This window comes from Drosophila eugracilis, unplaced genomic scaffold, assembly GCF_018153835.1.
Source record: "Drosophila eugracilis isolate 14026-0451.02 unplaced genomic scaffold, ASM1815383v1 contig_75, whole genome shotgun sequence".
Lineage (NCBI taxonomy): Eukaryota > Metazoa > Arthropoda > Insecta > Diptera > Drosophilidae > Drosophila > Drosophila eugracilis.
In genome coordinates, this window is record NW_024573645.1 from 48742 (window position 1) to 192210 (window position 143469).

A 143469-nucleotide genomic window follows, 5' to 3' on the forward strand; every position below is an offset into this window, starting at 1 on the left:
AAATATAGAAGAAGGAATCTAGTACAATGCAATGCACACTCCCGTTCCGCTTTTCCTGCATTTTTCCTTAGCTTTTCTGTTTTTTTTCCTCTTGCCATTTCCGTTCTGCATGCGCATTTTGTATTATATTTTGTGCTTCCTAGTTTTTCCCCAACGCTTTTCCGAAATTATTGAAGCGCGCTTTGTTATTTCTTTTCAATTGCGGCCGAGAGAAGTCGTTTCGCTTTTCTTTTCCTATTTCCAAGAGGGTTCGTTCCCCCTCTCTCTCTCTCTGTCTGTTATCACAAATAATTGTACTACATATACATAAGGATCCCCTTTCGGTTAGTTTCTTCTTTGCTTTTCATATAAAACATACGTATATTTAGTTGTTGATAAAATTGCACAGCGAAGAAACATTCGAATTGTGCGTGATTTCGCATAGAAAATATTTTAGCAAATAGAGGCGAGCAAATATAAAAATACACATTCAAATTTCCATTCGTTTGCCCAGCATCTGGAAAGTCCTCTGTTGTGTATTTAAATTAAATTGCAAACAAACAAGCACTGAAAAAAGATGGAAATAATGGCAACCACTCTGAAATTGATGGCAACAGAATGTATCAAAATACGAACTGAAGTTATGCGGCTCTGTGTCGGTTGCAAATTCGGAAAGTCCTTGACTTCAGCAACAAGGATCTCCGACAAAGCAAACGGAAATATGCAATCTATTTTCACTAATCCAATTGAACTTCCACAATCAGTTTTTAAGGAACTTTATGGTGGAATTACACTTATTTAGAATCATATTTCTCAGGCAATTAAAAAGAAGGCCAAAAAGCAGTTGTGTGGAAAGATTCTCTGCACTTGCAGATTTTATTTACAATTTGATTTGGGTCGTCTTTCGAATTGAAATAAATAACCAGGGAAATGCATTCCATTGCCTTGGAGAATTTTCTAACTTGGATCAAGTTACACATTAATTTGAATATGCATCCATCAATTAGGAGGCAGGGATGGCTGCATGCACTGCAACAGGATCCTTCAATTATTCGATCAACATTTCCCACGCATGTTTCGGCCCTCTCAACATCCGCTCTGATTGCAAACGGCCTATTGCAAGGGCCAATTAGATACTTTATTTCTTTGCCAGGACAGGGCCTAGTATTTTGCGATACCAAAACACTAGCTGAATTGTGGGCAGCGAAATGATGCAGTGCCTGCTAATTGAAGTCAACTAATTTGCATTGCAGATGGCACAGAACATGGAAAAGGCATGAACATGTCCTGTGCTCGGTTGTTACTAGGACCGCGGCTTATTTACGTGCCATTAGACGTCAGCGAGTACGTGTCCTGCAACAACAACAAAAAAGGAACACAAAGGTCCTGCAAAAATCCGCAATGCACTGCGAAGAGTGAACCAAATTGAGTTTGACAGACCGCAGAGCACAATTAAAATCAATTAGCTACGCGCATCGAATTACAAATTGATTTATTTATGATGTTTCCATTCCCGCCACAATCGCCGGTGGTTGGTGGTTATCCTGAATCCTGATTCCTGATTCCCGATTCCCGACGGCTCTATGAGCAGAGAGGTTGGGGTGGCGAGCTCTCTGTTTGCCTTTCTCACAATATCCTGCAATATCCTCCTGACCTGCGTGTCGCAGGATGTCAAGTGTGCATTTCAAATGGCCAACTAACGCTGTTGTCGCGTCATCGCTTCACCGTCGTCATTGGAATCCCAATCCCAGTCCCCCTCCTCTTCCCCTCTCTCTCTGACCAGACACTCTGGCAAAAACCAGACATTGCACTGGCCAGCAGCGTAAATTGATTCCATTGATTCCCGCTCAAATTTATAGTTACCCAGCGCCCGGGGGACTGTCACTTGACTTTCGCTCCAGTATCATCGAACAGAGTTTAGAGAGCAGAGTGCAGGAGATCCCCCATCTTGCACCGTGGGAAAATTCTCATCAAGATTTTCTTGTTTAAAAATGTTTGAAATGATATTAGGAATGGTGGTTGGTGAGCGCTGATTGGGGCTCTGGTTTCTTGTTTAAGGCGAGAATGTTTTTACTATAAGTCGGTTCAGTCATTATGTTTTAGGTTTAGTAAACTAAGAAGATTTATATCTCCTAAAGTTGCTTATTATATTTTTCCAGTATACCGTCAAGTCGGTGGAAGGTTTTTTCTCACCTCAACTGCCAGTGCATAGTTATCCCGCGTGATTGAGGGACCCCCATGGGGTTTTCTCGAAAACAGCCATATATACGCACACGTGATACACACACGGCGGATGTGCGATATTTATCGCCGCTTAATGGTAATATTTGTGCTGACGAGAAGCGTTCCATGTGCATGGAGCGTGATTAACGAAAATGTGCATTAAGTGTGCATGAATGCTCTGATTAATAGAGCAAGGACTCGACTCGGACCGCATTAAAGCTGCCGCCGAGCAAATTTGCAATCACTTAAAGCAAAACGCAAATGAGGCACCACGAGTGCACAATAAATACGAGTAAATGACAATGCATCGCCGATAAGCGATGTGGTCCAGTCTCCAGTCCGACTGTCTTTTTAACCCTCGCACCCGAAAAGTCCCCCCGGGGAGATTTGACACGCCTGTGGAACTCATTTAAAGTTGACAGAGCAACTACTTGGTCCGTTGGCCTGCTTTTTATCACAAATATATATTCTCGCAGCAGTAAGGGCAGCAATGAAAATAAATAAATGCGATGCTGAGCCTTGCTCTCCCACCAACTGTCTCCTTCAGCGGCAGATGTGACACTTTTCACATAACTGCAAATGGACGAAATGCGGGACCTCAATGCCAGATGGACATTTTCATCCGGAATTGTTTGCACCGAGGGCCAACGGGCCAACTGGCCATTGGACATTGGACATTGGGCCATTTACAATGGACAAGGGACATGAAGACTTATTAAGAAAAGTGTTGCAGTCTCATGAATAAACAGTGCAATGAGATGTGATGCCTTCGAACGGACTGAAAGCCAGTTGTCAGTTGGCAATTCCTTGAGTGCCGGTCACAATGGCAAGAAAAGGAAGGCAGATTTAATATATATTATAGGGAAAGGAAAAGGCCGAACGGCAACTGCAGCAGCTGGCAAAATGGAGATGACGTCAATCACTCAAGAATCTCTGAGGCTGGGCATTCATATGTGCTCATAACCAAAGTTCGTTGTGAGTTTTTAGCTTATTAGCAATAACCACTTTTTAAGAAGTTGCATACTTTATTTCTTTTTTTTAAAATTTATTCTAGTTGAAAATGTTGCTTTTGAAAGATAACACACTTTTCCTTAAGTATATTCCAGCCCCTTCAGCATTCCTTGACATGCAAAGGTAAGCTCTCCAAACTCCGCCTAACTAAATTTCGCACTCAGGCCTCGGGAAAAAGGGTTCATTAAATTAACATTTAACATTTTAAATTTTTTTAGGGACTGGAGAAGTGGAAACTTTGGCCGGACCTGCCTCGTTTATGCAAAGTGTCGCCTTATTGAATTTGCACTGGGCAACTTTTGTCATCGCCGGACAAGTGCTCCAAATGAGTGTGGAAAAGTTTGACCAGCGTCCAGGAGTCCGGGACTCTGGAGCTCGGACTGGTCAATGATCTCTAAGCACGGGGGAGCACATCACACACGACACGACACACGAGAATTGGATTTGGAGTAGGAGTCTTTCCATTATATATATATACATATATATATCTGGGCGGGAGATACTTGGACACGCGCTCGCCTTCGTGTAATAAACTTCAAAAAATAATTTCGGCAACGTCTACAACGACAACTGAAACTTGACACTTTGCAAAGAAAGTTTCTGTGGCCTGAGTGTTGTGAGGAAAATTCAGGAAAACTGAGTTGAGAAGGGGAAAAATGCTGAGAAGTGAGGATGTGGGTGTGAGAGGGTGTGGCATGGGCAGTGACAGCTTAATTTAATTTGCGCACAAATTTCCAAACTTGTGAGTTATCGAAATTTCCACATAGTTGTAATGAATTATGCAGCAGGATCTGAGCCAAGGATAACTGTTGCAAAGTTTCCATATAATTTAATTTGCCAGCATAGAAATCTGGAATTCGACTGCTTAAAAATCCAATTACTGGTGACAGTGGTCTCGCATGCCAATGCCAATCATCATAAAGCAGTGTTTGGGGCCATTCTCAAGTCCCCATGCCCATCAAATCAGATCGAATTAAGCCGTAGAGAGACAGATACGAGCTCGAGGGAGTTCGCTTTCGAGTTCCACAGTTCCACAGTTCGCACGATTCACCGCCCAGACAACAAGAAAACTTTTAATCCATATTAAATGAACTTTTCTGCACAATTTTCATCAAATTTATTTTGTATTTATTTACACTTTTGTTTGGTTTTTCATTCGTCGCCTCGCACACTGCAAGAACAACAAGGACGAAACTTTTGTCATAAAATTTGTTTTTATGTGCCCTCGATGGGGCGGAGGACTTCTTGATACGAGTATATGCCGCAACTAAACCAGAACCGGCAAATGCCTCACGTTCTTCATTATTTCCATCGAATAGCTCCGAAATTGTTTTGCTTTTTATTAGTTTTCGCTCCAGAGTTTGTCTTCTTTTTTTTTTTTCGCTTTTTTGTTGGTAGAATTAAGGGATTGTTTTTCCATTTCCCGAAAAGCTCAAAATTTAATAACTTGTTTCGCTTTGACTATCCACTTGCTTTGCCAAACTATTTGTGCACTAATTTAATTTTAATGATTTCTGTGCTCGGGCCACAAAACAAACAAATTACGGCAAACAAGTTTGGAAACAAACTTTTGGCTTAATTCGGTGGATGCAAAAGCGAACAACAAATTCGCGTCCTCGTAAAAATGCAACAAACTAAAGTCGTTGAACTTGTGCGAAATGCCCAACAAGTTGCTGTTCCCCTTAAAGTTGCTGCTGCTGCGACTGCAATTTTGTGTTGCTTTTACTGTTGCAGTTGCCAAAGTCTAACTTAAAGTTAATTGTATGAAACTTAAGTGGACACTTAACGCAATTTCCGGCTGAAACTACGACAGAAAGAAACAAACAACTTTCTGCCCGAAGATTTTGTAGCAAACTTTTCCGAGGCAGCCATTTACCCATTTATTGCACATACGCAAAGGTATATAGATATGTATTCGAAGATATATATACATATATAAGCCCTCTGGTCAGTTTAGGCCCAATAAATTTGCATCTCTTGCAGAAACATTTTGCACTTGAAGCGTTAAATAAAATAAATAGCTCCAGCAAGTCCAAATGCTTAAATGCTTTGGGCCCTGAATACAGGAGTATCTGTAATATGCAACACCGACAATGCCAAAACACCCAGATATATGTCTATTTATATATACGTATATGGAGAAACACATGTTACTAGCAGCTGCAGTGGCCAGTTGTTTATGGGTTGCGGCTTTTGGGAAAGGGGAGTGGCACGGGGCAGGAAAGTGACCGGGTCACCAGGTCCATTGACAAGGTTTTGTTTGGCCTGCCTTGGCTTTTGTTTTATGGCCTATGCGCCTGCCGGGCAATAAATTTATAGAATATTTAATATGCATATTTGCAAATAAATGATTTATGCCTGCTAGGTGTGTGAGTTGGCTTAAGTGCGTCTACATATGTTTCAAGGCCCACATTTGGCCTCCTGTCCTGTGACTCTGTTTCTGTTTCGGTTACGGTTTCTGTTCCTGTTTCAATTTAGTTGCAAATTTTGTGACTGCACGAGGGGAAAATGTGTGTGCTTTCATTTTTTCCAATACATTTTGAAGGATTTTTCATTAGGTTTGCCTATACGTTTTTTAAATGTGTTTTACAGCTTAGAGAAAAAATGTACATCTATAAAACATTTTTTAAATGTACGTTTAAAAAATCTTATACTTTTCTTAATGGACTTAATAAACCCAGATATTCTTAAATAAATATTTCACTGCACATAGAAAACCACGCATTTTTTGCTTTTGGCCTTCACCTAGAATAAATTTATGAACTCGAACAGCGAACCATCAGCCACATGTTGCTAGGACATCCGCGAGTCCTGAATCCAATCGCAGCTCCTTGCCCTCGCCCTTCCGAATCTCAAGAGCACAAGTAGATGCACAAGCAAGTTGTACAAAGTTTACACAAAGTAATTTGTATGCACTGCAATTGAAATTCTTTTGTACTACAAAATGAATTCTTTTTGTTTGCGTTTTGGCCCCGACTGAGAAATGGTTGGGAAGGGGGAGAAAGTGGGGAAAGGACTACCGAGGAAATCGCGCTGCACAAAAACCTCGGCAAACTAGTTGAAAAATTTGCTTTTGAGCAGAACTTCAAACTAATGAAGTGGAAGTCGACTAGCCAACTGCGTTTGTGTCTTGCATCCGACTAAACGACCGACCGACAGACCAACTGACTGACTGACTGACTGCCTCTGCTACTGAAACTAAAACGAATACAAATTAAATAAAATAGAATTTCTGCTTTTACCCTTTTTGCTAATTTGCATGCAAATTTTTTTGGTTCAGCCCAGAGTTTTGTATCTTTTCCACACGGGAAACGCATCTCAGTTTGATTTGCTTTCGACACCGCCACCTCTGCCCATCTCAAAAACAGGAATTTGATTTCACAAAGGGGAAAATCAATTGTTCTGGGACTGTGCACGTTCTCGTTTTTCTTCAATTGACTCACTTAGTTTCCTTAATCTGGTTCAATAAGTCTCTCTGGCCGGACTGACTTCAATTTGTATAATTAAAATGCAAATTGCTGTATGGCCATCGAGCACTGGGCTCGGCCGTCGTTGCGACAGGGGGGTGCGATGACGCAAATTAAATTTATGAAAATCATCGTCGAGAGGTTTCTGCAGTCCTGTGGCCACAGCTCATTAAAGGTCGGAGTGTCCTGGGGGTGTGACAATGTTTTCTTCGCCTTTGACATTTGTGTGTCTCCTACACAGTACACCAATTTAGCGGAGCAATCATTTTATTTCAATATTTAATGCAATTAAATTTGATGTTGGAAAATACTTTTAATAAAATGGCAAATACTTCATAGATTCAAAGAGATTTTGCCTTAATAAAACGGTATCACATTTTTGTATTCCCTAAAGTTTCATATTCATATTTCATATTAAATATTTTTTAAAATTGAAAATGTTATGTTTGTCTTTAACATGGTAGATTTGATATTTTATTGTTTAATTTTATATAAATTCTTAAAAATTATAAACATTTTTAAAGATTATTACATCCGCCCACTGTGCACCTTTTGCCGTAACTTCGTTAGTCGCGTGTTTTTATTTAATTTAGCATAATATGCTCTGGTTCATGTTTGGTTAGCTACTCCTCGGGCGGCTTGTGCTCTGGCCACGCCCTCTTTCCCTTTTTTTTTTTGAGCGACGACGCAGTACACTTCGCTAATTTTTGGCTTGACTCAGCCGAAAGCTTTTAACATAATTAGTTTCAACTTTTCTGACCACGTTTCGTTTTTGTCCGTTGGCCTGGTTAGTGTTGCGTTGCACACTCAATTGTTGTGATATGTTTGCCCAGCGAGGAACTCGGCTGCGGTGATTAAACAGCGACCATTTCCCGTTTTCCATTTTCCATTTCCATAAACCAGCAACAGTTTCAATTAAAGAGAGAGCAGCACTTGGCAACCGGAAGCGGAAGTCGAAAGTTCGCTCACAGAATACACAATCAGCCGGTAGGGATAATCATCAAATAAAACATTAGTTAGTTATCGGGCCAAACAAAGGCCGGCTTTTTGTAGGCTTTATATGGGATTCTATCGAAATTACTACGATTTTGCAGACGTGCTGTTTTTAATGCCGTTCAGTCTCGTAAATTTAGTATATAAATTAAATGGCAAACAAATATCAAAGGGTTAGTATCGGTATTTGCAAGGGTCACTTATACACTTAGAAAATCTTTTGTTTGAATTTTTAAAATAAATTGAATTAAATGAAAGCTTCAACTGAAGAGCTGAGGTAAAAGAAGAAGAAAGAAGAGCTGGGTAAAAGATTATTTAAATGATCTCTAAGTTAGTAGTAGTAGTTTTCCCCAGTGTGGTATTAGTCAACTTACGGCGTGTTTGTGTGCGTGGCCCGAGGTCTTTATCGGTTTTCAATCCTTTCCTCGGGACTCGGGACCCGGACACATAAAGATTTTATTAGTTGGCACGTGTTAACACGACCGGGTGCCCATAGATTTTTGGGCCAAATCCGGGCATTGATTGGGTTGACTTAAACCCTTCCTTCGAATACGGCTTGTCGTATATTAATAAAGTTAGACACATGGGTAGTGGCAGTGGGTTTTTTGGGACGAGTTCTTGACTTTGTCTGCCAACTGAAGCGTTGGAGACGCCACAAGCCGAGCCAAGCCAAGTGACAAGACAGCTGCGAGACTTGTCACATCAGCCGAGGAATGCAATCTTGGCAGATATTAATACTTGGCAATAAACACTTTGACTTGGTTTTGCGCTCTTGCCTCACCTTCGACCTCCGACCACGCCCTCAAATCCCCGTTTTACCAGCCGAAACTTTGCTGTGGACGAATATGCTAATAAACTCGAGCTGATGCGGTTTCATTTCGGTTTCCATGGCAGCTTCAAATGAGCAAACAGATGCAAATCTGCAGCTTGCAGTTACCAGCTTGCAACTTGCCACTTGCCACTTGCCGCTTGCAACTTGCAACCGAACGGCATTTGCATAGGCAAATGAAAAGTGCAGTGTGGCAAATTTAAAACTCGCATGCTGCCTTAAATATTTTCCTCAACCATTTTCCTCTCCCATTTTTTCGGGGGCGGCAACAAATGCCACAAGCACTTAGCCTTAGCCACGCCTGTAAAAAGAGGAAAGCTGAGGAGCCTGAGGAAAATGTGGAAAAAGAGAGGACGTACGGTTGGACAGCAGGACGGCAGGACTGCAGGACTACCGGACCGACAGGCAGCTTCACTCAAGTTGACAAGCGCCCGGCATCCGAGCTTCCCAGCATCCTTCTGCCCTGCTTTCAGCATCTTTTCCTCCGCTTTTCCTCATCCACCGGCACTTGCACCTCCACCTGCTCCACCACTTCCACTTCCACCTGCAGCAACACGGCATCGTTTGCCCTGATAGTTGCTCGTTGACTAAGTGACCTTTGTGAGCGCTAGAATGCACCAACCTGGTCCAACTTTGCCTCGCTCACCTGCCTGCGACTGGCAGGTGGAAAATGAAAAGCGGGCTGAGGGGAGGCAGACAAGGCGCACTCAGCTCTTCACTGGGGGAAAACGGTTTTGACAACACCAAACCGAACTTATACATCATGTTAGACTATAAATGAAGCAGTTCGATCAATCCCATCAGACGTGATGCCAAGGAACATCTACAGTTGCTGGTGAGAAAAGAGATGTATAAAAAGTACTTCAAGGTTGTGGATTTATATAGCAAATTATTACATTTTACTTTAAATACGATAAATTGATATTGCAATGAAAGGAATGGAAAAATTATCAAAAACTTAACATGAAGATTTTGGTTTTTAAACATATTTTAGGAATAAATGGCTTATTAATTCTAAAAACTGTTTGAAAACAGATAAAGAATGTATCGAAATGTATAAAAAATGACCAAAATGCCCTCAAAAGTATTCAAGTTAAGCTTTCTTATTTAAAAACTTTTTTCTCAGTGCTCCTCTGCGATGGCCTAGCAAAACATAGTGGCACACTGCCTGAGATTCTCTTCGCTGGAGATCTCGTGTCGCCTGTCACCTTTAAATAATGTCCCACGACGCCTTTCAACACAAATCGCATGTGAAAAGTGCTTCACACATGAAGTGTTTTTGGAATTTTTACTACGTTTTTTGGATTATGATCGCATGCCCGTAGAAAACCACTCGTCCGCCGCACACCATCGCCAAAAGCCGTCTCACATCCTCAGCGTTTTTGGCCCAATGTTTTGTTGTTTTGTGTTGTGCAGTGTTCTGTCTTGTTGCTGTGCGGCGAGTTATGGACTTTATTGCGCTGACAGTGGGTTGTGTGGCTGCGCTGAAGTCCTTTGGCCTTGGACATCGTTGCACCAGGCAGGCGTGAAATTTGGAATTACACTTCTAGCCGAGATAATTTTCGTGTGTGGCTTAGACTAGATAAGGTTGGTATTTGGCAAAAATATAGATTTTTAAAAAAGTGACATGAAGGTAAGTTAAGTTTTAAGGCAAAGCTCAAAGCTACTAGCTTAACCAGTACCAATTGAAAGACCATTTGATTCCCACTGATCCATAGTAAGCGGAATCCTCGAGGAATTCGATTAACATGTAATAATTTATCTTGGCCCGCTGCCTTTGTGTTGGCATTTCGATTTGCATGTCCCTTTGAGATTTTAGTTGCTATTTTTCTCATTTTCATTTTCATTTTCATTTTCGTTTTCATTTTCCCAGCTGCCAGCAATCCCGTCATCAGCTGCAGCTCAAGTTCCATTCATAAATATTTGTGCCATGGAAAGTGGAGTGACTGAATAGGGATGGGGATAGATACTACATATATATATATGGGGATGGAGTGGGGGATAGAGGCATCAGCCGCAAGCATCTGTGGGAGTGACATGTGTCTGGGGAACAACAAGCTGACATTTTGTAATAAATATTTGATGACTTTGATATGCAAAATCGCAAGCCGCTCAAAAATTGGTTTAGCTTTAACTGATCTGGGATTTCCTTTCTATCCCCAGACCCAAAAACTTTCCATCGCTTTCTTTGCTTTCTAGATTTTTTTTTGTTGTACTTTCAGTAGTTTGCACTTCATAGCAATTCATTTGCCGGAAAATACAAGGGATGCAAGGGTGTGCATGGAATGCCCTTGCTAATCCCATGCCAACATTCCAGTCTGCGATTTTCAGCCCCAATATATTTCAACATATATTTCTGGCCGTTTTTGGCAACTGTTTGGCATTTTGTGTGCTTAGTTTTATGGCTGCCGCAGCGGGAAACTAGAGACTTAATTCCTCTGCATGCATTGTTGCGCTTTAGCACCTCGCCAAATGTTTCTGTTAATTTGTTTCCACTCGCCAACCAGACCAGCACACACGGCGTATACGTAATTCCCCAGCAAGTCAGCCTTTTGGTAGGCCTTTTTCGAGCGCGTAATGTGAGCAAAGGCGTCTTGTTGGAAAGGAATGTAGTGCCGCGGAATATCCTTTGAGTGCTTTCAGACTTTGGGTCACCTTTTTGCTTCGTGTCACGCGTTTCGCTTTGTGCCTTTTCGCTTTGGGAAACTTACCTTAGAAATTTTAAACATTCGCTTTTAAGTTAAGTTTATTTCCTAATAAATCTTGTACCGAATTTTAATGCTTTCTGTTATACACTAAATTATATATTTAGACCAGCAAGCTGTCTTTATAATTTATGTGCTTGGAATAAACCCGAGCCTCAGCATTTGGTGATCCAAACTATTATCTCTCCGCAGCGGTTAATGCCCAATGTTAGCATCTTAGTAGGCTATTGACACACAGTTTGAGGCCAAGGAAGCGGATATAAGGCTTTTCTCTGCGACGGTTCATTGGCATCTGGGTGTTGAGATAGGAAATTGGTGCATCGGATGTAGATAAAGCACGACATGGGTTAAACATGGGTATTAAATTATGTTGAATCAGCTGCAGTGCAAAATCCAACACACAATTCATAATTCTAATGGGGCCCGTTGAGCAAAAGCTCTCATTGCTGGATAAATGAGATTTGTTCGATTCGTGCTTTGCATTTCAATGCGGAAACAACTCAGGTCGTATTCCCGCTTACCACGCCCCCAAAAGACCTGGCTCATTTGCCGCCCTGCCCGCCGCCGTAATGTGCATTGATTTGCATGAAAAGCGGAACTCGTTATACGCACATTTTGCGCCATTTTCCACGTTGGCCACGTCTTCAAGGAGCCCTCCTCTTCTGCTTTATCGCGAGCACTTTCATTATTGAAATACTCTTAAATTATTGAATATTTGCATAATGCGATAAGGAAGCTGCAAACTGGGGTACAAAATAAAGGAAGTACAACTTCATTCATTAGTTGTAAAAGAGCTTTTTAGTCGGACTTTGATTTATGGAGGGGGAAAAGGTAAAGAGAAAACAGCTTTTAAAGTAAATGTACTAACAATTACGGAAATTGAAATAATTAAATGGTTAAAGCTATTAAACTAAAAGTTAAATACAAAACACTAATTTAATTGACAGCTTTAAGAAAGGCGAAACCTTCGGACATCGAGCAGCTGCCAGTTAATGAATGTGCCACACACGGCGTATGCGTAATAATTGCGACAACAGTTTATTAAACGCTCGTATTTACAACGCTCCTCGGCCTGCGAATGATGAGCGATTTATCTGCAAGTCACGTTTCGGGTACTTAATAAATGGCCCAGGCAAATGTGTGAAACAGCATAAATACTGCTCTTTACATAAATTACCCCTGGGGTTCTATTGTATTGTTTGCCGCTAGCTGGCTCGTTTTAAGCCCTTAACTGGCTGCTATATCCGTTTTAGTTGAAATTCCTGCAGTAGTAGCAGGTGGACCATTGGTCGGCTTGACTTGTTATTGTATCATGCTTAATATTCTTACGATAACAAAGCTTAAAACTAAAGCTTAAACAAACAAATCGATTGGAATCTATCTGGGCGATGAAAATGTTGTTTATTTTGGCCTTGTTTACTTGGGCATATTTATCACACAGGCTGGAAACAATTTGATTTACTTTTCATATTTCAATTTGACCGGCCTTGGCCTCGACATTCGATGTCTCAATGTCCCGTGGAAGATGTATGAATAACCATTTAATTTTATTTGACTTTTGTTGGCGGCCAACCACGACTTAAGTGGCCTAGCCCAGCCAAGCCGTGCCCAGCCCAGCCACTTATTTATGGCCTAAATGAGCACTTGGCCTGCAGTAATTGTTGGCCACGTCTGCGATTGCTGCTGGCCCTCATCTAAGCGCAATTTATGCTCCATTATAATTTCCCGGCGATTCTACCTAAGCAAAAATAACATGAAATATGGCCAAGTGCCGCTGAAAAATGAAGGAAACCAGGCAAGAACGGAGAAAGGAGGCAAAAAAAAAATAAGGAAAAAGGAAAGGACGAAACTATGTAATATTGCGCATACGCCCGGCTGGCTGTTGGCTGCGATTTGTTTGCCCTGGCGGCGAGTCGTTAATTTAAAATTATGTTTACGATGCCCCGGCCCCATTGTTGATAATAAAATAAATGAGTTTAATGCGGCCCACCCGCCCTATAAATCACATTTTTATTGAAATCGCTGTTGTTGCATTTTAACCGAGTGTGAGAGAGTGTGAGTGAGCCAGAAGTATGGGTGCTGTCAGGACCTCTGGGCAAATGAAGTTTTTTTAATTGAATGCAGTGGCAGTTGGAATTGCAGCTGCTGTCAATTTGACTGCGAATGGTCATGTATCTGTCCCCCATTTCTGGATATCCTTTTTTTTTTTTTTTTTTTTGACAATCCCCTCCCAACGTATCGGAATGCATATTTAAGTGGCTTTTAAAAGCCCTCAGAAAGCGTCTCAGCTTGCAGTGACCCCGTAATTGATTGTCACGCGCCGCAGCAATTAAAATGTCAGTCGGTCCAGTTCAGTCGAAAATTCCTTGCACTCGATCCTTTTTTATTTTGCGGCTGAATGGGTGTCGCTTTGCATCGGGTTTCGGGTTAAATTGAAAATTAACTGTGCATATTTCATGCCAAAACAATTTGCGTTTATTTGGTGGGTTGAACGAAAAAAAAAGAGGTTTACGCGGTACACACAAATTCCAGCTTTCAACTGCGAATGTCGCTTAGCGTTTGTGACCGCAGATGACTGCATCAACAGGGGTGGCTCGAAAGGGGGTCGCTGAGGTTGCCCTGATGGTCACTTGAAACAAGTGGCCAACAACAAGGGCAACTGGCTATAGCAATGGCAATGGCAAAGTAAATGCTATTACCATTTAAATTTCTCTAGCTAACCAGGCGCAAAAAAGGACACTCGACTGTACGTTAGAAGCCACCTTTTAGACTCAATCATTTACCATCGGTCACGGCAGCGCGTTAGCTTGAGCATTGCAATGGGATTTTTTGGGATGGGCAACCAGGATTAAGGGTTATTTTATTCAAGGAACAGTTTTTAGTAGCCGTAACATTGGAAGGATAATGATTATATCATAAAATAGCGATTTCCTTATATTAAATGCCTTTCTGGTCATAAAATAGTTTTAAATATAATAAATTTGATTTATTTTCTGTTTAATATTATTAGATATATAAGGAATGTGAGTGATTTGTAAGTGCTAACCCAGTCTGTCCTCCGAAAAGGCTTTGCATTATGCCAGTTAAACGAACATTGTCAGTGGCGGCAGTTCGCCGCTTCAACTCGCTTATTTTTGTTTCTGTTGGAATTGTTCAAAAGTTAGTTTTAAGTAGCAACGGACAAAGCGCGGTCAGGGATCCGGAGTGGGGTTTTGAAGGGGTTGGGGTAGGTTTGGGCCAGGGATTTGGAGCTTTGGCTTTTGGGAGCGAGAACATTGTTATTTTTGCAACTGCTGCGCTGCGCAGCCCTGCTCATTTACTTTGTGCCTTTTGTGTGTGGCCTGGCATGTAAATTGAATTCAAAGTGGGTATTATTGCATTTGTGTCCTTTTTCAGTCGCTTTGTGTTTGAGTTTTGCTTTGTTTGCCGCCTGCCAAATGGCAAATGGCGGCTTAACCCATTAAATACGGTTCGGAAAAGCAATGGTCAACAGTTGAGATGAAACTTTGCTTGCTTTAAAATATTTTTAATCATTTTTTAAGGTTAAAGTCATAAATTTAAATTTGTGGAGAGACTATTTAACAGACCTCGTAATTTGGATAAATTTAAAAAAGTTTGTTTTTATCTTTTAAAACACCAAAAAACCCCATAAAAAACAAAGAAACAAACTAAATAAAAATGCTTGTCTTAATTTTTCTCAACCGCAGTTCATTTGTTGGGTTAAACCAACCCGTTCACGCTCGACGACCCTCGCAGCTGGAGAAACATGCAGTTGAAAGCCGGACAAGTTGTTGCTGCTCCGGCGGATAGTTGGCAGTCTCCAGTCTCCAGTCTCCAGTTTCGAGTTTCCATCTCCAGCTCCACTGACTGCCTGCCGCAAAGTGTTGGATCATTCATCAAAGCCAGGACCTAGCACTGGCGAATGCCATCAAACATAATAATCAAACATCAGCTACATAACAAACGACCAGGGCGACCCGAAATGCGGCGGCTGCTTCTTTGGCTGGCGCGTCTTGCCTTTTGCCAGCTGCCTTTTGGCCAAGTCCGCACACTTTCATCTACACTGGCAGAAAAGCAGAATCAATTTCGTTTAAAATTGATATATTTCTTGAGATAAAACTAAATTTCCAAATGTTTTTTGCTGAAATATAGTCTAATCCTAGTCTAAACTTAATAAATTTTCTAATTATTGGATAAACTTGAGATATTTAACTTTTAAGTTAAAAATAGTAATATTAGAAAATAGAATAAATACTGAATATAATATTTCTTATATTTATTTTATAAAATTTTCCAATTTACAAAGAAGTTAAAGTGCACCTCCTCAAGCTCTGCCATATTTCTCAGCAGGACCGTTGACCTGCCCACGCCCGCCGACCAGCACCGCCAAGAAAATGTTTTCACTCAAAAGCAAATGCAATAAAAAAGGCAATTTATCAGCATAAAATATTATATGGCATGCCATTGAGTTGGTTCGTTATTTTTTCCTTCTTTTTTAAGCCCCGAAACTCAACTCCTGGTAACACTTCTAAATGTTGAACCATTTACGCCTTTCGCCGGCAATCGCTTGATTTTAAATTTAAGCCACCGAATGGGATTGCATGTTTGCGGTTATTCTTTCTTTGGCTTCGAGACGGGCATTGTGCGGATGCTGACGAGTGGCTGGCAATTGTGGCTGTCACTCAAATTAGCGCCATTTACAAAGGCATTTGCATGCTTTTAGGCATGCCACGCACCACCAAAGCCACCTCACACCCAGCCACCCAGCCACCCAACCACCTACAAGGCCAACCCCTACCACCGCAATGACGCATTCGTTGGCCTGTGTTGTGATTTACAAGTATTTGCCAATGCCTGAAGGCACTTGAGCGTCTGCCGCTCGTCGGCATTGGCAAACACTGAAAGAAATTTAAATTGAAAAATGAATTTTTGTTCTCAATATGAAATTGATATTAAACATATAGTATAGGTAGGATAAAATATTTATTTTAATATTTAAAAGAAATCTTTTTCCATTTAAGAAAACTCTGAATTTCTTCACAATTTTCTCAAAATCTCTTAATTATTTTAATTAGTACCAATTTTTCACAAATTTTCTTAAATATTTTGTTAAGTGAATTCTTATTCCTGATGTGTCCCACTCTGTCGTTTGTGTGGCATGCAACCTCTCGTTGACATCATTTGCCAGTCAGTGGCTCACGCATAAAAAGCTGCTCACTCGTTAGGCCCACTTGTTCGGATTGTTCGTATACTGCTCCTTCTCTCTGTTATGTACCGCACTGTACAGTTTTGTGGTGCTGCTGCTGTTGCTGCTATTGCTGCCTTTAAGAGAAAGTCAAGGGTTATCATTATGCGTCCTAAGTGTGCCTGCAACTTAAATTCTGACCCACAACAACGGGGCACCATCTGTAGTTTCTCTAGTTTCTGTCATTTTCCAAGCAGTTGCAGCCAAATTGTGCCAACGCCCAGGGGAAAATGCCAAAGGGGGCAGTCACCAGGCACAAGGCACATCCAGAGCCACATCTATGGCCAAGTCAAGATGCCAAGGCCGAAACATAGCGACCCACACACAAAGCCCGGTGACAACACAATGTTGTTGGGTGCAGGCAGGCATTGAGATAAGATCATACCACAAAACAGGACACTTTTGGCTTGGCCCATGGCCAAAAAGCCAAAAAGCAGGCAGCCACCGCTGACAAGTTGGGCAAAGGACTTCCAGAAACCAAAAAATAAATATACAAAAGCAAAAACGAGGGCGAGCCATCTGCTTAAAGTCCATTCCGAACTGCCGGCTTACATAATCAATTAGCTATTCAATTTGGGCCAAAGTTTCGCTCTTCAAATGCTGCTGATAATTCGAAGCCGAGGCTCTCTCTTGTCGTGGCAACTTTTGCGTGTGTCCGAAATCGTGAAGTAAACTTTTCCGCATACAAACACACACCCACACACATACAAAATCCAGCCATGATTGCAGTCTTCAAGGGGTTAGGGAAAATTTCCCAGGAACCCAAAAAAATTTGTACATATTTTTTGGACCAACCGCCCCGAACTTCTTTTTCGTTGCCTTCCTGTGGTGGGTTCGTTTCTTTTGAAAAAGTAGCTAATTTAATAAGAAATTCTTGGAAAACTACACGAAAAAGGCTTAAGTTCTACATGAGTAAAGTTATAGAAAAGTTTAAGTTGCCAAATCTAATTTGCTCAGAAATGCTGCCAAACAACAACGCAAACAGCAACTAGAGTTGGGTCGAGTGTGTGAGCCTGGCCAGAAGGAGGAGCATTTTCCAGGATTTACTTTGCCTTTTGCCGCCAGCGGACTTTGCGGCTCTCGGCAAGTCAAAGCTGAATATGGTCGATGAAGGCACTTGGAAAAATTGAAATCAATTTATTTGTCCTTCTTAGTTTTTTAAGAACATTCTAAGGAATGAAAAAGAAACAAGTAATAAATAAAAATTGACTATCTCTACTTAACATAAATATTTTTGTTATTTAAAAAAGAAAGTATTTTTTCTAAGTGCATTTTAAGGAAGGTGTTGCTGGTGCCCAGTAAGTGGCTGCAAATTTTTGTATATGTGAAATTCTATTAAAACAAATAATGGAAGAAAGTTAGCTAACGGTTGGGGGTTTTGCTTGTCCAAGTCCATGACCTAACATAATCAAGTTTTTAACGAATCGAAACTCTGGAATAACTAATCATAAGTTTAAGCAAACTTAATTCAAAGTGCAAAGGAAACGGGTCCCCTTAAAGCTGTTGTGCCCTGCTGGCGTAGGAGGAGGGAAATCACCTCGCAGCCCTCTCTCTTTGTCGCGATAATGCGAGAAAATCCTTTGCCAGACACTCGCCAGTTTCCTCACTTCCGATGCGCTGTCATGTCACACCAAGTCGTGATTTATTTGCGCGGGAATGTCAATAAATTTAATACGCGAATATAATATATTTTACAGGCAATCAATCACACGGACTTAAGCGCCACTCCCACACTCAAATTCAAACTCACACTCGGAAAAGAGTACACACAGCTAAGCTTATATAATCGCGGCACTTTAAGAAATGGCATCCCATAAAAATTTTTGGAATTTCCTTAGGAATTTTATACTGTCATCTGGAAAATTCAGCAATTAATTAACTTTTAACTCATTTAGTAAAAGAACAGAAAGAAAAGGATTAAATTATACAAATTTACAGCCTTTTTAGTTCATATTTTTTCATTTAACTTTATTAGATTTAATGGAGATACAAATTATAGCCATGAGGTTTCTTGTGACTTTATTTAAGTTTTAAAAACGGTTCAATATTTGCAAACAGATAGCCCGAGATCCTATGTTATTGCTAGCCTTTGGTAACCCAACTAACCAATTTTCGGTCAATGAAAAGGGCACCCAACTTAATTACAGCAAAAAACCGTGAACTATTCGACTACTTTCCAAATTGCATTGGCATTTCGATTTGAATCCGTGGAAATGTGGTTCAAAAATCCAACCACTCCCTTTGGAAACTCAACACACAAGGGCTCGGCGATGAAAGATGAAAAGTGCATTCAGGCGGTTGGTAATTGAGTGTGTGTGTGTGAGTGTGTGTTTGCATACCAGTGCCAAATTCAATTTGGCCAACTCCCTGGAAAGCCGCAGGCCAACTCTCAAGCTCAAGGCCCACTCAATGAGTTCCAACTAATTGCCAGGTGAGGAGAAGCGAAAATAAATCAGAGTGAAAATATTTCCATTTCCAGCATGCTGATGCTGCCGCTGCTGTTGCTGTTGGGATCTCTCTCTTCTCGAGGCAGCGAGCAACACATTTTTACTCAATCCCATTCCATATCCCGACTTTTTCCGGGGAAAACAATGCAATTTTTACTGTTTTAGTGAGAATTCCACTTTTGTCCGGGCATGCGAAAGGAGGAGGGCGAGATGGAGGAATGAAGTTTTGGGACTGGCAATCCGCTGGACAGCCGGTTGGACATAATGAAGTCCAGTCCCCGGATCTCTGGTTTCGCTGCCACTCTCTGTTCTAGTCAGTTCGGTTCGTTTGGGTTCGGCAACATGGCAACGTTAAATCGAAACGGAAGGAAAATCCGAGCAGTTATCGAATTATGGAGTACCCTATTGGGTCAGCAGCAATAGGGAAAAACAATCTTTACAAACTTTAAAGCAAATGATAACATAAAGATCTACTAAGCCTTTTCAATTAAGAAAGATTTTCAATCTTAAATCTGCTTACTATGCATATGGTTTTAACCTACAGGCTTAATATATGTGCAGTCCCTCTCCAAAATCATTTTGCAAATTAAAATATAATTACTAAATTATCCTATTCCATGGGTACATAATATTCCAGCCTTCAATATACTGCCTGGCAGGGTATAAAAATGTAAAAGGGAGATGCACAAAATCAAGTCAAAAGCGCGAGCGTGCGAAAAAAATTCGTGAAATTGAGTTTGAAAATAAATTAAATTATCGCGCCGTTGCATGTAAGTAGTTTGGGATGGCGGGGCACCACCGACGGCGATGGGTTTGCCGTTGTCCAAATGAATCAATTTCAACTTAAGCGCCAATTTAAAAGGCCAGCTAGCCAGCCAGTCAGCCAACTTTCGACACGCAAATCTAGCCGTCTGTTCCGACTTTGGGCTCCTCCTGTCCGCCCAGAAAAGCTCCTCCTGCCAGTTTATCCATCTATCGAGCTGTCTGCCAGTTTTGCATATTGCCTAGCCCCTCTGGGAGTTCCTCGACAAAAAAAAAAAAAACTAAAAATAAAAAGAAAAGAGAAAAGTCTGGAGGAGAAAAACAAAAAGAGGTGCAAAAGAAACTATCTGGCGAAATACTTGCAAATTCTATTCGACTTTTAAATTAGTTTGTCGGGGACATCTGACAAAAAGAAAGTTTTTCCCCAGGCCCCGAATGCAATTAATGATTGAGCCGCCGCAGCGGAATTGGCCAATTCGAATGCAAGTTCATAGGCCAAAATGGAAATTGCTCATTACCATTGCCTAATTCCGGGCCAATGGCTCAAAATGGCTTACACATGCCGCTGGGCGGTAATTAAAGGTCGAAATCAATGAAATATGATAACGTTTTATTAGGTAAGCACTTGTGCCAATTTGCAGCGGTCAATTTAATCGCTTGACAAGCAGACTGTGCCACTGGGATATATATGTATACTCATCGGGGAGTCGGCCACTCGCATTGCCTTATTTATTGTTCAGCAGGCAATGACAGCAACGTGACTCGCAGAATGAAATGCTGGAAAAATGATAACGTAAATATTGCCATGACACCTGGGGAAAATGGTAAGGTGAATTCGTTATGGCACAGTGGGACACTAATGGAAAACAACTTCTGCAAATGTCTTTAATATTTATTGAAAACTTTTATAGAGATTTTAATGAATTTTATTTTGTTATTTGCTGAAAAATTATGTCAATTCTTAAACTGCTATTTGTCTTTAACATATTATTTGTTTATCAATGGCCCCGAATGCTGCTAGAAACTGCTAAAAAGCTAAGGTATTTTTCCAGGTTTGCCCACAAATCTTGTGGGCTTTTATCTTTGGCTCCCATCCTTGGACCAGGCCTAGCATCCTTGTCCACTTTCACAGAGCATTGTGCGAATGTCTTTGCACAAGTCGTGCGAAATAAATTTGCCTGCTTAAAGTGCAACTCATGCTCCCGGTGTTCTTTATGCTCCGACTGCCTGGATGGCTAACCTTGAACGCTTCGTTAACTGCATTTAAGGCTGCCTTTTCCGACTTTCGCCTGCTTTCACTTCCCATAGAAATTCCTATAAACACATATATATACGGTACATGTTTGTTCTTAGAGCGCATTGCAAAGCGGAAAATCAGCGCTGAAAATGGCAATAAAACTTTCTGTGCGCCAAAGCACCAAATATGAAATGGCTCATACGTGTAGCGTAAAATAGTTAAAATTCATTAAAACTTTTGCAATTACTGTGCGTCGTCGCAAAGTCGTTAATTATTTTTTCCCTTTTCCAACCGTTTGAACAGCATCCGGGGAAAACCCAAGAGATTAGAGAAGAAAAATCAAGACGGGCAATTATCAGGCCGCCGTGTCGCCATTAATATGCGCAATTAGTGATAGCCGACTGCTGATTGGCCTTGTCGAGAATGTCTCTCGATTATCATAATTATTGGCCTCCAAGCCCATTACCCACCCGCACCTGATCGATTTGACCTCCCGAAAAGCCGAGCTCCCACATAAATATGCAATGCAATTTATGCCCATCGTCGACTCTATGCCCAACTCGTACTCAATTTGTTGTCATTAAATTAATGAAGTTTGCTGCCCTTCTTGTCGGACACTAATCTTAAAATTTGTCAATGTCATCGACGTGTCATTGTGTGGCCGATGGATTGCTACTTGAGTTCCAGACCCCGCGCTCTCTCCTCTTCTCAAATTAAATTTATACACAGAGAAATCTATGTCCTTTGGCTTTTCAGCATTTTGGATGATAAACAGTAGAGTTGGAATCCTAACTGAAGGAGAATTTGCTTAAATATGAAAGATAAACTTACATTCCAGCTTCCTTTTTTAATATTCAGAATATAAGTAATAAGTTAGATTTTTTCTTCAGTGCGTTTGCAAATCACATAGCCAGTTCAGTAGCATCTGGGCGGAGAATCGTAAATTAGTTTGGGCAATTATGTTTACCTTCATCTAATTAGCCTAATTGAAGCAGGACAAAAGTTCCGGCTGCAGGGCCTTCTTGGTGGTTCTCGGTTTGTCGACTTGTCGAGTCAAAGGAGCAGCAGTGCGTGTGCTGATTAGTCCAGGGCATCCAAACCCATCCAGCTAACATTCTTGTGCCCCATCCTGTGTCCCATCATCATTGCGTATGCCACTCAGGCACGGCTAAAACGAACAAGAAGCTGGCCAATAGATCGATCATCGCGCATTGAGTTGCCGAGCTACGAGTGGTGGCAGCTCTCTAAATGCCTAGGCCACCGCACTTTTGGTACACCTCAGCCAAAACCAGAAGCTTCAGGTGTTCCAGGTGTGGCAGGCATCCATCCCGAGGTACTTTAAGACTTGCGGCTGCGGTTGGGCGGCGGAAAAGTGGGTGAAGAGCGGGAAAAGCGGACGGAAGCAGGGAAAAGCGACTGACAGGAGCACAAAAATGGCGGAAAATGCTGCCCGAGTGCCGAAATCGGGTGGGCCAACTGAAGCGTTATTCTGCAACCGCGACACTTGGCACTGACGCGCCGCATTAAGCACAGGCGAACGGGCTTGGAAGAGCGTTTGGCTCCGCTTTGGGGTTCCCCTGCGTCATCCACAGAGACAGCTAGGGTCATAAAAGTGGAGGTGCTACAGTCTTCTTAGTAACTTACGTTCAAAAAAGTGATGAAAACGAATGAAAGTTTAAATTTGGACTATAACTTTCTATAATAAAATATAATAAATGTTTTTAACATTTTGTTAAGAAAAATAAAAACGAATTAATTTTGTTGGAAAGTGAAAGGATTCTTAGTTTTGGTCGTAGGCTAAGCAAAAAAAGTGCTGCTTCTTAGATGCCTCTCTTAAGAACAATACTTTTTTAAAGGGATTCTCACTTATAACTGCAAATCTCTTCTTTGCCTGAGAGATATTTAAGCTCTTTACTGAGAGCTATTTGCTTGACCGCAGCTGTATGCAGTCGAGTGGTTCGCATTAGTTGCTGCTGCTAATTTCTGTAGCCGCTGTCGACGGGCGGCAACTTGGAGCGCATCATCAACGCAAAACTAATGCGAAAACTTTTGCAGAATTTTTACTTTTAATTGTTTGAGTGTTTGTTGCCGGCACACAGACACTGCCGCACACACACACATACACACTGAAACACATCCGTGTGCGCGGGGATTAAAAGGGGGCGTGGCGGTGGGTTAGCTGTTTGGGTGGCAGTTAGCCGCAAACACCGCAATTTAGTTAAAGCATAACGGCAGGAAGACCACAGCAGCAGCACCAGCAGCAAAAACCAGAGAAACACCAACTCCAGTTTCATCTGCAACAATCTCAACTCAAAATCCCAAATCCTCTTTTCTGTCTGCGAATTAAATGCTTGCGTCTTCACCCCCGCCTTTCCCCACTTTCACAAAATATTTGAGCTCCTTTGAATCTGCCTTTTGCCATCGTTTCAATTCGTTTCATTTCGTTCCATGGAATGTTTAACTCTTTATCGTGGATTTAACAATTAATTCAACGAAGCTGCTGCTGCACATTCCATTTTTAACCAAATGTTGGCTAGCATTTAAATTATTTGTTTTCCGTTTGCAGTTTGCAGTTTGCTGTTTGCAGTTCCCAGCTTTTCCCGCGGCTACTTGTTGAACTTCTCGGTGGTGCGTGCTTTTATTTCGTTACTGCATTTTCCGGTGAAAAATATCCAAAGGGTGAAATTTCTGTAATTAGTTTTCCACGAAATCTTTTTTTGTGTTCATTTAAAGATAAAAATAACAACACTTTTGCTGTTCGACCGTTTACTCAGCAAGCAAATATGGCCAAAAGGGTAGCGTTATTGGCCATGACATTTATTTAATTGAACGGCTGCCGGATCAAAGCGTTACGGTTTTTAACACTTTTGCCTTTGGCCTGGCAGCAGGTCCTGTAATTGGTCGCAAAGTGCACGGCATGTTTGCGAAGTCCGGGATTTCAGAGACACATTTTCTGGGCATTGCATTTATAAATCATACGCCATGTACGCCGCTGCTTTAATACATCAAGCGCGCAGCTTGTCGGCAGAATGGGAAGCTTAGGGGCAAAGGCAGCTCAGGTTGGCGCATTGTCAGAGTTGCAAGCTTTAAAAATGTACACTGAGAGAATGTGCAGCAGTGAAAACAACCAACTACTTGTGGGTTTCCCTTTCAAGTATATCTTTTCATTTTTTTTAAATTGTTTTTAAAATATTTAATCATCTATAAAAAACCTAAATACACTTTATTTTGCTATGTGCATAAAATTCTGATCTCTTCTTTGGCTTGCATATCTGTGCCAGGACTGACCTGGTCTAACCTGGAAAAAAGAGCTGCCGGCTGGGCTTGGGAGACGGAGGAGCTGGCAGTGCGGGTGGAGCACAATTGTTTATTTGCAGGGAAATTCATTTGCCAAATGGCATGCGTGCCTGAGCCACCAGAAGCACCCGAAAGCAGTCCGGAAAGTCGGATGGAACAGCACAAGGCTGTTTATGTTGAGCTCTAGTTTCTGGGCACTACCGAAATTGTACTGCATTTGGTCGTCTCATGTTTATCTACATTTCCCAGAGCTTTTGCCACTGCTGATACGGATGCTGATGCTGATGCTGCTGATGCAACTATAAAATCGTTTTTAATTCATTTTGAAGCCGAATGCAAAACTTTGCCATCAGGCTTTGATGGCATTCTTAGTCCGCTGAAAGGGGGATTTACGAGCGAGCAGCGTTTTGCGTTAATGCGACGAGATAATTTCCGGACACAGTTTAATGGAAAAGTTTGTGGCCAAAAGTCCGCACTCACTCACTTAAAATATCAAAGCAGTTAAAGTTACAGTTGAAAGAGTGGTGCACGGAAAATGTAGATAAATTTTTGTACACAACAAAACAAAATCAAAGATGAAGGATGAATTCACCTTATAGATACCTTCAGTTTCTGATTTTATTTCTTAAATTACTTCAATAATAGCTAAAAAGTTTCAGTAAAACTATATTTCTCTTTTCCCTGTGTAGTGAAGGCAGTTTAAAGCTCTGAAATGGGTAGTTTAAAAAACATTAGGAGAGTTTTATGTTTTCGCTGGCACTTTCAGGCGGCACGGGTCAAACGCAGTTGCTTAGCGCGCAATCAAATATTAATTGCACTTGGCACAATGTCAACTTTGTTTGCCCGCTTGTTGTTGGGACGCAGGGGAAGGAAAAGTCGGGAAAGCTGGGGAAAACCGTTCGCCTGGGTCAAAAAATTATGAAATGACAACAACTGCGACGGCAGCTGCAGCGGCAGCATCAACTGTCATTGCTGACATTACAAACAATGTAAAATGCACTAAATTGTAGCCGCAAAATGAAAAAGATTGAAAAGGGAAAAAGAGGGGAAAAAGGTCAGAGAGGGCGCAGCGGGGCACAAAAGGTTTTTCTGCAATCAAATCAAAAACGAATTGGGTTTCGCCCAACGGAAAATCAAAACGAAAACATGACAAAGATTGCATGTCATAAAAAGCGAGTCAGTGGGCTCTCAGCCTGATTGCGAATCGATACCGGAATTGGAATCAGAATCAGAATCAGATTCAGTTCTTAACTCTGGGCTATATATAAAGTAATTAACCCAGAGCAACGCCTCATTACGGCGACTCGCTCAAGACAAAGCAATAAATCAGGCGAATCTTTGATGGACTACCAATCCAAAGTACGAGTAATTGCAATGACTGTTGTGTGGCCATTAAAATCAGCACATTGAAGATTTCAATTATGGCCACTGCTCTTCATATCCACCACCATCGTCATCGTCATCGTCATCTTTAGCATCATTATCATCATCGATGGCCATCATATAATTTAATTTGATTTTTATTTAATTGAAATTTATAACAACAATGGGCGGGTGGTAAACAACGTTACGAGCTGCTGTGTGAGCTGTGAGCTGCGTGTGAAAGGCGAAATTCATTCGATTCGCCTCGATTCTCGAGAGCCTGCGAATGTGAAATCAAATGAAGAATAATGAGATTTACTCTTATTGTTATTGTTCCTCACTGCATTGCTCTCGATTCTTATGACTGATTTCATTTTGTCAATTTCCCATCATTCGATTCGAAATATCTCCTTCGTCTCTGATTGACAGTCGAATGGAGTTCCAGGACACTAACAAAACTTGCCATCTTTACTCCTGAGCTGCTGACTACTTTAATGGCCAGGATGGGCTAATTAAAGTTATTTGATTAGCACAAATAATCTCAAGGGATATGCACGGCAAGAAGGATCATTCTAATTTGTTTATGAAAAATATTTACGAATTCTCAGTAAGCTATATAAAAGAGTATTTTAATAAATTTGTTTTCTTATAGTGTCACACATTTCTTTAATATACTTATATATCATAAAAAATAATAAAATTAATTTTAATTTAATTTCACATTTTCTGGCGGTGCAAAAATTGAAAATCCTGCCAAGATTCAAGGGAAATCCCAGGCACAGTAAGTGGAAAATCCTCCTTTGTCATTATGGGCTGCGGTTGTTCTTGTGGTCAGATTGTGCTCCTCCACAGTCCCACACATTTAAAGATTACAGCATTTTGAGTTTTCAAAGTGGATTAACAATGCTCTAGGGGTTTCCCCCTCTTTGAGGCTCCCAGTTGGCCCAGTTAATTAAACAAAAACTATGAGAGGGCTTCTGCTGCAGACCACTAATGGCAGGCATTTGGGGATTTGAGTTATTGTGGGGCAGACCGTTGGCATTTGCGGCTCTCTGTCGAAAATGAAAATTTTGCGTTACGTATACGCCAGGTTGGCATGGACCCGAAGCTATGCAGCAAAAATGTTGCAATCGCTCAAGGGCTGTGTAAATATTTTGAAGAGAAATACCATACAGTTCACTGCAGCTTAAAGAAAGACCATAAACAATGTTTTCTTATCTAAAATTAATATGAAATTTCGGTTTAATTGGTATTTGATAAATTGGTATCCTTACTTTTTTTTTTACGATAATTAAAACAGTTTATAGGAAGCAATCATAAAATAGTACCAATTTTTTAAAGAAATTTTAACCGATTTGGTTGTCTTGAGTTTTCAGAAATTTGAACTCTATGCCCTTCCCCTATTTCCTGAAGCTTTTTCCATTGCCAAATGTTGGCTCTAGATTCTGGTCTAGCCAAAACGTGGAGACGAAAAAGAGGACGCGAAGTCAAATAAGCGAGATGGTGAGGCCATTTGGCTAATTGCACGAACGTGCGGCCGTTGCTCTTGACTCCGTGAAAGTATCCAGGGAGTCCTGAATCCAGACTTCGACTAAGACCAGAGGCTGGGAGTCCTCCAGATGCTACGCCAGCCACTTGGCAGCCTATCCTGGTGAGATCCCGCGACGCAGTCACGTTGAGTTAACAAAACTGATATAAATTATGAGACCGGCGTGTATTTTACACAACTGTCAGCACAGTTGCGCCACTAAAACATATTCAGCTTCTAATTTTTTTGTGCTCCTCGGACGCCGAACTTCTTGAAGCGCGGCCCGTTCGCCAACTTTATTCCCTGCTTCGACAACTTTGCGACATGTTGCAGCCCCCGCAGAAGGCATAGGGATCCTCGGGAGACGTCGCGCCACGATATGCTTCCCTGGGCAATAAATTCGCCACTCGCCTTGGCTGCACGGCGCACCTACACCTCCGGTCTCATCCTTACCCACGCCCACCACGACAGCACAACCCACATCTTCTGCCCCAGCAGCCACATCCTCGTCGACATTCACGAGTGCTCCGCTATCGCATTCCGGTACTCCACTGACTCAGCTTCATTGTGCACTTGAAGAACTTTGGAAAATTTGAATTTCCGGGAAATGGCATTATCTCGTTAGACTAGTTCGTACTCTAACTTCTATTTGTATTACCTAAATTTTCACTCATTTGGAATTCATATAAATGAAACCAAAATTGTTTTCAGTGTCCTTGCCTTTTCTTCTTCGACTCTTACTTCGGCTAGTTCGTTTTACTGCTTTTCCGGCTGCTCCTTCAGCTCGCAGAAAAGTTTGTTGCCAAAAATTTGCCGCGATTGGGTGTGAAGTTGGCGACCCATGCCGAAGTGTCTTGCCCATCACCTCCTCCCACGCCTCAACCAATTCCTCACCCCCACTTTTCCGCTTTTCCAGCTCAACTCCACTCTCTATGCTGTCGGTCTTACAAACTCGCATATTTTGCTGGTGCGGAATACCTTAAGGCTTTTGGCGAGAATTTTATTTCAGTCGCCGTCGCTGCTGTTGTGGCAGTAAACATGCATGCACACACGACCCCACTCCTTTCCATTCCGCCACATAGAAGATACGGCTTGCAACCGAAGAGTTGACGGCACTGGGAAAAATATTATCAAAATAATATTTAAAAAGGGAATTTACAGGATAAATGTGAAAAGTTTTCTTACTCTTCTGCTAATTGCATGTTGAATGGTTCAATTTTAAAACCTTTTTAAAAAAATTAAATATACATTTATAGACTTTTTTCTGTGCAATTGGGTGGCTTGGTAGACCTCGGCGGACCTAGGCGTGGCAGTTGCGGTGCACACTCGAAACACCTTCCACTGCAGGAGGCAGTCAACTTTGCGGAAAATCGTTTGAAGCGCTTTGCACTTCGTCGACATCTTCTGCTTCCCGAGCTTCCTCAGCAGCTCAAAGTTGAGTGCAACGTGTGTGTGTGTGCCTGTGTATGTTGCACTGTTATATGTTGTTGCATTGTGTTCTGCAGCCAAGCCAAAAACTTCAGCCTGAAGTTGACTATTTATGGCTTTTTATTTGCGGTCTGCCGCCTGCGGCTCGCGATGATCATTTCACTCTGTTGAATTTTCGGCCAGCTTTAAGGCGTGATCCATTGGCCATAACCCACAGCGGGTCATAACTCATTTTGGCCACTGCACGCGTCGACAAACTGAGTGTGACAAGCGGGGCAGAAGACGCCGCCGACGCCTCTGAGTCGCAGTGGCGTCTGGTGGCCGGCGGTGCACCTTCCGGTACCGGTTTTCCACTTCCACTTCCTTCTTGTCCTCCTTCTGCTCCACCACCCAGCGGAAAACACATCCGCCACGCACGCAAAACCAGCCCACCCATCCAGCAAACAAACGCAGGCCGACAGCCGCAAACAAAGACAACGCCACATGCTCAACCCGAAAACTTCTCTAGTCTACACTAAGCGTAATATTTAAGGTAAACATTGGATTTACTAAAGTTTTTTTATGTGAAGAAAAAAGGTTTAAGAGTTATTAATATATGTTAAAATAAGCATATTACTTAACACATTTCTATTTAGTTACTTACAGTTGAAACCTCAAATGAAATATCCTTAAATTTGTATAAATAAATAACATTTTTTTCTAGGTCTCACTCATAGGAACATATCCCGGCATTAACAGCCTAAATTACCCTACTACTTTTTCCCAGTGCGTTACGGGTTGGTCCGTGTGCGGACCCGGCAATCAATCCAAATGATATACACATTTCAGACTTGGCTCAGTTCTCGGCTCAGCTCTTCTCAGCTCCGCTTGGCTTGGCATGTTTGCTCGGGGCGGTGAGGGGTGAAAGATTTGATGTATTTGACAGATAGACTCCGTCCGTCGGTGATTTTTTACGGCCGGAGAGAGGTGAGAGTGTGTGTGTGTGTGGTCTGCGAACAATATGTCTCAGTCTTGGACAGAACTGGCATGAGCAATGGCTCTACGGTCAACGGGCCTAGGGATTATTGATATTTAAATGGCAGCTAAGCAAATTGCCAACTGGAATGTTTGCCCCAAAAAATATGCTGCCAATATGTGTATTTTATGCTTATAAATTATGCTAATGCTGCACTGCCGGAAATTTATGGTAGAAAATCTATTTACGAAAAGGGTTTTATTAACGAATCACAGAAAATTATAGGAAAATGTTTTCCAAACATAAACTTAAACTTGGAACTACAATTTCTAATTATTTTTGATTATTTCCCAAAATAAGTTAATTTAAAATCAAAGTGTTGTATCCAATTTACAAATATCGAATACTCAACTTTATTAATTTCAATAGGAAAATTGTCATTTGGCTAAATTAAAAATGCATTATACTCCGGGGCGTACGGCACTTGACAGTGGTTTTTGGTTTAATTCAATTAAATAATGTGGAGCAGCTGTCCCGCGATCCTTTTGATGCAGCACCATCATCATCCGACCGGGCACACTCGCATCTAATTAAAATAATGATTCCCCTAACCACCGGCTTGTTTTCCTACGGAAATATTTGCGGGGCGTGGCGATTGCCTTGGAAGCCGGGTGTCGTCGTCGGAGCCGGAGTTTCCGGCCAAGAAAGAGCAGCAGCGGCGGCGGCATCAGGGCGTAACGAAATGCGCATAAAACAGGGAGAATTTACAGCCAGAGTCCTTCTTAATGTGCCATGGCGAACCGCAGGACACTGCCTGCCAGAAATCAGACACCAGTCGCACTGGTCCTTCTTCTCTTTTTTTTTTGGGCGGCTTTTGGCCTCATTTCGAGCGTTTATTCATTGTGCCTTTTAAGAGCTTCCGTTTCGTCACGCATAACGCTTTCGAACGACAATGACACGAACATCAAAATCATCAGCATTATCTGCACAGCCACACGGAACACGGAGTACGCACTACGGAATACCGGGTACGCAGTACGGAGTACGGCGTCCGGAGTCCGAAGTCCGGAACATGCGACGGGGCTTCGATGTGACTGAGTGTCCATGGTGAGACGAGCTCTTAAACGCCCGCAATCCAACTACAAAATGGAACAAGTGCCGGACTGTATGGATCAAACAGAGATGACAACTTGGACATTTTCGAAAAAGTAATCTTTGCTAGTTTGGTTATTTGTAGCCATAAAAATATGCCAGAATAGCTAACTTTGAAGCCGAGCCTTCGAGGAAATTGTCTTTACCCAAAAAGTAAAAGTAAGACAAACCCCATTTCCGAATGACCAAAGACTTTTCTTTCATTTCAGGAACATAAACCTGTCATCACTGTTGTGAGGTTACTCGATCCCCCGAGCTCCCGGCCAGTGGTTAGGCCAATGAGTGAGGTGTTCCTGTCCGGCACTCCTTGTCTGGCCATGTTTGACAACATCTAGGCAAAATGGCGACTTCGACGTTGTCGTTGAGGTCCCTGCATGACATGGCGTATGCGTAACGTAGCGTTTACGAGCGTGTTTTTATCGCAATTGACATCATCCGAGGCGCTTGTAAACATTGCTGCATATTTTAATTTAATGCTAAGCACAACTATAAGCACATAAAATTTGATTGCACTGGCAAACATTCCGACTGAGCAAATAAATAAACAGACTGACTGTTCAGTCAGTCAGTCAGAAAGACAGACAGAAAAGGGAGTTTTCCACTGGCAAAGGCAAACAATTTATATAATTACCCGCCCCCTCACACAGTTGCTGCGTTTAACTGATTGCTTTATTATTTTTTCGAGTGTCATGTTTGCCGTTTTAATTCGGCCAACAATACGGCAGAAGCATAAATATTTACGACCGGCCTGAGCCAAAGTCCAGTATCCTGCGAATCTCGGCCATAGTAATAACAATAATGGTAAAAATACAAAAAAAAGGGAGGGAAATACTCGGCTTAAACACATGCAAATATTATGGGAAATAAATTTGTTCACATCATCAACACATTTACCCGGCTGGTAACTTAATTACACATGTAAACAATTGCATCAATAAGGCAATAAAAGGGGCTGCATCTGCTGCTGATTGGATTTGGCCAAATAGCTGGCCAAACAGATATGCCTGCCAAACGATTAAGGCCCAAAATCTTCAATAGCATGCCAAAACCATATTCATTGAGCACAAATCAAAGCCAAGCAATTACCAGAGGAATATCATTTCGAATTTAGAGGTATGCAATCCGATTTATATGTATATATATGTACATAGAGATTCGTTCTGAAGAGGTATCGATGGGAAATGTGAATGGAAATGGCAACATTTTAATGCCACTCCAGTTGCAGGGAAATGAGCAGTGACTGCCAGCGGATTTTTGTAATTGCCACTTGTCGTGTAAATAAAACGAGTGCCACACTGTCATGTGCAGTGTCCTACTACTCCCACACTTTTTTCACTTTTCGAGTGCCGCATGTTGGACCTTTTTTTTCGCCAGGTGCACTGACGCATAAATTCCAGCAAATACTGAAGAGTGCCCCAATAAATGCGATTGAAAGTGGCAATGCTGCAACATGAATGATTCGGTGCACGGCTATAAATAAACTCTTTATGCATGCATTAATAAATAAAAGAGAACCGGACCACTAATCACTGCACTGATTTATTCGAATTGGCTGTGGAATTTATGACAAGATTTGCCAAACCACTTCCCCAAATCCATGTCTAATTTTAAATGGAAATGTATATTGCTGCTGCCCCGCCAACAAATCAACTCAAGTGTATCGAAATGAGTTTCGCTTGATTTTCCCCCATCATCCCAACATATATATATATATAGGAGTATATATACACTCTGCTAGGTTTCAGTCTGCCAAAGGCTGTGACATTTCATTCGCCGGCAATTAGAAGCCAATTTCACGCGTCGCTCTCGCAGCGAAACCATAAATTTCGCCCGACACTTGTCCGGCTGAAGGCGACTTAAATGGTTTAAGGTATTACGACCAAGTCTATATTTTATTGGTAGCCAGAACGCAATTTGAAGTGTGTCTTTAATACTTTTATATCGCATTCCATTTAATTTCCACATCATTTTATACGTAAAAATCTTAATTGGATATATTCAAAACACAAAATGGATAAACCCAATCGAGGATAACCCCAATCCTAAGAAGGAGGAAGATATTGAACTTTTGCTTCTTAAGCTAGGAAACATAAAGTTGGACTTGAAGTCACAAGAAAAGGCCGATAGGAAGATGGCTAACTCGGAGGCATCTTATATCAAATTATTAAGAAGTCCGAAAAACTGGATGCTTTCAAGAAGGCCAAGGCGACTCTGGGGACATTCAATAGATTGGTGCCCCATAATTTCTATGAACTACCAATTGAGCTGTTGAGTCCAGTCCAAAAATAATAATTGAAATTCTAATTTTAACACCTAAATCTGTATCAATATGTAATTTTTCTTATTAGCTTACAAGCTTACAAGCTTACCGGCATTACCAGCTAAGAAATCAAACAAATTGCTTTGGCGGCAATTAAGGCAGTCATCGATTAAGCCGTCAATCATATTAACTTCCAGTTCTTGACAAGATGCAAATGCATCAGAAGCTTTTCAAATATATATATTGCATATGGTGAATGCAAAGGACAAGTCTATAAGCCGGCAAAAGCGCAAAAGCAAATCCCCAAATGGGCTAAAAGTCAACTGGAATAAAACGGAAATCGCTTTCGATGGCCAGAGAGACATTTGATGGCCAACGGATCATTTTTCACTTCATTCATAAGCCGGGAAAACGTAATTTATGATGGGAAATTCCTAAGTCGGAGCAGGCGGCGATAAATTTACAGTTTGCAGAACGTTATTAATTGCTAATTACCTCCGAACTTGATTAATGCCCTCCGTCTCGCCGCGTCCATCACCATATCAGTGTGTCCATTCATGTGGCAGTTGAGCACAGGGGCAAAATATTATACCTATAGGTTTTGAAGAGGCTAAGTTTTACATAGAGGTTGGCTTTAGATTTTAAATATAATCGCAATATCTTAAAAAATATTTTTGACACATTAAATTAAGTTTATTTTGGTAAGCAGAAAGACCAAAAATAAAATGGAAGGTATATTAATATTTTATATACGATCTGTTGATACTTTTTGCCCTACGCCTTTGTTACTTTTGTTTTAACATTTCTTTAACTAACAATAAAAATTATACTTTTTCTCTTGGTGTAAAGGAAAGTCACTGGAGTTTCCACTCGAATCAAGCGGCAGCCACGTGTGACTTTCTTTCGGGCGGGCCGAGCGTGAAACTGCCGTGTAATGTAATTATTGCAAAACTATTCATCATGTTTTGGGCGCCGCCCGCAGCGAACAGCAGCCACTTAGCTGCCGCGCCTGGGGTCTGTCAAACGCTGCGTATGAGCAATGTGGCCCCAAACACACACACACACACACACACACTCGCACACACGCGTGCAAGGTTAACTAATTAGCATGTCAAAGCCATCCATATTGCCACACCGAAGCTATTTCAAAGTGTGGCCTCCATTGAAAAGAAAAGCCAACCCAAAGGCGCAAATCCCATTTAATTATGCTTTTATATTCATAATCCCCAACCATGTTTTCAGCATAATGTGATCCTTAAAGGATACCCAGACCAACACAGCCGAACACCGTCACACACACACACACACACACACGAGACTCATACTCATCCATTTGTTTTGATTAATCCTTTGTCAATGGCTCGGACTTAAGGCAAGCAACTAATTTGCTCTCAATGGGCCCCAAGAAAGAGGATGTTGTCGTAAAACAAAACGACACAATATAAAATTAAATTAAATTTGTCAAAGGCTCGATGGTGAAGGACCATTAAATGTCCTGCCATATGTGAGGGTTGGAAAGGAAATGTAATCCCTATTGGCTGACAACATGGACAGGAAATCGAGCTTGGCTTGTATTTAGGAAATAACCTTTTAGAAGAAGAAGTTGAAATTTAAAAAATGTTTAAAGATTCTTAGTAGAATTTTGAAAAAGAAGATTTTTATTAGACTCATCGCTGGTCTTTATGTGCTTCATGTCGGTGTCTCAGTTGCAATCCATAAACATGATTTTTATGCTCATAATTGCCCGTTTTCCCCTTCCTATGATGACATAGTCCATCTTTGCCCAGGACCTCATATGGTCGGCACTTGCGTCCACTTTCTAGCAATCTGCCCGGCAGTATATAGTTCTTACGGGGTCGATTATGAGCCGATATGGGTGGACCGAAGTACCGCACATTCCTCTCCTTGCCATGCTTGGAGGGTTCCTGATGGACCCCTCGCCCTGAACCGACATTGGAGAACACCACCCGGTCGCGATTCAAACTGCTGTGGTGCACTCGGACTCGATTTAATGTCCTGTGCAAAGGAAACGGAGAATTTTCACAGCCCATCGGGGTTCTCACTTCGTTTTCCTTGCATTCTATGTCATTCGCGAGGCCAGCTCTTGCCTTAGACTTTGAGAAACCCGAGTCTTTCCATGATCTCAATATCATCTTGTTCATGAAGTATTCTCGATCAACGCAACCATGCTCTGAGAACATTTCGTTGGGCTTGCACTTGGTTCCTTGGACTACATCTGCGTCAGTTTCAGGTTCATTGGTTAAAGGGGCTTCTTTTGTCGCTGCCAGTGGTGTAGGTTTTGTTGGGTTTTCAGGTTCTCCATTCTTCGAATCTTCTTGTAAAGCTCTCTCGAAAAATGTGAAAAGTATTATCAGCCCGAAAAAGCATCGCTTAGCTTGCATCTTGGTGTGTAAGACTAAAGTAAAATAAATCAAAATGAAATCAGATGGAACGTATTAAGTGGCAGACTAAATAATTCATTTGTCTTGCTTGGCTAGTTTCGGTTAATTAAGTTTATTTTATGTACCAAAAACAAACTGAAGCATTGAAGCTGCTCTATCATAAAGTATATAAAAAATAAAAAATTAGAAAACTAACCGTAAAATAATAATTTATTTGTATTTTTTTGTAAGATTTTCAAATGCCGTTTTATTCAACTTTTGTTTCTTTTTCTACGCCTTGGGGTTTCCGATGGTGTTTTCGTCTCCTGCGGATGCAGCGACTTCTGCTTCCACGGACCTCGTTCGCTCGGCACCTGCGAGCCTTCCTAAGACTTCTTCCCGGCAGGAATACGTACTTTCTTGGGCGATCTTCACCATGTCTTGGAGGTCCTAAATGTACAGGTTTCCGAATAGCTTTCTGTTTTTCTTCACTGTCGTGGTGATGAATTTTATGAACTGCACTGTCGTGAACAATGCGATTGATTTCTATTCTGCTGTGCTCCACTGGAACTCGATTTGATGCCCTGTGCGGTGGATACGGTGGCTTTTCACAGCCTAGCGGCGTTCTGACCTCGTTTTCCTGGCACTCCATGGTTTCCACTATTCCGGATCTGGCTTTTGCCTTTTCAAAGCCCTCATCTTTCCAAAATCTCGTTATGATCTTGTTTAGGAAAAATTCACGATCAACGCAACCATTCTCCGAGTGCATTTCGTTGGGCTTGCACTTGGTCACTGGAGCTGCATTTGAGTCCTCGTCTTCATTTTCCTTAGTAGCTTCTGCAGCAGGTGGTGCTTTCTGTCTGTCTGTTGTTGTTGCTGGTGGTGCTGGTGTTGTAGAAATGGACTCATCTTGAAGTGCATGCCCTATTAAGGTCAGTACTAAGCTTAAAACGAAAAATAATCTCGCCTCATCCATTCCGCAACTGTCCTGCTGCTAAGCTAAATCCAAACTACAGTAAAATTTCGCTATGGGTTGAAGTAGAATAATTTCTATTATTTTCTAAGTGATAATCAATTAGTCATGGGCCACTGTGAAATCCACTTTTGTCATGGACTTTTGGTTTAGAATTTGATATATATAAAGTGTTTTGAGTATTTAAACTTCTTCCTGGTTTTAAGTAGAATTATATATTTTATCATCAAAATATCTGTAAATGCAATCCAGTGGCATAAGCAGTGTTTTAATTTTCCAATTTTATTGATTTTGGGTAGTTGATAAAATAATAACTCAAATCAATTTGAGGACAAGGGAAACTTTGAAGGTGTTGCCCAAGCAGTTGGCTGCTTCTGTTCGGGGCTTGTTGTTTCGTTGTGCAATCTCAATTTCCCCCACAATAAAATTAATGTTTTACGTAGCCAATTCCGAATCGTTTATTTCACATAAAAATGCGATAAATAAGCGGCACATCCTGTGCGACGCCGTCGAAGACGCCAAGGATAAGCCGTTGTTGTTAGTTGTTGCGCTGCTGCTGTTGTTATTGTGCGTGGGTTGTTGAGTGGGAGTGCTGTTGTTGTTGCTGTTGTCCTTGTTGTTGGTATTTTACTCGTTGCGCACCTCCAGCATGGTGTATTTATAGCGCAAACAATGCAAAGGATGTTGTGCAAGGACATACGCGCCGGATTAAGGCGGTGCTCAAAGGGGTAGCCAGGGGAAACTATGGAAAGAGGATGTGGCGGTGGAGGGGCTTACGAACAAAGCGTCGCCACTCCCCCTCTTTCTCTTCAATTTCTCCGCCTTTCTCCTTTGACTGCTGGTTAAAAATAAAAAGGGAACCGCATCCAGACCAGGAGACAAAAGCTTACTTCGCGGGTCTCTTATCCAACGACAAGTAATGGGAAATCCAGGAAGTGATCGAAGTCTAGAGTAGTTTGAAGGGTTTTAGCGGTGTTTTTGGAAACAACATAAGCTATATAATAGTTGGAAGAAAGAATTACTTTAGAGAAGCAACAACTTTAAGAAAATGTTACTTTATTATTTTGTAAGGACATTTGGTAAGTATTTTAAGTCACCTAATTTAATCATTTTCCAAACTTAAAATATTAGGCAAACTTTTCAGATATATTTCTAAAAAAATATCTTCTTTTTCCAACAGTTTTTTAAATCGATTAGCAAACTTAAAGACCAAACTGAAACCTCCCCAGAATAGACATTCAACAAAAGGCACCCACAAAATATGTGGGTGAAGATGGAGTAATAAGGAGAGTGCGGCAACAATGGCCCGTCACGTGACCCCGCTGAAATCCTGGCAACCCTGGCAACTCAGGCTGCCGCTTGCGGCTCCTGTTAAAAATTTCATGTTAATGGCCACACGAAGATTCGCTCTTAACCCTTTTGCCCCGTGGGCACGGGTGTGTGTGTTGGTGTGGGTGTGGCTGTGGCTGTAAGTGTGTGAGTGTGCGACTGTATCTGTGGCAGCGTGTAAGTGTGCGTAACAGGTCATTGTCCCAGCGTTTTTCGGTCGCACCTTTATGGCGAGGACAAGGCAGCTTATTTCCTTTTGGCTGTCCCTTTTGCAAATTTCATTCCAGCCGGTGCACACGCAACCGTCTTGCCAACGTCCTTTCGTCCCGCTTTCCACCACCGAAAAGGGAAATTGCTTTAATTAAGGATATCTTGTGAAATGTTTGCTCATATTTATAACCCCGTCGGTTCGGCTCGCTGGAAAGGTGAAAACTGAGCAGTAAAAACTAGAAAAAGGTGCGCAATCAAAGGCGGAAAATCGTTAGAGAATAAAATCGAAATAACAAAGCGGCCACAGGAGAGAGATAGCAAATGAAAAGGGGAAAACCGAAGAAGAAGGAAAAGAGGGGAAGACATAGGGACATAATGCGCTTTTCTCGCTCTGAAAGCGGTTTGTTTTCCTTTTTCGATTCTTTTTTTTTCCCCCTTCTTCCTGTCGAAGGACCTGCGGACATTTTCGGTTGCCTTCTGTTTTTCCAGAGGTCCTTTGACTATTTGCCATCTTGCCGGCTTCATTTGTTTGTGTTGGCTTGTCAGCGTTCTGCGTTCTCTTCTGCGTTCAACGCTTTGGGTATTTCGCCGGGATAATAAGATAAAAGCTTTAGTGCCATTCGGGCCAAGTTAGTTAATTGCGTGAATGGCAGTTGCGCCCTCATTTTATTCCATTTTATACTGCTCCTGCTGCTGCTGCTCTTATTCCGATTGAATCGTGCAACCAAATTGGGTGATTAGCAGCTGCAGTTCACCGGTAAGCGATAATCCTCCGGATTTCTTTCCCCTCGCTATTTCCCTACTCTGCCACCATCTGAAAGTTCTCCAGGCATTTGGAAACTCCACTGGTGCTCATCTTTTATTCAGCACGCAACAATGACAAGTCAAATTTCACCAATGGAGCACATGAAATTCATGCAAAACACTTAGATATTCATATAGTTGTAAGTACAGAGAAAAGAACTTAGGTGCCAAAGGTAGTTGGTCAATATAAAGTTTAATTTATGGTTAAAAAAGAAGTTAAAGATGACCTTACTTGACTTGATTAGTCTCGAAGTCATAATAGTTATGCCAGAACTACGACTATGAAGATATATAATTCATTTTTTGGCAATCTTTGGCAATCTATAAACTAAAAGTTAGAGATTTTCAGCCAAATTTACTTCCAAGTTAGACTTAAACATTTCTCTCTGTGCATTTCTACACATTTACTATATATATTGCCTGCCTTGAGTGCTGGTGGAAAAACAACAAATAAACATTCAGGCAAAGCAACAAACAATGGCAACAACACGAGGCAATTGTTTTTGCCATTCACACACACACACACACTCATACATACGCATGTATTCGACACTTGCAGTGCCGCCTAAATGTTCATGAATGCTCCATAAAATATTAAATGTTTATGAATTTCAAAGGGCCCCTTACTTCATTTGCATAATCCCAATGTTTGTTGGCAAGTGTTTGTGCGTGTGTTTGTGGGCAAGTGTCACATATCGTTAGTCTGACTTGTGGCAATTGTTGGAAATGTGTCACATCAGAATGGAGAATATGGCAGATATATATATATGTATATATAGTAAAGGATCAAGTGCTTAGACAACCCGGCTCAAGTGGCCCACTTCCAGCCGCCCACTTCTGCCATCTAATTCCTGTTTTTCTTCGCCACCGCTGTTTTCGCTTTTATTGCAATCCTTTTTTCATTTATACACAGGGAGAAGTTTTTAAGAACAAAATTCTTTAACATAAAAATATTCAAGCCAATGTTAAAGGATATTTCTGAATGGCTACTAAGATATACGTTATAATAAATAAATTTTTGTATAAGCTCTTTCTTATATACTTCTTGGACTTATTTCTTCTAGTGCAAGCTTGCACTCTTATAGCTCCTCGAAGGACTCTCAATAGGGGCGGCACGTCCCGGGTCTCCTTTTTTATGGCTGCTGGTGCATAGTTTATTGCATCCGCTTCCTGTTGCCATCTCGCATCTCTGCACACTTTCTGGCTAATTCGTGTTAACATTTTTTCTTCACTTCGCTATTGTTATGGCCCTTGCACTCGGTGGCCGTTATATTTCCTTTTTTTTCGCTGATTGCAACTCATTTGCATAGGAAAGCAGTAAAATCGGTGGAAAGGGGAAAAAAGGCGACAACCTTCTTATCGAGCGTCGACTGTTTCCTTGACTTAATTGCCGTTTGGCTGCATACTGGATTTTATTTATGAGCCCAGCTTAGGCCTCGTTAAGTCAGTGGGAAATAATTACCAATACAATTATCACACACTGGGTCACTATGCAGTGAGAAAAAAACTGTATTAAAGTCCACAAATAGTTGAATTTCTATATAAATTAATCTAAAAATTCTACAAAAGCTGCAGTTTTTCTTCGTGTAGTTTCTCTGCCCGGTGGAGCGGTAAAAATTTATGACACAATGCCGCTTGCCAAACAAGAAATTAAAAGTTTGCGACCCGCACTCGCCAAACTTTTGCGCACACGCATGTGGCGCAGTGGAAAATTTATTAAACTAACTGCAAATTAGTGCACAATTTCACACAAACACACACACACACACACTCACACATGTGAAGTGCAAAGTTTTGAGAGGGGCAAAAATAAAAATAAAACAGAGAAAAAAGGAAAAGTCACCGAGTAAGGGAAAAGAAAAAGCTGCAGCATAAATCAAGGCGGCTGCAACGGGTACTGCCCTTAAATTATGTTGCCAATTGGCTAAATATTTCCGCCAGATCGCTGCTCTAATTTCCACAATATTAAATAGAAATGGCGCCGCGGCCAAAAAAATAAAAGTATAAAAGTAACGCACAGACACAGACACAGACACACGACAATGCCTCTCTAAGTGATTTTCCTTTGTCACTGGAAAATTGTAAAACAATTGTTATAAATTCTATGCGCTTTTTTGCCTTGCCTTGTTTGGCGCTTGATAAATGCAGACAATTAGCCAAATGGTTGACTGGCGCCAGCTTCAGCCATGGATAGACAGTCAGTAGCCGAGTGTCTGGCCACTGGGAGAAAAGTAGCTGCTATAACTTACTTACTTATTCCTCAAAAAGTTGAATTTAGTCTAAAATTTAACTAAGGAAGTAGGGAGATGAAATAAGCATAAAAACTAGGCCAATAATTGAATGATTTTATCTGCGACTGGCGGGGTTTTTAAACGATTTTTTTTTATAATTTTAAATTATTTAATGCTTGCCAATTTTACTTTCTACTTAAACACACTTTTATTTGTTATTCTAAAAAGTTTTAATCTGGCAACTAGACTGTAATTCTGATTTAAATCATAACTTTCCTAAGAGGCCTCTGAATGAATGTGATTCCAGTTTCTCCGAGAACTATCAAATCCACTTACCCATGGCATATTTGGCTTGAATTTCCCTTGCAACCTGGGCTTGTTATAATTATAACTTCAGTTGGCTTTACTTCAATTCAGGTACACAAGGAAGGTGCTGTTCCTGACTATTTATGAATTCCTTGCAGTTGCCACTAACACACTAATTGCCAACACAGATCCGACCCACTCGATTCCCATCGAGATGCCGTCGCCCCAGCCAGACGATTTTCGACAAATAAATCCCCACATGGGGCACATGGAGCCTGGGCTGTTGCCACAGGATTGCCGATGAGGAAGCTGAAGAAGAAGCAGTTTTTCCCAAACAGCGAGAGAGAGAGAGAAATCCCACTTGGTGCATTGTTATTTCCGTTTCGCAGACAACAGCAACAACCGGATATAGCTTAAAGGATATTGCAACTGTATTTGGGGTGCGGCAGGGATAAGCATCGAGTATGCAAAACTATCAATTTTTACTCCATGTGAGTGCGCGTATGCAAAACCACTTTTCCAACCAAGCAGCAGAAGCACAAGTTTGCCAGGGAAAATCGAGATACGAGAACTGAGAATCGAGAACTGAGAGCCCAGAACCGAGACAAGGCAACTATAATTAGAATCGAAAATGTAACCGAACGGATAAAGTCAACTTTAGCATAAAGTTTTGCCGGCACTCTGTGTTGCGAATGCATTTTCGCACAGATCACAGCAGACTCTCTAATTATTGACTTTGCTAATTGGCAATTTATAGGAAATTGTCTTCAACAAAAGTTTTTGCAAGCAAAGCAATTTCCTATCTCTCAGCAAAGAGAGATGCAATTTCCAGTTAGTTACTTTGCTTGCTTAAGCCCAACGAAAAAAAAATTGGGAAAAATTTCCAAAAGTTTCCATCAAAGGCTTTCAATATGCGTAAACAACATTTGAGTTTGCCCTTGGACAGGACACACACGCGTACACTAAAGAGCCCACAATGTCGTGGCCTAAACGTGGCCTAAACGAAGACAAATAGTCCACAAAACTTTCTTAGCTACCTAATTGAGAAGAAAATTGAAAATTTCTTTAATGAAATGCAAAAATGTTATAATAAATTATCCATTCGGTGTGCAGGAAAGTGAAGACTTCTTGGCATCTGTATGGGATTTGTGAAGGGAAAATGCTGTAAGAGTCGCTTCTAGCTGTTGCAAAAGGACGACTGTAATTTAATGCTCTTTTGCACCTTCAAATCCTTTCAATTTCATAAGACACGTAATCACATTCGAAGTGCTTGCCACCCCCGTCGTCCCTTTCGTAATCACCTAGCACTTGATGAAATGTTGCAATTTATATAGACAAACCCCGCCCTGCACTACCAGCACCATGTATGGCTTACTATGTAGGATTATTCTTGGAAGTCGCTGGTTGCAGGTTGCAGCTTGCTGGTTGCTGCTTGCTGGTTGCATGTTGCAAGTTTCAGCTTTTCTCTCCATTTTGCTCCTGGTTTTCTGCAATTTTGACACACTTGATGGACTCCGTACACTTAAGGGGAACCCGACCCAACCGACTTTTTCTTGGCCCGGCAGTCAGTCATGCCCTATTTGTAAAAGGAGAGCAGACTTCACATAAGTAATGCATTTCTTAAATTATTCGAATTTGATTCGAATGCCGAATGCAATTTTGCTGAGCATTTTGCCGTCTTTGTTTGCCAATGCAATCATGTATCAGTTTTGCTCCCAATAAACTAAGAACTTCGTAAGATAATTGTTAGCACAGGAAAAGGTTTCATTTTCTATGAGGAAAATATTGACAAAACAAAAAAAAAACCAAAAGAATCTCTAAAAGAGTTTGCAAAATAAACATAAAGGCAAAAAATAGTATTTTCTAACCAGGCGTAGATTTTTTTAAATTTTTAATATAAATAGTTCCCCTTAACTAGTTATTATTATTTGCCTAGATTTTTGTTAATTTTTCTATATTTTTGCTGATTTATGAATGAAAAATGACACTGATACTCCACAGCACCGAAAGCTAAGCCCAGCTGCTGCAATTACAAAAAAAACCATAAGCCGGGGGCAGCGCTTGGCCACAGCCAATTAGCAGTTGAGCAGTTTTCAAATTTTCACCAGCCGCGATTTTCAGCACTCAAAAAAATTGTTTTTAATAATTTAAATATAACTTAAAATCTAAGGGAAGAAAATCAAAAGAACAAGTCCTTGGAGATAACTTTTAAATATGTTTAAAAATATCAACTTAAACTGTAGAAAACCTGATTAAATTTTCTTTATAACCATTACCTTTCTAATCCATGATTTTTTAAGTGTTGAGTGGGTGGTGGTGGTAACTGCCCTCGGGTAAAATCAAAAGCTAAGCCTCGCACAGACCTTGGCCGCTCCCCAAACTAATTTAGGCTCAGTCGAGCGTGTGGGAAACTTTCCAGATTTCCTACTCTCAGATTTTTTGGCATACATATGTTGTGCATTATTTGCCGTAAAATTTAATGCCACCAAGCGCACCATCGGACGACTACCACAAAGTCGTGCAGTGTAGTAGCTCATTGTGCTGGTGTTTCCAGTGTTTTTTTTTTTTGTGATGTTTTTTTGGGGCGGCTCCTCACGTGCACCGTGTGCGGTTGGCTGGCTAAACGGACCCGGGTGGTTGGGACCCTTAAGTTGTTTTGCCAAAAACTTTTTGTCATGGCTGGGACTAATTATAAAATAGCTCAAAGGCAACTCAAGGGAGGATACAGACCCGCGGAGTACAGGACTGGGCTGCGATAGGCAGATGGCGACATACAGCCAACTTTTAAGTTGTTTAGTAGAATGAGCTAAGAGGGGAGAGCGGGCTAGTTGGCAACATGTTGCCACAAACTAAACATTTGCCTGCCAATTTGTTCTTATTTATTTTTATGTCCGCTTTCGTTTTCCCTTTCCTTTTTTTCAAACCCAATCCCAGCCCACGTGGCTTGTAATGTTTGGCCATTAAAAATAATAGTGCGGTTGTTTGTTGTTGTCCTTGTTGTTGGCCGTTTCGCATAGACTCGCTTTGGTTACGTAAAATTTTACCTTGATATTTTTTCCATGCATTCTTCTCTTTTTTTTTGTATCCAACAACCTGCCGAATATGTATTGGCGCTGAAGGAATATTTCGGGATTTTAACACTGTGGGAAAAGTTTCTTTAAATGCCTAAATTTGAATATATTAACTTAAAAATATTTACAAATAATAAGGGAAATAAACAAAATAGTTTAAATAAATTCTTATATATAAATGTTCAGATGAGATAGTGATTTTTTATCTTTTAATTATTTATACAGTATTTAAAAATATTTAAATAATTCTTTAACTGAATAAAGCTCCTAGGTAGCAAGTCAGTTTCATCTTTTGATCTATATTTTTATGTCACAAAATATAGCGTATGTCACTTTTGCAAAATATATAATTAAAAATAATTTTAAAACAATTTTTTCAGTGAATATTTCACAAAAAATGAGATCCTTGTTATTAGCAAAGCAGAGACAACAACCTACCCCAAGGCACCCTGCATTCGTTGTCTGTCTGAAAATTCCACACACACACACACACACACGCACAACACCGAGTTACAGAAAAACCCTTTGGCAAAATAAATAAAAGCAATGAAAAAGAGAAGAAAAAAACACAAAAATCCAGCACAATTTAATGTTTGCTAAATTTGTGTCATTTAGCAAAACGATTTCGATTTTTTTTCTGTTCATTTGGGCGGCCCAATTCGTAGCAATTAATTTGCTGGCAGCGAGTGGTTGAGGGGGAGGGAGGCGGTCGCAAGTGCTTTGGCTATAACTCAGTAGCTTTATCAAAAAACCACTTACACACACAATAAAGTTAATGAAGCCATAATTATTTGGGTTAACAGCTTGCGGCTCAGAAAACCGAAAGTCCCTGGGCCCTTCTCCTCTACTCCACGAAGAGATTGTGGCCAATTCAGCTTCGGTGGCTAACAAATCAAAGTGAGCATTTGATAAGTAACCGAGCTAAACGAATACATTTGGGCAGGAAGAACATTTGCAGGCCTATTTAATAAATAGACCAGCATTCCGTTGACCCAAAACAAATGCCTTGCCGGCGTTCACAGACAGCGTTCTCAGCATCAACATCATCAATTCAATGGCCCCCGTCCGTGTCTGTAAACAGGGTTGAACCTCCCCTCCTAACATCCAATTGAGCTATCAAATTACTCAATATTTGCATCCCCAGTCAGTGCACCTTGGTCGCCTTTATGTGACCCAAATTTCAAGGAAAACAGCAGACAATCCCGAATCTTGAATTCCCTTTCATAGAAGGTCATCTAATAAGAAGGATGGGACATAAAAAAGGGTGGAAAACAAGCCTACAAATTGGTGTCTGGAGACGCTAATAACCAGGTAACACAATTCCTAACACCGAGCCTAAATTGGCAGCACAAAGCCGTTGAAATTAGATTCAAATCGCACCATAACCATAACTCCTCTCCAAAATCCTTTACCAAACACATCAGACCTCATACGCACTCGTCTAGACGTCCTTTGAGCCCAAGTCTTTGCGTCGTCTGCGGTTATTTCCAGTATCGAGTGGCAGTGACATAAAACGGGGTCTCAAAATGTGTTTCGATGACATTACCCTATCGAATCAAAGGATTTTCGCCTGCTGTTTTAGGGTCAATGGACCGGCTCGGTCGCTCCAATTATTAAATCACATCAATTGTTTTCCCAACTGATTTGCCATAATTTTTGAACAAATACGATATGCGGCGTTAGAAATCATATTGCAATTCCATAAATACGCTCGAGTGCGCTCCCAAATGACTTTTAGCATAATTACTCGAATTATGAGCACGCAATTTGTATAAACCATGAAAAATTGATGCCGAAACTAAAATCAAATGCTATTGCTAGCTAGATAGCCGCGCCCAAAAACTGTCAGAATCGTTTGTCATTAAACGCTATTAGCGGAACGTATTAAATTACACAAAAACTGGCGGCGCGTTTCGATTTATATTGTTTGTCCACCCTAAAATGCACAACAACAAGGGGTGGTGCACAGGCTCTGAAATATAAATAATAAACCACCGAATAACCCACAGGCCCGGGAATCAAATACGTTGTCGGTGAGGGGCCAAGGGTATTCGGGCAGGTAGCACGCGCGATTTATTTATTTGCCTTCCCATTTGGAAATCTGTTTGCATTTCCCATGGCAGCCCCAGATATTTGCTCGGATCCGGGTACCCAGCCTTTGTCAATAGTTGCCGAGATCAAAGTGGACCCAAGACTACATGGCTTACAGGTGGATGGGGATGCAAATTTGCAATGGGACACGATGAGCAGTTAGCTAGATATGCCTTAAAGACGTGCTTAAACCTTAGTTTGTATCTAACTTATCAGAACCATTTCAGTTTTCCATTTAAAACTAATTAAATATTAAAATACTGGTGATTAATAGATGTCCTTTTTTTGTAACTGCATTTAAAATGTAACATAATATTAATCTGAATATCCCGTTGTGAATGGGGATATGCCCGCCTTAATTTACAACCAATTAAGCTCATTGTTGTTGGGTTTCCCTGCACTTTTTTTTAACTTGCGTATGTGTCTATAACATTACCGTTTTATTCGGTTAATGAGATTTCGATATTTAATAATCTGCAGGCTCAAAAGCTCGAAGCCTGTCAGCGACAGGCGAATCAGAATTTAATTAAATCAGCGAGACAATCGTCTCGATTACGCGGCACAGATGAATAACATCTAGTCGGAGTAATTTGAAAGGCTGCATCAGATTATGGACACGTTTTCTCTGATGTTAATTATTAATTTTGCCCCCAGACTTTACAGCAGGTATATATGAAGCAAATAACCAAATCTGTCGGCTGGCATACATAACTTGGATGGCATAATAAAACGCTTTCAGGGCGGGCACATGACGTCCAGGTTTTTATAAGCTGTCAATTTGTTTACGCGTTGTCGCTGGAGGTGCTTCTGACTTTGACTTTGTCGCCGCTAAAATATTAACAGGTCTTGGCGATGCGCTATGTCCTGCCATCTTCATGCACTAAGAAAAACTAAGGAAATGTTCTGGAAAGAGAAAATATGTTTTAGGATTTTCTGAAATAAGAACAAAAAAGGTTAAGATCTGTCATATATTGTTACAGGTTTAAGTCTAGAGAGTTTTAGTTCCACAAATACAAATCTAGAAACCCTTTTCGCATCCCTCATTTCGCTCAGTGCACTTGCACGTCTATTTTGCTCATGCCGCATATCCATAATATTTTTGCCAGCCGGAAATGCCCCTGGGAACCGGTGGCTCACACTTGGTCCCACCTCATCATCACAGCACAATAACTCGGGCACAAAACCTCCGAGGAAAACAAGACGTCGCATGGAGGGGCCCCGGGTCCTCGGAGGTTCTTTTGGGGTCGAGTTGCGGGCTGCGTCTCTCATGCGTGCGTTTATCTTGATGCGTGCGAGGAGGATGTGAGTGTTTTTGTTGGCGAGTGTGGGTGCCAGAGTTGGTGGCGACAAACGCATAAAACAGCATAATTTGTCAGCATGAACACGGCAGGCACACGCCAGTGGCATAACAATGAGCCAGGGAGGCCTTTCCCAGTTTGCCAGCCAGTTTATGCCCCAGCTTATTGCTGATATTTGCCACTTTTCCCCAAGAAAATGATAAAGTCAGGCGGTATTTCTGGGAAGCTCAAATGATCGTAGTCAATCAGCAGTGCTGTTTAGGTATTTGAAAAAACATTTCTGAATGGGAAATATATAAAAAATATTAGCCCAAGCTTGTTTATTTCAACAGGAAGTGCAAAAGTATTGAATTTGAGGAACAGAAAACGAGTGCAACATAAATTTTGGCATTTTAAAATTGATAAAATCCAAATATTGATGAAAAAAAGGATATGAAACTGATAGCAAAATATTAATTGTATTTTTTAAAAATAACAACAAGGCAAAATAAAGGTATTTCATAATATTTGCAATGTTATATGTGATAAAAAATGGAATGTATTTTGATCGATAATTTTGATCTGAATTTGTGAGGTTTGCTTCAATGGTTGTTTCTGGGATTTAAACTCATCCCGTATTTTGATCTATATACAAACTAGAAAGATAGACATATCCTCTCCTATTTAAACATATTTAAAACATCACAATTTTCCACGTAGCCCTTACAAACCCCTTCTTGCCACATTCATTTACCTTTTCAGCATTTTTTAAACATTTATCCCACGCATTTGCGGTGCTTCATTGGGGTTTTTTGTGTCTGTGTTTGGCTAATTTATTTTCGTTTAATTAAGGTTCGCCTTTGTGTGCGCTTGCCACTGACAAAACAGAACGAAATCAAATTAATTATGTGTAAAATAAACTTTTTGCATTTAGTTCTAATGCAGTTGTTTCGCTGGTTTGGCTTTCTATAGTATATTACTTATACGCAGGCGAGAGGGTTTCGGTTTTTCGGTACTTGGTACTTCTGGCTTTTCCAGTCGAAATTCCTTGAACAATATGCACTTGTAATGAAACGAGTGGCCCTGCATGTTGATAATTGTGTGCGCTCGCATTACAATGCCGCGTTTGGCCTTGTTTCATGTTTTTTATTATGATTTGTGTGCGCGAGTTGAGTTTCCTGTTTGCGGTCCGCTTCGGTTCGCTGAGGCACGGATCCGGATCGGTCGAGTCGAGTCGAGTCGGGCAATTAAAAACTTTCACGCCCGGGCCGCAGCAATTGTTGCCGTGCCGTGCTCACAGAAGTAGACTATGCCAGTTATTGCCATTGAAATCGATTGATAGCACGCTCCATTGCCTCGTCGATTATTCCGGGGGCCCATGCATGATGCATTGCCCACACATACATATAAATATTATAATCGAGGCAGCGGCGATGGAAGGGGCATGCAGCACTGACAGAAATAAGTGATAGAAATTTTGTAAGAGTTTATATCATTTTGACTCGAAACTTTAAAGACTGGGATTAAAAAATGTAAAGCTTTATAATATTTTTATTGAGTATTGGAAAGAAGAAAGAGATTTCCAAATTTTAAAATAAATCTGCCTACATCCAAACCTTTTCCAAGTGCACTTTTGGTCTCCCCTCGAGGTAAGCCCAGTAAGTTCATTCCATTATCCCAGCAACTGCCTACGCGACTACGTCACTGCCATTAAAACTGGATATTTTCATTTGCGATATTCGCTCTCAATTTACAAGCGGCTTGCATATGCGAAAATATTTAAAAATTCGCTGTAAATCGCCCTCGCAGGCAGACGACAATGAAGTCGTGCGAGGAGCATTCAATCATTTGCGTAGTCCTTCGTCCGCAAGAAGCTTCCCCCGGCCAGGCAGCTGGCTGTCAGCTAATTTAAATGGAAATTGACATTAAAACATATGCCAAAGTGATTCCGCCACCCACCCACTTACATCAAAGAAGCTAGAGAAGAGGTGGTTATTATGGTTGCTCCTTTGGTGCCTCGCTTAATTAGCTTGTTTTTTATGTAATCAAAAGCGAAAGACCGTCGTCGTCCTCTGTGGGCTGTGTGTTGCTACTCAAGAATTTTGATTTAATTGTTACCATGGCAACGTATTCTTTTAATTTGTGTCAATTTATTTAATCAGACATTTGTTGCCGCTCTTCCTCCTTACTTTTTTTCCTACCCCCACAGCCAACCAACCGCCTCCATGGCATTTGTAATTAAAAGGACGAGGCTAGCTAATTTGAAAATTAACTGCTAAGGAAGGAAGCTGGGAAAAGGAACTGCGGCTCACGTTCAGGTGGACCCATAAAAGCCACTGGGGCCTAAGTGGAAAATGGAAAAACGGAAAAGCTCGCGCGCGCCAGCAATAAAAAATAATACATTTATCAATCAAAACTCCAATGAGGAACTTGCCATGCCCCAAAAAGTTGCAGCATAAAAATATTCAGTCAGGGCAAAGAAGCGGGAAACCATTCTTTTAATGGCTTCCATTTCGCCAACGAAACTGAACAAGCCGCATGGTGCAGTGGCGTAGGGAATTCCTTATGAAATATTTCTTTTAATATTTATAAATTAATATAAAATGTATAAGTTTTTAATGTAAATTAAAGTGTTTTCTCAAGAAAACAAAGAAATTAATGATACTTTTGATGATACTTTTCTACCATCTAAAAGTTCACAACATTAAAAATAATAAATAAATATCTCTAATTAAAGCACAGTAAGATCCGCTAACTTTAAACAATATTTTTACTACGCCCATGCATTGAAAGATGAGATTTGCTTCAGCGTGGGATGAATTGGGATGTTACAGGAGCACTGAGGACACGACAAGGACGTGCACGAAATGCGCAAGTTCACGCACGTCAGTCGTCGAGCCATCGGAGCCACCAAGCAAACTAAAATGTGGGTCAAGGAAGTGGGGCTGCGTGCTAATGCTAATTTCTGAATGCCCTTTGTTGCGACAGCATCCCGAATTCAGTTCATTAAGAAGCCATCGCCATAAAAAAATCATAAGCAAAACTTTTTCAATATATATTTAAGCGAGATTCATGTTTTTACTTGAAGCTTCTCATTTATGCTTCAATTTTCTTGTATGCTCTTTTTGTTTTCCTTCATTTTTTTGTTTAGCGCTTTTGCGTGAGCTGTTTATCAACTGATTTTGACTCACATTTTTTTTTTTTTGCTTTTCTGCGGTTGGAAAAACTTTGCTTATGACCCGCCTCAGTAGTCTTAGATCCAACATCAAATGTTTTTTAATCTTTTAAGTGCCGCTCAATGAATATGTGAAATGTTTTCACAAAAAACACAAACATCTAAACCAAATAAATGATATTTTTGTATAAGTATTTGCTCGCTTATTTATATTTTTCGGCTGCCGAGTATCTGCGGATATGCGTACCAGTATTTGCATGGCTATGAGGGAGTGATTTTTTCCAGTTCAGGTCTTTGTAGAACTTTGTAATTAAATGCAAATTAAGTGAACCGTCATTTGCGCCTTGATTTTTTACCCTTTTTTTTGTGAGCCATCGAAAGGCATGCAGACAATTTTAAACTTGTTGGCAAACTCTTATTGCCAAAGTCCTCGATAAAGTCGCCGACTCTATTAGCGTCAATGTTGCGTTAATGGCGGGCAAAAACAAAGTTTACAAAAAAAAAAGAAAGAAAGGGGGGTAAAAGCGGAAGTGTTACCCGTGATTGGGTGAACTTTTCTAATTAGCGTCAGTCAAAGGATTCTTGAAAGATCCTTGGCGGAAATTTCGTATGCATATCAAATGCAGCTTAATGAGCCAGCCAATTGATGACGATGAAACGCACTTTCTGCGCCAAACAAAAACATTCTAATATCAGGCCAAACAGAGACAGCACATCATCATCATAAAATATGCAATCCTTTTTGGGGCGCAATCAAAAAACTCCTCTTCTTTCCAAGGCATTAGAAATGCCAACCAAAACAAAACTAACAGCCAAAACTTTTCCAAGCAAAAACCACACACAAAAAAAAACACACGCACCAATCGACAATGTCGATTATATTTCAAGTGTGGCGAAAGGGGAGACGGGGTATTGAGTGTTTCCAGGATATGGATGAGGAGATGGGCACGGAGAATCCTTCTTGGCAGCTGTTGAAAGTTAAACCGAAAAAGCATCAAAAGCGGCTGCTGCTGCTCGTAATTACAGATTGCAAAACGAAACGAACGAAAAGTAAACGATGTCGATGAAGTTGAGCCGGAAAGATACCGAAAGGCAGCCAGGGAGATACGGAAAAGCGAGATGCAAACCCGGCAAAACTTCAACTTCAAAACTGATGACTGAGGCAGTCACAGTTGTAAAACTTACCCAGGTGGGAGTTACGGTTATTCGGGCGGTGGGGGGGTTGGACTTTACACTCTCCCCTGCCCCTCGGAAAAGGGGTAAACTTTTGCACACAGCAGAGCGTCTTAAGCGATTTTCTGCTACGCCAAGCTGCACAACAATATTCACAGGAGTGCACTGGCAAAAGTATCGAAATCAGTGGTTTTCTTCCAACCAAAAGTAAACACGGATAAAACCATTAGGGGACCTTAGCCTAAATAAACTCTTAAATATAAAAAATTAAAAGGCTGTTTTGTTGATTTTAAGCATAATCAAGTTTTCATTTCATAATGCGCGAATAACAAACAAAGATTAACAATTCTAAACTACATAGGCAATCAATGAATCATAAAACTAAAGTACTGGTAAGTTAAGAGTACTAAAATATAATCAAATTCTTACTAAATTTACTGATAAGTACTCCCTTTTTCCAACGTGTATAGTATTTCCAAGGGGAAGGATAAAAAGTAGCCTAGCGTAGGCGCAAAACTCGGCGAATGTGTGAGCAAATTCACGGCAAACGAAAATTAAGAAACTTGCAGCCGCCGTCTTGGTAGACAGTGGGCCCTAAAAGGCGGGCATATGGTAGGTGATGGCAAGAGGCGTGGCAGAAGAGGGAATCCTGGCGCTGATTGCATCGTTCTCGAAGGATCAGAAGGACGAGGCGCGGACGAGATGCCTTACTTATTTATGGCGCACAGGTAAACTGTGTGCATGTGCCATCATCTTGATAAATGTTCGCTGCCAGTGCATGACTATGGGAAATGGATTCCGAGCTGAGACGCTTCTTGATTTAGCATGCGGCCTGAGTTATGCCATCCCAGGCAGCCACCCGCAACCCACCACCCACCACCACGCCTTCAGTTACACCCACTGGCAGAACAACAACATCAATGAGAACTTCAATTAGGACCATGCCGCGCGCAACTCTTGGCCCGAAGTTGCAGTTGGTCAGCAGCTAAGTGGCGGCCAAGACAAGCGTTCTTGGCCCCTGGAGCAAGACGCTCTTACAAAGACAAATGCCGGTTAAGCTGTCCTCACTCAACAGCTGATCACTTAGAGAAAAATATGAGTGTTGAGGAAACTCCTACTTGTATTACTTTAATTACTGTGTTGTAGTAACTATTGTAGTTAGTTGAAGAGTTGATAAAGTTGAATTTGTTTCCCTAGATCCCTGGGAACATCATCGATGAATAGGATTTAATATTTTATGATATCCCGATTACCCTTAACCTTTTCTCTCAGTGCCTTTTCAGCTTTGCTGCGGGGCATCTTGAAAAATAAACGAGTCAGCATTTGTAGCGTTGATTGAATTGTCAGAGGTGAGCTTAGGAGTTGGTTTTTCGCCCCTGTTCCGCATATACCATAGCCATACCCATACCCACACCCATACCCCTTATCCCCACCCGTACACGTACTGAACCGGGGAGCTCGGCGCTTTTCAATTAAAACTATTGTCAACGACAATAAGTTATACAAGTAAAGAGCACGCTGCCTCAGCAGCTGAAGCCGTTGACAGTCGCACGTACGCTTAATTAGAAAAAGTTGCATTTTTTTCTTCGCCCTGTCCACCATCATCCAACGACCACGCCCACCGGCCACCCCCTAGTCAGCTGTCAGCGGACAAGCAGCACGCCCACAATTTTGCAGCGGAAGTAAATTTACACTTCCCTCCTTGGCTGCACTTTTTATTCCTTTCCGACGCGAGCGAAAAGCGCGACTAATTTTCTTGAGTCCCTTCGCCGCCTTTCCCTTTTTTATATATATTTTTTTTTTGCTTTTTGCTTGCTGCCGCCGCCGCCGAGTGCAAGTAATCCCAGAAAATTGTATAAAAAATGCAAAGGCCCCCCATTTGCCACCCACTCATAATTTTCTAAAAACTAAGCTGGCAGAGAGGGGGGAAAGGTTTCAGGGGCTTGGTTATTTTACACCCGCAAAGACTGCATTTTGCTCTGTTTGCTTTTGGAGCGTGTGACTTCGTTGGCCTGCCCTTTGTTTTCATACCCATTATTTTTTTAGGGTTCAAGGAAATATTATATTCATGCGAATGTGAACTCCCAGCATAGAAATTATCCAAATATTTATTTTAAATTTTATCTAACAATTACGAGTGTTGTTTATTCATCAATTATTAAACATATTTCCTGTCTCAGTTCTAAAACCTTTTTAAGCTTAATTAACTATGAAAATATAAATTCTATCAGGCCTGTATTTGCCATTAAAATTACGCAGGCTTATAAACACATATCACTTTGCTAATTACCAGGTATATTTAGGTCTTAACCCTTAACTAACTCTACGTACTAACTTTTTTTTTGACGCTGTGGCTTTCACTGTTGGCTGATGGCTGATTTTCCTGGCTCCATGGCCTTCTCTGGCTTTTCTCCCTCCGCCTTTTGACTTGCTGGATGGACTTTCGGACGGACAGCGGCAGAACCGTGCCGGATGTCACGTGCGCATCATTTGCCAACAGCTTTGTTGCTCCTCGGCGTAATTATAACAAGGCGCAGCTTAAATTAGTTGGCTCCGACAGCAACCTGAACCCAACCTGGTAACCTGTGTGCGCTGGTTCCGTTTTACTCGGACCCCCGGTTCCCTTAGATCCGGGCATTCATTAAACCAGCCCTTGCTCGCATGCGATTTTTATGGCCTGACCCCCTCCTGTGGCATATACCATATGGCGTTTGGTGTGGCTGGGCGTCGGTTTATTTGGCTCTTTGTTTAGTGCATTTTCTGTCAACGTCAGCGTGATTAGTTGTGCCATATTGTGTCGCTCGCTTTGTTTTTCACTCACTGCCCTGGCATTGTCATCTGGTCCATTTCGGGGTCAAAGAGGCACAGGCACAGGCACAGGAGAAAATTCTAATTTCTATACTCGAACTGTTGTGGAAAACAGCAATATATCTGAAGCTTTAATAGTACCGATCAATTTCATCGTGACAAAGTAATGATGAAAACTAGATTAGCCCATAAAAATGTGGCCCTAGAAAATGTAAACTTATAAAAGAAGATTTTTCATTTAAAGTCTTCATATTTATTATTAGTTTTCTATATATCCGAAACTCCTTTCTGACCTTTAATTATTTATTAATTAAAATTGCTTAAATGAAACTCCAAAAACTCTCTTTAAACTCACCTTTTCCCGCAAGTAATATTGACGAGCTTCCAATACATTTTTCAGCATGTGGGTCAGGTAATACCAATTAACAAAACGCCGCGTGGCACGAACTCGACCCCAAAATATATATAAATATATATATATATATATATATGTGGGCATATAGAGCCCTCTTGAGCTGATTCCGCTGGCATCTGTTGGCTCTTGGCACCCGGGCTCACTCAGCTTTTGGCGCTCGGTTTTCAGCTTTTTAGTATCCAGATTTCAGCTTTCTGTATCCAGCTCACAGCTGCCGCTTACATCATTAACGGCATCGTTCTTCACACACGGCAACACATTAGAACACTTTAAGTTGCAACTAATGAGACTCCAAAACATAATTGTTGGCATTTAGTTAGATGAGCGGCGCCAGGTTGACACACACTCGCACTCGAAAAGTGACACGGCATGAAGATGAAGCAAATAAACAGCAACAACAGCCGACGCTCAAGGGTTGAGTGCGGCAGTAGGGATGCTGAGTGGGTGGCTGGGTGTTGGTGCTGCTAGATGGTCAGGACAACGAAAACAAATGCACCTAATGACACAATTTCACACACACACACACACAGATGGCACAACGAAAAACTAGAGCAGGAAAAACTGTTATACTGTAGAATACCAAAGAGAAAGTCAGGGAAAAATCCCCAACAACTCTGCTCTCTTTTCAAGGCGTGCAAGTTCGGTTTTTCCCACGAAGCTGGTGCGGCGAATTCCGAAAAATCCCAGCCAAGAGCCAAGTCGGGAGCCAAGAAATCGTTTGCCAGTTGAAAATAGCCAACAAAGCGAAGCAGTTCTGGCCAAGCCGGCAAATGTGACGAAAGAAAAACCGAGTGACGTCGCGTATTATGTGAAAAGCGAGTGATCTTCGAACTCGGGCATACGATGCCAAAAACCCTTTACATTGTGTTTTCCAAGAACATTTTAAAGGATTTTCCATACAACTGGGTATGTTTTAGCCATATTTCGCTTGAAAATTTAAAAAGAAACTCTTTAAAAAAACACACAAAATTCAGACATCACGTCTAGGTTTCACGTTGCAACTTGTAACCTAGTTTCTTTTAGTAATGCCATGTGTTCTCCTTACTTCCAAGTGTTCGTGAGTGCGGCGCGCTTTTCTTGCACTTTATGCTGGCGCGCTGTTTTCCGCCTCTTTTCCTGTGCATTTTCTTGAATTTCTGACGTATAAATTCATGCTGCAACCAGCACCCACTCCCCCCCTGCCAAAAAAAAAAAAAACTAAGAACATGGAAAACAAGAAAGCAGCACACTGAAAAGTGCAATGGCAGCCCGGAAGCGGCGGGCGGGCAACTGTGATTTGTATGAATGCTGCCATTAAGCTGACACGGCTTGAATACGCCTCGCTTCGCATGTTCTTCGCTCAGCCAACGAGGCGTATGCGTAACGTGAAACGAGAACCCGGCACAGGCAGCGTATACGTTATATACGTATGTATGTGTCAGGGAAGGTAAAAAAAAAAACTTTTAATCTGTCCGCGTATTACAAAAAAGTTTTCAGACCCCCAGTCCCACGCCGAACAACGTGAATTCAATTGCCATGAGTTTTATTTAGAAACAAATGGTGGCAGACTTTTTACCAGCGTTTCTTTCGCTGTTTTAAATGACATGAATTAAGATAACAAATTCGCAGAACACAGAAAACACCAAGCCGAACCGAACGGATCCAAAGAAAATAAGAAGGAAAACATGGGCAAAACGCTGTGAAACTTTTTTCCACCGAGACAAAAGACCGTCAGGAAATTGTAGCAGAGCGCAAATAGAAAAGCCGGCAGCAACAACCATTGCTAATACTTAAGCCAAAGTCGCGACGCTGTCAAAGTCAGGAAGCTTTCGGGCGGGGTAGCCTGCTTTTCCTTGAAAAAGTCTAATAAATTAAGCAATTTACATGAATTGTCGTTTGCTGTGCAGCATCAGCAGCAGCAGCGGCAGCAGCTTCCACATTTTCCCTATTTTCCGTATTTTTTGTAATTCCCTTTTTTAGCACCGCCCCGCCAGGCCCCGCAAGACAACTCATTTGTATGTCGTGGGATTTGTCAGGAGATGAGGGGGAAAAACTTTGCCACTCGCTGACAATGATTCAAAAGGCAGGTAACCAGGGCAAAGCCAGGCAATTTGTTTAATTTCATTACATCTCAGTATGCCAGTTGATGTTGTTTTGCTGCATGCGCTTATCTTTGCACATTTGCAACTTTTCCGGTGCCATTTTCATTTTCCAGTTTCCCTATTCCCTGTTCCCCGTTCCCCATTCCCCTACGACTTAGTCTTCTTGTTGTTGTTGTTTTTATTTGGAAATGAAATTTATGTGCATATTTTGGCCATTTTGACTTTGAGTTGTTTTTCTTGTTGCATGCTCGTATAAATGTCAACTTGAGTGCCACGGGCAGTAAGCATATGTATGTACGAGTATGTGCCCCTTCTATCTCTAAATATATTTATTTTTTGTTTCTTTGTATCTAAAAGTTTTCTATGCCCCCTCTCACGCAGATAACCGGCAACAGTTCAAAGTTTCATTTTTATTTTTGTTTTCTTTATTTATTTGTTGTGGCAGGGATGGCAGGGGTTGGCGGAAAAGTTTGTTTTCGGTGGGAGGCTTAGGGCTAATTTTTCGCTTAAAGTCAACATGTGGCAGAGAGAAACCTAATCAAACTATTGATTGTTTGACTGATTGTGGCAGCAGATGGCAATGTTTTTATTGCAAAAGCGACAGGTAAAAGTTGCCAGCGAAAGGAGGAAAGAACTTTGCCCTCATCTTGGCTTTAACTTTTTGGGAAAAGTTTGACGCTTTCCCTTTTGGCGCCACAGGAAATTGATTTCTGATGGTCCCAAACTCTTTTCACGAAATGGAGCCATCACGTCCCATCACATCCCATCACTTTGTACCTTGGCCCTTTTGTCTTCAGTTGGATTCGATTTCGCCGGAGGACAGACAGACATACACCGGTTAGGTGTTATAACCCCTTTGACATGCGTAAATATTTTCCCTGCACTCTGCTTTTTCCCCATTTTCCGCATGCTCTTTATTGATTTTGCATAAGCAGCAAAGCGAAGTAGTGTGGGAAATTGAATCTCACATAAAACGCTGCAAGTACTTTGCATATAAAATCAAGTATACGACACGTTGGCCACCCTCGCAAATGTTTGTCTTTGAGTCTTCGAGCGTGTTTGGGCGCCAACTGCCAAGGGAAAGGTTGTTTTTAGGATGATGCCAGATAAAACCGAACATCTTGTTTTTATTAAGAACCCCAGAGTTTCAGCTATGGTCAAGACCGAAAGGCAAAGTTTTCCCGGCCTCAACTTGCACTCTGGCACTTAATCAACAACGAAACTAAATGCGGTCGGTGGTCACTGGTTGAGAAGTGCTCATGCTCACACTCATGCTCATGACAAATGTGTAAATATCCACTGTCCAATGTCCAGAGTGGCATCCGAGTGCCTCAGGCAAATGCAAATCCTGTTGAAAACATTTTGCCAATTGCATAAAGTTTCACTTTGCCCAAAATGACTCAAGCACCTGCTACTCCATTTACAGTGTGATAAAAAGAAGATTTTTAGAAGGTATTTACGACCATTTAAAGAGTGGTTGGGAGTAGGATATATTATTTTATTTTTGCTACCAACCTTATGATATCTTAAAAAGCATCTAAGAGAACCAAACCCAATGAGTTTTTATAGAAAAATCAAACAAATTTTTCCCCGTGTACTCCTTCGTTTTCTCCATCTTTCACGATGGCTCCGGGAGTTCCAAAAAATGTATTATGTTCGTTGCATAATTATTTTTTTATGCCCAGCGAAACATACATTTTGTCACTTGCTGTGGGTAAAATGGCATTTTTGCGCTTATTTAAGCCATTGCATAAATTTCAACTGAAAATGAATGCCAAACCACACACACACGCCTGTGTATGTGTATGCAAATTTACTCTGTGGCTGAAGGGGGGAATATTGTAGAGGGGTTTTTTCTGCGAAGAGGGTCCTGGGGCAAGTGCAGGAGCCAGGACCGGAGCATAATGTGTGCTGGCCTTTAGCAACCAGACAGACGTGTTTCAGACATTTAGCATATAGCCACACACAGTCGCTCACACACACTCAAGCAGAGAAGGCACACACACACCACCACACACACATATATTGAAAGTTGGCCACACACACATGTGCACGCTTCAATGTCAAAGTTGTCCAAAGAATGTGTGCGAAAATATTTTGCGAAATAAGGCGCGAATGAAAAATTTATAAAATATTCAAATAAGCACTTCGCATTTTAGCACCACGATAAGGCAACACTCGACTATTCCCGTCCCATGTCCTGCCCTCATAAAAAATATCTGTGGCTGTCGCAAAAAAATTACACAAATATGCAAAATTTTAATAAAATTAAGCGAAACGCCGAGAGTATTTATGATGGATTTTTAGGGGGTGGGCCAATGGTGCAATCAAACTTTTTTTTAATGCAAAACCAAAGTCCTCAAACTTGAGCGATAAAACCCAAAAACGTTTCCATTCCGCCCAAAATAAAATGATAAAAGAGAAAAAAAAAAACGAAGCAACAAGAGGAGGAAAAACTATTTAAGTTTTAAGCGTTTGACGCTTTACAACCGCAAAATGTCGACACAAAGTTTCACACGCATCCCGCCCTTGTCTTCCCTTGTTTTCCCCGGGAAATGAGGAAAATACCAAGCTGAGCAACGGCATCACTTCATTGCCATGTTAACCCAAAGTCATAAAGTCAAGGATAAAATGCAAAAGTGCCGAAGTTTTAATTTAAATTTGAGCAGCTACGCGGGCAGCGCAGATAAAAAATATGATCTCGCAAAAATAATACAGAGATGGAAACTTTTTTGTCGGGCCAAAAGAAAAAACAGAATGCACGACTCCGGGCCCTTTTCTTTTGCCTTCGCTCGCCGCTCCCCAAGTTGCCAATAATTCAGCGCTTTTCTCAGATACAGAAATTGAAGTTGCCGGGTAAGTTGACAGAGCACATGGAAAAATAGGTAATAAAATCAGATCTTAGGGAAAATATGTATGTTGAGAAATATTTCTTGTCTTTTGGGAATATTATTCTGAGAGAATCCCCTGTAATTTCCTATTAAGACATGTTATAATTTTTTAAGGAAATCCATTCTTTAAAATATTTATATTAATGTTTTTACGTTTTAGCCCCTGTGAGCATGGCATCTAAATTATTCAAAGAGTTCTTAAGAATTCTTTCAGGCACCAACTTCCTCCTAATATTTTCCCTCTGTGTAAAAGAAAGCTCTGGCAGAGAAAGTAGAGAAAGACGGCAAAGAAAGCGTCGACGAAGAGTTACGATGCCTTTGAGTAAAACACTTTCTGCGGTCGCCCAGCCAAGTTGATGTCGCTTTCGAGCTGCGCTGAGCGTTATCTGCATAACTCATACGCACTGTGGCCGCCTAGTTTATTCGAGATCTGGGAACAGCCAGGCAGAAACTGCAGAAATTTGCAACACATGGCGGACTTGTGCTACCACTGCCACCACCACTCATACACACATGGCCACATGGTGCGATTTAAGCTTACGTAAATATAGCCAGACTTTCCAGCTTTTCCACGGCGTTTTTTTTTCCATCCTCCTAACAACATTTTCCCTCGCGCAACTGGCTTATCGACTTGGGCTCCCGGCAGCAAGGTAAACTCCTCGCCGCACGACTCGGGTATTATCTATGCATGAGTGTTTTTAATTTCTGCCCCGAACCAACCAGGGTTTTTTCTTGCACTGATGCCCTGATTAAGCTGCAGCTTCCAAGTTGTTAAGGGCCACTTCCCGTAGAAGATTGCATAAAATTCCACACCTTAGTTATTGATATTAAATCCTCAAGACTTTAAGTGTGCTCGGAAGTTTTTGAACTTAAGTTATAGATATTAAGTGAAGATTGATTGGTTTAAATTATGAAAGAAAGAAGTGGAAGTGATCCATGACCTTAATTAAAAGGAAATTTGGTTAATTTTTAGTAGTAGTTCCTTATAAAGACTATAAAACATTGACTTCAAATTGGTCCTGCTTATTCAAAGCAAAAATCTGTCTTTTATTTCCATCAATTTGCACCGTCTGAAGTTCAACTCTTTCCCAAGCTGACCTCAGCTGTCGCCATCCATCAAATGCCAACAGATTCTTGGCCACCAAAGAGTTGCTCGCCCATCCGATGCTATCCATTTCGTGTGGCTCACTCATCTCATTCACGCCCACGCAATGAATGAAAGGCAAGGAGTGTGTTTGAAGAAGGACCAAAATAACAACAATAAGACAGGGTTTTCTTCTGTTTTCACCCCACACCATTTTCACGCCAGTTTCCATGACGCGCTGAGCGAGTTTCTCCCGCAATGAATGGCCGAATGACAGGCAAAATGAATGGCACTGTCGGGCATGGTCGTGTCCCGGGTGGGGGTAATGGGTATCGTAGTGTAGTGTGGTATAGTGGACACAGGGCAAGCCGTGTGACTAATGCAAGAGCAGTGCCAGTGACAAGCAGCGTGCTCCAACAGCACCAAGACAAAGGGCAATAAAGTTCTAAAGGCCAATAGAGAAAATACTGGACGAAGGGCGAAAGGGATGCGAATTTGGCGATTGGTAGAAAGTGTCTTGGTCGGAAAACAGTTTCATAGAACCTTTTTTAGTGTTTTTGAAGATATTTTTTAAGTAAATTAATCTATATGATGATTGCTTTATTTTGAATTCATTACCAAACAACACTGATGTACACGTTTTCCCATCATAGAGAGACCACAGAATAGAACTTGCCCAAGAGGCTGAGCAAATTCTCCCCTTCTCGTAAGCACCACAAGGGAGTCGTAAAATATCCGCTATTGGCGACCTCCAAAAGGGTAACTTTCTACTTCTACAAATCATTTAATTTGCCATCGAACAAAAGTTCCTTTTTTGGTCATTGTATTGGGAAGAGTCGACAAAGAATGTCTGGGTCATGGCAGACAGGTAAACAATGGGTTCGGCGAAATTTCATTAGCCAAGACAGAAATAACAAATGTAAGCTAAAAACACAACTGATTGGGATCCTTCTATTGACTAAAATTTTAAAAACAAAAAAAAGACGATGGGAAAATGTGAAAAACATGAGATGCAGACGATGAGCTGTTGTCGTTGGTATTACGTCCTCGATTCTGACAGAGATTGGATGTGTGGCAAATGAAAGTTTCACTGCTGATTGAGTCAATGATGATGCCATTAAAAGTCGCAAATTGATGTTTTTGTTTCAAATGTGTGTCTGTGTGTGTTGGTTTGTATCTGTGTGTGCCAATTACAAGCGTTAGACGCTGTTATTCGCATTCTAACAACGGAAACAAGCCAGAGATTTATTTTTGATATTTCCGCTTTGGTGGAGCGGCAGCAGCAGCAAAACATCAGGGAGAAACTTTTTCGATAAAAATGTAAATTTATTGGATATGTGTGACAAACACGCTACAGTATGTGTACACTGTAAAAAAAGAAATGTTCTTAAGAAATATTTAAAGTCTTATTAGAAAAGAAAACATATTAAAACCCATGGTAATGAAAGACAGAAAGAAAGTTAATGAATATTCCTAAAAATTCAATGCCAAAACTTCTCATTACTAAACTTTCTCTCAGTGCCTTTGTGGTACACACACTTTCTTACGATTCAAATGCGAATGACAATAATGCTCATGTTGTCGTTGATGAAGCAAAATAAGAAACTTGGTGAGGAGGCGGGGAAACGCTGTGATCTCTGCTCATCACGCACGACTTGAATCATATTTTTATGGTTTTTTATTGACACATTTTGATATGCCAGTTAACAACAATTCATTCATTTGGCTTCGACTTCATCGCTTCTAGTTAGCTTGTTGTCGTGCCAACTTACTTTTTAGTAGTTTTACATGTCGCTTTTTATGTAGCGTCACAAATTATGTATATTCAGCCAAAAAACTTTTGGGTATTACGTATAAAGAATTTATCACATATAAACACATAATTCCCTTTGTTAGCCGATTTCTAAGGATATCATCTTGCTTTGGACATTCTCAAAAGAACGTAGGTGGCCTAGACAATGGGCGGTAGAATATAAAAAACTTGGCTTAATGGACAAAATTAATTTATGAGCAGGCATAAAAAGTTGGATTGCAAACATTACTGCTCAAAGAGTTATATTTTTTGACAATAAATGAATCATGAAATCATATACTCAATGGTCAGTGAAAAAGTAAGCCCATAATTGAAATATTACGAAAACAAACAAGCAACTAAAATGCGCAACTGCCATGGAATTTAATTAATAAATAAATCAGGGCGCCCAGACAGCCAAACAAAAATAAATAGTAATTAATACCAAATAATTATGTATTTAAGCATCATAATAAATATTAAAAAAAAAATGCACAAATGGGTGGCCACAGTGCAAATATTATTTCAGACAGCAGAAGGTAGAAATTAATGACCAGAAAAAGCAGTATTAAATACCAATTGCAATTTAAATCGTTCAGAAAACGTGAAAATGCACTCGTTGCAGACATCTCGAATGTCAGTGGAAAAAAACTGGTAACTGGTCAAAGGAATGCAGAGCAAGGATGCAAAAGGACGAACGAAAGTCCACCAGAAGACAACGATGACAACGTTATCGGGTGGAAATTATTTGCCAACAAAGTCGTCGCCAAACGGGGCACAATCACATTCCCTTTAAATGATTGGAGGGATAAAACATATTTTTAAATCAAAGCTGGGGGGTAGGAAGAAAAGGGTCTAAACCGCTATTAGGCCGTATTGAGTACGGAAAACCGGCGGCAGCGAGGATGGTAAATCCAAAAAGGTTACAAATAGCCATCATAAAAACTTTATTTGCGCAAAGGATTGAAAACAAGAGTCGACCAAGGGACAAAAGACGACGACATCCCATGCATGCCAAACTCGCTGTCTCACTCAACTTGATTCGGCAGTGAGAAAGGTTACAGATATCTGATTAGATATAGCAGTTTCTATATGTCATTAAATATTCTAGAAAATATTTTCAATCAACCTTTGATCAGTTGCCAATATCAATAAATCAATATGATAATTAATCTTTTTGTTTTATTAACTAGTTTTTATTACTTCACTATTTAACCAAAAAATTCCTAAAAAAAATATTCCTTTTAAACATTCCGAATAAATATTACTCTGGTTTTTCCCTCTGTGGATATATCCCATATATTCCCTATTAAATGGTCAAATGGGGTTGTTGGTAGGTGGTTGGATGCTTGGTTTTGGTTGGTGAAGGTCGACAAGCGTGTTTATTGTTGTTTATTGTTGTTGCCATGATGCTTTTCCCACAATTTGCAGTCCTCAAACTCCCCTTTGATTTTCGTTATTCGTTTCGTTTCGTTTCGGTTTGGTTTTGGTGTTCCGTGGGGCTTTTGTGATTGGCTTTGTTTGGCGTTGTTAAAAAACATTTATGCGCCATTATCAAAAGCAATGCGACACCCACGCACTCATACACACACACACACACACATGTTGCTTATTGTTGTTCACGAGGTTATATAGCATTTGATTATTGCCATGGATTAAGCTATAATTGCGTATCGCATTTCGGTTATTTGTTTTCATTCCACGTCCGAAAGTCCGTTTAATACTGATGGCTATTTCAGCCGTTTTTGGTAGTGCCAGCGAAATCGAAATCATTAGCGTCTGCAATATATTTTGATGATTTTCGGGCAAGCCTATATAAGCCCTTGCATATTTTCCTTTAGAGCTAATCTTGATTTAGTGGCCGAAAGAGTGCTGTCTTAAAGTGGAAAATGCCCCTGAATTTTTGGCTGAACTCAATCAGGAAACCACATGCATACACACACACACACACACATGCACACTGATATACGGATATTCTATATGTACGTGTGTAGCAGCTGGAATTGGTTTGAAAATTTCAGGCATATTTGGCAACGGGTCATTAAATACGGAAATTGAGTCAACAAAAGCCAAAGACGCCAGGAAAGGAGCAGGAAGGATATATACAAGCCACTAGCACACACGCACTTCCACCCACAAAAGCATATACAGTTGGGGTCATTAAGATAGTACTATTGGGTATTTTGGATAAAGTTTAGTATTAAGGAAAGATCTTTAAATAAGTAATATGCTGATCTTAAAACTATTCCAGCAATAGTCATAAATGAAGAGAAAACGAAGAGAATTTTTTAATTTTTCAAATATCTTTCAAATTTTCTCAAAACATCATTTTCAAACCACTATTTCACCCCCTGCTGTACTAAACCCACGTGAATAGAAAGCTCTATACACACACCCAAACACACACTCACACACAGAAAAACAACATTTCGGAAGTTTTATTTTTGGTCTGCTTCGGATCGCTGGCAAAAGTCAGGCTACATAAAAGATGCCCCGAATCGGTTACTTGTTTTTGTTGCCCCAGCCGCCTGGCTTTTGATTATGTAACCCTCGGTTTTTAGGGACCCAAACCAAGCATAACAGATGCAAACCTCACGAATAATTGCCGTCCAGAAGGGGAGAAGGTCTGTTGCCTTCGATTGGCTGCCAATAACAGGGCACCAGGCAGAGGCAGGACTTCTCAACCGAAAAGGACTCCAATGCGTATGTTTGTATGTGCCGAAGTCAAAGGTTAAACTAAGCAATGTGTTGATTGTGGGTCAAGCGTGAACGAGGTCCAAACGTATTTGCTGCTACTATATTTAAATTGTTGATTTTGTGTAAATGCTGCACTTAGCAAAATCAACATTTATAGGATTAATAAAGGGAATCTACAGATTTGCTGTAGATCTGAAATATCTTAAAGAAAATTTGACTTTCGTTCTAAAGAATGTAATGCAATGTTTCAATTTTGAATGACTACTCATTATCTTATTTCATTTTTTATAAATTTAAGAAGAAATTTCGTCTCCAAGCTAGTTTTACTCTAAGTGAGCTGTTGATGCTTTCCAAGCTAAACTAACAGCTAAACCCACTCATGAAAGTGCTGCTTCTGGGAACCTACCATCAGCAAGTTTAGACCCGAAACTTCCTTGGTAAACAAAACGGCCTGAACTAGACAACAAGGCGAACCAATTATGTTGTAAGGCAAGGCAATGAGAATTGCTGGCGGTTTCTGCCGACGAATTACTCAGCCACCACCAGCCGTGCTGAGTGCGAGTTATAATTGAAATAATTGCTGGTTATTTGGAACAATCAGCTCAGCAGGTGGGCGGCAAACTTTGTTTGTTTCCTGGTTTTCGGTTTTCTGTGTGGCTTGGTCTAGTTTTTGGGGGATAGTTTCTGCTAGCCTCCTAAAAACCTATTTACATCTAAAATCCCGCTGTGCTTGCTGTTTGCCAACAATTGCTCATTAAATTTCGGGCATAACTCTATCCATCGGCAGATAATTGTGGACTAAGCCCAGACTTTTCCACACTTTTGGTCAGTGAATTCGATATCTCACAGATATTTGCGGTTTCCAATGCTCAGTTGGGAGAAATTCAATCGAATTGGTAATGTTTTCTAACCCGTTTGTGGTCGATTGACTTGCCAAGGCTTAGTGGATTTCTAATTTGCCATTTTGAGGGAATTAACAAGATGGTTAAAGTTTTTTTCTGAATATTTTTCATCTAAAATTACTTACAAAAATATATAAAAGAATAGTGTAAAATAGTTTACATATAAGCGATCCAGTTGATTAGAATTCCAGTTTAGTGGGTTCATTGAATACAAACCGCAAAACAGCGTTGCGTGATTGCGATTGAAAGTGGCATCTATCGCTGCAAATTGAGTTAATTAGGTGGTCAGGTGGGCAGCCCAATGGGAAACCCATTGATACACTCCATACTTCTCCCAGTTGCTAGATTGCCGACTCCTACTGGCAGCCCAAAGGGAAAACACCCATGGCAACGCCAGTTCGAAGTGGAGTGCCGAGGCATGCAATAAACATAATTAAAACGCCTTAAATTCACGAAACAGAATGCCAAGAAAATTAACTTTTCAGCATTGTTGGCGACAATTTCATGCAAGAACAGCCGCCTCGGCTGCAGATACTTGGCCCACGGCACAACAGGCGCAATTAACATATTTTATCAATCTTTTTTTTTCATCTTCTTCTGGCCCCTCTGCCCGCTGCCCGCTGCCAGCTCCACTTACGCAATTTAAATAACTCAAGTGGCAAACGGCGCAAAAGAGCAAAGGACACTCGAAGCCGTGCAGCGGGAAGCTGGCAGGAAAGGGGCTTCAGAGGTCCATGGACGTATGGCGAAGTCACCAGCCCCATAAACACATTAACACTTTGCGTATGGGTGGGGTCTTTTCGGGTGGGTGGTAGTTGGTGGGTTGAGGGGCTTTTGGGGGTGGCTTTTTTGCCAGGTGAAGTGCTGGCGGGTCAAAGTTGGCCAGGCAACATTAAGCCAACCAAGTATTTTCATTTTTTCACATACATCGCTGATTCGTGCAGTGTGAAAAAAAATGACTAACTAAAATGTAGTTCAAGTATCTGAGGAATTGATTTTATTCTTGTTTTTATTAAGATTTTAGATTAAATACTTGAAATTCAATATATTTTATCAATTTTTAAAGTGTTTTTGTTTTTGAAGTTTATTTTATATCGAAAAGTGATTATTCTCTTAGTTTTTAATCTTAATAATGCATGGAAGAATCCCTTCTCCTTTCCAAAAATATTTAAATAAACAATTTTTTCACGTGTGTGCCTTTACTAGGTCTGTAAGTCGACTGGCAAGGTCGCCTAGCAGCGGCCAACTCACGCACTTGGCGGATAAACAGGATCCGCAGGATATGCGAGAGGCTGCCACATAAATTACACTTTAATTTTGGAGCATTTTTGGCCACGGCTTATAAATCAGCCGAGTTTCGCTGAACGCGCCGACGTCGACAGCTGGTTGGTTGGTTCTCTGTGTGGCACTGTGAGGCTGTTCCTCCGGGTACTTGGTCCTTGGCACCACCAGCTTCTTCCCTTTCCTGCTTGGTGGGTGGGCGTTTTCAGGCCACTCGCAATATTGAAATTTCAATTTAATTACATAGAACGAGGGCCCGACCTCAGGCCCATGTGCCCGCAAAATGAGCTGTCGTTGTGGGTCAAAAAGGAGTCAGTAGGACCGACCACCCCCAACCATCCAGAAAAACCAGCCAGAAGTGTACAACAAAAACAGCAGGGAGGAGGTCTCTGTTAGATCTGCTCACTTGAACTGAACAGCTCGGCGGTTTGGCTTAATTTGTTGAGATAATTGTGCCGAAATTATATTATTATTAAATTCGCATCCGTTAGTCCTCCTCTTTTTTCTCCATGCTTATTATGAAAATTGGATTTCAAGTGCTTTGTGTGCGAGTGTGTGTGTGTGTTTGTGTGTTTGGGTAAAATTCGACCTTAGTCGGGGGTTTCCTTCTCGTTACGTAATTGGATTTTGTGTGAGATTTGGCCAAAGAAGGAAACAAAAATCAAAGTAAAAAAAAAGGGAAAGGAAAAGGCCAAATGTTATTAGCTGGGGGTCAGGGCTAACAGAGAGTTTCAGGAATCAGTTCCTAAAATTTTGATGGTCAGACGATGAGGATAGCCTGAAGACCCATTGCAATCCTATTTGCCACTCAAGCTACGCCAAAAACCGTAGAATAACTCAAAAGTTCTTTAGCACTTCAGCTGTCTCTCTTCTTTGCCCCCCATTTATAAATTTCGCACGCTCGGCGAATCGCGGATTTAATGCTAAAATGGGCGTGGCAGCCGCAAACAACAATCCACGCTGTTCTCTTAACTTTCGAGGCGTGGCAAGAGGCGGGAGGCGGTGCTTTTAATTAATTCGCGGGGCATCAAAAGTGAAAACAGAAGCCAGGCGGCAGTGCAAAGATTCAAAGTCAAGTTGCCAGCGAAAAATCAGCGGAAAAAAAGCGAAAAATACGCAGAGAGGCGAAAACAAAAATAAATGCGTATGAATTTACAAAATATGATTATGAATAAAGGCCATTCATGCAAAAGGCTCGACGGCAGACTGAACCGCAAATGTGGGAATGTTGCCACATGAAGAGGGTTAAATTATGGCCGGCGAGGGGTGGTAGGGGGTTAACCACATGCCGATCATGGGGCGTGCAAAATCAATTTTAAAGCGTATTTAATAAAAGCGCATTTATGCGATTTCTGCGGCAATTAAGTGCTGCAAATTGCAGCCAACGGGCTGATACTGCTTCGCCTGCTCCATTGACGCCACAAAATTGCTGATTCTGCCCCTTCGTTTAACCCATTAAGTTGAGCTTAAGGAGTGGAGAAATGCAACGTCTGATTAACTATTTAATCGGAAGGAAGTCTTAATAAGTTATCTTATGGGGTTTTCTTCGTTGAAAGTAGAAAATGCAATCTTGTTTTCACGATAAGTCTTATGATAAATTCTAGAGGAATCCATTTTGATTTCAAAGTCATTTAAATTCAACAATCGGTTAACAAATTAATGGAAACAACTAATTAAATTATTTAAATTTGTATGTATTTATATTTTTCATGATTCTTTTGGGATTAAAACGAAATCCATCAAAAATTATATAAAGAAACATTTTTTATTGATTGCAAAGACTTTCTCTTATTCATGAATTTATTTGAACTTTCAAAGTGCATAATGATAAAAAATTATGTCAAGTAATTAATATGTTTTAAACTAAGTTAATTAATGGGTTAAGGGCACGTGCTTCTTTTCTACCATTGGTAATCAATGGTTAAACTTGTCTGTCGCCGTAATTAAGCTGATGTGAAAATCTTTGACTTGGTGCAAACACAGCGAGCTGGCAATTAAATGTTCCACCCGCCGGCAACAAGAAGAGCCAGCCGCTGACTTAATGCCGCTGCACCGCTGATAACATCACATCAACGTTACTGCACCACCCACACCCCATTCCACCCCACTCCTGGATCAATGTCATCGACTGCAGCGACAGATTTATGACAATCCAAGGGACTTTCACCCATCTGGATCTCATGCTCACCTGACAGCTGATGGCCCGTTTTGGAGACCCGAAACTTTGAAATCAACATTTCAATTTGTTGGCGGCCGACGATGCTCTGGCAATTTGGTGTGAAAAACTTGTAGCTATTTTTAAGTCATCAACAGCAGAAGCAACAGCAGCAACAGAAGCAGAAGCAACATCAGGAACAGCAACAACTGGAGTTGCCGGCAACTTTTATTGCCCATGTGCTGGGCATGTCTTCGTGCCAATTGCGTCATGGCAGGCGAAATGTGTCAAGTGAGCGGTGACTGATGTGGCGAGTAACAAGAAGTAGTCGTACACTGAACGGAAATAGTACTAAAGAAATGTTTTAAAAATAGAACCATATTTTTACTTTAAAAATTAAGCTGCTTGTAACTGCTTGTAAATCGTTAAGCTTATAGTAACTTAAAACCTTTTAGTTCCTCCTTTAGTTTAGCCTTTAAAGACTGAACATGACTGTCATAGCTAAATGGTCGGTTCATTGACTTGATTGCTGGGATCAATCACAGTAATTGACCCGAAGGAAGGCTCTAATAATTCGCTTATTACTAATCATTTCATATTGATATGCATTTGTTTTGAGGTTGGCCTAAAATTAACCACAAAATCGATTAAAACAGATAGAGGTGTCTTCACAGCAAAAGGAATAATTTCCATTACCTGCAACCAATGAGGATTAGGACCTTTAAAACCAATTATATTTAATTGTATTTTGTGGGTAGAAAGGGTAGTTGATTAATCTTCCGTTGAATTGGTGAATAAATAGGTTGGATTCCAAATTACTGTATTTAAAACTTAAAGCAGCTAAATCGAAGTTAGGAAAATCCTATATCTTCTTACCATTAAGTTGCTACTTTATTGTTAAGCTGAGTAAACTGTAATTTGCAGTGCATCTGGATATATGTCGCGCATTTGCCACCAACTTTCTTTCAGTGCCCTCCCTTTCTTCCTTGTCCTTCATTCAAATTGTGTTACATGCGGAAAGTGTGCATAAAAATGTTCCATTCAAGCACTGGAATTAAAAGTAACGAGAGAGCCGCGGTGGCAGGAGTGAGAATGTAAAGGAGCCCAGAAGCAGGCACTTGAAATGGCGTTGGCTTTATTCCGGCAATTGTCTGAGACAGTTAACCCCACACAAGCACACACACACACACACTCTGATATATATGGAGAGTGTATACATGGCCCAACTCTTGAGCCGCTGTCATTGTCAATGTCTCCAGACAAATGCGCCTGAGATGGCTGAAATGGCGTAACAAGCCAGTGAGTTTGAGTGCCCAGCCCATCCTATACTATAGCATACCGAAAAAGTCGGAAAATGCGGCTGGAGGTGGTTGGAACAATCAGTTTCGTGGAAAGTGGGTGGCTGGCCTGGGCTTTTCCCACGCAAATTCGCTGCACGCGCAATGCTAATCTGCTTTTAATTAAAACCAACTCGCAATGGCAAAATGTCTAAGAGGCTTCCTGCCTTCAGTTAGCTAATTGTCTTTTGTCATTTGTCTTCTTGGCCAAAATATGCCAGCGACAAGCTACAGTTACAGTTACAGTTACAGTTACAGTTACAGTTACATATGTGGAAATTCACTTGGCCCCCAAATGACAATTACAATACAAATGTTTTTCGGCCTGACAATGAGTGCTTTCGTTGGGGCTGCAAAGGTTAAACTCAAAAAGTGTATCAAAGCTAATTAAAATGAATAGAATTAAATACGTTGACAAAGGAGAAGCGGAAAATTAGACGAAGGAAAAGATTTTCTTCGTTTCGGTTTCTTTTTTTTTTACCTTTTTGTGGAAAATAAATGGAGGAGACATTCATTCTCTTAAGGAAGGAAAATGCTGTCCTTTAATTTGGTAATTTATTATTCTCAAACAAATAGGATCGCATTTTGACATACAATTTATTACACAATTAATGGTCAATAAAAAGCAATTAAAATTATTATAATTAAATACACTGGCAATGACAGAAATTATAAAAGGTGACCGCAATTATTTTATGGCCCCTTTTTAACTTTTAATTTAAATATCAAAAATAAATTGCAAAATTTGATACCCTTTCCATATATCCTTAAAATTATGATAAATGGCCAAAAATTAGGCAAAATCAATCAAAAGTAAAAGCAGATGGAACAAAAAAAGACAAAAGCAACACAAGGATATAAAATATGTCAAACACAATTAATTATAAAATTCATAAAACAAAGCCACAGGCATATAAAAAAAACAATACAGGCCATAAAAGCGTCAGAGTGGGGAAAAATGCATGAAAAATGCGACAGACAAAATTATCATTCATAATAATTTGTACAAACAAACAGGGAAAAGCTGGAGGGGGAAAAGCTGGAGGGAAATGTTTGCAACAGTAGCTAGCCTAGGTAAACAAAAGAACTGTAGTGGGGTGTTGGGGGTTGGAAACACGATGGGGCAATAGAATGTTTCACTCCGAGCCAACAATTACAAAAAATGATGTTTTATTTAAAATACCAGACAGCCAACAGAAGTATGATAGAGGGGGATCTGAGAAGGGCGGGCGGCGGCCGCTGAGGCAACAGACACGGGGAATAAAAATAACAATGCAACAGCAGTGATAATGTTGCCGGCAACACATGTTTACAGCAGCAGTCAGAACCGCAGATACAACAACAACAACAACAACGGCTGGCTGCAGACTTAAAATCTCCCTCTTCCCCTTAAAAAAAATTGTCAGACGCCTGTGCACACATTTTAATCAATAAACAAACGTGAAAATATGACAAACAAATTAATAAAATGCAGCAAACGCCGGTCCAGACAATGACAAAATATTATAAATGAATCGTGTAGGGCAGGCACTTCAATATCGGTGAAAGCAAGGGGGAAAAGCAGTGGAAAAATCGAGGGGAAAAATCAGAGGGATAGGTCTATATATAGCGCTGCAGCATCTATCCCTTTTCCACTCGCCTGCCGACTAATTGTGACAATTCGGTCTCACGCAAATGGCATAATAAATGTTGAGCAGAGGAAATGATGTGTGAAGTGCAGGCCTTTATCCCCCTTTAACCCACCACTACGCTTAACCCACTACTTCCCCAATCTCTCTCCCCCCAACCCAACAATCGATGACCAAGCGGAAGTGATTTTTGGTTTCAGCGCACGATTTTCTGTCAGCTGGAAATGCATGGAACAATGCTGATGCTGCCCCAGCAATTAGCCAAACTTTGCATACACTGAGGGAAAATTAAGGGGAATGCAAGGGAAGTAAGAAATGAAAGAAAACAGATTAGTTTGTCAAGTTATCTGAAATTTTTGAAGTCCTTATCTTGCTTTTATTACTACTTAAAATTGCTTTTCAACTTTAATCTGTTTTTGTTTATTAATTAAAATAAATTCCTTAACGAATAGTTTTTAAGCCATGTTTCTATAACCATTCTAAACCATTTTTGGTGACATATTTCTCCATGTGCTGCCAGAACCAATCACCCTTCTTTGTTTAGGAAGCAATTGCTGAACAATGCCAAAACAGGAAGCGGAGAGGAGCAGAACTCTTCTTTTTTATGGGGCATACCCTCGTAGTTTGAAGGACTGGCGGCAAATGTGCGGTTTCCTGCAACGAAGCGCATAATTGAGCATTTGGGGGAAAGTCGTAAATAATGCAAAACCCGATTGCTGGCCGACTGGCCGATGAAATAACCAAATCCAAATTGGATCCCTTCGAGTGGATGGCCTGCTAATTAGTCCCTGGGTCGCATTTTTGTGCCCACGAGCGATTTTGAGAAAGGTCACTGGGCAATGTGGCATGGGGCATGGGGCATGGGGCAAGGGGCATTGATACTTCCTATCTCGGGTCCCTGAACGCATAAATCAATCCCGATAACGGTTGCGGCACGTGATGAACGCTGGAATTTTTATTTGGAACTTTGTACACTTTACGAGACAGCAATAAAATTAATATTTCAGCCTGTGTCAACAACTAATTGAGGCATTTTCTGCCGTTTTCCTTCTTTCTCATATATTGCAGGGCGCAAGCTGGAAGCGGCATATGAAGTAATTAGAAGGCGTACTAAAATCGCCCATAAACGTCAGAAAGACAAACATTTTCGCGGAAGAACAACTGCAAGACATTGCCAACGACTTTTTCCAGGCAACATGTTGCCGACAGACACCACCACCATCAGCAGCAGCAGCAGTAGCAGCATTGGCAGCAGCAGCACCAGCAGCAGCGACAACAGCAACATCAACTGACAGCAGCAACATTCGAGCATTCAGTCGCAATTCTGACGATTGCGTGACGCGTTCGCATCGCGGCAATGAATGAGATAGAAAATCTCAAGGCGAAAGAGAACGAAACAGTGACGAAGATAACGTGCAAAGTTTAAATTGAAAATAAACAAGAAAACAAAACAAATCGAAATACGTAACAAAGTGTGTGCCAACTCTGAGAGATATTTTGGAAAATAAATTAGAATAAATTACGAAAAGGAATTTCGGACACTGAAAGACTTCAGGAATAATATAAATTAGCATAATTTAGCAAGGATTTGCCGGGACAAGCAGACATTCGTTTCGCACTTAATTAGTGTCTAAGAGCGTTGACAATGTGGCAGACACTATCAACTTTTAGCACATCACTCAGAGTGCTAGCAACAGCAAGAGGAAGAGCAGGAGCAGGAGCAGAAACACCAGCAACTTGCAACTGTGGCAAGTTGGAAAACGCGGAAATGCAAAGTCACATGTTGCCATCATCAGCAGACATCGCGACAACAGCAGTGCGTAGGTGTTGCTGTCGCACAAAAATCACCCGCAGCAGCAAAAACAGCAGCAGCAGCAGCAACAATAGTTGCAACTATTACAGCGGCAACATCCTGCAATGGCTATTGCTACTGTGCCTTTTCTGTGGTAAGTAGAAACCGGCAAATGAGCCATGGTCGAGTGCAGTAAGTGACTTTTAACAAAACGCGCTTAAATGTCTCTGATTTAGTGCGCCACGCCCAAGGGGCAAAACTTGTACGGCAAAAAAAAGAACATAGAACCCGGGGATAAAGTAGAGAAGACAAACCGCCAAACCAAAGTGATATAGAGATGTGCTGAATGAAAAAAACTGCTGCAGTTTTAGCCCTTGAATAAGATATACAGGGGGAGAGTCGGAAAAAAATAAATAAAAACGCTCAACACAAATCAAGATGAATTTCCGTGCATTTTTGTGCAGATTTCTGTACAGCTTTAGCCAAAAAAAGAAAACAAAAATAAAATCACACAGAGAGACAAACACACATGGCCAGCCAAAAAAAAAGGAAACCAACACACAACGCTTGGTTTTTGGGTCCTGTTTTTTCGCTACAACTGCCACAGCAGCAAAAAATGGCTAAACAGCAAAGAAAAACATTTGAAAATAGCGCCAAGAAATGGAAGAAGATTAAATGGTAACCGAGGGGGGTAAAGGGGCGGTACGTCAGCGCAATATAAATTGACTCGTGTTTTTCATTTAAACGTTTTTGGCCAACCCTCACTCCCCCATATCCATCCCTTTCGCTTTTTGCTGCCTTCAATAATTCGACTGCAGCAGCTGCAGTTGCTGCCACTTAAACCTGAAATTAACTTTGGCCCAGGAAAGTATGCAGCGAAGAAGACGGAACATGGCAAATCGGGGTACGTGCAACGTCCATACTCGTATGTTCTGTACTGTACCGTACTATACCGTACACTTGTGGCTCGGCTGGCTCTGGTTTGCTTTGCTTTTTTCGTGGCCAGCTTTTTCTCTCCCTCTTGGCTCCTGTATGGCTTGATTATTTCGTTTGGAATTGATGCTGCCATCAATTATAGAAAACCACAAAGAGGAGCCAGCAGACAGCAGGATGGGAAAAATGAATCCGGTTAGCAAGGCACCACAGTCATATGGTAGTACATGGAGAGAAAATTGGGCTAATTTGAAGCAAAGATTTAAAGATAAAGTTACATGTAAATTAATGAATAAAATTTAATGCGCTAGCTTCATCAGTCAAAGACTTTACTTTAATTATTATTAGGATTTACTCCTTCGAAAAAAAACTATAAATTACTTACCCATCAATACATCGTAAACCAAAAATGGAATGCATTCAAAATATCTATAAAATGTTAATCCTTCAATTTACCAGAAACTTAATATTCATTAAGCATAATCGCAGATCGAATTACCAATTAGTTTAGTACAGAATTTCCCTATTTTCCCGCTCAGTGTGAACCAAGAGTAATGGACAGCGTGCAATTGAGTTTCCATTGCCGCTGGCTGATTGGATGGTTGGATGGCTTTAAAGCCATCGCTTTGTAATCGATGGCTCTGCAAAAGCGCTGGCCAATGCTAAAATAAACCGAAATCAATTTGGTTAAGCCACCGCCTGAAAACAGAGAGGCAGACCGACCGACCGACCGACCGCCCACTTAACTAATCAGGATAAATAAATATTTATAATTAATTTAAAATATAAACAGCCAGGCGTCCGGGCAGTGCAATTAATTTTGGCTAGTTTTCGGAGAGGGAATGAGGCCTAAGGAATGGAAAATGGGATAGAACGGAGAGAGGGAAGGCTAAAACCAGAAGCGGAAAACTTTCATTTTGATAACAAGGCAAACAAGCAAAGTGCTCAACGCCCAAGATTCGGGCATATGAATAAATGACTGAATGCATGAATAAGCAATCAACAATAATGGCCCCGAGATGCCGAATCCGGCAGGGGGTTTTCGGCTGAAGTGGGTTGGCAGGGGCTAAAGGTGAGTGGTTTGAAGATGGGGATTTTATGAAAATATATGCACACAGCGCCGAGGGGAAGAGATGGAGGAGTTCAAGGCATTCAACGTGGCCAGTTGGCCATGGTCAAGTGCCACGAAGTGCGAATGGGATGCCCAGCTAATGAGCCAAGTCATCAGGTGTCGACCAAATGAGGTGAAGCAGTGGGTGGCTGCTCAAGGTGGTTAAAGGTAACCCCCACTAGGTGGTAGCAGTGGTGGAAAATAAGAGGAAAAGGAAAGTGCGTGAGCCTGCGCGTGCTTAATGAACTGCAATCAATGGCCACGGCGAGTCGATAAGGAACCTGAAAGCCCTCAGATTGTGCGTGCAACATGGCGTTGGCCGCAAATGCACGCAGTCAAAAAAATGCTGTTAAGAAGATATTTACAGAAACTTTAAAATTTTGATAAAAATTCTCAAAAAATAAAGAATTTTAAAGAATAATTTCAGTATTTGAAGTATTTAAAAACACTAACTAAAACCTTTAAATATTTAAATTGCAAAAATACAAACAGAGTCATATTATCCCTTTTAGGAATTCATATATTTCACATCAAACTCGTTAATTCGGTTTCCGAAATATAAACTTAATCTGAAATGTAATTATATAACCCTTTTGGCTGAGTGCTTATCAGACAAATTGATAGCTAGTGATTTACAGAGTCCCCTGGCCAGGTTCGGGCATTAATTACGAACATTTTGTGGAAATTTATTTAAACCAAAACACCAAAAGGGGCAGTCACGTGCAGGAAAAGTTGGGCAAAAGCAGGGACATGGCCCACACCGTTTTGGCTTGCGTGAATTGGTTTTGGGCGTGAAATTGCTTTCAACATTTAATTACAAAAGGTTCGTGTGGTGGTTTATTTCTGGCTCATCACCGCTCTACAACTACGCTGCAATTTGTTATCAGAACCCAAACACGCACCTCACCTGCGGATTGGCTGTTGTCTTTGTTCATGTGTGTGTGTGTGTGTGGATAAATTAAAGGGATTACCCCAATAAGAAGCTGAATGAATGTGAGTGTGTCTGTCGGGCAATTAGCCACAAAATCAATTTTACACAAAACCCAGCCAAAGTAATCAACGCCTCGAGCTAGAAACAAAAGCGAATCATTCCAATCGGTTAGAACCATTATCGATTGAAGGCTCTGCCAAGGTGCTTATATTGAATTAAGCTAGACATGTGTGAACAAAATAATAAACCACAACAAGAGGAGAAAACAACTATTATATTGTCAGCAATAATGGTAGCACCATGTAGCTTCCTTTCTTTGCGCCAACTGTGTGACATAAAATATAATTGAATTGATATGATATGAGGCATTCGGAGTGGCATCCTACAGGCCCAAACAACAATGGCCACCCACATGGCTGACATTCATTTTTATGTTTATTGGCCTTGCCATGCAAATGCGAAGCTCAAAAGTCGGAGATGAAAGTCCTATGTATTATACGAGTATATATAGTCAAAGACGTAAAGATGTGGAGTCGAATCTGATGCCACATGTCCTGGGACAAGCTTATTGATGACTGTTGGCCAAATGCAGAAATTCCTTTGTAAAAGAAAGGCGGTCCTGGTCCTGAAGTAACAAAAAAAGAGCAGAAAAACAGGGCAGACAGAAAATATCTGCTTGGCTTGTTGAATTATTTCATAATTAATGTGTTTTTCGAGATGATAAAAAGTTATTCTGGCTTATTCTTAAAATAATTTAATATCTATAAGTCTATTTCCTTGACTTTTTCAATGCAGCAAATAAACTTTGTTAAATATAGAATCGGATTAAAGCCAAACACAGCCAATTCCCAACAGATTGTCCACATTATGATTCATAATTAATCACAATCTAAGCATCTCATCATTCCAGATAAAAACACCCTTTTCTGTCCCTAAAAATATAATTTGTCCTGACGACTTTGAGTACATTAAACCCCACTAAAACACACACCAAAACCAACACACAGCTGGACTGTAGGAATTAGCAATAAATGTTGGCCAAAAATGTTAGTTGAATGGCAAGTTTTCATAACGCATAAAAACTATAAAAAACTTTTCAGCATTTCAATTCATAATTCAACACATAATTATATCATGCCGGCTTTGTCTATCTCTGGTTGGACACTCTGTTTCTGTCTCTTTCTCGTAGTTATGTAGCACTGTCTCTGTTAGACTTTTTGGTGGACTGTAGACCAAGCGAAATATGTCAGAAACTTTTCAAAACTGTAACAGCGCCAATTTGTCTACAAAAACGTTGACCGTCGACCACTCACAATCCCCTAAAACATTTTCCCACCCACTTCAAATGTAATTTCAACGCCAATTTGGTTGTGAAAATTTATGCAAATATTTCCATGCTCTCTCTCTCTCTCTCTGTCTAATATATATATATATATATTCCGCTGTAGTTGCTTATGCATTATGCTAAATAATTGCGAACATTTTTTTGCTCGTTGCCAAAGTTATACGTTATTGCTGGTCCTTTTTAGTATTTTGCGAGCTGAAATATTGCGTTAATTATCATGAAATGCCACAGAATATGAAGATATATATATAGAGATATATATATTTTGCCCAAAGGCGTCTGTATCTGTTTGATCCTGTTTGTGTGTGTGTGCAACCACGCAATTTATATTTTTGTTAATTTTGTCCATTTTTGGCCACGCGTAATTACATGAAGAATTCATGCGTAAAATTTTGTTATTGTGTTTGGCGTCGTAAATTGTTTAACTTTTAAACATTTATTGGACGTTGGCTGTTGGAAGCTCAAAAAATAAACAAATTTTACTACAGAAAAAGAAGAGCGGGAAGTTTTTTCTGGTTAGAAAGAAATTGACAGAGCAGCTAGGAACACAGAAGTTGGAAACTTAAATTAAATATTTAAAAGGGAAAAACGGGAGCCTTGAAAAATAACAGAAAACTGAATTGCAAAATATTTTAAAACTCGAAATATATTTTCTTTAAAAAAGCTCCTTGGAAAAAACGCTTGAAAAGCTTAGCCAGCAGACAATAAGTTAAATTAGTTTTGGTAGTAACCCGTATCTCGCCTTCTCAACGTTCTCTCTTGTTCTTAGCGTCTGCCTGTCTTTATGACAATAAAAATATTACCCATAAATTATCGCAAGTGAGTTCATCACATGGCTTGCACAATCCCGCTTTTCCCACCGATTTTCATTCACTCCAAGTGCCCCCAATTCGCATGTCTGCGAAAAGTTCGTCTGGCTTTAGTTTACTAACAGCTGTTCCCGTTTCTCCTTTCCCCCTTAGCCTTTACACTCCAGCCCTGAGATAGGGAAGGGGGGCGTGGGAGGGCAAAGGACCCTCCTTCTAAAACCCATTCCCTTGCATTTACCACGCTCATTTGTAACTAAATCTGGGCGAGTGCCGTGGCAAAAGTTTATGAGTGTGCGGGTTTTTCTACATATGCCAAGGGCGTAGTCACGGAAAGTGCCAAGGGGGTATGAGCCACAGACTTTATGTGAAAGGCAGTCATTGAAAAACTATGTGAAATACTTATTAAATCAGTTTTAAGTGCTAATCCATTGATTAATTCGCTGATATCGAGGTAAAGACAATTATTTCACATTCTGATTAAGTACCATTGAATTTTCCGACATTTTCTACAAAGGGCTCCCTTCTTTTCCGTAAAAAGGATAAAGAGAATTCCATCCCCCTTCATAACAACACCCCTGGCACGCAGACACGCATACTTGCGCAAATATATGAGTGTTTGTGCAACTGCATATTGTCATAATGGTGAATGCATGATATATTGAATTTTGCAGTCAATAAACGTTTTATGATCACAGCTGCACATATTTCACAATTTTCCTCTCGTTTTTCCACAACGTTTTCCCCTTTTTTTGTTGCCTCTTTTGTCCTGGCAAAGTTGCATAAAAGTTGATGTGGTGGTGAGGGGGTGGCGAGATGATTTGAGTGGGCAGAGGAAGATAAACCCGTTGAGGGCAATCGAAAAATTTAAGGTCATTATGTGAAGACATGCCGCGTTCTCTGGCTTCAAATCGGGCTAAGCCGGTGCCGGCTGACTGGGCCCCCAAGATTATACAGATCCCTGGCAATCCATCGAAGGGCCATAAAGTTCTTTTTGCCAGTTGCCAGACAAAATCACTGCTGACAAGAATTCATCATCGATGCCACTGCCTTTGGATTCTATTTTCATTCTTTTTTTCACCATTGGCATTTGCCATATGCCACCGTCCATGTGAAAGCCTGCAGGAGGCACTTCAACTGCAGAGGGAGGAGGCTTGATGTAAGGCTAAGCCCGGCCTAATTTCCAAAGGCAAATGGCCGCAGGCTCAAACTGCACAGGCTGGAGTGCGAAAAAAAATAGTCGACATAAAATGAAACGAAGACAACACAACACAGGAAGCTGTCGATGAAAATGAAGATGAAACAGCAGGAGCACTGTAGTAAAAGCAACAAGCCTAAGTCGAGCGGATATTGAGCCACGCCCACCAGGCGGGACGATGGGGAGAGTCCTTAAGAGGCAGTGGCAAAAAAAAATAACACCTAAATATTGGGAAAACAAATCTGGACTTACTTTGGTTTTATTTTATTTAAGTCAATCAAGAATCGTACACAATTTATTAGGATAATCCGGCTTAGATTTATTTAGTTAAAATGGAAGTTATTTAGTATATCAGTTTAAACATGCATTTTATTCTGTCTTTGACTGCTTGAAAGTGCAAAGAACTTTTCATGAAATGATTAGATACATGATATCCGCCAAACTTTCTCTTAGTTCTGAAATTCCTCACTTCAAAGCCTGGTTTTTCCCAGTGCAAGGACATTGATTATGCTGCGTTCCTATCACAATTTCTATTTGAAGCAAAACAGAGGCGGAAAAATAGCAGTGTTTCAGTGCAGAGAGCACCCAGAAGCTGGGGCACAAAAAATGGCAGCAAAGAGGTTTACAACTTCTCGTAAGGCGGCTTAAACGATTTGCGAGTTTATGGAAAGCCAAACACACTCTCATCGCAAACACACACGTCGAAGTCATATGGCTGCGTCTGTCTGCATGGGCATGAGCATGTGTGTGTGTGGGTGCCGAGGATAAGCGGCGGGGTCGGGCATATTGTAAAACAAATGGAAAATTGCTTTTTGATGTAGTCAGTCAACTTTGCCTTGCCGGCTGCCTTCTGCCTGCTGCCATCATCGACACTGACGATGATGGGAATGGAGCTGGAAATGGTAAATGGAAAATGGGAAAAAGGGAATGGAAAACGGCCAAGCGATCAAGATCAGTGCTGCAAGTAAGACCAGAAATAGAAAACTCTTGTCACAGTTTTACTGTTTAAAAAAACAAATAAAAAATTTCCAAGTTTAGCTAAATTAATAACATTTTTGGGGGAACCTCAGGACTAGGAGACTTTTTGACTTTAACCCTAGAAACCACAAGAATTGTGAAAGTTCTAATAAATATTTCGAAATATTAATAATTATTTTCAATAATAATATACCAAACTTGTCAATATCTACCAACAAAACTCAATCTGAAGTCGCCAACACTGACGAAAGACACAGATGATGGCCCCATTGTTTGGTTTTGGCTAGCAAGTTTTAAGGCTTTAAGCGCCCAAGAGTATGCTGCACTTTCAGCGGCTGCAACTCTTAATCCCATGGGGTTTATGTGTGAGAGCCAAGAAAAGGGCCACGCCGATGATGATATTGATGATGACGGAGGTGATGATGACGGTTATGACGATGGCACAGACACTGTCGCCAGATTCAATATTGCTTCACGCTCCTGAACGGCTATGCAAATGCGTGTGTGTTGAGCCAGGGCAGAAGGCTTTTAAAATAACAAAGGGTGCCGATAATTCTTCCCTTAAAATTGAGCCATATAGGCTGGAGGTCTTCTTTATGCACTCTAAGAAATCAAGGGCTCAATGCAAAAAAGGGTTTTAGAGGAATTAATAACTTGATCAAAAGAAACTCTTCAAAATTCTACCTTTTTAGTGTTACCTTTAATAGTTTATAATCAAAGCTTAAGGGAACATATCTATTTTTATCTTTTTCCTTGACTTTAAGGATTAGTTTTTACAACTTTTTCTATCTGTACTGAACACCAACCTTTAGGCCACAATGCTTCCCTTTGAATAAATCTCACCTCCCTTTCAGATTTTGGGCAGGCGGCGCTGCGTGATGTGAATCTACTGGTGGAACCGCCTGCGGTACGACGGGGTCAATCGGTAGCCCTGCGCTGCGATTACCAATTGGACGAAGCGCCACTGTATTCCATAAAGTTCTATCGTGGCCAGATGGAGTTCTATCGCTACACACCGGGCGAGTACCCACACACCAAGGTCTTTCAGTTTCCCGGCATTCGAGTGGACGTAAGTTGTTGCTGCCTTTACGAAGTTCGAGCTTATTGTTTGAAGGTGTGTTATGGTTTCTGTTGGTATTTTTGGAATTTTCCCCAACAGGAGAACGGCTCGAATGCCACCATGGTGCTCATCCGCAACGTTAGCTTTGGCCTGTCCGGACAATTCAGCTGCGAGGTTACGGCAGATGCACCACTCTATTCCACGGCCACCGCCTACGCCCAGATGCAAGTTGTTGGTGAGTATCTGCGCTTCTGACTATCTAAGTATCTGACGGCAACTCACGGGCATCTGACAATGACAAACAGATCCTGTCTCATTAGTCGCCAGGCAAAGGCGTGACTGGAAAGTGCAGTGAACAATGGGCAGAGATGCGTCCTTGTCGCTCCACTGCCAGCAATTAAGAGACCACCAAAGTCGTGAATAAACACTTGTGCTCTTGGGAAGAATTGAGATTTAAGGAAAGGCTAGCGGGGAAACTATTCGTTAAGAATTTTCAGAAAGTAAAAGAAAGACTTAACAATGAGCAGTATGGCATTCAGTAACCACAGACACTAATTTTGGATTTCTATCAATCAAGATATATTTATAAAAAGAACCACGCCTTTTCTTAGCTTTATATAATTTTTGTATTTTTTTTTAATCGTCTAGAATTTCCAGAAAAGCGTCCGCAGCTTTTCACAGAGCACACGAGATATGAGCCCGGCGATGTCTTACGGGCCAACTGCAGTACATTGCCATCCCGTCCTCGCGCTGAACTTCGTTTTACCATCAATAATATTCCCGTAAGTACCAACCATTAAATAGATTATAAAAAAATGCATTTAATATTTAAACAAAAGTGACTATTATAAGATTACGTGTTAAGATCCTGGGGATCAGATCTATATAAATTGTGAGGAGCCCTTTGGGCAAAACGCTTTACAATCGGCAATTAAAATGTCTTACATCATGCCGTGCATTGATTGTTAATTAATGTCTGGCTGGGCCAAGATGTTTTGGGCCAAGTGCGTGGGGGATTTGCCTAATTAAACAGCTTTGACTTGCCTAACGGCATCATAAATCCCTTATAATAGCACCCCCACCACTCTCCGTTTTCTGAGGCAGCATGTGTGGCTTTTCGGTTAATCCACGGCGACGTGCCTCACAAAATTTGTTCTTTATTTATGAATATTGTGTAATTTAATCAGAGCCAAGCGACTGTATTACATGCTGGGTCTCTCATCTTTCCTACTTAATTAAAAATTTCAAGTCGAAACCCAAACAAGAAACCGCAGGGTGAAGGATATCCTTACGGGCAAAATGAAGTCAATAAAGCAAAGAAAGAAAAGGGTTGTATGCCAGGATTTTGATTTGATTCTCAGATTTTCCCCTTTTTGTCATTTATCATAACGATGTGGAGGAGAGGCTTAGAGCCTCAAGTCATCTGCATATAAATATTTATATATATATTAACAGCTAAGTTCACAATAATAGTGACAAAGTGAGATTATAACAAAATCAAAGTATTTTTGTGTTAAAATCATTTTTGTAGAATATTTCAGCTTTCTAGGCTACTAGAAAAATCTTTCATGCCTTTTTAGTTCTAAAAATTGGTTCTTAAAATTCAGAAAAATAGTATATAGTAGATTGAGTGCTCTATTGAAAACTTAATATATTTTACAACTCGATTTCTATATTGTTGACCTTAACTGTTCATATACATATGTCCACAATATGAGTCTCGGGCATCATTAGTCATTCGAGGGCGCTTCCAGATGTGCATCAATTCTGCGAGTGCCGCTAATCAGTTGCATAAATCAACAAGGAAATGCTTTCGGCAATCGTTTTAAAGCAATGCCAGATCCCAATTCCTTTGACCTAAACCCGAAATCCTTTTTTTTCCTGTTTTGGTTTCCTTTTTTCTTTTGGCCCGAAATGTTATTAATCATAGCCGAGACATAAAATAAATTACGTTCAACTTGTGGCAAAAACGAAATTGCCGGACGGGCCTGTGGACAAAATGGCCAAAGGACAAAGGACAATGGACAACGGACAATGGACAACGGACAACGGTTTTTAAATGAATTTACGAGATGAACAAATTTTCAGTTGACACGCCCGCTGAACGAATTCAACTTTTCTACGATTTCCCAGGGTGCGGGCAAAGCAGGAAAAGCAGCTAAGCAAAGAAAAAAAAAACACACAGCCAAGAAGAAAACTTATTAAACGCTTCATAAATTTTTATATTATGTCTACCCACATCATCAGACATAACGTGTCCTCCTCTGTCCGTCTGCTTTGTTTCTCTCTTTTCTATTTTCCAACTGTGTAGGTGTGTGTGTGAGTGTGCCAGTGTGTTTGTGTCTTATCCTGTCGTTTTATATCTGTCGACTGTAGTCTACTTTTCGGGGATCTCACACACACATGCTACCAGCGCTCACATGCAGGCCGTTTAACATTTTATCTAGACTTCTTCGCAGCCAACTAATGACAAAAGCCGAGACAAAAGTACGCCGCTGTGTTTGAGGATTGCGAATAGTGGGTCCCCGTCTACCCGTCTGTCTCATAAAATTTTATATCTACACAGGGGAAAAATGTCAGAAGAAATATAGAAAAATATTTACTAAAATGATATTGGGATCTAAACCGTGTGGGAGGCTAGCAAAAACCAAAGAAATACATTAATCTATAGTAATTTTAAGTTAAATATATTAAATATAAATTTATTATTTATATTATTTAATGACCAAAACTGTTAGACATTCTGAAAAAGTTTTAAATATTTATAAGACACCACAAGATTTTGCCTCTGTTTGCGGTGTTTTTATGCCAGCCAAAGAAAACAACAAGCTGGTATGGCTAAAGGATGGCATCCATTTCGGTGGCAATGGCTGTGCAATTTAGTTTCATATGCCCGAGCAGTAGATGCCTTTTTGATATTGAATTATGATCTGGCCGGCGGAGCTGTTTTCGCTCTTTAAATTAGATAGAAGCAGGCCAGGGATAATACTCTGTCACACAAAACAATGCCATAAATAATTCCGAGCTGAAAGCATTGACCCAGCACGTGTTGAGTTCGAGATTAAAGCTTTCTAGATATACTCTATATTCTTACCCACATGTCTGTGTGTGTGTTTTTGACCCACTGCGTTAGGAGGGGAGGCGAAAAAGAAAAAAACTTTAACGACTCACATAATTTGTTAAAAAGTTTCTGTCATATTAATGGAAAAGTAGCTCAAAATGTGTGGGGTTTTCTCTATTTTTTGCGAACCTTTTAGCCGTGTTTCCTTTTATGTGGGTGATTCGAAGGGAATTAGTTGAGATTAGGGCCAAAGTCTGACCATTCGACGTGCGGATTTGGGCGGCCATCGATTTTTGATAAATTATTTATTGAGCAGAGAAAACTAAGGACATAATTAAAGCTTGGCTTACTGATGATTAATGGATGGCTCAGTCCTGGCAAAATCAATACAAGCGACTCCGAAATTAAGGCTTTAAATTAAGGAGATTTCAGCTAACTGAAAATAACAAAATGAATTTGGTGAAACATAGAAAATGCAATTTGACATTGTTAAGGCTAAGATCAGGAATATATATATAGGCTGTGTTTATTTTCCACACAATTTGCATAATCCCATCTAGGCAGAAATTATCAAGGCAATATTAATTGCCAGGCCATCAAAATAGAGTTTTGGCCAGATAGGAGAACCCAAAAACAGAAACGCAAACACAAACTTTCTTGTTTGAAAACAATTTGCTGGGCCAAAAATGTTTAGGCCAGCAAATGGCAAATGGCAAATGCTCATTTAATTGCCCAAGAGGTTGAAGGTCGAGGGTTCCCGATGCCATAAAGGTAAATCACAAGAAATATGAGGGTATTTTCACTTTCGGGTCGCTGCCTCAGCCACATGCTTAATTAAAGCGCTTGGCTTCTTAAGAGTGTCTCGTAAATTACGCGGCATTAAATCGGCCAGAGCGAGATAGGCTATAGTATATAGTCCCCAATGAAAGAAAGAGACGGAAGAGGGCCAAAAAGAAAAGGACAGGCGAGAGGCAAGAGTGCGGCACAGGGCCTGAACTGAAAATGACTTTTTATGTCGCTGCGTCTGGGCTTTTCCTTTTGCCAGCATAAAAATAAAAATAAAATTCAAATAAAATAAAAAGGATAAGCCAAAAAACGCACAAAACCCAAAACAAAATGGGGGAGTATGTGTATGTTTTTTGGGCGAGATGCTGTTCGTAAAAAGGGTTAAAAGGCGACCAACAACAAAAAGCCAGCGAGTGCTCGGCAATAAAGCGCTTTTGCTTTTAATGTTGTGGGCGAAATGGTGGGGAAATGAAGGTGAAGAGATCCTTGAGAGAGCAGCATGCACAGGGGGAAATTCGGGTGCTAAAATTAAGGAAATTTAATATACAAAATTTTGATTTAATATCTATCTAAAAAGCGGTTTTAATTTGCATTTTTTATAAGAAATATTCAACATTTTATGAAAGTGAATTTGAATTTGGCGCTTTAACTTCTGTAAGCCCTTTCTCCCAGTGCATCCCCTTTGGCTGACCCAAATTCCGGCAAAACCCGTAATATCTTACACCTTTTTGTGTCTTGAAGGGGGCCAAAATACATGCATAAGTAAATGGCGCTCAAATGAGTTTGTAAGTGGAAATGAAATGCATATTTATTGTATTTAAATTGCCACCGAGTTTTCCGTCGCATCTTTTTCCACCGGCTAAGCTCAGGTTGTCATGTGAACTTTACTGTTGTTGTTAGTGAGATCAGGGGATTTGGTGAGGGTGGGGGAGCGATGAATCAGCAACAGGACATGCAGCAGAGCGGAAATGGCAGCACGAGCGTTTTTAAAATGGCGCCTGCATTTCCCGACAACCCGCCACCATCTTTTTTTTCCCGTGCAACAATGGACGATGCGCCATTTGCGACTAAAAGCATTGCACGGCAGTTTAGAGTTTTCTTTTCGCGCCAGAAAAGGAAATTGTGTGCGAAGCAAAAGGAAAACTCGGGCAAATGAAGCGGAAAGCTCGCACCGGAGTGTCGCATATGCATACAAAATATATATATTATATATATATATATGTATATGAGAGAGCATAAAATATACACATCAGCAGTCAAGCTTAGGCGGTGCCTCCTGCTGTTGGTGTCATGGCGGAAATGAAATTTTCAGCGCTCCTCAAAAGGCATCAAGTAAACAGTTTTCAACGGCCAAACAGCCTTCAGATGGACAGACACACACACACACAACGCATACACTCGAACAAAATGCCGGACACTTACTGGGCAAGGGATGGTACAGGGAAAAAAAGCCGAGGCAGCCAGGCGGATGAGTGAATAAGTGTCTCTTGATGTTTCTGTTGTTGCCACAGTTGTGTGCAACATTGAAAAATCGTTTTTAAATGGCAATGCCCAGTGGCAACAACAATCGTAACAACAACATGGCCAACAACATCGCCACAAACAACAACAAAAATATGACATACCCATGTCCGTTCGTTTCGTTCGCTTTCAGTGTCCGTTTCCTTGCCTCGCAGCTTCCACTGTGTTCTCCATGGCCAGACCTTAGCACACTTCTCTGATGCACTGAGCAAAAAGCTAACTTGATTCTAAACAATTTGAAGTCATTTCGTGTTAAAAATAATCAAAAATCCTTCCAAATCTCAGCTATTTAGCACCACATTTCTTGTTCCTTTTCTAGTAAAAATAATTCTTATAAAATCATCAAGTCTTTCTTTCAGTGTGCACTGGTCAAAAGATTGGTCACTGGCAAGCAGCCATGGCCGCAAGTGCAACATGCTTGTATTAACCCTCCACACACACACACACCTAACCTTATATACACAGACAGAAAAGGGGGCGAGTTGGAGTAACAGACAGACGACAAATTGCCATTCATATGCAGTTGCACAAAACTCGATGCGAAACTCTAGCACTTTTTCCACTTTTTTCTTCCGACCCCTCACTTGCTGCTGTTATTTCTGCTTTTGGCCTGCATGAGCTGGAACATTATTTTCGGACTTGTGTAAAAAGGGGTTAAGGGGTAAAAAGTGAAAAAGGAAGAGGTTGAGGGCGTCGGAAGCGGAAGAGAAAATCAGTTGCAACTGCAATTGCAGCTGGAAGCACGCCATGAATAATTTAAAGCATATTTTAGTCCATGTCCAGGCATTCGATTAGTATTCAAAGTGACTAAAAATTCAAACTATATTGTGGTTAAAGCAAAGCGATTGATTTGATGGTTTACTTTGGGGGAGATTTGTGATGAGAATTATGGCTTTTAGATGCTCTTTAAGATAAAAACAGAAAATATCTTTAATATTACATAAAAGACCTTTTTTTGTACAATTTCCCCTTTCTACTACTTTAACAACGTTTTTTTAATATTTCATTTTTTATAATGACGACAGGTCAGCACCGAGGAAACGCAGTACATTCGAACACTAGAGAACCTGATTGCATCCCGGCTCAGTCTGAAGCTGCAGCTGCAGGCGATTCACTTTGTGGCCGGCCTCAGTGCCCATGGAAATGGAAATGGTAATGGCAATGGAAATGGCAATGGCAATGGCCTCACAAACGCACTGCACCTGGGTGGCGGCGGAGGTGGTGGTAACGGTAACGGTGGAGGAGGACTCATCTTGCGATGTACAGCGCAAATTGGCGATCTCTATCAGGAGTACAAGGAAATCGAGCTGGGCACACCGCAAAAGGATCCGGTGCCGGCAAGAGGTAAGCCACAAAAGCATAACTGCCGACAGCCACGAGGCATAGAAAGAAAATTTGCCTCCCTGAAGTAGTAAAGATTTGAGATTATTTTCTGACAGAGGCTTTTGAAATACTTTCTTTCCTATGACAATACTAAGTTATGGGCTTTTTGAACACAACTTAAATTACCCAACTTAATCCAACTTTTATTTCTCTCTCTGTAAAAATGCATCTGATTGGTCATTGCAGTGACGCTGTCGTCGGGAACCGGACTCCGTGGCTTCTTGGAGACCTATTTCGCCACATCTTCGGCCCAAGGCAATTGGCGGGCGGCGACGAGGGGCGTGGCCATCTGCCTGGCTGCCATGTTAACCCAACTAATTACTGGTAGCTAAATCGAGGAGTCAGTCGGCCGGAATACATGGATGGCGAATGGGTGTGTGTATGGCTTATCGAACAGCGATGGAAATTAGGGAGCCGTCGGCCGTAAACTGCATTATTTATCTATATCGAATGCAATTTAAATTATACACACACACACACATAGAGAGACAGTGCACACAGATGAGAAGTCCATGTGATTCCCGGTTAAGCTCTCAAATGCACACACATAAACCCTATGAAACTGTAAATATTTGCTTTAATGATGTGAACGGATACACTTAAATGAACTCGCACACCCACACCCACACTCACACACACACACATACATACATACACGAACACGCGACTAATTGTTAATTAATGGATTATTTAATGATGCATAAAATATTGGATAAAATATTAATGTTTCATTTGCATTTAGCTTCAGCCCAAGCGAATATCAACTTAATGTTTAAGTGAAGTAAAAAAAAAAAATTAAATCGTTGAAACGATTGAAAAAAGTTTAAAAAAAAAAACACATAAAAATGTAAACAACTGAAATGCCAATGTCAAGACAAAACCAAAACCAAACAAAAACATTCAAACCAGAATAAACAAGCAGTAATAATCAACTTGGTGCGGTTTTTTTTATTCATTTTGGGATTTCATGGGTTAAAACGGGGCCTTAACAAATGGTTTTTTACATTACATTTAACTTTAAAAAGGTTTGTAGGGAGGTCATTTAATATTTAGTTTTTGTATGAAGTTGAAAATAACAAAATAAAGGCAATAAAATCTTTAAAACTGGCTTAAAAAAACAATTTTTTAAACACAAGTTTGGTTATTAAATATTTCAAATATTTTAATAAACAATGCTACAATATATATATTGTATAAAAACACCCTTTCAGCCTCAATAAAAGACTTCCCCAGCACTTTTCTGACACAAATAAAAACGCTGAAAAATCCTTTCCAAGCTTTTCTCATCGATTTTTAGGCACCCGTTCTTTGGCAGATTAAACTGAAATTTCTAAGTGACACTGCCGAGCTCAGCTGATGACTTTTTCTATCGAAAAGAAAAGGAAAACCAAAAAGTCCTGTCTTTCCTTATCACTTAATGCTGACAAGTGAAACAAATTCGATTTCCAACGCGTTTTCAGCGCGATTTTAAACGCCACAGCGAGTTGGGTCTTGGAAATGGTGCTGCATAGTTTTAGGCCGCTGTCGTTAAATAAACTGCTTGCTGCGAGGGCGACGGCAAGCAGTGCAGAGTAATGCAATTAAAATCAAATATATACAGAGGCCAACAGCTCACCATTTTAGCTTTGCACTTTCCCAAAAAGTCATTAAAAGATAAAATCGCAAAATCAATTAGCCAGAAACTTAAGCTGGTCGCGACTCGGACTACAACTCTTTCTAGGGCCAAAACTGGCTGGGATCAGAGATGCTGACCTAGAGATTTTATAGCTAAAAAGGAAACTAACTAAAAATCGATTGTAAGTATTAAATATTTTTAGCTTAAAACAAATTTTATAAAAAATTGCACTTCTATTAATTTAAGCAGAAACTTACTTTTTAAGTTCAGATAAACCAGATTTCTTGAAAAAAAAAACTTCATTTAAGCTATTTGAATTTCGAATTTAGCTATTTTTTGTTCTGAAATTTTGCCAGAACTATTTGCTGCTGTACTGGAATCGAAGCGAAGACCGAGTTTTGGGCGCCATTTAGCCTGACCATAAATTGCAACACTTTTATCGCCTTCCCAGGCCCGCCTGCTGTTGTCCTTGTGTATGTGTGTGCCCGCCTATTTTTGCCTTTCCCTCTGCTGCTGGTTCTTCTTCTTCTGACTTTGCCGCTGCTGCTGCTGCACAGTTTCCGATTTCCGTTTCCGCTTTTGCGGTGGCCGCCTTGAAACTGGTTTTTATTTGCCGCACACTCGCTCGGCTCGATGCCTGCATAAGTGGGCAGAAATCAGCTCCTCCACTTGGCCACAAAGTTTGCTGTTCGCCGTTCGTTTGGTTTGCTTTTTTGGCAAACGCATTTTTTCATTACTTTTCAACTGGCCGGAGGCCAAAATGCCAGAGCTTCGTGGCCAATGGGTGTTGGATACTGGGAAACTGGGTATACTGGGCAAATGCCTGATGGTAGATGGCAAATGCATTTGCTTGCATGTTAACGGAGGCTGGGATGCCACTTCCGCTGGTCGCCTCATTGGCCACGCCCTCAGATTCCCAGAACCCCATTTTCAGGCGGAAAAGTCTACTACTATATACACCCCGAAAGTCAGCCAAAAGAAGGCAAGGCAGTGCATGAAATACTTTTATGCAATTGAAACGAATTGCGAAAAAATGATTTATGCCACAGCATTAAAGCCCAAATTGGTACTGGCCAGAGGGGGAAGTGGCCATGATGTATTGTTATGCGATACGCTTTATAGGGCAATCGCTATGATAACATTATCCAAATATATGGCAGAGTAAAAAAATTAAGAACTCAACTGTTGGTAAGTCAAATTGCAGTTCAGTGGCTAAAACCGAATTATTTATGAAAAATGTTTATGGGTTCGAGGAAAAATGTTTATAAGTGAAAATTTACTGACTTCAAAGAGTAAAATTTTTGTTTAATTTATAGAGAATTTATTAACGAATTCCTATTTTTAATCAATATTTTAATTATAAATTTGGCGGAATAAAAACTACGAGCTTCCTGGAACTTAGAGCAGAAGAAAGCATTTTTATTACTCGAGTGCCCCATGGAGAGAGATCTCGGTGGGCACTCAGTGTCAGTCTGGGGCAGCTCATTACAGGTCAATTAATTAATTGAAGCCTGCCAAATAGCCGGGCCAGGCTGCCAGCCAATATAGCCATAAAAGTGAATGGCCAACAGAGAACGGAGACCAAAAACAGGGGCCCAGAAAGAGGCATGGCCGGTTGACCAAATGAATTGCCATAATCACTGAAGCAACAGCAGGAGCCACTCACCAATCGAGATAGAGGTAGAGGAGAAGCCGGAGGAGCAGTAGGAACAGTTGGATGAAAATAGTCGAAGGCTATCGGAGGAAATAGAGGAAATATGTGGCCATATGAGCAGGAAAATAGCACATGGAATGACATATTGGCCAACGGATTTGATTCGCCTGGCCGAGTTCATGGCATTTGACCATGGTCATTTGAATTTGACTTTTAATGCCCAACGAATCTGTCAAAGCCCAGAACCCCCCTCTTCACTCTTTTCTCTCAGTGTTGCTACACAATTGCTTCGTTAGTGTTTAAAAACAGAGAGATAGCATTTCCATTTACCATTTCCAAATGGAAGGCTAAAACCTTCAAATTTAAGGATTACGGACATGAAAATGGAGTTTTAATACGCGAATCCATTCTTATGGCCAACACTAGCAACTTTGGTAATTCAGCTAGGCCCATACATTAGCATAAATTTGTCCAACCATTGTCGTGGCCTGATTCCAGGGGCATGTGTCAGGACCCGATTGATGCCATGAATATTTTATTAACATCGGCACGCTTCAACTTTCGACCTCAAATCGAACATATATAAATTGCTTATATATATAATTGAGGGCAATATTATAGCAGTTTTATGTTGAATGAAAATAATATATACATTATATAATGTATATATTAGCAAGACTTTTATGGATTTATCTTTACTTAACTTGAGTTTATAGTCATTATTATTTAGATACTTTTTTTCCCAATCAAAATTCAATGTCAAGGTAAACAAATCAAGGAATCCCATTAAGTTTTTTTTAATTTTTCATTAAAATACTATATTTTTGTCCCTTACTGTAAGTTAGAGACATATGATAAGAAGGGGAAGAAGGCCATGTAATTCCGCCAACTGAATTGGGGAAAATGAAATTTTCGCACGAATTTGCATTGCATATTGTTCGGCGCTTCTACGTGCACTTCGCTGACAAATCGTCATTAATAAAGCCTAGATGAGTGAGTGACTGACGGGTGCTATTTTTTTTCTCTGTATGCCAGGAAGGTAGCAGATTTGTGGGCGTGGCAACAATGGAGGTTCGTTAGTGCTGCAACAAACCTGGCGAACGCCAATCAAAATTCAATTTATTTACGCACACAATTTGATTTTGATATTTTTCACGCAATTTTCGCTGGATTCCTTTCACGTTTTTATTTTATGTTATTTTTTTCTGTGATGTGACTACCTCTGTGAAAATGAAATTTAATTGCAATTTGCTGGAACAACACAAAGAAGAAATTAATTATGGGTGAACTAAAATGATAGCTAATAAGCATTTCCGGCAAAAACTAAAAATTTAATTAATATTCTGGTACGAACAAGAAATTACACGACATAAATTCCGATGCCAAAAATTGCCACCCAGCTAATTACCTAACATAATTTATTTTAATTGTTATCCAGTAAAATAAAAAAAAAAAACAGAACATGCACAGCAAGAAAAAAGGGGATAAATGTGTGGGTATATTATCGGGGAAACAACTAATGTAATATATACTTAAATACACAACGATTTCGTAGTTGTTTTGTGAAAAGTTAAATGTAATTTAATAAACCGAAATTGCGCATTTATGTCGCTTGTTTGTCCTGGCAGCATACAAATATCAATGTATATATTTGCTCTAGTAATTTGCATTTAATTCCGCTATATGCAAATTTTAAATTATATGCCAAGTGCATATATCTCCATATACATAGCATATATATATATACGATTGTGGGTCTTTAATTAAACAGGCATAAATACGCAGATAAAAACGCAGACCTGATCGCTCCCAGTTGCCACAGAAGCCGCAGCCTTTAAGCGCCGTTTAAACTCGCTGGACTTGCGGCCCATCAGCAGCCTGTCAAACGGAAAAGCACTTGTGGGCCAGCTCGCCGGGGGACCTGGCCCAGTCATTTGGATAGCAATGGAGATGGAGATGAAACAGGAGATGGCGATGGAACTGAAAAGGTGATGGAGATGGCGGTGCCGATGGGGTGTAATCAACAGTTCAGCAATTGGACAGCCAACCAAGTGGTTAAGGCAACCAGGCAAGGTGGCAGCATCAGTAAACATGCATTATTGACTGACTAACCATGTCAAAGTTATTTCAGCTTAAAAGTTAAGTTACTGCCTTAAAAAATATTATTAACTTGAAATGCTTCTACAAAATATTTGTTTTTTTCTATAAAATATACTTTTCCTTGAGATTCTTAAAAGAAAATAATGTTTTTCAGTTATCCAGTCACTGACTACAAAGTATATATTGCAAGGGAAATATTTTCAGTTTTGGTATTCAAGTGGAAACCCGACCGAAAATCAGTTAACTGATATATAATGGCATCTCCATGGCCGTTAAACAGACGGAAAAAAGTTGCATTTCATCCGGCACTTTGTCATAATTGTTGAAATGCAATCGTCCGACGACAAGTGTTGACAGTTAATGCACGCAAAGCTGTCAGCCAAACGAAACCAAAGGTCCGCGAGCCAAGCGAGTTACTGTTGTTGCAGTTGCAGTTGCAGCAACTGATGATCCGCAGCCCTTTAAAGCTTTCAATTTGCACACCTGCTGGCGGTTGCACTGAGGGAAACTTGTGTACTTTTATAAAAATAAGTCACAAAGAGAGTAATTTTCATGAAAGTATTTTACTTATTGCATTGTTGTTTTATTTAACATGATTTATTTTACAAATAATTGAAAGATATGCTTGTTTCTGCCAGTGTAACATCATCGCAGCATCACGTAGTCTCGACAGTTGTCTGCTCTGGACGCAAATTCCACAGTCAGAATGCCTAATTGTGGCATGAGCACATGCCCACGCACGGCAAAAGCAGCAGCAGCAACACAGGCAACACAAGCAACACACCTGCATGCAGGTACGTAAGCTCATTACGCATACGCCGTGTGACAGCCAAGCAAACAATGCCAGCACGCTGCCGCCGACGAAGACAGCAGCGGAATCCAGAATCCAGAGTGGCAGTAGCAACAGCAACAAGAACATCCCAACTGCAGCTGCAACATAACCACATCATAAACGTTGCAACCACAGTTGCACGCATGAATTAAGCATTCCGCAAAAGTAACTGCAGTGCAGCGAGTGTAATGCGTGGCAATTGCCAGGGACGACTTTGGGCTCTCAGCTTTGGGCCAAAACACGTACATGGCTCGCTGAAATGTCCCTGTGCCTGTTCCTTGTTTGCTCGTCTCGCTGCTGTGTCGGCATCGGCGGCATTGGCGGCTAACCTTTAGCTAAAGTTCAACAAAGTTGCAACACAGCTGCACTTGGATGCTGGACGCCAGCGATTTATCATGGAGAATGCAGGGCGATTACACTCGAAAAATTAGATATGTAAAGGCAATTAAAGATATTTCTTAAAGGAGACCTATGAATATGTTACCTATAAGGATGATAAATACTTATATCAACAAGAGTTTTCCTTTTCCACTTAGCTTAATAACTCCTTAACATCCGAAAGCGTAACCCAAAGGGTTACCAAGAATTTGACTACCTTCACAATAGATCTTTAGCTTTTCCTTTAAATATTATAAAACTGCACTATTCCCAGCTTATACTTTTAATTTATAATCAAAATTCTGAAAGTGCAGACGGTGGACTTTTCACAATTGCCATGCAAAGCGCGCGGTCTTGTCTCAGATGCGATTCACGGCTAAAATTTATAAGCGCAAATTCTCTTGGCATGGCTAAATCAATTGCAATTGCTAGTATGGCAGAGTATTTCTTTGAAAAATTCAATTGCCAATTGTCAATGTTATTTTATTTGCGCGCCTTTCCGTTGACTATAAATTTATCCTGGTCAACGGCAGCAGCTGCCAGCCAGCAACTCCAGACTGCTTGATACCCAATTCGGAAATGGCCAAAACTAAACTTTGAGAAAAAGAAACAGAGAGAAAGTTGCCTTAAAACCTAATGGGCAGCTAAAAAGAAATAATAATAGCAAAAAAAACAGAAAGAGAAAAACATTTGCCACAAAACTCTACGGCCGCAGTAAATTCAGTGCAGCAACAACAATGGTAATAACTTCATTTCCGTGACTGTCCTGCATGGCAGCCTGAGTGTATATAGTATTGTCCTTGTAGTCCTTAGCCTTCCGTAATTGTTTTTTATTTCCTCGCTTTTGCCGTGTGTGTGTGTGTTACCTTAAAAAAATGTGAAATTCTTTCCCTCCAGCTCTTATTTAGTTTTTTATTCTGAAAATATTAGTGTGTTTTGCACACTCTCTCAATTCCGGCTTTTGTCTTTTTTATTTGCGGCTTGCTTCCGCTTTTCTACGGACTCTTGGCCAAATTTTATTTACGCATTTTATTCGATTAAAGTTTGGGTCTCTCTCTCTCTCTCTAGAAAATTGCGTAATAGAGCGATGTCAAATTTAATTTGACAAGGATGTTGAAAGGTATGATGAGCAAGGACTAAGGATGAAAAATATTTCGGCCGAAAGGCATAAACTGATTTCAATAATCTGTAGTAAATTTAAGGTTTCGAAGAAAATGTTAATAGAATAAAGTTAGAAAAATCCTATACCCAATTTTCTAATTAAACATTTTCCCAAGAATGAGTATATTTTCACACACCACTCAATAATTTTCCACTTACATTTTGCATTCAAAGAATTTTCCTTTTGTCGATTAGAAAACGCAGAAACTTATTTTCCAAGATTTAGCGAATAGAATGGGGAAAATTATGCGAGCAACTTTACGGGAGGCCTTACAAATTATTTCTACATTCAATTAAGCGAATCTTTAGAAATTCATGGCAAATGCTTCAGATTATGTAAATAAGAGATTCTACAAGAACACCACACACACACAGTACACTCACACATGTTCAGCACTTGAGCAAATTAACAAAATTTCAATCACACTTCATTAGCAGAGAGAAATTTGCCTGTGTTGCATATGCTGAAGTACGAAGGAAAACTGGAAGTTTGTGTATGTGTGGGAGTGTGGTGCCAACTACACAATGGTTGGTGATGGGTTTCTGGGGGTGAGATGGGTGGATGGTGCTCATGTGACAACACACCGCACATTTAGCAAATGAAATGCTTCAAGAGGCAGCCGACGCTGATGATGACGGCACAGGAACATTGGAATTAGCAGTCAAATTGCTGAATATTTAAGCAAACTTACTAGTTGAGATACTAAAAAGGGAAATAAAAATAGCCAGTTTACCCTTGCAAATTAATTGTTACTAAGCAGGCAGATATTTTCCTAATGAGTATAGCTTTTCTATCCCGAAATATTGGTTATAGTGATCAGAGTTGTTGCACCTGTAAGCCTCCTTCAAACTGGAATTCTTTGAGAAATCTTATTAAAGTTTGCTGATAAAAGGAAGGTTATACTAATTTATTAACTACTACTACTTAGCAAATTAATATCCCTTAAGCTAAAAACATTTTTAAGGTCTTAGTAAATGGTAGTTTTTACCTTAACTCTACTTTTATGAATCAGGTACCTCTTTTTCAGGTTACTTTTAATTACTTTAACTACCACCGACAAGGCAGACAGATAAATATTTCTGAAAGACTTGAGCAATGTTTGGCCAGCCAGGGAACTGTATAAATATTAGAGGGAATACCAAAACACAAGCCCCAAGCCGCATAAATTGAGATTTTTTTATCCGAACGAGAGGTGCATAAAATCCTAAATGCTCTTAAAAATATTATGCGGTTGCCTTGCCAGGAAGTGATGTGTGGGTGATGGTTGGGTTTTCGGTTTTTGGTTTTTTTTGGGGGTGCCAAGAGGGGGCTTACCGAGTGTGTGTGTGTGTGTGCTGCGACTTCACATATTGCCCCTGGCGCCACTAAAATATTATTTCATGAAATTTGCTTAAGGATGCAGCAGCATCAGCATCAGCGGCTGTGGCAGCCAAAAAGTTTGCTTATCCTTGAAAGTTTATTTTGTGCCGGAAATAAACAAAATTGCGCTCGTTTGCCGCCGCCCCACATGGGTTATAGTTGCCCCCGTTTTTATGTGTTGTAGTTGTTGTAGTGGCTGATGTGATGCCGATGGTGGTGCAAACCCAAATGCATCATCATAATAAGTGGTGCGAGCTGAACAGATGGGGAGAGCCAATGCAAACAGGTGTGGCAGCGAACCTGTCGCCTGCTTTATTGGCTGCTTCAAGACTTTAAAAGTTGGGTGTAGTGGAAGCATATCTTTTTGATTTAAGAGCTTATATGGAGTGGTAGCTCTAATATATACAATTGTTATCCATATTCAGCTGCTTGATCAGAAAAACCTTGAAAAAAAACCTTTCTACTTAAAAGGAATTCCAGTTTTTGAGAAAAATTCCTTCTGCCGAAAAGAAATCTTCATCATTTAAGGTACCTCAAAATAAACTCTAACAAAAGAAACATTTCCCATTTGTTGAAGTCTCTCGAGCCAGCATACTTCCCAAATAAAATGTCTCCCAAATAATGCTTTTATTGTCTGGGTATTTTTTAAAGAAAACGCTTTTTCCTTCTGGCCAAAACGTCAGCATCTTAAAAGTATATTAAAGTGCTTATCTTTCCTTTGAAAGCAGAGTACTTAAAAGCTAGCTTTAAGACCATCAAAACAGTTTTATAACTTTAATTTTCTAATAAAATATATTCTGTAGAAACTAAATTGAACACTTTAAGTTAAGATTTACGACTTTGTGCATTTAGAAAATGTAAAGGCCTAAAAACTCTAAACTAACTTTATTCTTTGGACTTCAAAAGCCAATCACTGTATCAATTTTCCTCTGATTTTTCTTTCAGTGCCCGCCCTCGCATTTGACAACCTGCGTTAGCCTTGGCAGAAGCTCTTGAAGAACTCAGGACTCTTCAGTTGACGGCCGGCGGCGTCTTCTGTTCGTCGGGCCAACTAAAATAAATACACAATGTTGTAATTTAGAAGAATATTTGCACAGCAATTATTTTCATAGCAGTGGCCGCAGTCGAGCGGTAACAAGGCCAAAAACAAAAGTGAATTGTTGGCCCCAACCACGGGACATAAGATCTCCGAGTCCAGTTTCCCGGGCAGAGGCCACTGCGAAAACATTTAATTGTTATTTTTACCAAATGAATGGCAAACGGCCCGCAGCACACGACACAAATTGCGGTGTGCTCATTACGACAATGTGCTCTTGGCCAAAGGGAAGAGTATGGGAAATGGGTTGACTCCATCGCAAAAGGTCTGGGAGGGAGCTTGGAGGAAGGATGATGGCATCACCATTCGCCATCACCATCAAGCAGACAGGGAAGAATGGACCACAAACGCTAACGCATCTGCCATCTTTCATGCCTGGCCTGGCACACACTTAGGAAAAAGGAAGGTTAATGGATTGGAACTTTTAATATAAGATTTAATTAACTAATTTGGGAGACAAACCACAAATCTAAGTGGAATTTACTATTCAAGTTTTATATACCCGTTCTTATGTAGGTAACTTCACTTCACCCAACTAACCCCTTTTTCCTAACAGTGCACTTTTCCTGTGTTGCCGCTCGACAAAGCTACATTGTTGCGTCGACCTGCGGCTGTGTGGAACGCATTGAAGCGAGTTGGCCAAGTGGAGCACTTCATTGCGTGCCCTGTGCCATATTTTTTCCACTAATTAAAATAAACAAAATGCCAGAAAACCCACAAACTGGGCATCTCATCGCATCATCTGCATCTGCATCTGGTATGCAACGGGAGGACGACAGGAAAGTCAGTTTGTCGCTGTGGGAATGTGGCATCCTAGATGTTAGATGTTTGGTTTTTAAGAGGAAAGTGGCACAAGGTTGTGCTTGGCCCCAACCGCAGTGGACAGCAAACAGCGTTGATGGATATAGTTGGCGACCTGTCCTGGCATTGACATCCTTTTGACCGTATCAATGGCGAAAACCCGACAGAACAGTGAACTCTATGGCAGAAGTTTTACCCGCCAACAATTACGAGCAATTAGCCGGAGTTCTCTCAACTCCCCAGTCCCAGTAACCCCAGGCGATACATGCTCAAATTACGTATACGTAGGTTGAATAAGTAAAAAGTTGGGAAAATGACTAAGGGATACCCATTGTGATGTAAGATTTTAAAGAAAGATTAGATTTTGTATCGCCTAAATGAAATTTCTAATTAAAAATGACAACTTTGACTCTTAGAATACCTAAACACGGATTTCAGATGAAATTTTCATTAACTCTTTTTCGACCAACCAAGATGTTTGCCACTTTGAAATAGAAAATACCTTAATTAACCTTACTTAATGGTTTCTGGCAAATATAAAAAAATAAATACCTTCATTTACTAGTCTCAAAATCACTTCCTTTTATCATTTACATCTATAATATACCCTTGGAATATAAAACCATGAGAATAAAAACTGATTGAGAAGTGCAAGCACCAACAGCAAATTAAACACTGCCCTGCAGGGTGGCACTTGTCTGAACAGTACACTATACTCTCATTACGATTTCACATAATAATTTTAATAACAACTTTTTAATTGCTTATTCATGTACCGCCAACGAAAACTGCTGACGGACCAGAGTCCGAGTTCTTAACGAAAGGAATGGAAAGGAAAGGATCTTAGCTCAGTGCTGACTGGCCCTGGCATAAACTTTTGCTTTTTAAATGTTTCTTTATTAGTTGCTGTAATTGTTTTTTGTTTTTTCCCAGGGATGAAGATGGGCAAATGGGCAATGGGGAATACTTTTTGGGTGGTGCTGGAACACCGAACACGGATTCAACTCTGATGCTGCGGTGGCTGTGGTTTCGTCTTGTTTTTGCTTCATCAAAGAAATCGAGACTTGAGTTCTGAAAACTTTACGCGAAGTGCAGCTGCAACAAAGTTGGCCAAGAAATATGTAGCTGTAGGAAATTTCATTGTTCTCCTCCTCGTTTTTGGGACTGCTGTTTTGCCTTATTTTATTTATATATATATATATTTATTTTTTTGCCTTACGCTCCTTGTTGTTGTAATTGTTTTGTCTTTTGTAAGCACACCGGAAATGCTCCAATTTTGTGTTGGACCGTTGCGGAAATGCTTGGCAGCCACACCACAAAAGCAAAAAACCGAATCTCGTTATGTGTACATACATATTTATGTACCTACTCATTTATAGTGTTAAATTTATACCTATTATGCAAGCATTACAGTCGAAGGTCTTTAAACTGTAGAAGAAAGGCAGTTTCAGTTTTTAAAGCTAAAAATACAAATCAAATTTATGGAATATTAAATGGCTTTTGCTAAATAAATAGTTATAAAAATAGGCTATAAACAAGTAAAGGACACATAAATGATATTGAAGTGATAGGTTTTAAATGAAAATCTTTTCTTTTAAACTTTTTTGTAGCTTTTTAATTGAAAATCTTTTTTTTGTTTATTTATTGAGTGCAATCTTTCACCAAGACAGACTTTTTGTTATCTCATCCTGAATAAATATAAGTTTCTCTGTCCAATCCTAAGGCTCTTTATTTCTTTTTTTAGAGTAAACCCGATTGGTATAAAACTGTGTTAAATGCCTGCCTTACACACTTGACTGTGTATTTATATTTTCTTCCAACAAAACACCAAAAATTCCAACTGCAATTTGCGCCTTTGTTTTGCTGCCCGAGTAGAAGTTTCTTTTGGCCAAAAACTTTTGGCAACAAAACAACGAAAATAGTCAAAGCCAGACGCCAACCAAACACCTAAAACCAAAATACAAAATGCATCATGGAATGGAGGAAAAACCCATCCCGCAAACTGCCAAAGAACACATAAATAAATATATTTACGTGTGAATACACAAACAACAAGAAATTCTGAATCACAACTAAATTAAAGAAATGCTTTCGGCGACAAAATATTTTCCGTCGAGAGGCGGAGGCATGAAGAAACTTGTAGCAGGAAGGGCGGTAAGTGTCGAATTTAGCAGCTGCATGTGTTCTAGGAATTTGCGCTATCAACATTAGCATGTTTGTCCAAATAGGAAATGCAATTTATTTTCAGCAAAGAAGCGCAGAAATATACATATTTATATTCTCACAAATACTTTTAATAATTTATTCATTTTATTTAGTCTTGTTTTTAGAATGCTAAATTGTTTATTTTAATTTTCATAGAAAGGTAATAGCATCAAAGAGATTGGGGCCAATGGGCACTATTAAGTTTAATTTATTGTAATTAAGAAAGTTTTTAAATAAATTAAAAAAACCTTCATTTAATTCCTGTAAAGATTTACTTTTAAAATTGGGAATTATCCTGCTTCTATATAATGATGTACGATAACCGGAAGCCAGTGAAAGGTAATGCCCTAAGCCCAGTGCGTCGTAGACTCAATCCTCCGTCCGCAATTCAATGACAAGCTGATAACAGTTTAGCACAAGTTAATTGCCACGAGCAAATAAACGAGCAACAGTACTGCGAAAGACAAGGATATATGGATGGAGGGGATATTGGCGTGATGAGGGATATATAAGGGATAAGGGGAGTAAGGGAAATACAAGGGGAAGCCACAATCGCATATCCATGTATTAACACATTGGGGGATCAGGTGATGGACGGCGGCCATGATGTTGACATGTGTAAGTAAACTGGAGCGCACAAATCGATGGCCAAATGGCAGAGACATTCGCAGTGGCAGAGGCAGAGTCAGCGGCAAGGGAACTCGACACATGCCGCCAGTGGCAACAACAATTGGCAATCGCCAGGCAGCAGCTAACAACATCGAAGAGCGCCAAGCAGCAACAGCTCATTAGATTAATGACGCTGGTAATGGATTAGCGAGCATCGAAGGCGACACCGCGCTACTGGACAATGCAGGATGGACTTTGGACTATGGATGTGGGGACAGAGGATGTCTATGGTCGTTGGCCGACAGGCGACTTTGTCGTCGGCGTCACTTTGTCTAAGCTGGCAACCAAACAGCAGCACGTAATTAGTGCCATAGGTCGGGTTCGCGTTTTGGGTTTGGGTTTTGGGATTGGAATTGGGGTTGGGAAAACTAGAAACCTGCCAAATGGCCAACTGATGCCAGCTGCACAGGAACAAATTTGAAGTTAACTTATGTTCTGTGATTTTAGCCTGATACATTGGCCCACAAAACAAAGTTACCGCTTTCGTTATCTTAAGCACTTTAAAACAATAACTGTATGTTATATATTAGTGTGTATTTATATTATTTCATAAATAAAAACAAAATCACAATCGCAAGTATAAGAGCAAAATTTAACACGCAGCTGTTGTGAAAAGCTAACTGTTTCTGTCTACATTATCCAACACTATCATATGGCAGAACAGTGGGTACACCAACCTAAATATCGTTAAAAAAAAAATTAAATATATATATATATCAGTGCAATATAATAAATGCAACTGTATTGATTTAACAAATTTATATGTTAAGTATGTTTAAAAAATTTTTTAATTTCCTGTCATTTGCCAATTCAAAAGTTATCTTTCCATTCATCTTTGGTTCTCATTTATTTTGCGATATTCAGTGCTTAAAAACGTGTTAAGCAGTTTACAGTTATGCGCTAATATCTTAAGAACAAAAACTTTATAATTTGTCCTATGTTAAAAACGAGTTATCAATAAAGTTTATGTTCCATGAAAAGTGATCCACGTGCTAGATAATGTTGTGATAGGTTAATTAATGAGTTTTAAGAAGCAACAAAACAGTAGGTAACATATGGAAACAAAAACAAAAACCAGTTAATATATCACGTTATTTTCGTCTGCTTTTTAAATTATTGCAATTCTATTTAGACCTGTTTTTAATTTAAGCTTGTGGAAACATTTGGCTTTCTATTTTGTGGTTCTTTAACCAATTTAAGTTTTACGTTAGTATAACTTTGCCCGGCGACCTGCATAAACCTTTATTCCTGATTTGATCTAGCATTATCCACTATTTGCTATTAATAAGTAAATTACACCTTTACAGGAAATATCGAAATGGAAAACTACAGATTCGGAACCATTGACTATATCGTATTTCTGGGCGTGACGGTTATATCGACCGGAACGGGCATATATATTGGTGCCTTAAAGTAATTTAAAATCTACATATGTATATTATCTGAAGTATTTTAATCAGTTTCTATGTAAATATTCTAGAAAACCAAAAGAAACACTTAAAAAGGTTAACATTTCCGAACCACAAAATCTTTTAGATAGCAGTGGAAAAAGAAATGTAAGTCCGTGCAAGATAGACGAATTTCTTATGGGTTCCCGAAATATGACTGTGGTTCCGGTAGCCCTAAGTCTAATTGGAAGGTAAGCTACTATACATATTATTCGTTTATAGTAAATGTGCAAATATTAATAATACTCTCTCTCTCTCTTAAGTTCCTTATCGGGCGTTACCATTATAGGCACCCCACCGGAGATTTACCATTATGGCACCCAATATTTTTTCATCATCCTAGCCATTTTCCTGCAAGGATTTGCCGTTTCCTATGTTTTTCTACCCGTGTACTGGGCCCTCAAAATTAGCTCTGCATACGAGGTTGGAATTCCAATATTTCTATCCGAATTTATTACATATTTCTAAATCATTATAGTATCTGGAAATGCGCTTCCATCGGAGTGTTAGGAGCATTCTTTCTTTCATTTATGTTTTGTCTACAGTAAGTAAAACCTAACACCCAGATCTTAACAATGTAATCAATGATAAAATTGTAGATAACATATCTACCATTCCTTATTTATCTTCCGGCGTTAGCTTTGAATCAGGGTAAGTTTTTTTTTCACCAATTTAAATACAGTTTATGAATAATCTTTATGGCTTTTAGTTTCTGGCATTAATGCTCACCTGATTGAACTGGTTATGATATTCTCTTGCGTTATGTACACTTTTGTGGTAGGTTTTTGGCCATCATTTATAAAATTCTCTAATTTTAAATTATTTTAAATGTGTATATGTTGTTATTACAGGGAGGTCTTAAAGCTGTAGTTCACACAGATGTCTGGCAAGTGGTTGTTATGTTTCTTTCCATGCTGACGATTGCCGTTGTATCAACATATTACTCCAGTGGCTTAGGCGCTATTTTCGAGGATGCGCAAAATGGAGGACGTTTAATATGGGACAATACTAGTCCCTCACTATATACTCGTCATACAGTTTGGAGCGTTATCATCGGTAGCTTCTCATTCTGGACATCCATAAATGCCGTAGGTCAACATATGGTGCAGCGATATATGTCACTGCCTTCGCTAAAGAAATCCCGAGAAGCCTCCTGGCTTTACACCATTGGAGTTTGTATCTTTGTGGCTCTTTGTTGTTTCTCGGGATTGTTAATTTATTCGAAGTACAAGGACTGCGATCCATTGAGTGCTGGAATGATTATGGTGGGTAATCATATTATTTTAAAATATAACCTGGTTAACAGAATTGATTTCCAGAAAGATGATCAACTCCTACCGCTCTTTGTGGTCCAAAGTATGGGCCATATTTATGGAATTCCTGGTTTGTTTATAGCCGGAATATTTGGAGCTGGACTAAGTTCACTCTCCTCGTGTTTCAATACTCTTGCAATGGTTTTTTTGGAGGACATAGTTCGAGGGTTCTTTAAGATGCATCCTAGCGAAAGAGTCTCAACAATTTTGATAAAATCCAGCATTATTTTCCAGGGAATTATTGCCTTCCTTCTTGTATTTCTTCTCCAGTCCCTGAGCGGCATTCTGAGTGTTTGCAATTCAATTTCATCCATTACGGCTGGCAGTGCTTTTGGCATTTTTACCCTTGGAATGCTGGTTCCCTGGGCAAATACAACAGGTACAGTGGTGGGTGGGATATTTAGTTTCTCTTAACAGCATGGATTTCTTTTGGATCTCAATTCGCCGCTGTATCGGGACAACTTAAATCTCAAATGTTTCCTGTTTCTGTGGAGGGATGTATGGGAAACATGACTAGCCCTCAAGAACTTTATGTGGATGAGGATCAAGTGTTTCCATTATACCGTCTATCCTACCACTGGGTAAATCCAATTGGAGTCGTCACAACCCTGGTTGTGGGATCCTTGGTCTCTCTCATAACAAAACCGACTGATATTAAGACATTACGTTCGGAACTGATATCGCCAGTGATTCATAGGTTTTTATATTAATAATCAATTATCTTATATATCTATCTTAATTGATTTTCCTTTTTCAGATTCCTGCCAAAGGAATGTTTCGCAGATCTTAGCGATAAGAATAACACACAACAAAACCTACTATAATAGTTTTGTAAATAATAATATAGATTTAATAGTAGGACATTTTGTTAACATTAAGAATATTTGTATAAATTTGTTATTTGTATAAATATTTTCAATTTTTAAAATACTTTTTGAAGTACATCGAAACTGGCCATTTGTTTAAACATTTGATGAAACCCACTGACGTTAAATGCACATTTAATTTAGCATTTTGAGCTTAAGCCCACAGGCTTTCTTTAAAATTAATGATACTTATTTAATCTTAACAACCGAGACGCTGATGAAACAAGAAACTTATTCACTGACCAATTCGCCATGACGATGTTCTTTATAATATCAATAATAACTTAAGCATCTTTTGCGTTCTGTTCCCCTTTCGGCCGACATCCGCTGCATTTCAATTAGGCCGCTTCTGCACATCGGTCGACCGACCAGTGAAACCTTAACAGTTAAATATATAAAATACAATTGTACGTACATATAACGGCGTGTCTGTGTGAACTTAATGCTCTGCTTTTGCTTGTTTTAAATGCTAATTTGAATAAATGCCAAAAAGAGGGGACTTTTTGAAATAATCATGAGCTTTGTATACTCTTTTATAAATCAATAAAAACAGTTTGCTTACTGTCAATGTATCTAAAAATGATTTAAAAATATATTTCACTAAAAACGATAGAAACATGGTATTTAAACTTAATTTCTATATATATTCTATATCTTAGCTCCAAACTTAGTTACCCCCAAAAAAGGGTATCTGAAATGACTAAGAAGAAACATTTGTAACTTAGTTTTTGCCCCACTTCTTTTGAGACGAGATTTGCATGCTGAACAGGCTATAGTAACAACAACACAGTGAAGCTCTGCCATCCACTCATATTTTGGCCAGAATTTATGCCCAACAGGCAATGAGAACTTAAGTGATTTCGGTTGTAAGCTAATTGAGAGCCTTGCCGACTGACAGTGGCTAAATGTCAGACTGTCCGCGTCATCGCACCACTGATTACTGAACCACCGACAATTCACAGCAGTCCGCACCACCGAAATGACAACTTCATTTTCCTAACTTCGTCAACGAATCGATCGGTGCTCTAGGCCAAAACGCTTGGACACTTTTCCCCTTCAGTTTGTCAATCTGTTTGTGGAACGTGCAAATGCACTGGGAGTAAAATATTTTAGATATTCTAAGTCTTACTTGGTTTTAAATTTAACAAAGGTTTAGGCACATGTGTACACAGTTTAATCATTTATTTTATAAAAAATGAAAACTTTTTTATATTAGTAAATGTTTGCAATTTTTAAAGAATTCTTAAACCAATTAATGATAATTATATTTCCAGTGATTTTCGATTAATTCTTATCTAAGACGACCGTTAGTGTAATTTTAAAATTATATATTTTCAAATTGTTTTTAGCTTAGAATTATTATTTCCAGTGCACTTTCTGCACCACATTTGAGCCACTTCAATTGGAGCCGGCAGATGGTGATGGAACGCGTGCCAGCGGCTCAAACACGCTTCTAAGGTTTGAAAAGCAAAAAAAAAGAATAGAAGAAAATTCACCAAAACCCAACTGAGTGAGCTCTTTGGCCCGGCACATTGCAAATCTTGATATGCCAATTGGCATGCAGCTCACGTAGCGGTTGTTTTTTTTAATCGACGCTAGTTTTTTGTTGCTCCCGCTGTCATATTTTACCCCTGGCCAAATGCGAACTGCTCCTGCCTGTCCACTACCCACTTGTCCGGTAGCTCCTGTCCGCCGACTAGTGGCGTTTCGCATTCAAAATGTCATGTTGTCAATCGCCTGGACAAGTGTCCGCAGCTTATGTGCCGCTTATGTGCGGTCCGTAGATGAGCATAAATTACGTTTGTCAAGGAGTGCGAAGCGGCGGGGCGCCTTCATTAAATGTGCAACAGTTTGCTGTTTTTTTTTTTTGTTTGTTTGCCCATTCATTTATACTGAAGCACTGGCTCCACACCAGCTCCAAGGGATCTGGACGACATCGAGTTATTTGTAGCAGGATGTAGGTCGGAATCGACCTTGGGAATCGGAATTGAAAATGAAACCGAAAGCGATGTCAACGACGCCGGGTGTGTCTGCTTCAATTACAAGATGGTTAACTATCAAGTGGACAAGAATTCCGACTCAAACTGATGAATGATAGTAGGATAACAATGTATTTATTTATTTGTGTCTCTTAGGATTTAGAATGCAGATACAAATAACAACAAGTACTAAACTTATTCTAATCCTTTGAGCTTTCAAGTGCTTTCATTTTCGTAGAAACTTTAAGGATTTTCCCAAAAACTTTTATTTATTGGTTCTATGTTAGAAAATATCTAAGAGGATCATAAGCAGCTTATAGATTCATTTTATTTTATCTTTCTCAATCTAGAACTCTAAATAGTCTTTCCCATAATGCTTGGTAAATAAATTCATGTAAATAACAAGCTGGCCAAATAGTTTTTGCCTTTCCGTCAATAATAACATTTCTCTGTTTGTCTTAACAATCCTCTAAGGAAATATAGTTCACAGATCTGGCGATTTTCTTTATGCAAATCTGTAAGCATTTCCGTTCCAATAAAGATTGTTTGCATTCCTCAGCGAGTTGAACAAATAAAACGCACCCATTTCGAGTTCATTGAACGCGGAACAACTTTATTAAGCTTTGAAGGAAACCTTAAATTAAAATTCGCATACAGTTGGCAAAATTGATTACTCTAACTTGGAGTATAACTTAAATGTTAGAACACTTCTTAGGGTAAAGAAAATAATAACAATATGGCTGTTGGTTACAGTTAGTGTATAGTGTAGTGAAGAAAATAACTATGATTAGAATATAAATCAAGTTAAATCCCATTTAAAAATAATATTAAGGGTATTTCTTTATTCTCCTAAACCGCACAGAAATTAGACACCTTTTTAATTTATTTATATAACCGTTTATTTATAGTTTCTTTCACAAGTTGATCTCAAGAACTAAGCGTGAGAAAAGAAAACAGATGAGAGGTTAAATATTTATCTAACTGTTATTTGGGGATATCTAGTTACCTTTATCTAACCAAAAACCCAACTACGGCCCAACTTTCCCGTGTCAACTTGCCAAATTTAACGCACGTTTGACAAAAAACAAGAACACCACCCATAAATTGGCCATAAAAGTTGTGTTATTGCCCATGTACGAACATCTCCCCCGAAAAATTCTCACATATAAATTGCTCGAAATTAAGCAAACCCAGAAAAGGGGTGAACTGGCAAAATAAAAAGAAAATACAAAAAAAAAAAATAAAATCAAAAACGAAACACTGCGGAATAAAAACGCAAATGCGAAAGTAAATGAATGCACGTCTCGTATGTGTGCGCGCGCCCTGTTCTGGACTTTCTCTTTTCAAAAGCGTGTAAATAACATTTTTATTATATTTATAACATTTATGTAAAGCACCCACCCACCCCACTGCCACGCCCCCAACAAGCAGGTGTGACACTTTTTTATTATTTCAGTTTCGTTTTTTTTTGTCTTATATATTTTTTTATTTGATTTTTTTTTGCCGGCTCGCGTTTTACTGACCCACTTATCACGCGGTGCGGCATCAGAATGAAGTGGCAGTGGTGCTGCCAAGGTTTCCTCCTGGCGCAAAAGAGAGGGGGCGAACGCCGGCAAGAGAGATAGCCTGATATTACATATATGCACGTCATATAAAGAGCAAAAGCAACTGTGCAAATATTTGGATGCCAAGACAGAGCATAAAACAATGCCCGGTAACACTGGGATCATTAACAAGCTATACAAAAAACAATGTTCCAGAAAGAAAGGGTTAAGGTACACAGAAATATATGAAAAATATAGAAAATGTATTTGTGAATTAAATACTTAAAAAAAGCAAAGTTTATCATATTTTATATATTTTTATATTAATCTTTAAGGTTACTTCTATGTTATTTACATCAGAACCCGGCTTTAAACTAATTTTAATAATTCATAATCCATGGCAAGCCCTTTTTTGAAAAGATATCTTGCTCATTTTGAGTAAGATCATGCATATTAAACATATTTCTCGCCGTGTATAAAGAGAGAGTGAAAGAACAAAAGAATCGGACCCACATTTCGTAGGCCATGAAATTGTCAGCGAATGTGAAATTTTAAATAAAATGATGAATTTATAGGAGTTGCTGCTGTCGTCAAACGTGCGAGAATTTCAAAAAGCAAATCAACTGGTTTCAAGCCTAACTTTTCGGTTGCCAAGGGTGTTGTATCTTTCAGATACTTTTCGTGCCGTCTCTTTCACTTTGTAATATGTGAATTGCATTTATCAGAACAGAATAAACAACTCAAAGAGCACAAGCAATTCATTCAAAAAGGACGGAAAGTAAACATATCAATTTGCACAAAAAGAGAGTACTCGAAATGTTCTTCTTTAGTATTTACTTAACCCAAATTTAAGAACAAAAAAAAGGTTAAAAAATTGTACAAATGCATTTACAGTTAACCATGAATTTAAAGACTTAAGTTGGTTTTATGCAAATACTAAGGAAATATACAGTTAAAGTCGGAAAAATAGGACTGAAAAGGATTTTTAGAGGATTATTTTTTATTTTAAAAATAAATTTAATTCTTGTTAATACCAATTTGCCCTCCACTGTCTCTCCTCCAACCATCTGAGTCACAAGCACATGCAAATCAGATCAGATTCCTTGGCAGTCGACGGATTACACAACTCGCTGTCGAAATGACTTAAGCTTCTCCCTTACCGACTTACATCCCCTTTTTGCCAATGCTTTTCCTTCAGCATCCGCTGACCGTTGAGATTGTTTTTGCCTTTGAAAGCGAGCTGCTTGAATAGCCGCTGTGCCAACAATAATAAACCCCGGTTCCCCCACTCCCATCCCCTCAGAGCCCCAATGAAATGATAACTTTACCAACGCTGACACTGGCATTCAAATTGATTCTGCGGATTCTGCGGCAGCACAATTAGATTTCTTGCTGGGCGAAATTAATTATGCGTGCACATTTCAATTATAGCGAAGCTACTCAGCAATTAGAAGGTCACTGGGCTCCCAGAACACAATTAACTTGATTTTTTTCACTCAGCAGCGTAAATCAACTTAAATTGTTATGGCTTTTAATATCAAGTATACGCCGGGTGCAAAGTGCCAAATGAAAATGCAAACCAAAGGGAACCTTACACATTGAGAAAATAATGTACAAATAAAAAAGTGTTTCCTAAAATTTCCTACTAATTAAAATAAAAACAAATCTTTATTAAAGGGCTCAGCTTTACTTTACTATTTTTATTTTTATTTATAAAGAAACACTTTCCTTAAAGAATAAGCCAGCTTTGTTAAATCGTCAAGTTAATACATATTTTTTCAAAGTGTATAGATTCCAGATAACCGACATTTGCATGACGACAGCAACACCGATGACGACGACGACGCCTCGGACGCTCTGTAAGATTTATTAGCGCATTTGACTTGATTTAGCTTGTTTATGTTTTTGCTGGGCAAAACTTATGGCCGAGCATTATGGCCACAAAATGGACATCGAAGTTGTTGCCAGGACGAGCAACTGGCAAGCCTGGCAACTGGCAAACCTGGCGACTGCCACACGTTGCGTGTGCGAGGTGTTTTCCCACTGGCTGCAACACGAACCTTCGCTCGGCTGATGTGCATCATAAATTATTTTGATGTGCGTTTTAGTTGCCCCTGCCCCTGCCCCTGCCCCCGCTATTGCTACTGCTCCTCCTGATCCTGATCGGTGTTGCCAAAAAGTAGCTAATTTAGGCATTGAAATACTTAGAAAAAGCTAGGATTTGAGTTAAACTATAAATATGTTTCTATCGGAAATACTAGAATAATTTAAGTAAAAGAAAAACTGTGATGGCTTCTTATATATTCTTAAGTTAAAATTAACTTTTACTATCATCTGTACTTAAGATATATTATGAATTATATAATTGCCTCCGATTGATAATGATTATTGTAATTCTCAAATCATTTTATTATAAAATACTATACTTTCCCTTTTAGAATAGAACTCAAAACTAGCCAAATAAGCACCACCGTTGCTCCTGAAAAATCAGATTGGTGTCGAGCTGAGATAACTCCAGTGGGCGGGCAGTTGGGGCAGGTGTTAAATGTCTTGTGCAAAGTGCTGCACATAAATCGACGACAGATGTGTGTGCCGGAGATGCGACTTTAAAATGACAATGACTCATTTAAATGATCGGCATTTGTTGGTGACCCCCCCGAAAATGTCCTTTGAGTAATGTCCAGCTCCTGCTTTGATTTGATTTTCACTGAATGGAACCAAGGGAAAAAACGGGGATGTTGGAACACAAATTAATGAGCATTCAGTGTCAGAGGCGATAACAATGGCTTTCCCAAAAAGTGTCCGCTGTCCGTGGCAGACACTACGAAATAATCCTTTCGTCTTGCATAAAACCATTAAGGTCACCTCATGTCGGGTGCTAATGTTCGTGTCTTGTAGGTTGTCACTGGCGAAAACAAAAACTCAGCCGAATGCAGTGTCATTCATCACAACAAAACAGAACTCGAGTGCCCCCCGAGATGGGAAGTTGGAGCTGGCACTGGGGGAAAAGTTATAAAGTTCTTTAAATTAGTCACTTTTAAGTAGCTACTAAAGTGTTTTATAAGTCTTTGGAAGTACATATATATTTTTATTGTTTATTAAAGGTGTTTTCTTTCCTGAAATTTATTTAAAGTTTATAAATGGTGTAGAAGTTTGATTTTGATTGTAAGAGATTAAAGATTTCCTATAAACATATCAAGAATAATATATATATAATTCCAAGCATAATAAACATATACTATAAATTGGGGGACATAAATTTACCTGCTATTTTGGATAAGGATTTTCCCATAGTGTTTGGATAAACCAGGACATTGCTCGTTCCTGCACTTAAAAGCCGAGCAACGAACCCAGAGACAAAAACAGCTCATTCGACTCCTGGCAGTCCTTTTGTTTTTGCCACATCCACATCCGCATTTTCCCCCATCACTGCCACGCCCCCTTCTGCACCAGTGCCCCATCGCCTCCTGCTTTTGTGGAGTAGCAGCAGCAGCAGCAGCAGCAGAGCAGCTCACTTAAGCTGTCTCATGCATTTCGTTTGGCCGCACAAACAAACAAAAACACACACAAAAACATTTTGTTTCAGCGCCCCGGCAAAACTGTTAAAAAATTAAAATGCTGCTTAACAACTTTGCCGCATGATAAATGAGCGCAAATACAGCAAAAGGTGCTTTTCCCAAACCCCAACCCCCAACCCCTTGGTTACCTGTTCTTATTGTTTATGATCCTTTGTGCAGGCGTCGTCCAGTTAAGGAAAAAAGGGGTTGATAAACAGGGGCAAAAACTGGCAGAAGGGGAGCGGAACAGTGTGGCATATTTAAGACCGAAGTGTCATCGTAATTACCAAAAAATGAGCAACAAAGCGAACACAAAAATGCGGCTGATATGCAAATTGATTTTAATAATAAACTGTGTGCATAATTTGAGATGAAATTTTTCACAAAATCCCCGTTAACTCCAATCTTACAAGTGTTGACTGTGGCCGAATATGGGGAATCTTAACATTGATTTACTGTTAAAGATCAATCTTTCGATCCTCAATGAATATGCAAAAATATCTCAAATAAAGATGTTTTGTATAACCACAGAACTTAATCAACCTTATCAAAGATACACATAAATTTAAATTACCTTTAATTCAAGTGATTAAATTTGTAATGTAACTTCCCAAAATAGCCCGTAAATACCGCAGTACAAGAGTTTTTTACGCTGTCACAGCTCAACTCGCTATATCTCAAACTCTGCACATTAAAATAACAAACAAACAACTTTTAATTAATTTAAAATTAACCGCCCCGCAAACTGAAACAACAAACAAACAATTTTGCTGACTCTCTGATGTCCAGTGACCAGAGTCCTTCGTCCTTCGTCCTTTGTCCAGAACCCTGATGCTGATGTGATTGCGGCTCATTAACATTAACTCGGAGAATGAAAAAAAAAGTGTGGGGCTTGGCCATCATTTACACGCGCATATAACTAATGATAATGGCTCACTTAATATGGCAGGCGGTTATATGGTATCTGCAGTATTTGCGTATAAAAATGTAATATTCAAAAGGGACTTGCTGCTTCCTGGAAATTATTACAAAATATTATAAAGGACAACAACTTTTGGGGGTAGTGGGGCGGTGGTAAAGGCCACACAAAAACACTTCAGCCATTATTGCGAAACTGGATAATGAATACTGACAATAAAGGCAGCAAAAATGTCTATAATAGTGAAAATATAAATGACAACATTATTAAAGAATCAGCGAACGCAAAGGGACAAGCCGAGCTCATAGCTGTCATTTTTCCATTGAAGTGATGTCATTAAATGAAGGTAAAAAACGGTGGAAAGAGATGTATGGTTTTTAAAGTACCCTGTACTATAACTTAAAGAATATCTGCAATTGAAATATGTAAAGAGAATGGGTTATATTTAAGGATGTATATTCGAAAATTGCTTTTATTTTGTAGTTTAACCTATAAATGAGTTTCAGATTAAAACTTTGGTTTTTAGCATATACAAATTTTTATCTTTTTATATATTAAAAATCAATTTAAAACAATGTACCAATAATCCCGTTTGGCCAAGAACTACTTGGTATAAATAATATATAATATATAAAAAGTGAAATAAAATTTAATTATTTGCTGCACAGCAACGACGCTCACGGCTCAGAGAGCATGGCAAATGAGTTGAGTGCCGCTAATGAAAAGAAAAACGTAGAAAATTGTGAGCCATATTGAAATATGGCTAAATATATGTATAGTAGAGATGTATTATCCTGGCACTATGAAGAGAACTTTGTAGCCATGACAACAAATTTGAAACAAATAAACAAAATAAAAAACTAAGGAAAGTAGTGTTCATACAGAATGCCCTTTAAATTATATAAAAAATATAATTTAAAAGGAAAGGGCTGGCCCCGGCCAAGAGTAATGTATGTAAATGAGGTTGATTAAGAACAGAGAATAAACAGAGCCCTATTTTTTGTATATTAGTTAACCTAAATTATTGTGCGGTTACAACGAAGGACCACAATCTGTTAACCACACACGAATTTCAGCTAATTAATAAGCAGTCATTAGATGTTTGGGCTTCCGTGTCCGCACGAAATGTGTCATAATTTCTATTTATGGTTGGGCGGACAGCATTGGCCCTGTCGCGTTTTGATATGATTTAATTTAATAAATTGCAAACAACTCCTCGGTGAGCATTTGAAAAATTGCTGTGACAAGGCTCGAAACACGCAAAGCACGCAGCTAAAAAAAATACCAAGCCGAAATGAGATGAGGACATTTTAAAGTGAAAACCTAATTAAGTAATAATTTGCACGCAAAGGGTGATGTGGGAAAAACCCATGTACATATACTAAATTATTAGGGTTAGGTTCAGGTCGCCTTTGGGGTTATGGTAATGCCCTGAGGCAATTAACCTTTGACAATTTTCCAAGCCTACATATAAGTAATTAATATTCCCCTAGAAAGCAAATATCTTTACAAAAAGGCTGCTTTATGGCGTAGAAACCATAACAATGTTTATTATTGCGAATTACAAACGTTAAGGCATAAAAATGTATCGTAAATACAACACTCAAGATATTAATTTAAAACGCTGCTCCATAGGAAACTCACTGACCAAAATAAAACCAAAGCAAAATATAAATGCTAAAATGCTCAAATCGGCAGACATAAGAATTTCCATTTTATGATAAGGCCACAATTTTATTGCACACCCAACGTGGCTGAATCCCAAGGAGTGTTGGCCAAAGAATCATCCTGCCAACTGGCAAAACAGACGAAAAGCCGCTTTGACAGCCATTTACAGGCATTTCAGATGCACTCAAGTCAGTTGTAAGATTTTCTGATATGCTAACCATAGATAAGGCTCATAAAATGGGGCTTTAAGGCGCCGTAAAATACAAAATAATGAAATCACAAAATGCCAGCAAATGAAAACTTAATGATTTCATCTAATTATAGCTGCTGCCACTGCTGCTGGCGCTGCAACTGCAACGAGCCGAAGCTGGCTAATTTAGTTAGTTAGCCGTCCGCACTGCGGAAATGCCACAAACACTCGTCGACACTTCGCGACCAAGTCGCCAGGAGTCGACAGGCAGCTGTAGTCCTCAGGGCCTCATCATCATCATCATCAGAAACAGAATCAGCATCAGCATCAGCATCACCATCAGCTAACTATGACAATCTATGACATCTGCTGACGCTCCCTGTGCCTCTGGCTTTAGCTTTAAGTTTTCCTTCAAATAGAGGAGAAGGTCTTGGAGGTACTGGTGCTGGCCAAGTGGCTGGGTGAGTGTCTGTGGCAGGGGCAGTACGACTGTCTAAATTTAGATACAAATGCTGCCTCAGACTGCGCCTTTTATGGGCTTTGATCTCGAACCAAAAGCTCCCTTGGGAAGTGCACGGAAAGAAAATATTAAATAAAAAATAAAAAATAATAAATATTTAGTTGAAAGATTTTCTTCAAAGAAATCTAAAGGCATTAATATTTTTGTAATATTTACAGAATATTTTTTGGAATAAGTGTAAGCACAACATTCTGAACAATTTTTAAGATTGTGTAATTGATTTTATATCTTGAAATCACATTTAATCCAATGAACTAACTTCCTGACCACCTTTTCCCAGTGTAGAAGAGTCCGATTTTGAGTTGGAGTTCTTGGTTCTGGCCAACGCTAATTGTCCTTCGGCATTCCTCCTTTACATCATCATCGCCTTCCAGGCGTTCTGCACATTTTCGCTAGCTGCAGCCACAACAACAGCCACGTTCATAATTGGTGTTTTAGAGTCTTTTGTTTCTATATTTAGATTTCAACCTGAGCAAACGCCTTGATTATGTTGCTAAAATTACTGTAATTTGCCCTAAGTAGACATTGTGTTTGATTTCGCTGATAAGTTATGAACAACCTTAAAGGCCTTAAAGGTTTTTTTATGAGTTCCCATTAACCCTAACCTATGAACTTCAATCAATTATGGCCAAAAGTAAAAGTAAACATATCGTAAACAGTGATTTAAATGCAAATTTCATTCTGCATATTTTTAGTCGGTCGAAGAAAGAGTTGGGTCAAAGTAGAGGGTCAAATGAAGCAATCACCTGAGAAGACAAAAGAAATTACCATTAATGCGTCATAATATTTGATGTATATTAATTATGCCATAAAAAGCTGAGTTAAAAAAAAACAAAGCTCAAGGTTTACCCCATATCACCCCATATCGCCCTTACTCATTGATCGGATCGAAAGCAATATATGCAAATTACAGAAGGAGACCCCTTCTATCATCGCGTGGTCATCGAGATGGCTTCTTGGAAGCTGTCAGTTGGTGAATTGATTAGCATCCCACTAAGCTCTCTCTTTAACTCTGATTTTAAAGCGCTCGAATTAGCAAATCATTTCGAGAACCATTTGAATAGTGCCCAGTTTGGCAGGCCATCTGATAGAAATCTCAGTTAAAAATAAAAACTGAACTAGTGGAGACTCTACTTTTGGGAAAAAACTATCAGAACATTTGAGAAATAAACTGAATTTTATTTATAGAGATTTCAAATGAGTTGTTATTTTACTGAAAATCAAACTGGGAAACTTTAGCTTTTACTTCTAGATATAATAATAACCATTATAGAGAAGTCATTTTATTATATCAAACCCACATCACCATAAAATATTTTCTAGAACACTTTAAAGCGTTGCAAAAATCTATTGTTTCTAAAAGTTTAAAAATTCTAAATTTCCTTTTAAACATTTAATTACAAAGCTTTGTCTGTGATCGCTTTATTCCATAAAATACCCAAAACAAAAAAGAACTACATCAAAATAAAGCCATTGGGTGGGTTTTAATTACAACAGCAAACCAGTTTGTACCGTTTCCAAAATAGGAGAAAAAAAAAAAAAAAAAAAAAAGAAATAAACGCTCAAGTTCAGACACCGAGAGCGCGAAATATTTTCTGGCTAAATCAATCAGCCAACTGGTAGCGCGCGCTCAATTGTATCTGCTAGATTCGCTACCCCAAAAATCGCCGCAGGCGTCGGCATGGCTGAACAGCCGGCAAAACCAATTTTTCTCGGTCACTGGCACAGAATTTTTTTGTTTTTTTTCTCTGACAGGGTGTGGGTACTACAAAACAATATGCCACAAAAAAATTTAATACAAATAACAGAGGGAAAAAATGCTTAAAAAAAAAGAGAAAAACATATAATAAACAAGAATACAATAAACAATTACAGCACCAATGAGCCGGGGCACGTCTCTCTGGGACAAGTTTTTAAAAATTCAGATGTTGTCTGCTTTTCGGGCGAGCTTCTTGCACTGGATTTACTTTTAATGGCCTGCCTTGACCGTATCCCTCTTTTTTCTGTTCTTCATTTCGCCCAGACAATGCCATATATAGATTTTGTTTTTGGCCAATTAATTTGGGGGAAAAGAACTTTCTATTAAGCGGGCGAAAACGTCATCATCTCGGTTCTCATCAGCATGCATTTAAGGCGTCGTCAAGCGGTGAAAGTACTAAAAGTTGGAGACAGGTCGGATATTTTTTTTTGCCTTTCCCAGGTGTGTGGGCTCTGGGCCCTTTAAGAAATTCGCATGTTCAAGTGCTTAGTTCCCGATAAGAATTATTTGGTTTTTTGTTTCTTTTTTGGGATTTCTGCGGCACTGTGAATCTGAAGTGATTTCAGGCGAAGTAAAACATTAAAATTTACTTAACTGTATCTAGAAGGTTGGCTGCTGGCAGCCTCTCTGGTTATTTTGATTTAATTTTATTTGTATTTCGGAGATGACTGTCGAAAGAAAGCCGCTTTTGATGCGTCATTGTCAGCTGTAAGGCCTTTTTCGAACTAAGAAGTGTTCTCTTCTTAGAAATCGTTCGCTTATTTGTACTTTTTATTATATATGTTCATTTCCTTGTTCTGTGCAGAGAACAACATTTAAACAACATATGTTTATAGGCTGGCCCGAATTGGGTTACAGCATTTTCGACATTTTATTGCGAGCTTTGGGATGACGCAAACGAGGTTGACAGACCTGAGATGTCTCAAATAATCAGAAAGAAAGCTAAGGCCTAATTAGAGAGCATAAATACTTGGATATATGATCTTTAATTTCTTTCAATAAACTTTTCAGGTTTATGGTTATTTACTTAAATAAACTTGTATGCTTAACCACCTAAGAACTTGTATAAAAAGATTCTAGGCTTCACAGAAGTAAATCAAAGTAATATCTTGTAAAATATCTAAGCCTATGTTATTTCAATATTAATATGGACCATGTCAATCGAACTTGAAATGAATTAGTTAATTTAAGTCCATAAGTAAATATATAAATAACAGTATATGCCTATAAAATTAAAAGCTTATACAGCAAATTAAAAATAAAATAATAATTTCAGTCTTTTTCCTTTCCCTCAGTGCAAAAATAAAGGCAACCCCGAATATTTCACCGCAAAAAATTAGCCTAAAATCCTGCTAACTAATATTCATAAAATATAATGCCCCAGCTCATCTGTTTGGCAGCCCTCGACTATGGTTGGGATTTTCAATTTTCCGGCCGTACAAATTGGAAAATCAGTGGCGGCGGCAAACAGGGCGAAACGAAGCTCTCAAAGCTGCGTCGAGGCGTGGAAATATTGAAAATGTTCGCATTATGATAATTTAATGCATGTGATTATTGAAAATCATAATAATATTTTTATGGCTTTGCGGGGGGCGCCCAGCTTTTGCCTCAACAAGATGCGATACGATATGGTTTTTTTTCTGTTTTTTTTTTTTGTTGGCCAGTTGAGCCCGTGGGGTGGGGAGGGGGGAAAGATGTTGCTGATGTCGTTGTCGCATTATTATTGTTATTACCAAGACACATTCTTTTTATCAGCACAACGAAAGTGCCAATAATTCGAGGCAATTTATTATTTTAGCATTTGTATATCAAACAAACGCACACTCGATGTCTGGGGCTATTTACCAATGCAAATCACGTGCGAGCATAAACTGCCAGAAAAGCAAAAAAAAAAAAAAGACAGTAAAAAAACAAGTTCAAGTTGTCCGCCTGCTGGCGCCAAACACCTGTGCTAGGCATCTTCTTCCAGGTACAGATACTGAGATACAAAGATACTCGGCCGGAATCCGCCCAACTTTGCCTCACTGAACCTGACACCGATATTGAAATCATTTCTCTTACTTTTTTTTCTTTTTGGTATTTTGTATTTTGCGGGGGAGCCAAGCTAAAATCTTGGCCGAATTTAAATTTTATGCGGAAGTGGTTCAATGGAAAGAAACCAAAGCCAATACGAAATATATATTCTGGCTGAAAGCTTTCACCGTAGAGCGCCCGGAATTAATTTCACTCAGATAAATATATAAGCTTTTTTTTTATATTTTATCTTTATGTTTACGACAAAAATCTCAACGATGAGAGGATTTCAATTTCTGTCAGCTGAGGAGGCCAAAAATCCCAGCACGTTCATCGCTGATATGGCAAAATGTGATTTTGTGGTCCTAAGAGTTCAGAAAAGGAAAAAAAGTTTTTCAATTGAAACATCATCGTTTTTCGCAGGATGTAAAGAGGGAGGGGAGGCGGACTACTGAAGTGAGAAATTCCACAGGATTGCAGTTAATGAGGATCTCTGAAGCGATAAATATAAACCGCCTGCACTCTGACTTAATTAAAGGCCCATGAATCACTTGTTGCTCTGCCAGATTCGGCGCTGACAAACAGTAAACAAATATTTTCCGGCATAAATCAACCAAAATGAGCGAACAAAACAAAAAGCCAGCAAAGTGAGTAACGAAACAAAAAGCTGAAAAAAAAAACGAAAAATAAAAAACAGCTGAGGGCTCTCCCTGGGAGTTGGCCAATAGCAGAAGACAGGGCCAAAAAAGCCCAACTTGACCAACAATAACAAGCCGCGTTTTTTGGTAGGAAATTCTGGTTTCTGTGCGATGGAAAGGGAGGGAGATAGAAGCCCGGCTGGCAAAAGGCAAAAATTCGCAAAGACAAAAAGCGGCAGCGAAGTCGACGTCTTGAGAATCTTCCGCGCTTAACCCATTGAAAGCAAAGGGAAAATGTAAGACCCACGAAACATATTTTTAAAACATATTTAATTTATTTATTTTTAACTTTTCTTCTTTCTGTTTAATTATACTTTATAAAATTAAATTGGCAAACTTGTTAACCTTTCACCAATGGGTTAAAATGAAGCGCACCACTTACAATTTATGCCGCTAACGCGAGCAGCGACGTCGACGGCGGAGCTCGGCTTTCGTTACAGCAAAAAGATCGCGAATTCTGCCGGGCCCAGAATCTGGCAGCGCCGTCGCCAGCGGCAGTGGAAGCTCATGATGAAGTTCATTAGCGGCGGCGGCAGAAGAAATTCAGAACGAGGGTATAAAAGAACCCAGCCCCACTGACCATTGCAGCAAAAACTCTCCCGATTCGGTTACGCGTGCGCCGACCAAAAGCAGCGCCCCTTGCAAAAAAAATATCCTTATCCTGGCGGCAGGATTAAGTACAACAATAATAAAGTGAAAAAGTGTCACACGAAAATTCAAGTGTCAACAAACAAAGTGTTAAGCCAAGACCACAACATTTATCACTTATTAAAGGACCATTAAAAATTCCAAAAAGAAAGTGGTGAGTGATTCAAGAACAAAGGTCCATAAACCAAAAATTAATTGTAAAATATATGACAGTCCATAAAATACCTGTAAAATATATAACAAACTTTTTTTTATCATTACTGCTAATAAACTTGATTTAAACCAGAACCATAAGTCAACAATTGACAAAATTATGATCAATAAAGTATAAAAATATGCATAAATATAATCAATTAAATAAATAAAATATAAAACAATAAATTAAAATTACTTTGGCATTGTTTTTCGGGTTCAAGGGCCGGCAGTTTTATTTCATTTGCTGTTTGCCCACTCAAAAACCGAAAATAAACCAGACAAATGGTCGTTCTATGAACTTGAAGTACGGGGAAACCTCTTTCTTTCAACTGGCATTAATCTATTTTTATGTGGTCCTAAAACCTTCATCAAAAACCAAATGACCAACCACCTCGAAAAAGGGACGGATGTGAAACCTCAGAAAATGGCAAACACTTAAGAGCTGGGGGTTTTATATTTTTTTCATAGAGCGAAATTTCAGCACACGCATTCAAAACTGAAGGTCGTTCAGCCATTTCCCCAGCTGCACTGGCCTTAAATGTAACAATGTAAAGTTTAATTGACACCATTGTTCGGGCAACACTTTTTGCTCCATTTAACAGCCCATAGATTGCCGCCGAACGCGTTGACAGTAAAGCTGAAAAAAAAAACTGAACAAAAATCGAGGAGCTAGCCTGGTGAAAAAAATGTGAAAAAGATAACGAGCTTAGGGGAGTCGTGGGGATCGGTTCTCCACCCGTCTGAGCCATGTCAGTGAGCAAGTCCATCAGTCACTCAGGCCCAGTGCGACACTTCTAAATACACTTTGAAAAATAGTAGCCAAATAGGTCAAAAATGGTATATGGAATCCCCTTAAAAGGAAGCTCTTTCAAAAAGAAATCAACTACATATTCCCCTTAAACACAACTTTTAACTATGTAATAAAAAACATACAAAAACCAACTACTTAGCTCTGAGATATATACTCATAACAAACAACTTTTTCATCAAGTTTTATAAATTATTTCAAAATAAAACTATTTATAGAAGATTGATATTAATGGAATTCTTATAAACAAAATTCCATTTATTTAAATATTTATTTTATATAATCTTATTTTCCACTAATGGACTGTAATTAAATCCATAAAAAACCCTAATGAACTATAAAAACCATTAATGGTTAACTAAACATATATTTTTATAGCCTTTTTTCATGGTGCATAAGAGGAATAAGAACTGTAGCAACCATCGCTGACCAGTCATCAATTCCAGGCACGTTGTTCAAATTATTATTATGCGCAAAATCGCAAAAGGATCTCTCAGTAGTTACTGCCTTTGGCCTGCCACTCGAGCAGACAATCAAGAAATTTAAATTTGATTCGTTGAGCAAACTGCCCAACATCAACAACAACAGAAAATAGCTGGCAAAGCGCACTCAAGTGTCAAATGTAAGGAACGATAAGGCAAGGAAAAATCAAAAGGCAAAAAAAAAAGAAAAAACAGAAAAACTCACACACTTGCATTACACTTCAATCGAAGGACGTTTTCCTTCTGCATTTCAACTTGACTTCTTGTCCGTGCCTTCTGCCTTGTCTGCCCTTACCAACAATTCCTTAGCCATGGCCATTTCCATTTCTACTCCGCCTTTAATGCTCACTTTGTCAATTTGCTTGGCATTCTGCTTTTGCTTTAGTTTAGCAGCGATTCTCATAAATTAAATTGTTTGTCGCAGGGCAACACTGACAGCGCCGAATGTTGACAACTCTTTGCCCCAGAGATTTATGTGTGGGCGTGGCCGAAACCAGACATTTCAATGCATCAAAGTCAGGGTAAAATAGATAAAACGCGAGCCGACAATCATCAATGAAGTTATTACAGGGGAGTTTTTGAATTTGAATTTAAGCAACAAATATTTAAATAAATTCAAAGGGTTTCATTTCATTTTTCATACGTTCTTAGAACGTATAAGTTAAATAATAAACAATGTCTTTTTATTCATTAATTTATTTATTTATTTAATGTTTTTATTAATGTAAAAAAAACTATAAAGCATTGTCATTTAATCCGGAAAAAACCAAAAATCTAAGTTGTCTCCCAAACCACACTTTCTATAGCTCTTTTTAGAGCTTCCATCTGCATAGATTGGAATCTCTATGACAAGACCCAAAAAATGCTGTGAAAATTTGTTAATTTAAATTCCATACATTGACCCAGCGACAAATATACATAATATTAATAATATTTGCACACGCCGGGCAGCGCGAGGAGTCCGAGAAAAAAGAGCGTAAGAAAAGTGAAATGATATCGTTTGCCGGTCATTATGCATTCCGATGGCTATCTGGCCAGTTCACTTGCCCAGCTCAGAAATTATGCTAATTTTATGTGTCAATTATCTGCCAATAAGCACGATGGGGGCTGAGATACTTTTTGGGTTACTCGGCCAAATGGGGACGAGCCCTGAGCAGCGGCCGCTGCTCATGTGTAAACATGATTTGTGCCAGTCAAGTGGTCAGGTTCTTTTATTTTTCTGGGTCTCTTGCCCAAGGAATTTGCATATTTTGTTTGCTTTATGCAAATTACTTTGGGATCTCCTTCTAACTAACTTTAAAGGCAGGAACTTACAATAGAAGCCAGCCAATTAAGTTAGGCCATAAAATGCATTGTTTGATTTTTTAAGACATTGACCTAGTATCCAAATAAAAAGTATGATATCATACTTGAGTCTATAATTAGCTGTCACTTAGAAAATCAATCAGGAGTGGAATATTTATTCAAAGTGTTGAATTTCGCACATTCTTCAATTGCCCAGAAAGATAGACTTTCTCTGCCCCAAGGCAAAAAAGATGTAAGTAATTTGACTGGCTCATGATGCAATTTCAATTAGAACCAAACGAAGCGTACGAAAAGGCAAACAAACAAACAAGCAACAAAAGAAAAATAACAAACCAACAGAAAAGTAAGCAAACAAAGTTGCTCAACACGAAAGAAAAGGCGAAAACAGTAAGACAAATAAGCAAAACGCTCGAATTAAGCAACAATTCAACTTCAACTTGAACTCTGAAAGGCACGCGATTGCCTCAATGATATAATCGATTAGATGAAGCCATTATCATCAAACACACACGCCATCAGGTGTACACTGCTAAAAAATGTTAGTAAATGCACTAGTCACTCTTTACTATATACTGTTAACTTGACGGGTTAAATAATAATTGTGAAGAAATGTTAGTTGCAAGCCAAGTAAGCATAAATCATTATGATTTTTTTCAGTGCTTTAGTTAATAAAGTTTCATTAAATTTCTATTATTAGCATTGAATCAACATTGAGAACTTTTAATAGGAATTTAATGCACTTAATACCTAAACGTTTCTAAATCATTTAATAAACTTTAAACTTAAATCCAGATTATATATTTTTCCAGTCTGTACACAAATGTATCTTCTAAAACCGGTAGTCTAATCTGTGTAAGCACTTTGTTAATGGGCGAAAGTCTGAAGATCGTTCGGCGAAGATTGAAAGAAACTTCTGGTCATGTAATTCTCGGGGCATTCTTTCTCAATGAATCAGCAATTCTAGACAAACAGAAGAAAAACGAAAACATTAAAAGTATAACAGTAGTTTTGCAAATATTTAAAACCACCAAAAAATCTGTTTAGCTTAAGAGAGAATTTTAGGGCAGAAGGGAAGGAGAAGAGAAAAGATTTCCAAAAATCTTCGTTTGGCTTCTCGGCTCTCCATTTTGCCTTCCTTCTTTGTCACATTTCAGTGCCGCGATTATTAGATACCCTTTACTCTATGTTCTATCAGCAGATAGATCTTTTTCTTCTTCCTGTTACATACATTCCACCATTTACAATATACCCTTCAACACAACAAGTAATGGGTATAATAAGAGGTAATCGGAATAAATAGTGTTACACTTAAATCTGCTTTGTGGCCTCAAGTGATTCCAGTGCTGAGTAGACAAGCCACTCTTCTTGGCTATTTACAGAGCAACAGCTTCGGGGTACAAGAACTTATGCAACCAGGCAGCAAGTCGAGCAAATCTGCCAGGCAAATTACCATAAAATTTACATAAAAGCTTCCGTGTAAAATTTATTTAAAACAAATAAAAAGTTACAACACGGCAAAAAGGTAAACAAAATGCACAAAATCCTGTGGACACTACATCTTCGGATAGGCGGAAGCCCCCACAGAGGTTGTCTTGTTGGCTAGGGCCATAAACATAAACATAAACATAAACTGCCCGGCCCGTCCAGTAGTAGTAGACAACAATTGGCAACAGGTGTAGGCCAGGCCAAGACAAACCTTCGGCCAGGTCTTGGCCTCAGTCGAAGTATAAGTCTTGCCCATGTTCTTTAGCCCTTAGCTAATACAGAAGAACTTACCTAAGAGGGATTAGCTTTAGGGAGACACAAATAACTTTCCCTTCTCAAGCCATCATTGATGTATGGAAGGATATTTATTACAAGCTTATCTGAGTCAAAATAATATAAGAACTTTCTTCTTAAATGTTAATTTTTATGTTATACTAATATAATTTCTTTATAAGATTTTAAGTTGATATACGCAGAACCCACTGTATTTGAATCCATTTGACAGCACAAAGGATCTAAGTTGTAGGGAGGGACAAGTGTGAAGCCGAGACCGGGACACGTGGCCCTCTATTCGAAACAGGTCTTAACTTGGCTTTGACAATTTGGGTTGCCCCATCCCGGAACAGTCGGAAACGGTTCTGGGTCCCCGTTGCCCGGTTGTGTTATACTATCGCCAACCCATCCTATGCCCCAGATCGCCCCAAAAACCCAAGCCCAAGTCAACCCATCCTGTTTGTTGCGGTCCTTGTGTGTCCGAGAGTTGTTGCTCAAGCCGTTGGCTTTTGTCTGTCAATTTTTGTGTTATTGTGGAACGCTTGAGAGGTGAGGTTACTACGTGCAGGGTCCCCTTTTTCCAAATGCCTCTCAAGGCCTGTCATTGTGCAAATTTACAGTTTTCCGCCAGTCGAGTCGAGTCGAGTGGCTACGTTTGGGGAAATCTACGAGATTGTGTGGCATCAAATGCGACACTAAAAAGACAAACACGTTTTGTATTGAGCCGAGAAATTCCCCCGGTAGCCGGTCTCAAAATTAGCCGAATGAAAAGGTTGAAAGGTGGCCGGGATAGGCTGGCCGTATCTGGAATTGGCCAGTACCAGCCAGAAGCCAACTGTTGGCCATGTGTGGCCCCAAGATATAGCGAGGAGGAAATTAAGTAATTATGCACTTGACTGGCCGTTTTTACAACTGCCCAGGAGCCAATGTGCCGGCATGCTAGGCACTCCATTCTGGCCAGCTCTTTGCACAGGGAAAAAATTAGAAGAAAAGCAGTCTTAGAAGTTCATTTGAATGCCAAGAGTTTTAATATTGTCTTTATATGGTCCATTTTCTTTAATAGTCCCCCAGACTTTAGATCTCAAGAGTTTATTCATTTAAATTTGAAAAGACCTAACTATGGGAATTTCTAATTTTCTGCAGTGTGAAAAGCCTGCTCACACATATTTTCGGCAGTCCCAGTTGCAGTTGTAGTTGCCTTCTAAGTCCCATTTCCAGTCTCTGGCCTTATGCAGATACCAATACCAATTTCAGTGGGTTCCCCGAAAATGGACTGGCCAAAAACCTACACACGAACTGCAGGCAGGCTGCCATTGACGGAGCGAATATTGGCCCATTGGCATCATGTTCGATTTTGCAGACACAGCGACGTTTTGTCTTTAACTAAATTATAGCCAATGCCACTGCCCATGGACATGAACGTGGACGTGGTAGTGGATCGGAAGTGCAGGGACGGAAAAGGAAGCGGAAGTCGAGGACAAAAAGACCAAAAATAGCTTCTACATCAGGGCTACCGGCTTTAGGTTTAGCTTCTGCCTCGGCATCAGCTTCAACTGGCTGAAATGTGCCAAAAACTGTCGATGAACGGAGTCTGGTAGTAGCCTGCAACTGACGTGATATCACCCAACCTCAAGTTTTTGAGCCGGACCCGGGACTTTGGCCCCGCCCGGCAGTCAATAGTCAACTAAACTGCATCAAACTGCCTGCCAAGTTGCCTCCACCGACCGCCCCCAAAAGTCCATCCTCCAGCTTTTTGCCGTAGCTATCTGTGTCTCTGGAGCGATATCGATATAAGGCATTACCTGCTAAACTGTTTGGCAGCATCTCGCACAGGTTGTGAATCGGAATCGGGGACAGAATCAGGTGGAATCCGACGGCGGAGAGAGTTGGAGGCGGCATGTCAAACAGTTTTGCAATTGTTTCGAAATTGTCTCTCGTGCAAATGCAATTTTCTTCAATTTCATTTGGGCGGAGGCAGTGGTGGTGCAGGAGGTAGTGGTAGAGAAGCAGAAGAGCCGGTGCCAATGTCAGTTGGCAGTTGGCCTGGGTCAGGACTTGGCCTTATCCGCACGGCTACACCGGGGATAAAAAGGCCAACTGATATTAGGAAGAATAGTAAACTTCAAGAATGTTTAAGACTGGAATTCTGGGAAATAAATTAGGTGTTATCAATTCGTTGGATTTTCCATCAGATTAATAGCCTGTTTTAGACTGTGATTTAACAATTTTTATTTGCAACTTAGAATCTGAGGTTTCTCCTCCGTTTGAATCTCTTTTAGATAAGTTTTTTAATCTAACTTAAATCTTAACTTAATAACTTTGTATAACTTATTAAGAAAACTGTTAAAAAGCCAAGTTACTAAAACCTTTTTCTCTGTGTACTAAAACCTGGAAAAGAGTTTAATCTATTACATAAAACAAATTGCAGATTTGCTCATGTTCTCCTCCGAACATGACATTTAAGTAACTTGATTCTGTCATTTGTTTGTTTGCAACATTTTTGTGCTGGACCTAAAACGAGGCGGTGGGGGGTGGCCCGGGTGGTAATGGAGATTTTGGCAGTTGGCCGATAAGCTTGATTTCTGTTCTGTCACAGTCCGATTTCGATTTATGTCCACCGAGATGAGTGACCACAAAAATTGATCGTCTGGGACCCAAGAAACAAGAAAACATACAGATAATAGAGTTTTGGTTTTCTAATTTCCGGCATGATGAATACTAGTATAAATAAGGCTAAGGCTGAAGGAAATTGGCTCTGGGAGATATTTAGAAGAACATTTTTTATTAAAATTGATTAAGCTATGACACCGCAAGGCCAAACCCTTTTCCAAGCACCATTTCAATATCGGCCTCATCAAAATGCACTCCATCACCGACGGACAATTACGGGCTCAAAATGCAACAATTTTATTACACAAAGCTTATGGTCAGACTAACAAATATATCAAAGCTAAAAGCCTGGAACATTCGCAAAAATACCAGAAAAACACACACAGAAAAGAGGCGGGAGAAGGGTGCCCATGCTCATCCTCAAAATCCCCACCATGATGATCCCAGTGAGCTCCCCAATGAACAATGGCCCAATGTTGACATAATAAAACGCACATAACTATAGTGAAACCGAGGGGGTGGTGGCGGGAAGGGGTGAAAGGACACAAGGCCGCAGATGCCACAAATTCCGATTTTCCACAAACACTCACACACACACACACACACAGACACTGTGAAACAACCATATATGGTCAGTAAAAAATGTTATTAAAAAATATATCCCATAAAGAGTGAGCCAAAAAAACATAAAAAAAAACTAAGGAGGCGGACGGCAAAGTTGGAAATCATATAAAAGAGAAATCAATGCAAAACTATGGGATTTAAAAGCGCTTTAAATCGCCCAAGAATATGCAAGGCCATGGGTCATAAAGTTGCGGTTTCATTACACAAAAAACCTCAACCATGACATGAAAGGATAGAGCAGAGACGGTATAAAATATGCTATTAAATCTACGTTGGAATGGAGACCACAAGAAAAATAGATGGTACAAAAAATCAAGCTCTTTCTGACCACTCAATATATATATATATATACTCGTATATATCCTATGTCCAAGTAATTCAAAGTTAACGATGTGTAAATACTTAAGGGCTTAAAATGCAAAGAGCCAGCTCCTCAAACCGCAATTATGACAACCCCACCAGTGAAATTTTGGGGTGTAGACTTTACAAGGCTACCAATTACATCTGCCCGATGGCCATGATTTGTCCCCTCCATTCTTGCTGAAAATGGTAACAAAATTGCAGCCTCGTTTGCTGCACAAATGAGCCACATTGTAGTGGCAGAGTAGATATAAGGGAACCGGCCGAGACAACTACTACCCCATAGACCACATGGACACAATTACCGACAACGACAATTACCCGCCGGCAATTTCCCGGCATTAACACCCATCGCACACAGACAGAGGCTTTGGTTTTTATAACTTCTTCAGTGCCGGGAAGCTAAAAAACTGAAAAACTAAAAGATCCGATGGAGATAGAACCAGAGGACGGAATCTTTACCTGCATAAATTTATTATGACCGCGATGAGATTGCAACGACAGAACAGCAAATACGACCTTGAAGACCATCACCTGGATGGTCTACGTGATGCCCTTAGGGAGCTCAGAGCTGCGTTGCATTGTTACATTCCCCCCTCCCTATTCCCCTCTTTAAGACCAACTGAAACTCCATCATCATCATTAAAGCCTGGCCAATAAATTAGCAGGGACCAAAGCGATTTGCTAAGGTTTTTATTGTCCGGCCAGCAAGCATCAGGTGTGGATGGCTCAAATTGAATTAAATGTTGATGCTTCTGGGGGGAACTCAAAGGAAACTTCACGGAGAGAAAAAGTTAATATAAAAACTATAAAAAAGTCTAAAAATGTAAATAAAATCATTAACTATTAAATAAAATGATTTGAATTGAATTTTAAATCATATTTTTATCAGATAAGTTAACTGATGTTTTAAATAGGTAAAAAATAAAATTAAAAATTGTTTTGTTTTACTTTCTGTGCATTTCTTGTTTTGCTTGATGCACCAGCCAATGCTCGCCCAAGTCAGAGATCACAAGGGACTATCCTGAAAGCATAATAAACCAGAAAAAAAAGATATACATCGTTGGGGGCGTTTTTGAGCCTATGCCACGCCTCCTCCATTGCAGGGCCGCGTGATTTAATGAGTTCCACAGACACTGATTTATGCCTAATGACTGGGGCCTAAATCGTTCCGCCCTTACACAATCTGTTTCGCCCGCACCAACCCGCCAAACCCAGAAAAAGACCAAAATACATGTATGCAAATTAAGCAAGTCAAACAAATGCAAAACTAAATTGCTTGAAATAAAACTTTTTGGCAGATTTAAGCCGCACTTCGTGGGTCATGAGGGAGGGGGAACTAGCCCTGGGAAAGAATGAGAATCACATCAGAAGTGAGCAAAACAGATTTGTCACAAAACCACAACAGCCAGTAAATCAGCATAAAAGGCGAATGCAAGTCAAAACATTTCAGAAATTATGACCCCGGCCAAGGGCCGCTCAACTAGAGAGAGAACTAAGGGGCAAAGGGTCGTCCGGCCACAAGACCAAGCCGCAAACTGAATGGGCCTGCGAGGAACATGGAGGATGGCAGTCCTCCAATGGGTTTTTGGCTATTCGAAGCGGATTGGGGCTTTCGGCGTAGAGGACTGGGCCAATGATAATTGCCATTGGTGTGGATGGGGAAGATGGGTGATTCCCCAGACGAAACGCAATGCCCAAATTTAACAACACCCAAAATATTTTGGTAGTTAGAAGATCACATCTTAGGTATACTCTTTCTTTGAATATTTTTTTGAATCTTTAAATCTTACTTATTCAACGAATGAGTTATAAAAACCTTTTTAAACTTAATTAGATAACAAATTTAGCATAGGCAAACTTAACAAAAATGAACAGAAAAGACTTTCAAATTAATTTCTATTTATTAAATATACTTTTTCAATCTTAAAAAAAAGAAACCAACCAAAGAAAAACAATGGAAATACAATCATTACTAAATCATTACCAAAACTAAAAAGTGTTTAACTACTTCGAATATCAATTGATAAAGGAAACTGATATTACATCAGCCTTGGGTAAAACTAAAAATAGTTTTCCCTGAAATGAAAATAACGCAGTTAATGATGCCCCAATATCGGGTTGCAGCAGTCAGCCATGTTAAACACGATACCCTGGAAAAGCGTATGAAAAGCAAGGAAAAGAAATCATAGGAAAAACCCAGCATCAAAAGCTTCATATCCAAAAAGCACATACTAAAGCCGGCGAGTATCTGTGAAGTAGCTGCTGCAGCAACAGCAGCTGAATTTCATAAATGCAATAATTGCTGCTGCTGCTCCTGCTTGTTAGTATTTGTCTGTATCTGTGTGTGTTGTATGAGTGTATCTGTGTGTGTGTCTGGATGGATGCATGCAAAAAAGATGCAAATCAGTCGGACATCTGGACACCGGCAGACGAACGAGCTCACTCTCGTAAGCATAAATAAGTCGTCTGCCCCGCCTCCCAAACCAAGCCAAAAATCTAACGAGACCGTATTCATTACAACCGAAAGAGCGGCAGTCCACTGACAGATAACCTTTATTCGTATTAAAATTAAAAGATAGAAAACGAATTAATATTATATTATATTATATTTTGAACTATATTTTTGAAAGTTTTCCTAACTTAACTCAAGGGTAGTATGGAATAATTTCAATTCACAATTCATTGGAAAAACAATTTTATAATCATTGATTTTTTCCAAGTGCAGTTCCTCTGCCCATCTTGGCCAACTAGAGATGGCTTGGGCTTGGAGTTGTGGGGCGGCACAAGGGCATAACAAACAGCTTGTTGTTGGCTGGCTCAGTTGAGCAGACATCGGAGTAGCCCACTGACACTTCCGTTTAGGCTTTGTTTTTTCTCGTTCTGCGCTCCGCTATAACTCATGCTTGCAAAAACAAAGCAATTAAAAGCTTTAACTTAAAGCACAACATCACATTTGTTTTACTCCATAGCTAAGGCAAAGGAATTTATGCAAATACAGTAGATATTTGCTTTGAAAAGATTGTTAATCATTATTATTATATAGAAAAAGATAGAAAAATTGATCATTAAACTTTCCATAAAAAGAGAAGTCATTAAATCTTTTAATCTCCCAAAAAAATCTGAAATTCATTCAAAAATTTCCTTTTCAAAGATTCTTAAAAGAATATTTTCTTATTATACAAACAATTTAGCATAAAATCAAGTTTGTTTATTTCTAATATTCACTGTATTTTCGAGTACACACTTTTCATGACTTTATTTATTTATGGTCGGCCAGTCTGATGCTTATTAAATAGTTTTGCATTCGAAATTTATTTCGGTCAAAAATCTCCTTTTCTTGGGGCAATAATTTTTGGCTTTTGCCGCACACACACTTCACAGGCATTTGACTTTTAAAAGTCGAGTGCGTTTCTATTTCATTTCATGGATATAAATATTTCAGGCATTTTCTCTGGCTTTTCAGACTTTTAATTGAGGCAAATATCATTTAAGAGTATAAAGAAGAAATAGGAGTTTGTTTGCCAAATTAGACGATAAATTCAAACCGACTTTGGATTTAAATAATATTCAAATAATTGAATGGAATATTAAGTGGTGGTGGCAAGTCAAGTACGCTATCATTCAAGAGGCATCTTCAAATCTAGCGAAATTCTCTATGTTTGGCAGAAGGGGGCACGCAGCAGATCCCGGGGGAAAGCTGCTGGAAGGCGGGGGAAAATTCTGTGGAAATGACAGGGCGTGTCAAGTCCTGCCAAACAAAACGCACACATGCGTGTGTGTGTGCCCCTCCTAGCATTTTCCTACTTCATGCTACTTAAACTTCAGCAAAATGTTCTGTCATTTTGACAACATTTTCCCGAGCGAAAGACAAAAACCCAGAAAGAAAGAGCGTGTGTAAGAGGAAAACTATCGTCATGAAGCCAAGTATTAAGCGACGTGAGCGTTGGCTAACAAAGAAGTGGAAAAAAAACGACGGAAAAATTGTGAAAACCAAGGAAAACTAACATAACTGCGAAGCGAAATGTGCTTGAGCAATAATAGATTCCCACACACCGAAAAGATGGGTTCTCGTGTTTGTGTTTCAGCCAAAGTGCAGATCAAATGCAGTTAACTAGCTTGTTGACATCTTCACACACAATTTGCTGACAAACACAAACAAACAGATTCAAGCTTTTCCCCGGCTTTTTTCCTCTTTCTTATCCCATTGCCTTTGTTCCACCAGCGCTTACTTGAGCGTTTGGAGTTTGGGCCAAAAGTTTGCATTCAGAGCGTTTTCCACTGCTCTGTTGCCGAAACCCGCAAAGATACAAGATACCTGGCGATGATGGTGATGAGGAAAGTGTCAGAGCATTGCAAAAAATATTCATGGAAAATAGAGGATGTAAAATGAGGAGTTCTTTATTCAAAAAGTAAAAATAGTAACTATGGTCTAGCGATAAAAATATATTCAATAAATTAAAGTATATAAAGTCTGAAAAAAACGAATTTATAAAGAGAAATCATAGCATAAATATGAAAATACTCTTCGAAAGCTTAACTTTACATAGTGGTCTTTATTTTCCCAATTTTCCCTTGGTGTAACCATTTAATACGACTGCATACTACATATATTCTGATATAAATAAATGTGTGAGCGTGCGGTGCACGAATGTATTTTTCATAAGTTAAGTAAAATGAAGAAAAACAATGTTGTTGGCCAAAAGGATTGCCATGGCAGTCCGATTGCTACGTGCGTTTGCAACAAATTGCAGCATAAACACCCCAACAACCCTGTCATCCCCCCCCACTGACTGACCCCTCTTATAGTGGGCGTGTCCCTCAATGGGGGCACTCATGCAAAAGTAAACGATTTTTAAATGCAATTCCACAAATGGCCAGGCCAACACTCTCTCTACTCCTCCGTCTGGCATTGTCGCAAGAAAGTTGTCAAAATATATTATATGGCCCAGGTTAAAATTTTATGCTCAGCCAAAGATGAAATTTTTAAAAGCATTTTGATTTGCTCAGAACGCACCTGGGGGCCAGGTTATAAAATGTCCCATGGAATATTCATGTCAGACCATAAAAAAAATAAAAGCGGAATCGGAAAATATTTGTATCTAGTAAAGCGTTTGAGAGTCTGTGTCAGTGCAGACATTCAATCTCATTCCGAGTGCGTGGCAAGAGGGATTGCCGAGGATTACGAATCCCAGCTGCTCCGGAAGTTAGCCAAGTCCAGTTCTTGACCCTCCGCACAAAAGTCCTCGAAACTGTTGCTGCATGCCACATGGCAGACGGACGCACAGACATTCGCATTCGCATAGTTTTGCGGCCTGCATGCCAAAAAGGTGCTCGCTCTTAGGACCTTCGGCAGGAAAAAGATAGCTGCTATAGTTGGAACAAAAACACTGAAAGAAAAGAACTATAGTTATTAGAAAATAGATTTAAAGATATAAAAAAATATACATTAAGTGTCTAAAAGAAAAAATTTGGGAAAAAGTCTTTGAAAACTTAAATTAGGAAATTCTTTACGAGTTTATTTTTATATATTTAATAAAAATTTGTAATCCTTTTTATTATTTTCAGTATAACAGAGTGTCATGTTAGATACTTGATGCAATTTCATTTCGATTGCCAACGCGTTTGGGTCATTGTGGTTCAAGCGGCCAAATAAAATTTCTTTACAACTCACTTAAGGTTCTTGTTTAGTATTCAAAGCTCTGCATTTGGGGGAAGACACTCTTTCATTGCAGTGCATTTGCCCAGTCACCACCCAAAGTGTAGTTTCTTTCGATTTTCCCCCTCCGTTTTTCCACATACTCGCCTTGAAAATCTCAGCCTTCGATTATGGAACGTTGCATACTTTCGAGAACAGGCATGCACGAAATGTCAAAAATATGTAGGGCCAGTTTGTGTGCGTGTCTGTGTGGGCGGTTGTATATTCTGTATCTGTAGCTGTATATCTGCGGCTGAGGGAAAATTGCCTACTGAAACTCATTTTTTGTGTTTTCCGCACGACGAAAGACAGTCAATGATACAAACAACGAAACGAGAACGGGAAAAATGGGGAAAACAACAGGAAAAAGTCGTAGCCAAAAGCCAAAGCAATGCAATAAACGTAATTACAATTGAAACGTCCCTGAGAGATGAGAGTTGGTTACGAGGACAACAATAACAACAACATGTTTGTCAACTGCTATACATCGGAATTTATCAATAATTCCCATTCAGGCAGCTCCGTAGTACGTTCCTTTGGCAATTACACACACGAACTGGTCCTGGACTCAGACTCCTTTGAGTCCTTATTTCCTCTCACTCTTTCTTTTTTCAGTATATCCAATACAATGTTCAATGTACGTGTTCATATCCCTTACGAATTGCCCAATGTCCGGCCGTATTTCAATGGGTCGCTCGCAGCTATGGCATCTTCAGTGATTCTCAGTTCATTTCGATACCCAACTTTGCATATTTCCTCAAATAAAGACAATTTACTGCCAAGCAGGTGGACTTCAGGATTTATTAAAAATTCCTTATCGTTTAATAAAGGTGTACTAAACGTTTTGTATTCAAAATTTACCATTTTTAATAAGCATGGTACTCAAAGCAAAGTGTAGTTCCTTCCTCATAATTGGAAATGTTTTTGGAGTGCATACTTAAATTTAAATAGCTTTTACATTTGTGTGATAAATATTTGGTTACAATTTTGACAATTTGTAATAAATATTGGTCACATTATAGCACTCACTTTGGATAGGCAATAAAACTCATTTCATTGTAAGTTTGTTAAACTATTTGTTTGCATTTTAATGTATGTTTTTTTATATTTTAACAATACTGCAATTTTAAAACCTAAACTGCTCTAAAGTTAAGTTGAATTTTTGTTAGTCCTTCGTCTTAGTCTCTCTCTGCTGCAATGATTCAGGAAATTCAATTAAAATTGCTGAGAATGCTGGCCATTGTTTGGCGGGATTAGAGAGATCGAGATTGAAGGCATTCCAACCGAATGTCTACGGCTTTAATCGCATCCCTTGGCCTTTCAACTCAATAACTTTTTGTGGAAAACGCATTTGCCCTGAGGCTCACTTATAGTTTGGTTTTTGAGAGTCTGTTTTGGTTTTGGTTTTTTTTTAAAATGTTCTTTAAAGTAGAAGCTGGCACTTAGGTAACTAAATGAAACATTTTCAATAAATGGAAAACCATTAAATCCTTTTAGCAGAAAATAAACACCCATTGAGATTTATAAAGATTTTCCTCTGTGCCTTTAAGATTTCATTCCCGGCAGTTGATGTTGATGCTGCTGTTGCGTTTGCTGCAATTGCCAGCTTTTTCGCCTGCGGCAGCTGACAGGCAAAGGTGGCCAGCAATGCAGCCAGCCACCGCAAACACCCGCGGGCAGCATGGCCAAGTTTTTTGGGGGGTTCCCTGGGTTTCCAGGGGGCGTGAGGAAGGGAAGGGTTCCGAACAGGCCTACAATGCTGGCCAAGTGAAAACAAGCGTGAACAGAGATCCCGCCCACAACAAAAAACAGGATGCAGTACTGCCGTGCATCCTGCGCCTTTGGCGGTTGCCTTACTGCCTGCAACTGCGACTGCCACTCGAATTTTGAATTACGGCCAGGATGGGCTGGCCGCGTGTTTAGATCCACTTCCCGGCTGCCTTTGAAAGTTTTATGCTCTCAGCATCCCCCTTTCCTCTCAACCATTGGCCACCATCGCCATCTCCATCCGCCACTTCCCCAATCCCCCGGCAACTTTGCAACTGTACATAAATTTAATTTCGTTTTATGAGGAGGCCCAGCTACATCTTTCAGAACTTATAGCACACGCACACTCAGAAGGACACTAAAATTCACTATAAAATCTACAGAGAGAAATGCTTTTAAGTATCAAAATGTTAAAGTTTATAAATATGCAGTATAATCTTAAAAAGCTCACTTAATTTTATTTATAAATTGATTTATGGCAAGGCAAAGTGGCTCTTAATTTTATTTTATATTTTAAATAGTTCATAAAGGCAATAAATTTATAAATAAAAGAAAATGATAATAAATTATTATTAATATATTATTAATAAACTAATAAAAAATACTAATTAAATGTATTTCTTTTATACTCCCCATTAATCACTTTTGAAGTAACCAAAATTTATGTTTTCTATAAATTAAAAAAAATATACATTTTATCGATTGATTTTCCACTGTGTATGCACCACTAATGCAATTTTATTTGCCGCTCTGCCATTTTTCATTGCAGCTAGCCCTTGGCCATTTTAGCAGAGTTTTCTTTTTGGGGCGGCGCTTTTCGGGGAAACTGTTTCGGTGAGTTAAGTATGAATTATGTTGTTTTAGCGCGGCGCTACTGAGTTTGAAAACTTATTGAAATATGCGTTGGCCGTGGCAGCGGAAACTTGTATGTGTCCTTTCAAGCTTAATTGAAAGTTCGGGCCCACTTGAACACTCGAGCAATATGGCGGTTTTTGGGAAACTTTTACCTGGCTGTAAATTAGCGACAGCTGTTCTGTTATAACCCAAAAATGTTAACTGAATTTCCCAGGGCTAACGTTCAATTGAATTTACACATATTCACATTCACTATTGGTGAGCTGCACAGAAAATCTTTGTCAATCAGTAGAGACGGCTGTGTGTGGTTGACATTTTGGAAAACCGAAAATCACGCTCACCATCAGTCACATGGAAAAGTTCTATCTTCATCTTGAGAACTTTTCACGCACAACAAATTTTTGGTAGTGGAAAACAAGTTTTAGATATAGAGGAAGTGCCCGGGCAAAAATCTAACGAACGCCAGAAATCTTTTGCAGCTGCTCATAAAAATGTCAGAGAAGATGTCCCCACCACCAACGCCATTTTCCCCGGGAGTTGCAGTTGCAGTTGCTTTTGTGAGCAATTTGTTATTCGATTTTTATATGGCCATGCAAAACTTGAACAGTGGAAACTTTACTCCGCCAAAAAGAAATAGAAGATGAAGATGTGGAAGTGACTTGGCTGGCACCACGGAAATGGCTTGAAATTGTCAGCTGCGCAATGATGCACATTAAGTGTCAAGTGCCAAAAGTTGTTGACAGCAACAACAACTGAAAAACAGCAGGAATTTGGGATAGAACTTGCCACCATGCCCATTGACATATCGTGTCATTCCCCCCGAGCTTCACTCATAACATTTATTTATTCTCTCCGCCGCTTTCCTCATTCGATTTCTGTGGCGTTTTCCAAAACGTGCTGCTTTGTGTAAACAAAATTCCAGTATGCCAAGATTGCGGTTTCGGCACAACAATGAAGCAATGAAAGGCACGATGTCCCCAATCTTGAAATATTTTTATATTTTATTTACATTTTACCAAATTCCATTTAGAAGCTGTGCTGAATTCCACGCACTTTTACGTGCTGCACTTTTGAAATATAAAAGCAATAGTATTTTCTGATTTATGTTTGCCAGAAATGCAATATGATTTTATTACTTCTTCACAAGCTCGAGTTGCATTTTACATTTTGGATCATCCATATGTTTGCCAAGCAAATACGGACAAACAGTTTGCATTTTTAAACTCATGCATTTTCATCAATTATTGAAAAAGGATGTGACAGCGAGTGAAAATCACTTTTCTCCCAGGCACAAACATGAGTGTTCCACTCCTTCCAAGTTCATTCAATTGGAAAAGTTGTAAAATCAACAAGTCATTGGCAAACAGCGGCCCAGACGACAGCGCAAAAAACATTGCTGTTAAAATATTTTGCTTATTTGCATACAAAAATACACACAAACACGCACAGTGCAGTGAGAAAGAGATAAAGCGGGGGGAAATACATTCAGAAAAATAATTGAATATCTTAAAAAAATGTTTCATCAGTTTCTTTTTATTTTATATGAATATGGAAGTTCACATTTTAATTTGAATTCAAAGCTTTAAAGGTGGTTTTAGGGATAAAAACTCTTTTCTTAACAACAACTTTAAGTCCCTTTTGATAATAATTTTTCAATATTTATGATGATTCCTGTACTTTATACTTCCAAAACTATTTACCACTACATTTTTTAACCAATATAATAAAGAAAATAATCTCCATAATATTTCGCACCGTGCTGACAAGTTCCGTGGGTAAGCAAACAGTTGCTGCCGGGACTGTGAAATGGCTCCGGGTGGACCAGAGTGCTAGAGCAACGAAGCACCGGAGAACCGGAATGCCGGACAGACAGACAGTCAGTCAGGTGGCTGAAGCTGCTCAAGTGCTTGAAAGAGTTGCCATGGCTGCCAGCAGTGCAGAAATAACTATATTTAGAACCGGAAACGGAATCGAGCGCATCCATATGTGTGTATTCGTCGTGCGTCTGCATGCCGAGAGCAGCAGCAGCTGCACAGCTTTTCTGGCAATTGAAACTGCCGGGATTGTATTTGCTATTGAAAAAGGAGTAGAAAATGGCAGCTGGAGAGGATCGAGGAGAGAGCCCAATCGAATGTCTGTCTGTCCATATCCGGAAAGGATATTCCCGGCGAATGCCAACATCAAATGAGCCGAGCAAAGTCAAGCATATTTCTGAGGGATTTGTTTGGTCACATTGAAGCCGAACGCTTTGTTAATTCAATTTCCCTGGCATAGCCTAACAGTTTTGAGCAGACTAAGCTTCTTTATAAGCCAATTCAAATATCACGTATACGCCAATAGTTGCAAGCAGCTTTGTTCTGCTAAATCGAGTCATGACAATAGCAGAGCCATTTCGCTGAGGCCAGACCTGTAGTCTCTTCTAAATTAAATACTATGTGTACTATTTTCCCAGCACAAAAATGTTTATATATATTGATAAGCATTTAGTTTGTTCAACCTTTTAAAGCGCAAAGTGGAAAGCTGTCTAAATGGCAGCTAACTTTTTGTTTGCAAATGCCAGGCAGTCGGCCGGACGGCGAACATTTTTGCAATTCTTGTGCAAATGATGCCCTCCGGAAGAGCTGGACACATGGCTCACGGCGTACACATAACGGATATGTGGGAAAATGCGGGGGAAAATCAAGGGGGAAAATGGGGAAACGTGGAGGCTTCCGAAAATGGGACCCTGCCTGACGTATCCGCAGAATCAATGTTAAGCTTGTAACGTGCAAAAGTTAATGCCCAAACCGGCCAAAAGAGCAGCAAAAACTGACCACACGGGGCCAACCAAAAGCGCAACTAAAAAGCCAAAGCGGAAAATGGCACCAAAACAACAACAACACATAGTGAAACAAATATGGAAAAAGGAAAAAAGAAGGGAAAATGTATATACATATATGTGAAAAACAAAACCAACCGCGAAAATAATCAACGAGACGTAAAAATGCTGCCATATTTAATAGGAAATGTGTGTGTGAGTTTGCAATAGAAACAATGAGACTAAAAATTATAAATGCAAAAACGATGCTCAAAACTCCATGAAAACCGAATGAAAATCGAAAAACCAAAACTTCGCATGAATAGATATTGCTTCTATATATGTTTTTCTATATATGTGCAGATATGTGTTTTCACGTATGAATGACAGACTGCGGCCAACAAGGGCTTCGAAAAAGAGCAACTATATCGTGTACAATTTTTGGCTACACCACTTGACTGGCATTGTTTTTTGGCCGCTATTGTTGCATTTCTGTTGTCATTTTTAAGCCAATTTCCGTTCATTTTGACGCTTCCGTTGCGCTTTCCCACACCCAGAAATATATATACCTATATATATAGATGGGTTTTGGCTTTGCTTCGATGGTCTAGCATTCCTCTAGGAATGCAGGGAAAATAATTCAAATGAAATTTCTTTTAAAAGTACAAATCAACTTTCTTCTACGTAAATAATTTGTCAAAATTCGAAATAAAATAAACTTCCAAGATGCTTAGCAAATCCAATCTAAATGTCTGTTAATTGCAATGACAGTCGGAAAGAGGCAATGATAAGCATTTTGCCAGGCCAATAAAACACTCGATTGGATTACTTAATTTTATTGGAAGTAATCGAACTGGGAATGCCAGTCAGTGACCAGTGACTGCAAATGGAAATCAGTTTACTGCTGATCGCAGTTCCGCGATAATGAAAACTAATTTATCCAACGAAACATAATCCAAAAATCCACTTCAATTGCTGATATTTGAAAGGGAAAAACCATATAAAATTGATTACAAATGCATTTTTCGTTTATGCCAAATAACCCACTGGCTGATATGTATAAACGATATATATTCAAAGCAGACAAACATAAACATATCAAGTTTATTTTACCCAATTGCACTTTATAAATTCTAACAAAATTCAAACGGCATGGGCGGCGGCGAGTTATTATTTATGGAAAAGCCAACTGCATGAGTAAGCAGAATGCCACAGAATCAGATTTAATTGTTTGTTTCTGATTCGTAAGGGAATTAATTGAACTCACTTAAAGCAAACTTTATATTCGTTTTATTTTTGGATACAGAAATCTTGAACATTTCTGAATGACTGAATCAACT

At 39.7% G+C, this 143469-nt stretch overlaps 5 protein-coding genes across 5 annotated transcripts; 2 read left to right on the plus strand and 3 right to left on the minus strand.

Annotated features, from left to right (window-relative positions):
• Nucleotides 1-34547: 34547 nt before the first annotated feature.
• Nucleotides 34548-35296, minus strand: LOC108117024. Its single transcript, XM_017229193.2, has one exon. It carries the CDS (start codon nt 35280-35282, stop codon nt 34548-34550), a length of 735 nt encoding a protein of 244 aa, XP_017084682.2. The 5' UTR covers nt 35283-35296.
• A 233-nt stretch (nt 35297-35529) lies between these two features.
• Nucleotides 35530-36237, minus strand: LOC108117023. Its single transcript, XM_017229191.2, has one exon. It carries the CDS (start codon nt 36235-36237, stop codon nt 35530-35532), a length of 708 nt encoding a protein of 235 aa, XP_017084680.2.
• A 19073-nt stretch (nt 36238-55310) lies between these two features.
• On the minus strand, nt 55311-55436 carry LOC108117096. The gene has a single exon (XM_017229295.2). The coding sequence runs from the start codon at nt 55434-55436 to the stop codon at nt 55311-55313; it is 126 nt and encodes a 41-aa protein (XP_017084784.2).
• A 439-nt stretch (nt 55437-55875) lies between these two features.
• On the plus strand, nt 55876-90891 carry LOC108117292. The gene is made up of 7 exons (XM_017229648.2): nt 55876-56030; nt 74041-74918; nt 82921-83135; nt 83226-83361; nt 83775-83908; nt 89520-89838; nt 90064-90891. The coding sequence occupies exons 2-7, from the start codon at nt 74618-74620 to the stop codon at nt 90207-90209; spliced, it is 1251 nt and encodes a 416-aa protein (XP_017085137.2). The 5' UTR covers nt 55876-56030; nt 74041-74617; the 3' UTR covers nt 90210-90891.
• A 13742-nt stretch (nt 90892-104633) lies between these two features.
• On the plus strand, nt 104634-107451 carry LOC108117040 (sodium-coupled monocarboxylate transporter 2). Its single transcript, XM_017229210.2, is given in 11 exon segments — nt 104634-104792; nt 105056-105161; nt 105229-105387; nt 105460-105619; nt 105675-105740; nt 105796-105847; nt 105906-105973; nt 106048-106461; nt 106516-106912; nt 106915-107206; nt 107267-107451. Coding segments are annotated over 11 exon segments (1806 nt in total). The 5' UTR covers nt 104634-104767; the 3' UTR covers nt 107334-107451.
• Nucleotides 107452-143469: the final 36018 nt, after the last annotated feature.

Coding starts and splice junctions, on each gene's coding strand:
- LOC108117024 (XM_017229193.2), bottom strand. CDS start 35,282: ATGCAAGCTAAGCGATGCTTTTTCGGGCTGATAATACTTTTCACATTT.
- LOC108117023 (XM_017229191.2), bottom strand. CDS start 36,237: ATGGATGAGGCGAGATTATTTTTCGTTTTAAGCTTAGTACTGACCTTA.
- LOC108117096 (XM_017229295.2), bottom strand. CDS start 55,436: ATGCCAACAATTATGTTTTGGAGTCTCATTAGTTGCAACTTAAAGTGT.
- LOC108117292 (XM_017229648.2), top strand. CDS start 74,618: ATGTGGCAGACACTATCAACTTTTAGCACATCACTCAGAGTGCTAGCA. Junction 83,909..89,519: donor TTACCATCAATAATATTCCC/GTAAGTACCAAC, acceptor TAATGACGACAG/GTCAGCACCGAGGAAACGCA. Junction 89,839..90,063: donor GGATCCGGTGCCGGCAAGAG/GTAAGCCACAAA, acceptor TGGTCATTGCAG/TGACGCTGTCGTCGGGAACC.